The 144179-nt window shown below is 43.5% G+C and overlaps 2 protein-coding genes and 1 pseudogene across 2 annotated transcripts; all 3 read right to left on the bottom strand.

The window, feature by feature from the left end:
* Positions 1 to 14901: 14901 nt before the first annotated feature.
* On the bottom strand, positions 14902 to 29177 carry LOC139386141 (toll-like receptor 8). The gene is made up of 5 exons (XM_071131591.1): positions 29010 to 29177; positions 17165 to 20265; positions 16249 to 16320; positions 15217 to 15329; positions 14902 to 15100 (listed from the first exon to the last, which is right to left on the bottom strand). The coding sequence occupies exons 1-5, from the start codon at positions 29010 to 29012 to the stop codon at positions 15069 to 15071; spliced, it is 3321 nt and encodes a 1106-aa protein (XP_070987692.1). The 5' UTR covers positions 29013 to 29177; the 3' UTR covers positions 14902 to 15068.
* Positions 29178 to 29410: 233 nt separating this feature from the next.
* Positions 29411 to 36737, bottom strand: LOC139406177 (toll-like receptor 7). Its single transcript, XM_071148674.1, has 2 exons — positions 36578 to 36737; positions 29411 to 33358 (listed from the first exon to the last, which is right to left on the bottom strand). The coding sequence occupies exons 1-2, from the start codon at positions 36581 to 36583 to the stop codon at positions 30185 to 30187; spliced, it is 3180 nt and encodes a 1059-aa protein (XP_071004775.1). The 5' UTR covers positions 36584 to 36737; the 3' UTR covers positions 29411 to 30184.
* A 7957-nt stretch (positions 36738 to 44694) lies between these two features.
* Positions 44695 to 111680, bottom strand: LOC139405509 (FERM and PDZ domain-containing protein 4-like; annotated as a pseudogene).
* Positions 111681 to 144179: the final 32499 nt, after the last annotated feature.

A 144179-nucleotide genomic window follows, 5' to 3' on the forward strand; every position in this document is an offset into this window, starting at 1 on the left:
TATTTAACCTTTATTTAATTTGACCGTGTCTCCACTTTCAATCACTACAGTGCAGTGACAGTACTGTGAATACCACTCATTGTCAACAAATGTTAATCAACTAATGTTGATCATTATCAAATTGTGGTAGGCTAAATGGAGACAAGAATAGCTTTGTGTTGTTGAGACAGTGTCCTTGAGAAACCTGCTTTTCCCATGAAATACAGCCCAGATGGAAACCCACACTCGAACATAAACAAACATGGGCTCTCTGGGTTTCCCATGCGTGTAGATACAGCTATCTGCCTATAAACAACTACTGAAGCCAACGGTAAAACCTCTCTGCTAATTTTAGTTTCATAACCATCATAATTACTCATCAGTGGATGAATGTCTTTGGGCATGTACAATGCGAGTGTATGTTCAGACGAGGAGAATAAGGCATGTCAACAATGGCATTTCCTCAAAGGTTAGATGGGTATTGTAAGTCGTGTTTTCTCTCATAGTCAGGGGATGTTTCCATTGCACACTGCCATACACATTCTGGCAATGTGTATAATGACAATGTATTCCTTATCAGCTGAATTGTGTCATTCGAGAGCGTTATGATTTCTAGTCACGTTAGTGACGAACATAACAGATTTTTGTATTTTATAATACAAAGCCAAAGTAACCACAACTTCAGCACAATTGTTGTCCATTATTGTTGTCACAATTGTTGTCCAGTTTCTAAATGCCGCCTATACCAGATGTGTGTTATGCCTGCAGAGACGTGGCCTGTCTGCCTACCTGGATTGGTAAATTGCCTCTTTCACCTTAACATTCTTCAGGGACAGTGGAGTGTGTACACCGTACACCCACGTATTTTTCAGAAGGCATTGTGTATCCTCACCACAATGTGTATCAATGTAGCGTAGTGGAGGTATATGCTGTATATATGCTGGGCTAATTGAGCACCGCCCCATGGGACTCCAAATCACAGCCAGTTATGATAGTCTGGATTCGAACCAGGGTGTCTGTAGTGATGCCCCTAGCCTTAGACCACTGTGCCACTCGGGAGCCAGTGATCAACTATTATTTCTTCACATTTTCAGTGGGATTTTGGCAATAGGCTACCTTGAAGCAAGATAAGACATGCATCATAATATGAAGTAAATGTCCACGTATCAAACAATTAAGGAACAGGATATAGTGATGCTAGTGATAGGCCTAACTGGCTTCTGATAGATGGAAAGGCTTTCCCAAAGACATTCTCAATTAAATGTTAACTAGCGACAAAGTAGGCTATGCCTACCTGGCAGAATGATATTATGATTATTTGCATCAGTCCAGTGACCATTTGTTTTTCAAACTCCATCTCATGTGCTACAGAAACACAGCTAACCAAACAACAGCGCTAGGTACCTGTACTACAGAAACACTGCTAACCAAACAACAGCGCTAGGTGCCTGTGCTACAGAAACACAGCTAACCAAACAACAGCGCTAGGTACCTGTACTACAGAAACACTGCTAACCAAACAACAGCGCTAGGTACCTGAAACTACAGAAACACTGCTAACCAAACAACAGCGCTAGGTACCTGTACTACAGAAACACTGCTAACCAAACAACAGCGCTAGGTACCTGTGCTACAGAAACACTGCTAACCAAACAACAGTGCTAGGTACCTGTACTACAGAAACACTGCTAACCAAACAACAGCTCTAGGTACCTGTACTACAGAAACACTGCTAACCAAACAACAGTGCTAGGTGCCTGTACTACAGAAACACAGCTAACCAAACAACAGTGCTAGGTACCTGTACTACAGAAACACTGCTAACCAAACAACAGCGTAGGTACCTGTACTACAGAAACACTGCTAACCAAACAACAGTGCTAGGTACCTGTACAACAGAAACACTGCTAACCAAACAACAGCGCTAGGTACCTGTACTACAGAAACACTGCTAACCAAACAACAGTGCTAGGTGTCTGTACTACAGAAACACAGCTAACCAAACAACAGTGCTAGATGCCTGCGCTACAGAAACACTGCTAACCAAACAACAGTGCTAGGTGCCTGTACTACAGAAACACTGCTAACCAAACAACAGCGCTAGGTACCTGTACTACAGAAACACTGCTAACCAAACAACAGTGCTAGGTACCTGTACTACAGAAACACTGCTAACCAAACAACAGTGCTAGGTGCCTGTACTACAGAAACACTGCTAACCAAACAACAGCGCTAGGTACCTGTACTACAGAAACACTGCTAAACAAACAACAGCGTAGGTACCTGTACTACAGAAACACTGCTAACCAAACAACAGCGCTAGGTACCTGTACTACAGAAACACTGCTAACCAAACAACAGTGCTAGGTGCCTGCGCTACAGAAACACTGCTAACCAAGCAACAACGCTAGGTGCCTGCACACTTGAGTTAAAGAGTGACTACACTCAAAACTACACAAAAAAAATGTCTTAGATTTTTCCCAGACCTCAGAAGTGGTGCCCTGATGTGGTTATTGTTGTGGACTTAGAACATCCTATTTGTTTTGGTATTAAAAACGTCTGTTCTGACTCAGTTGACAGCCTCTGTTTCAATAGTAGACCTACTGTTAGCCTAATACACAGTACAGCATGGCTTGGCCTGGCTGTGAAAGACCCATGTGAGATTAATCATTTTAGGTCATTCATAGTATGTGTCACTGTTTCTCATAGAAATGTTCACGCAGGCCACTTGGGAAAGTATTGTCAAAATAGTCTAATACTGTTTAAAAAAAAAAAAAAAAGAGGAAGTCACCCCTCCCCCTGTTTTAATGCTCCAGTTCCTACCATTCTCAGAATGTAAGCTAACTTTTGCTGTGGGACACTTGAGGGCTTGTTTAAGATTCGTTACCTGCTTGTCTGATAATAGAAAGGAGACTTGTCTAACTGAACAAGTGTCAGCCAGCTCATGCAGAGACTATTTGATGTTCATAAGACCTCACAAATGATCTGCTATTCAAATCATAATAACTTACTTTATACGATTGTTATTCGATTTATAATGACATAATATTTAAACAGCCATAGATGGTCCAACAATATGATGAATTAAGTGGACATCTTGTCATATGATGTTAGAGTTGTTAGGTTAATAAATACGGATTGTCTCCCTGAAGCATATAGCACTGTATGATCACACTTGATCATCTGTTTTTGGTTTATTTGGGACATCTCTGTAAAGAAGGACTGCTGTGTGAAGACCAATAGCAGAGTGCCTGTCTGCTGACTGACTGCAAGTCATAAAAAGGAACCTTAATCAGTAATGAGGAACTAACTTCCTGACAAATGAGCCACAGAGCAACATGCTCTCACATTGTTACCAACAAGCAACAGTAGAACTGTGCCAGAAATAGAACAACAATTTCTCAAGCCCACCAGTGATATGACAAATATTTTGATTAAATATGATAGATTACTTTTGTATGTGTCTGACCTATAACACATTTTCTGAGTGGGGAAAGGAACACCAGCAGAGAAATGTGGACGGAATTATCATTATCTTATTTTGTCAGCCATGGATGAATCAGCCGTATTTTTATACAGAAAAAAAAGGCCCAACAGCTTTCTCCTGGTTCCTTTAGGACATAATTGTTTCTTTGTATCCTTACAACCAAAGCTCATTGATTTAGAATTGTGAACAGCACCAGTCTCTGTAAGAGGCAGGGGGTGTTATGAGCCATGAGCACCTGTCTGCTACCATGGAAACAGAGAGAGAAAGAGGGACCTGGCGATTCAGCTTCGAGGCTGAACACAGAGACAGAGATGTGTTTAGCACCACAGAGGCTGCTAGCTGCAGCTATTCTGGTGGCTTTTGCAACTTCCTGTAGGAACCAGCTAGCCCTCATTCACCCAGTAGTGTTTCCTGTTCAGAAAATGACTCGCTGGTGCTGGTGGTGAAAGTATCTGCATGTCCTTACATGAATGAATTGTACTATTTCATTTATTTATGGTTTGTGGGTGTATTGTATTTGTTGGCTGATAGAGTTTGTTGTGGATTTTGAATCATTCTGTACTATTTTAATGCTAAACTTTCAGAATAAGAATATTGTCAAGTATGAAGCAGAGCCATTAATTTTAAATTAAAAGGCTCTGCTATGAAGAATCAAATAATTCTAATTCTGTGAAGATGAGAATTGAGACGGTAGTATGCCTACATTACTGGATAGAGAATACAGAACTCGGAACCCAGAACCCGGAATACGGTACACAGAATACAGTATAGTACAGTAACTGCAGCATCTAGTACATATGTGGCCTGACGCTCAAAGCCCTTGATTAGATTTACACTCCAGCCGTCATGAGGATCAGGCTGAGGCACCCAGGGACTCAAAGACATCTGTGTTCCTCCCAGAGAGAGAGAGCTGAGCAGTCCAGCAGGCAGAGAGGCAAGTGCCTTCCCATCACAACACTGGCAGATGGCCTTCTGGGCCCTCATTTTGGGCCACGTTCATCACAATCACCTCTCTCTCTGTGTGTGTGTGTGTGTGTGTGTGTGCGTGTGTGTGTGTGTGTGTTGTGTGTTGTGTGTTGTGTGTTGTGTGTGTGTGTGTGTGTGTGTGTGTCCTCCACGATGCAGACGCCATAATGGCGATGACATCACGGTCCAGAGAAGTTCATGAAAACATCAGAGGATGAGGGAGGGAAGGAGCCCAGAGGACAGAGGGGGAGATTACGTTACCCTGTCAGTTTAAAATCCTATTAGTTCGACACTACAACGGATTAGCCTTTTGTGGATGCTGTTCAATGGAGGGACATTGGACACCATTGGGCACATTCTAACAGTTTATTAACTGTTGGGGTTGGCTGAAGGAGCACTCTGGGGCAGATTTCTTACTGAAAAGCAGCAACCGTTTAACTATATGGGCTCATTTATTTCCTCCATACCTGGATGCCAAGATAAAATCCTCCTTCACTCTTAGAATGGTCTGAATCAGCTTTACATAAATACTACTCAGGTGCAGTAGCTAAAGCTAAACGTTATTGTAGAATATGTAGTCATTGAAATGGCACATACTGTATGAGTAAAATCACAACATTGCCATGGCCAGTATTGACCTGGGCAATTTGAACAATTCTCTGTCTTTGGAAAGTGTTTTGATACAGTGAGCAGTTAGTCAATTTATTAGTGTTAATGAAGGGCACAGATGGGTGGCAGCATCCGTAGCTGACGTGGTATCCCCTTTGGAGAGCTCCTTGGGCTCCATTGTACCGCTTGCTTGGTGGTGCCCCTTGCTAAGTTGTGTTGCAGACTCTGGGGCCTTTCAGAACAGGTGTGTATATACTGAGATCATGTGACAGATCATGTGACACTTAGATTACACACAGGTGGACTTTATTTAACTAATTATGTGACTTCTGAAGGTAATTGGTTGCACCAGATCTTATTTAGGGACTTCACAGTAAAGTGGGTGAATACATACTGTATGCACACACCACTTCTCCATTTAAAAAAATTTTGTTTTCGAATTTTTGACACAATATATACAGTATATATTTTTTTTCACTTCACCAATTTGGACTATTTTGTGTATGTCCATTACATGAAGTCCAAATAAAAATCCATTTAAATTACCGGTTGTAATGGAACAAAATAGGGAAAACGCCAAGGGGGATGAATACTTTTGCAAGGCACTGTATTCATACCTCGGCCTAAACATCAGCGCCACACGTAACTTCCACAAAGCTGTGAACGATCTGAGAGACAAGGCAAGAAGGGCATTCTATGCCATCGAAAGGAACCTCAAATTTGACATACCAATTATAATCTGGCTAAAAATACTTGAATCAGTTATAGGACCCACTGTCCTTTATGGTTGTGAGGTCTGGGGTCCGCTCACCAACAGAGAAATCACAAAATGGGACAAACACCATTTGTCCCATTTTTGGGGGTTGAGACTCTGCATGCAGAATTCTGCAAAAAATATCCTCTGTGTACAACATAAAACATCAATTAATGCATTCAGAGCAGAATTAGGCCGATACCCGCTAATTATCAAAATCCAAAAAAGTGCCATTAAATTCTACTAAAAGGAAGTGATTCCCAAACCTTCCTTAAAAAAGCCATCACCTACAGAGATATTAACCTGGAGAAGAGCCCTCTATGCAAGCTGGTCCCGGGGATATGTTCACAAACACAAATAGACCCCACAGAGCTCCAGGACAGCAACAGAATTAGACGCAACTACAGTATATATATATATTAAAAACTTTATTTAACTAGGCAAGTCAGTTTAAGAACAACTCATTATTTTCAATGACGGCCTAGGAACAGTGGGTTAACTGCCTTGTTCAGGTGCAGAACAACAGATTTTTACCTTGTCAGCTCAGGGATTCAATCTTGCAACCTTTCGGTTACTAGTCCAACGCTCTAACCACTAGGCTACCTGTTTCTCGTGTCAATAAAACCCCTTAAAATGAAATTGAGAGAGAGAGAGAGAGAGAAAGAGTGAGAGAGAGGAGAGAGAGAGAGAATGAGAGAAAGAGAGAGAGAGAGAAAGAGAGAGAGACAGAAAGGGTGAGAGAAGGAGAGAGAGAAAGAGAATGAGAGAATGAAAGAGAAAGCCCGAGAGAATATGCAGCCCAGAGAGGGTAGGACACAAAGGACCTATTTTTTTCTCAGCCACTAAACAAGTCCACTAATGCTGCTCCACACTCACCCCTTCAGCTAGCAGATGGCCAGGGGCCAGGCCTTAGCAGACTCCTCCATTCACAGAGACTAGATGCGTCACAGTATATCTGCCATGGGGGCAATTATCATCTGTCTTGTGCCTGAGGAGAAAGGACACACCCACTCCGACTCCTCTAAACACAGGCTTTGAAAAATCAGAGCACTGAGATCAAGAGATAAACTCTTATACCCAGCAAAAACACTGGGCTTTCCATTTTGTAACGGTCAGTCATTATCTGACGTTCAGACTATAATCTGTTGCCAGTAAAGACATCAACATGGTGACGTTTCTGTGTATTTGTGTCACAGTCTCCCAACGTATACTTAATCAATAAGAGACAGATGCATTGATTGGGTCACATGAATATCCACAGAGGAAGAGGATGTCACTGTTGACAGGAGATTAGAAGAAGACACTTATCCAGATTCTCCAACTGGAGTCGACACGAGCATATAGCTTGACTGTAAGAAACCCGAATCAAATCGGGCACAAAGAGGAGAGTTCAAACTTGTTTGTATTTCCCTTTACAGCACAGAGGCCGCACCTGCGTTAGCACGTGACCTAGAGGCTGTCTGCCAGCGCTTGTCACCTTGGATTAGGTTCAGGTAGCTGTCACCTGTGTACCCGTCACCCCTCATTACAGAGCAGGTCGTCACACGGCCACGGTAGACACAGAAAACGACACTCTCTGCCTGCCCGTGTGTGTCATAACATTTCCTCCCGTAGGAATACCTATAGTGAAAGCCTGCTCAATGGAGTGTGTAACCTTCTACACTGCTCCAGCTCCTAAATAAGTAATGCAACAGGCAGATCGAATGCATCATCGCTGTATTTGACCACAGTGCAGAAGTCAACATCTTTCCTGGTGCTGTATTTTATCAGGCTGCTCATATCTCTTACCTTAAACCCCAATCTCTGTTGGTGTGTATGTGTGTGTGTGTGTGTGTGTGTGTGTGTGTGTGTGTGTGTGTGTGTGTGTGTGTGTGTGTGTGTGTGTGTGTGTGTGTGTGTGTGTGTGTGTGTGTGTATGTGTAGGTGGGTATGTGTGTATGTATGTGTGTGTATGTGTATGTGGTTGTGTATGTGTGTGTGTGTGTGTGTGTGTGTGTGTGTGTGTGTGTGTGTGTGTGTGTGTGGATGTGTATATGTGTGGGTGGGTATGTGGGTGGGTGTGTGTGTGTATGTGTGGGTGGGTGTGTGGGTGGGTATGTGCATGTGGGTGGGTATGTGTGTGGGTGTGTGTGTATGTGTGTATGTGTGGGTGTGTATGTGTGGGTGTATGTGTGAGTGTGTGGGTGGGTATGTGTGTGGGTGTGTGTATGTGTGGGTGGGTATGTGTGTGTGTGTGTATGTGTGGGTATGTGTGTGGGTGTGTGGGTGGGTGGGTATGTGTGGGTGGGTATGTGGGTGGGTATGTGTGGGTGGGTATGTGTATGTATGGGTGTGTATGTGGGTGGGTGTAATAGCTTGCATGGGGAGACAGTACTCCCTCCTCCACACTCAGACATGCAGTATTCTTGTCCAAAGGAGTGTTTGGGGAGTTGGATGATGCGATTACAGCGGAGTGGGAGCCTCTCATTGTGCCTATGTCAGATGACTGTCTGAGATAGCTGCAGCACAGCAGGAGGCAGACTGGGAGGGGGGGGGGGGGGGGTCTCCTGCTCCTGTCTTTCTAGACTGACTGAACAATGGCCCAGTGCAGCTAGGAGGACGGAAGACGTACTGTGCAGGGCTTTGATAGGCTGATCTGGGATCGACACTAGGCAGGGCTGGGCAGGGCCAGTTGGGACTAGGTGGACTGTGTTGAGGTTATAACTATAGTGGGCTGGTTTAGACTGTGTTGAGGTTATAACTATAGTGGGCTGGATCAGACTGTGTTGAGGTTATAACTATAGTGGGCTGGTTTAGACTGTGTTGAGGTTATAACTATAGTGGGCTGGATCAGACTGTGTTGAGGTTATAACTATAGTGGGCTGGATCAGACTGTGTTGAGGTTATAACTATAGTGGGCTGGTTTAGACTGTGTTGAGGTTATAACTATAGTGGGCTGGATCAGACTGTGTTGAGGTTATAACTATAGTGGGCTGGATCAGACTGTGTTGAGGTTATAACTATAGTGGGCTGGATCAGACTGTGTTGAGGTTATAACTATAGTGAGCTGGTTTAGACTGTGTTGAGGTTATAACTATAGTGGGCTGGATCAGACTGTGTCGAGGTTATAACTATAGTGGGCTGGTTTAGACTGTGTTGAGGTTATAACTATAGTGGGCTGGATCAGACTGTGTTGAGGTTATAACTATAGTGGGCTGGATCAGACTATGTTGAGGTTATAACTATAGTGGGCTGGTTTAGACTGTGTTGAGGTTATAACTATAGTGGGCTGGATCAGACTGTGTTGAGGTTATAACTATGGTGGGCTGGATCAGACTGTGTTGAGGTTATAACTATAGTGGGCTGGATCAGACTGTGTTGAGGTTATAACTATAGTGGGCTGGTTTAGACTGTGTTGAGGTTATAACTATAGTGGGCTGGATCGGACTGTGTTGAGGTTATAACTATCTCAGCCTCAGGATGTTCCTGACTTGTCCAAAAAAGATATGGACTCCTCCACTATAAAACCCAGGTCAGAGAACAATGTGTTGTTCTGGCCTTAGTCATGGTGGGAGGGGTTTCATGAGATAATATCATGATGAGGGGAGACAGACACTGTGTTTGGGGACATCATTACAGCGTGATGAGGGGAGACAGACACTGTCTTTAGGGACATCATTACAGCATGATGAGGGGAGACAGACACTGTGTTTGGGGACATCATTACTGCTTGATGAGGGGAGACAGACACTGTGTTTGGGGACATCATTACTGCTTGATGAGGGGAGACAGACACTGTCTTTGTGGACATCATTACAGCTTGATGAGGGGAGACAGACACTATCTTTGGGGACATCATTACAGCATGATGAGGGTAGACAAACACTGTGTTTGGGGACATCATTACAGCATGACTAGGGTAGACAGACACTGTGTTTGGGGACATCATTACAGCTTGATGAGGGTAGACAGACATTGTGTTTGGGGACATCATTACAGCTTGACAGTTTAACCAGACATAGGTGTCTGGTTAGACTGTAAACTCTCCTTCCAGACTCACATTCAGCATCTCCATTCCAAAATGAAATCAAGATTCAGCTTCCTATTTCGCAACAAAGCATCCTTCACTCATGCTGCCAAACATACCCTCGTAAAACTGACCATCCTACCAATCCTCGACTTTGGCGATGTCATTTACAAAATAGCCTCCAACACTCTACTCAACAAATTGGATGCAGTCTATCACAGTGCCATCCGTTTTGTCACCAAAGCCCCATATATTACCCGCCACTGCGACCTGTATGCTCTCGTTGGCTGGTCCTCGCTTCATACTCATCGCCAAACCCACTGGCTCCAGGTCATCTACAAGTCTCTGTTAGGTAAACCCCCGCCTTATCTCAGCTCACTGGTCACCATATCAGCACCCACCCGTAGCACGCGCTCTAGCAGGTATATCACATTGGTCACCCACAAAGCCAATTCATCCTTTGGCTGCCTTTCCTTCCAGTTCTCTGCTGCCAATGACTGGAACGAACTGCAAAACCCACTTAAGCTGGAGACTCATATCTCCCTCTCTAACTTTAAGCACCAGCTGTCAGAGCAGCTTACAGATAGATCACTGCACCTGTACATAGCCCGTCTATAAATAGCCCATCCAACTACCTCATCCCCATACCATCGTTATTTTTTTATCTTGCTCCTTTGCACCCCAGTATCTCTACTTGCACATTCATCTTCTGCGCATCTACCATTCCAGTGTTTAATTGGTATATTGTAATTACTTCGCCACCACAGCCTATTTATTGCCTTACCTCCCTTAACTCATCTCATTTACACACACTGTATATATACTTTTTCTACTGTATTATTGACTGTATGTTTATCAATTCCATGTGTAACTGTGTTGCTCTATGTGTCGAACTGCTTTACTTTATCTTGGCCAGGTTGCAGTTGCAAATGAGAACTTGTTCTCAACTAGCTTGGTTAATTAAATAAAGGTGAAATAATATATAACATCATTACAGCATAATGAGGGAAGACAGACACTGTCTTTGAGGACATCATTACAATTTGATGAGGGAAGACAGTGTATTTGGGGACATCATTACAGCTTGATGAGGGGAGACAGACACTGTCTTTGGGGACATATGATTGAGTGTAGTCTGGCCCAGGAGTGTGAAGGTGAACGGAAAGGCTCTGGAGCAACGAACCGCCCTTGCTGTCTCTGCCTGGCCGGTTCCCCTCTTTCCACTGGGATTCTCTGCCTCTAACCCTATTACAGGGGCTGAGTAACTGGCTTACTAGGGCTCTTTCATACCGTACCTAGGAGGGGTGCGTCACTTGAGTGGGTTGAGTCACTGATGTGATCTTCCTGTCTGGGTTGCGCCGTGGCGGAGAACTTTGTGGGCTATACTCGGCCTTGTCTCAGGATGGTAAGTTGGTGGTTGAAGATATCCCTCTAGTGGTGTGGGGGCTGTGCTTTGGCAAAGTGGGTGGGGTTATATCCTTCCTGTTTGGCCCTGTCCGGGGTGTCCTCGGATGGAGCCACAGTGTCTCCTGACCCCTCCTGTCTCAGCCTCCAGTATTTATGCTGCAGTAGTTTATGTGTCGGGGGGCTAGGGTCAGTTTGTTATATCTGGAGTACTTCTCATGTCCTATCCGGTGTCCTGTGTGAATTTAAGTATGCTCTCTCTAATTCTCTCTTTCTTTCTCTCTCTCGGAGGACCTGAGCCCTAGGACCATGCCTCAGGACTACCTGACATGATGACTCCTTTCTGTCCCCAGTCCACCTGGCCGTGCTGCTGCTCCAGTTTCAACTGTTCTGCCTGTGATGATTATTATTTGACCATGCTGGTCATTTATGAACATTTGAACATCTTGGCCATGTTCTGTTACAATCTCCACCCGGCACAGCCTGAAGAGGACTGGCCACCCCACATAGCCTGGTTCCTCTCTAGGTTTCTTCCAATGTTTGGCCTTTCTAGGGAGTTTTTCCTAGCCACCGTGCTTCTACACCTGCATTGCTTGCTGTTTGGGGTTTTAGGCCGGGTTTCTGTACAGCACTTTGAGATATCAGCTGATGTACGAAGGGCTATATAAATAAATTTGATTTGACATGATTAAAATTTGATGAGGGAGGACAGTGTATTTGGGGACATAGTTACAGCTTGATGAGGGGAGACAGACACTGTCTTTGGGGACATCGTTACAACTTGATGAGGGAAGACAGACACTGTGTTTGGGGACATCATTACAGCTTGATGAGGGTAGACAGAGTGTATTTGGGGACATCATCAGTACAGCTTGATGAGGGTAGACAGTGTCTTTGGGGCATCATTAGCAGAGGCTGTAATCTGGCCGAGTTTATGAGTCAAAATTCCCACATTACACAGGCAGACAAATTGATATCTTTAGCCACTAACTGGTCTTTTCACCAATCAGACGGGCAAAATCATTGGGCAAAAGATCAGAATTAGGCTGCCTGTGTAAACACAGCCTATGTTGTGCATGATTACGTTTCTACAGTACATTTCATTTCTCATTGGGAGTTGTCATCAAATCAAATCCAATTGCATTGGTCACATACACAGGGTTAGTAGATGTTAATGGTCACATGGTTAGCAGATGTTATTTGTCACATACACATGGTTAGCAGATGTTATTGGTCACATACACATGGTTAGTAGATGTTAATGGTCACATACACATGGTTAGTATATGTTATTGGTCACATACACATGGTTAGTATATGTTATTGGTCACATACATCACTGATGTCACAATTTGACCCACCCCCCCCCCCTCTTGAAGGCACTTTGGGGCAACAACCACCCAAGTCACTGCCTATTGGTTAGCAGATGTTAATGGTCACATACACATGGTTAGCAGATGTTAATGGTCACATACACATGGTTAGCAGATGTTAATGGTCACATACACATGGTTAGTAGATGTTATTGGTCACATACACATGGTTAGCAGATGTTAATGGTCACATACACATGGTTAGTAGATGTTATTGGTCACATGCACATGGTTAGCAGATGTTAATGGTCACATACACATGGTTAGCAGATGTTATTGGTCACATACACATGGTTAGCAGATGTTAATGGTCACATACACATGGTTAGCAGATGTTAATGGTCATATACACATGGTTAGCAGATGTTACTGGTCACATACACATGGTTAGCAGATGTTAATGGTCACATACACATGGTTAGAAGCTGTTAATGCAAGTGTAGTTCCGACCATGCAGAAATATCTAACAAGTAATCTAACAATTTCACAACTACCTTATACACACATTGATATGTGGATGAGCGATGGCCTAACGGCATAGGCAAGATGCAGTAGATGGTATAGAGTACAGTATATACATATGAGTAATGTAGGGTATGTAAACATATAACTTGGCATTGTTAAAATTACTAGTGATCATTTTTCATTATTAAAGTGGCTAGAGATTTAAGTCAGTATGTTGGCACCACTCAATGTTAATGATGGCTGTTTAACAGTCTGATGGCCTTGAGATAGCCGTTTTGTCTCGGTCCCTGCTTTGATGCACCTGTACTGACCTTAGCTTCTGGATGATAGCGGGGTGAATAGGCAGTGGCTTGGGTGGTTGTTGCCCCAAAGTGCCTTCAAGAGGCAGGGGGGGTGGGGGTCAAATTGTGACAGTGATCTTCGGGTCAGAGCTCTAGAATGATGCCCAAATGTGTGACTTGGGTGACCATTCAAAAGAATTGGCAGTCAGAGCGTGCTTCCCCCCAGGAGTCCCCAGTTTTCTTGAACGGACAGAAGTAGAATTTCTCAGAGTTCCCAGTTCTGAAAGCAGCAAAAGCACCTGACCAAATTAATCTGGTACGAGACCATGGTGTCCAGGAAGAATGGGGAAATCTGAAACTCTTGAGCTCAGCCGCTTTCAGTGGGATTGTCATTAAGACTAACCAGTTTAACAGCAATCCACTTAACCCAACTATACACCTGCTGATAGCTGTATCAAATTATGGATGGGGATGAGTTTAATGACCAGTAAAACCTGTATTGAAGTATACAAGCCATCTCCATTGGTGGCTAATTTTTTGAAATTGAGAACATATTGCCAAAATGCTGATCTATTGGATGATGAGGGATTGTATTCAGACAACGCATCATTGCAATATGCCCCCCCCCCCTCCATTGAGAACAGCCAGTACAACTGAAGCTATGCAATCACTATTGTGGGAACAGCCATTTTTGGCCATTGCAATATGTCCCAAGTCCAGCCCAACTAAGTAATAAGTCCTTTAAGAACGTGGCTTTCCTACCACAAGTCCAGACCAAGGGTTCATTGTTTTGCTGGGGCAGGCAGGCCATTAAGCCAGTTGGTGTGCCAATGGTGCTTTTCTAGGTCAGTTGTGTGCACTGTGCCAAGGGCTCATCCACTTAGTGCACCAAAGCCCACTAGTGCGTCAGTGAAGCCACATCACCGGCATCAAAAAAAAAAAAAAAAAAAAAAAAAAAAAAAAAAAACTCTTCTAGCAGCACCTTTGCACTTAACCGAAATAGTGTTGCCTCACCTAGCCAGTTTAAGGCTAACAGGAAATTGCTCTGGAGAAGCATTTTAAATGACTAAACTGCCACCACTCCAGCAGTTTGAAACGCAGCGCTTGGATTCTGATTAACAGTAACTGCATAGCCAATCAGCGGTATAGAATGCAATTCCAGTAGTCTAAAAGGATAGCCACAATATGGCACACTTGCAGAGGTGTAATGAACAACAAGGTGTACAATGTGACACTTGAGACAAATGCACTTCAAAATGAAAATTACAATGCCAAACAGTTACATTTTTTTTAATTGCATATCAAAACAAACTTGTGCATTCCAAGAATTGAACTTATACAAAACAATTGAACAAGTAACAAAAACAAAACACTGCTTGATTTGAAAGCATTTCACAGGTGGCCAGAAGCTGAACTACACTGACTGTCAAGTGTGGGTCCCTGGTTGGGCTGATCCATCACAACCACAAGTGGCTGGATGCAGGGACAGGTGACAGAGCGCTGAAGTGAGTCGGGACGAGCAACACATCCTCCTAGTCAGACTGCCAGTCAGTAGTTGTTTCCTTTCAGACTTTATGTAAAAGGGAGGGAGGGAGGGGGTTGTTCTAGGGAGGAGGCTGTACAGGCTTCTGCTTTTGTCCAATTACAATGCAACTTAGGTGTTGATTACAGTTATACAGCTAAAAGGAGATGAAAATAAAGGCAATGCTCGTGGAATGTACAGTGCATAGTGGAGGCTTGGGCTTCATGCTGTTGCTTGCTTCTCCTGTTCAATGGCTGCAAGGAAGGTGATAACAGGTTAGTTCTTAATGTTTGCACAGTGTCTCAACTTATCAGTAAAACATCAATTTCAAAGGATAATCAGCATTTGATGTAGAATAAACCTAACATACTTTCTTTGGTGGGCAAGGGGTTTTTCTCCTGCGTTTCGGTCTTCTTCAACTTGGTCTTGTCAAAGTTGGAGACTTCCGCAAGATCTGGCTTGTCAGACATCTTTGCAGAGGATCTGGTCAAACAGCAGATGAAAGAAACTGAACAATTAGACATTTAGGTTTCAATGTAAAAGAGAAAGCAAGAATTTATTCCAGATTGGGCAAATATGAACAAAACCTGGTCTATGAAACCATGGGCCTTGCACACAATTTAGCACAGCTTCCATCATAGTTACTCTTAATAGGCCCATACATTCAAATCAAACCCAAAATGTAGACAAAGAGCACAATCCCCAACAGCACATGTGTTGGGGGGGGGGGGGGGGGTAAGATGAAATGCTTTCATTCTCCCTGGCAAGCAGCCCACATCTAAATTCGAGTACATACAACCTAGTCCATTACTTTCCTAGATTTACAAAAGCAACGTAAAATTGCATTATTTTACGCAATTTATTCTACGAGCACGTGTTCTCATGACTGGCGACAAATCTGGAGAACAGCATTGTGCCATTCTGTGAGAGCTATCTGCAGGCGAAATAGTCTAACAACCACCGCCCTGCTTGGCAGCATCGCAAAACAGGCTTGGGGCTAACTAGTGGCATCGACCATCAATGGGTCAGCATTTGCACATTTGCTTCGTCATATTGACATTGTAGCACATCCTAAATCAAGACATGATAATATTTGTAGGCAACATTGTAGCCTACGTTAGAACATCCACACTCTTGATACGTTTCACTCAAGACACACACTTACTAGGGTACCAACTTCCAAGTGATAGAACAAACAATGACACTATTGAATAGGACTTCAACATCTAGAAATACATTGAGCAATATATATTGATTACGCATTTATGCTTAAGGCTGTTGCAGCGGTTGGACCATTTATAGCCTACACGACAGAATATACTACATGGCTGTGAAGTTAACCTAGTTGGTTAAACATGCTATGTAGGCCCTACGACAATAAATAATTTATTTGCGCACTCACCGGAGGTGTATTGGATACAGATGAATCTCAATCCAGATGGCGCCGAACACAAGTAAAGGCGGGCTGGTCAATCAAAGTGTATTATACTCCGCAATATGCTAATTTGCAGCATGACGTCACGTCCCTTCACTCTCTTGCACAACTTGGTTAGGGAAAATATATATTACGTCATCTTTACAAGCGAGAGAGAGCATAAATAATAGTTGTGGTTTTATTTGTTTATCGTATTGGACAACGAATTTTTATCTCATTTTGATTTAGGGCACCATTTCAGAGCATTGCTGCCAACCCAAACCAGTCCACTGTAAACCGGTAAATCTTCGTGATTGTGTCAATAATGACATCCCGTGGATTGACACAGTATTACATCAGATGGTAACCCTGACTTCATTGGTTTGCATCAGAAACGTAGTAAGACTACTAGTTGATCCCTACGTCGTTGATTACATTTTAGATAATACATTTTCCATGATCGTAAGGCACACTGGTGCTGTGACTGTCTGCGTAGTTCAAAGAGATTCCCTATACAATGTTTTGAATTTGTGATCTTTTGAAATGATAATTCATATAATAAAATAATGAGTCATAACAATTTCTGAAAATGTTGTCTTTATTGTCACAATTTTTGAAAATGATGTCTTTACTGTCACATACCATAAGTGCCACTGACCGGCTGACACCACAACCCAATAGCCCCCCCCCCCCCCCCCCCTCCCTCCCTGTTTGGCATTAAAGCAATGAATAGAACATTTATTTACATATTGTTGATTTCAGATGCACAGAATCATCCAATCAGAAAGGGATATAAAAATAAATTGTAAAAAGGGATTGCAGTTGTTGTGTTTAACTGCTCAGTCTGTTTGTGTGAGAAAGCTACCTGGTCCCTCTTGAGTCTCTGGTCTGGCCTGTGCTCTACTTATTGGTGAAGTACCTGGAGTACATCTGGTTGTACATCACCTGGTTGTCTAACCTGACAGCGTTCCTCAGGCACTGCCAGAACCAGGGCTCTGCGGCTGCAGTCCGGGTCCATTCCAGAACACTCTCCCCACACAGACGCCGCCGCAGACGGAGGAAGTGAGAATGCTGCAGTACAGGTTCCAGGAGAACCAGCACGATCACATCCATGTTTTCATCCAGCAGCCTCTGGTGGGCCAGGTACACAGCCATTCTGAAGGTCCCGGTCCTGACATATGCCTCGGTCAGCACAAAAACGGTCTTGCGGCTCTGTCGGATGCTGTGGGTGAGGTTGTCTATCAGGGGGACCCCTGGGACCCAGTCTCTCTCCTCCAGACAGAGAGGCAGGTGTCTCTCCTGCCTCTCCTCCAGCTGCACCCGCAGGTGGTTCAGCACCCAGTCTGACACCCACAGGTCTCTGGTGTCGTAGGTAACAAAGGCACCATAGAGATTGTTTGTTGTTGCGGACCCAAAGGAATGGTAGCCCTTTAGCTTTGCCCTCAGGTAGTATAGAATATAGGAAGCATCCCAATAAAACATATGAGCTGCCATGGTGATGACCATGGTGAGCATGATCAAGGAAGCGGAGAGGGAGTAAATCAGGAAGGCATTGACGTCATTGACGCATTCTTCAATGTCAAACAGTATCACTGGTTGGCCTCTCGTTTCGGCTGGCATGTTGCAGATCAACTCAGTGGCCAGTCCGGGGATCTCTACGACTTTGTTATCTTTAATCCACATGATGAAGTCAAATAAGTCACAGGTACACTGGAATGGATTACCTTGCAAGGACAAAGTTTTCATGCAGTTTTCAGGGCCCGATAGGAAGGTGGTCTCGTTGACGATAGTCAGTTGGTTGTGGCTGAGGTCAAGTAATTGAAGGTGAGCACCCTTAAGAAATCCATCAGAGAGTTGAGCAATCCGATTGTAGCTCAAGTCAAGCATCTGAAGTGCATTTGTGAAGTTGGAGAGATTTGCCGACATGTGATATAAAGAATTATAGCTTAGATCCAGAATATTCAGTTGTTGGAAACTAGGCAGTTTATCCCAATCAAAATGGGTGAGTAAATTATGACTAATGCATAGTTTCTGAAGGGTATACGGTAAGTTGTCATAGACTGTTGATGGAATCTTCTCAATGCTGTTGAAGGATATATCCAGATAGGTTAAATTCACCAGGTTTTTAAAAAGTCTGTTGTATGAGGCGTCCCTCTCTTTCCATAATGTGGCCAACAAATTGTGTCGAAATTGAAGCTCTTTCAAAGATGCGCTTGTCATCTGCTTAGTTGTTAATGTAAAAATTTTATTGTTTGACATATTCAGTACTTTCAAAGCCGGTAGATTTGTCAAGAAATTTAAATTATGTGTCACACCTGACACTTCAAAATAGTGGCTGTTGTAGCTTAGGTCTAAAACTTGTAGTTTGTGTAATTCCTTAAATGCATTGTTATAGGCCAGGTCAATCTTGTTAAAGGACAGGTCCAGATATGTTAGGGCTGGTAACGTTGTGAACTCTGTCCCATTCAGTGCTGCAGAAAATCCATTTCTTGATAGGTTCAGACATGCAATGTCACCATAGCCCTCAAATTGCTTTGGAGAAATAAAGAAGATATTATTTGAACTAAGGACCAGCACTCGACCAGAGTCAAAGCACTCTTGCTTCACAAGGCCGTGTTTTAACTCAAAGGAAAAATCCATTGAATGTGAATAGTGACTAGTGAGAGGTGACTTGTGCAGCTCCGACTTTGAATTGCTTCCTAAGACACGGCCTGGTGAATCGCTCACTGAAACTGGATACAGCCTATTTTCTGCGAGGTATATTAGTTTCAAGTGTGAGAATTTTCTGAATATGGTAGAATTAGAGCGAACAATGAAATTAATTCCCATGTTTAACGCTGACAGATTTTTTAGATGATGGAGAGGGCTGAGAGTATCTGACTGGATTTCTTTAAAAACATAACCTGCTATATGTAGTGTTCTAAGTGACATCAATTTAGAAAACTGTCTTGAAAGCAGTAGGGTGTCAGGGTAGGCTAATAAATCATAATTGAATGAAAAATCCATAACTTCTAGCTTTGGTAGATAGCTAAAAAATGTTCCTTCAGTCATAGCCTTAGACAAGAAATTATAAGAAAGGAACAGTTGTTTAAGATTGTTTAAACTCTCAAACCAGGAGTTCTTGATGAAACTGAGTGAGTTCCCTGCTAGGTGCAGTGTCTGTAACTCTGTAAGGCCATGAAATGCATGAGGATGAATATCTAGGAAAATATTGGGACAGGGGACACACGGAAATGGAGCATTGGAGCATCGTGGACAGTTTCCCTGTAATTCAAGGGTTTTTAGATGGGTTAGTCCATAGAAATCATCCTTATCAATATACTGTATCTTGTTAGATTCAAGCCATAATGTTTTTAAAGAACTGGGAAGTTCTTTTGGAACTTGAGTTAAATTATTAAAGGCCAATGTCAAAACTTCTAAGTTAATCAATGCTGAGAATGTGCCGTTTCTTATAGTAAAATTATTCTCACAAGGATTCCAGTAGAAGCAGTTTTTGGATAAGAAGAGCTCCTTCACATGTGTTATACCAGAGAGGTAGCTCATATTCAAGAAATTGATTTTGTTATTGTCCAGCATGAGTATTTCCAGGCTGAGTGGGAGGTTTTGTGGAATTTCAATTAGGCCATTTCCATTAAGCCTTAGGTCCTGCAGGTTTGTCAGATTTTGGAAGGCACCTTCGGCAATGTGACTTATATGGTTTTTGTTGACCCAGTTGAGATTGAGAATGGTCAGGTTCTCCAGGTTAGAAAATGATTCATGAGTTACATTCTGGATGTTGTTTTCTGATAGGTCCAGCACAGTCACATTCCTGGTGATGCCATCAGGTATCTTTCTCAGTCGACGCTCCTCACAATTGAAGATGATGTCATCTGTGGTTTTAGTAGTATTGACCACCTTGATGTCACATGGAAACTGCCATGGCATCCATAAGGTACATGAGGTATTTATGACCAGGAAGTGACACAGGAACAATGATGCCAACTGTAACCAGCAGGTGGTAGCAGCCTGGAAATATAAAGTACAAAGTGTGAGGATGGAAATATAATGACAGATTAATGAAAGACTAATGATTCATGATGAGATGTCTAACTAACGTGGAGTCAGAGGAGACTGGTTGGAGGAGCTATAGGAGGATGGGCTCATTGTAATGGCTGAAATGGAATAAATGGAATGTCTGCCAGCCTCCTCTGTGTGAAGTAGACCAACAAGTAGCCCAAGATGTACTCTTAAGGAGCATACCATTACTCCTTGCAATCCAAGGACCTTAAGGTATTAAGGTATTATATTTTCAGAGGTAGACTGGCTCTGGTAGAAAAAACAGCCAAACACTCCATCTAAAAGTGAATCAATTATCAATTGCGATACAGTTCTAGATACAGTTGAAGTCAGAAGTTTACATACACCATAGCCAAATACATTTAACCTCCGTTTTTTTTAACAATTCCTGACATTTAACCCTAGTAAACATTCCCTGTCGTAGGTCAGTTAGGATCACCACTTTATTTTAAGAATGTGAAATGTCCGAAAAATAGTAGAGAGAATTATTTATTTCAGCTTTTATTTCACATTCCCATTGGGTCAGAAGTTTACATACAATCAGATAGTATTTGGAAGCATTGCCTATAAATTGTTTAACTTGGGTCAAACGTTTCAGGTAGCCTTCTACAAGCTTCCCACAATAATTTGCGTGAAATTTGGCCCATTCCTCCTGACAAAGCTGGTGTAACCAAGTCAGGTTTGTAGGCCACCTTGCTCGCACACACTTTTTCAGTTCTGCCCACAAATGTTCTATTGGATTGAGGTCAGGGCTTTGTGATGGACACTCCAATACCTGGACTTTGTTGTCCTTAAAAACTTCTTATGGCTGCAGGGGCAGTATTGAGTAGCTTGGATGAAAGGTGCCCAGAGGTGCCCAGAGGAAACGGCCTGCTCCTCAGTCCCAGTTGCTAATATATGCATATTTTTATTAGTATTGGATAGAAAACTGTTTGAATGATGTCTGTGAGTATAACAGAACTCATATGGCAGGCAAAAATCTGAGAAGGAATCCAAACAGGAAGTGGGAAATCTGAGGTTGGTCGATTTTCAACCCAGTCACTAGTGAATACACAGTGGGATATGGATCAAGTTGCACTTCCTAGGGCTTCCACAGGACGTCAACACTCTTTAGAAACTTGAATGAGGCTTCTACTGTGTTGTGGAGCCAGATGGGAACTCTTTGAGTCAGTGGTTTGGCAGAGCCAGGTCTTGGTCAGGTGCATTTCACATGATAGCGACCTGCGTTCCATGGCTTTCCTACAAAAAATGGAATTCTCCTGTTTGAACGTTATTAAAGATTTATGATAACAACATCCTAAAGATTGATTCTATACTAAGTTTGACAAGTTTCTTTGACCTGTAACATAACTTTTTGAAGTTTTCAACCGACATTCGGCTGGACCTGCACGAGCGTTTGGATTTATGTACTAAACGCGCTAACAAAAGTAGCTACTTGGACATAAATAATGGACATTATCGAACAAATCAAGCATTTATTGTGGAACTGTGATTCCTGGGAGTGCATTCTGATGAAAATCATAAAAGGTAAGGGAATATTTATAATGTGATTTCTGATTTCTATTGACTCCAACATGGTGGATGTATATTTTTTTTTTCTGAGCGCTGTCTCAGATTATTGCATGGTTTGCTTTTTCCATAAAGTTTTTTTTTTAATCTGACACAGCGGTTGCATTAAAGGAGAGGTATATTTCCATGTCTAAGAATTGTATTTTCATCAACATTTATAATGAGTATTTCTGTAAAATGATGTGGTTCTCTGCAATATCACCGGATGTTTTTGGAACTAGTGAACGTAACGCGCCAATGTATACTGAAATGTTTTTATATAAACATGCACTTTATCGAACAAAACATACAAGTATTGTGTAACATGAAGTCCTATGAGTGTCATCTGATGAAGATCCTCAAAGGGTAGTGATTCATTTTATCTCTATTTGTGCTTTTTGTGGTCACCTAACAATCGTTTGTGGTGCTTTCGCTGTAAAGCCTATTTGAAATCGGACACCGTGGTGGGATTAACAACAAGATTAGCATTAAAACGGTAGAAGATACATGTATGTTTGAGGAATTTTAATTATGAGATTTCTGTTGTTTTGAATTTGGCGCCCTGCCCTTTCACTGGCTGTTGTCATATCGATCCCGTTAACGGGATTGCATCCCTAAGAAGTTTTAAGCCATATTGCCACAACTTTGGAAGTATGCTTGGGGTCATTGTCCATTTGGAAGACTCATTTGCAACCAAGCTTTAACTTCCTGACTGATGTCTTGAGATGTTGCTTCAATTTATCCACTTAATTTTCCGTTCTCATGATACCATCTATTTTGTGAAGTGCACCAGTCCCTTCTTTAGCAAAGCACCCCCACAACAAGATGCTGCCACCCCTGTGTTTCACGGTTGGGATGGTTTTCTTTGGCTTGCAAGCCTCCCCCTTTTTCCTCCAAACATAACGATGGTCGTTAGGGCCAAACAGTTCTATTATTGTTTCATCAGACCAGAGGACATTTTTCCAAAAAGTACCTTCTTTGTCACCATGTACAATTGCAAAGGAGCAGCAGAGCTATCTGGAGAAATTGACATGGGAGGAGATACTGGAAGGCAAGGGACCCTAAGCACAGGCTGGGGAGTATCTCCGTCCACAGGAGGAACTGGAGGAAAGCTAAGGCTGAGCGGAAACACTACGAGGAGTTGGCATCGCTGGCAAGGAAGCCCGAGAGGCAGCCCCAAAAATATCTTGGGTGGGTGGGGGCACACAGGGAGTGTGGCAGAGTCAGGAGTCAGAACTGAGCCAACTCCCCGTGCTTATCGTAAGGAGCCAAGGATGGAACCAGAGCCGGTCAGGGCGAAATTGGAGGTGAGCGACGGAAGCGAGGGATAGACAGTGAAGGAGTTAATGGGGAGATTGGAGGAGAGAGTAATGAGGGAGTTGCTGTGTTGGTGCATGAGGCACGACATCCGCCGACGGAGCGTGTCTGGGATTTGATGTCACCTGAGTCAGTTCTCTATACTCATCCTGGTGTGAGGTGTGTGCTAGCCGTCTGGTGAAGACAGTGCCAGCCCCACGCACCAGGCCTCCTGTGCGCCTCCCTAGCCCTGCACGTCCTGTGCCAGCTCGGCGCTACAGCTCTCCAAGACGTGCTTACCATGGCGGGCATCGTACTGGTCAGGCACCGTGTTATGCGGTGGAGTTCACAGTGTCTCCGGGACGTGTTCTTAGCCCGGTGCGTTACATCCCAGCTCCCCGCATCTGCCGGGCTAGGGTGAGGATCCAGCCAGGACAGATGGTGCCAGCCCTCCTCTCCAGACCTCCAGTGCGTCTCCTCGGGCCAGGATATCCTGCGTTGGCGCTGCGCAATGTGTCTCCCACGTGTGTCTGCACAGCCCAGTGCGTCCTGTACCTGCGCCCTGCGCGTGCTGGGTGAAAATCACCATCCAGCCAGGACGGGTTGTGCAGGCCCTTAGTTCGAGACCTCCAGTGCACCTCCACGGCCCGGTCTATCCTGTGCCTCCTCCAAGGACCAGGCTGTCTCTCCGTCTCCTTCCTCCAGAGTCTCCCTCCAGCCCGGAGCCGCCAGAGTCTCCCTCCAGCCCGGAGCCGCCAGAGTGTCCCTCCAGCCCGGAGCCGCCAGAGTCTCCCTCCAGCCCGGAGCCGCCAGAGTCTCCCTCCAGCCCGGAGCCACCAGAGTTTCCCTCCAGCCCGGAGCCGCCAGACTCTCCCTCCAGCCCGGAGCAGCCAGAGTCTCCCTCCAGCCCGGAGCAGCCAGAGTCTCCCTCCAGCCCGGAGCCGCCAGAGTCTCCCTCCAGCCCGGAGCCGCCAGAGTCTCCCTCCAGCCCGGAGCAGCCAGAGTCTCCCTCCAGCCCAGAGTGCCGGAGCCTCCCGCCTGTCCGGCGCTGCCGGAGCCTCCCGCCTGTCCGGCGCAGCCGGAGCCTCCCGCTTGTCCGGCGCTGCCAGAGCCGCCCTTCACTCCGGAGCTGCCAGAGTCTCCCTCCAGCCCAGAGTGCCGGAGCCTCCCGCCTGTCCGGCGCTGCCGGAGCCTCCCGCCTGTCCGGCGCTGCCGGAGCCTCCCGCCTGTCCGGCGCAGCCGGAGCCTCCCGCTTGTCCGGCGCTGCCAGAGCCGCCCTTCACTCCGGAGCTGCCAGAATCGCAGCCCCTCAGTCCAGAGGCGCCCCTCAGTCCAGTGGCGCCCTCTACGAGGGTCTTCAGTCCACATCCCGCACAAGAGCCGCCGCTGTAAGAGGGCCCACCCAGACCCTCCCCTTTAGAGTCAGGTTTTGCGTCCGGAATCCGCACCTTTGGAGGGGGGGGGGGGGGGGGGGGGGGGGTACTGTCACTCCCTGACCATAGAGAGGCTTTTTGTTCTCTATTTTGGTTAGGCCAGGGTGTGATTAGGGTGGGCGTTCTATGTTCTTTTTTCTATGTTTTTGTATTTCTTTGTTTTTGGTCGGGACAGCTGTCTGTCGTTGTCTCTGATTGAGAACCATACTTAGCTCTTGCTCTTGCCCACATGGGTTTTGTCGGTAGTTATTTTCTGTTTAGTGTGTTTTGCACCTGACGGAGCTGTTTCGGTTGTTTCTTTTGTTCCTTGTTGTATTTATTGTTCAGTTTATTAAAATAATGATGAACACTTACCACGCTGCAGCTTGGTCCTCACCTTCTTCCACCAACGGTCGTTACAAGTGGTGTGACGGCTGCGTGGTCCCATGGTGTTCAGAATCTGGACCCCTACAAATCAGCCGGGCTAGACAATCTGGACCCTCTCTTTTTTAAATTATCTGCCGAAATTGTTGCAACCCCTATTATTAGCCTGTTCAACCTCTCTTTTGTATCGTCTGAGATTCCCAAAGATTGGAAAGCTGCCGCGGTCATCCCCCTCTTCAAAGGGGGAGACACTCTAGACCCAAACTGCTACAGACCTATATCTATCCTACCCTGCATCTCCAAGGTCTTCGAAAGTGAAGTTAACAAACAGATTACTGACCATTTTGAATCACATCGTACCTTCTCCGCTATGCAATCTGGTTTCTGAGCTGGTCATGGGTGCAGCTCAGCCACGCTCAAGGTCCTTAACGATATCATAACCGCCATCGATAAGAGACATTACTGTGCAGCTGAATTCATCGACCTGGCCAAGGCTTTCGACTCTGTAAATCACCACATTCTTATTGGCAGACTCAACGGCCTTGGATTCTCAAATGATTGCCTCGCCTGGTTCACCAACTACTTCTCTGATAGAGTTCAGTGTGTCAAATCGGAGGGCCTGTTGTCCGGACCTCTGGCAGTCTCTATGGGGGTGCCACAGGGTTCAACTCTCGGGCCGACTCTCTTCTCTGTATACATCAATGATGTCGCTCTTGCTACTGGTGATTCTCTAATCCACCTCTACGCAGACGACACCATTCTCTATACTTCTGGCCCTTCTTTGGACACTGTGTCAATTAACTAACCTCCAGACGAGCTTCAATGCCATACAACTCTCCTTCCGTTGCCTCCAACTGCTCTTTAATGCAAATAAAACTAAATGCATGCTATTCAATCGATCATTGCCCGCACCTGCCCGCCCATCCAGCATCACTACTCTGGACTTAGAATACGCGGCTCTGACTTAGAATACGTGGATAACTACAAATACCTAGGTGTCTGGCTAGACTGTAAACTCTCCTTCCAGACTCACATTAAGCATCTCCAATCAAAAATGAAATCTAGAATTGGCTTCCTACTTCGCAAACAAAGCTTCCTTCACTCATGCTGCCAAACATACCCTCGTAAAACTGACCATCCTACCGATCCTTGACTTTGGAGATGTCATCTATAAAATAGCCTCCAACACTCTACTCAGCAAACTGGCTGTAGTCTATCACAGTGCCATCTGTTTTGTCACCAAAGCCCCATATACTACCCACCATTGTGACTTGTACGCTCTTGCTTCATACTCGTCGCCAAACCCACTGGCTACAGGTTATCTACAAGTCTCTGCTAGGTAAAGCCCCGCCCTATCTCAGCTCGCTGGTCACCATAGCAGCACCCACTCGTAGCACGCACTCTAGCAGGTATATCTCACTGGTCACCCCCAAAGCCAATTCCTCCTTTGGTCGCCTTTCCTTCCAGTTCTCTGCTGCCACTGACTGGAACAAACTAAAAAAAACAATGAAGCTGGAGATTCCCATCTCCCTCACTAGCGTTAAGAATCGTCAGTCAGAGCAGCTCACAGATCACTGCACCTGTTCATAGCCCATCTGCATACAGCCCATCTATCTACCTCATTCCCATACTGTGTTTATTTATTTTTCTGCTTTTGCACCACAGTATCTCTACTTGCACATCCATCTTTTGCACATCCTACCATTCCAGTGTTTAATTGCCATATTGTAATTACTTCGCCACCATGGCCTATTTATTGCCTTAACTCCCTTATTTGACCTTATTTGCACTCACTGTATATAGACTTTGTTTTCTTTTTTTCTACTGTATTATTGACTGTATGTTTTTTTCATTCCGTGTGTAACTCTGTTGTTGTATGTGCCGAACTGCTATGCTTTATCTTGGCCAGGTCGCAGTTGCAAATGAGAACTTGTTCTCAACTAGCCTACCTGGTTAAATAAAGGTTAAATAAAAATTAAATTAAAAAATACTTGCATACTATTGTTTGTAGAGATGAATGTGGTACATTCAGGCATTTGGAAATTGCTCCCAAGGATGAACCAGACTTGTGGAGGTCTACAATTTTTTTCTGAGGTCTTGGCTGATTTCTTTTGATTTTCCCATGATGTCAAGCAAAGAGGCACTGAGTTTGAAGGTAGGCCTTGAAATACATCCACAGGTACATCTCCAATTGACTCAAATTATGTAAATTAGCCTATCAGAAGCTTCTAAAGCCATGACATCCTTTTCTGGAATTTTCCAAGCTGTTTAAAGGCACAGTCAACTTAGTGTATGTAAACTTCTGACCCACTGGAATTGTGATACAGTGAATTATAAGTGAAATAATCTGTCTGTAAACAATTGTTTGAAAAATGACATGTGTCATGCAGAAAGTAGATGTCCTAACCGACTTGCCAAAACTATAGTTTGTTAACAAGAAATTTGTGAAGTGGTTGAAAAACAAGTTTTAATGACTCCAACCTAAGTGTATGTAGACTTCCGACTTCAACTGTACATAACACCCTTTACTTTCATATCACATCAACATCATTTCACAAATGCATAATACACACTTACTGTAGACTGTTTTATGACAGTTTCAGCCGACAGTATTTTTCAGTGACAACATATTTCTGGTGGCCATCTTCTGTTAAACACAGGATGTCACGCCCTGGTCTTTGTATTTTGTGTTTTCTTTATTAGTTTGGTCAGGCCAGGGTGTGACATGGGTTTATTATGTATTATGTGGTGTGTTTAGTCTTGTTTTTTTTGTAGGTATTAGGATTGTGGTATAGTGGGGTTTTCTAGAAAAGTATATGGTTGCCTGAAGTGGTTCTCAATCAGAGGCAGGTGTTTATCGTTGTCTCTGATTGGGAACCATATTTAGGCAGCCATATTAATTGAGTGTTTCGTGGGTGATTGTTCCTGTCTCTGTGTTTGTTTGCACCACATAGGCTGTTTAGGTTTTCATGTTACGTTTATTGTTTTTGTATTGTTCGTGGTTCATCTTCATTAAAGATGTATCGAATTAACCACGCTGCATTTTGGTCCTCCTCTCCTTCACCGCAAGAAAACCGTAACACAGGTGTTCAGAGCATTCTATATAGCACTTTACCACAGGTATTTGGAGCATGCTAGATAGCTAATTATCACAGGTGATCAGAACATGCTAGATAGCTAATTATCACAGGTGATCAGAGCATGCTAGATAGCTAATTATCACAGGTGATCAGAGCGTGCTAGATAGCTAATTATCACAGGTGATCAGAGCATGCTAGATAGCTAATTATCACAGGTGATCAGAGCGTGCTAGATAGCTAATTATCACAGATGATATTAGCATGCTAGATAGCTAATTATCACAAGTGATCAGAGCATGCTAGATAGCTAATTATCACAGGTGATCAGAGAGTGCTAGATAGCTAATTATCACAGGTGATCAGCGTGTGCTAGATAGCTATCACAGGTGATCAGAGCATGCTAGATAGCTAATTTAGCACAGGTGGTTCCTCTGTCTTCCGTCTGTCTTCTGTAAACACGTGCTGTAACGTGGATATTTGGCCATGTGGGATGTTATTTCTCACATATATCAAAGATGAGGTCCTTATGCTTCCAAAAACGTACTGCAAGCCATCCGTGTTAATGGTCAAACTGTGCGTCGGGGCTCTTAACACCCCCCCCCCCCCCCCACTAAACCACGGAAGACGCCTTCACCCAAGGACTCTTATGTGTAATGTAATGGAGCTGAGAGTAAAGATCAAGGGCTGGCCTACAAGCATGTATTTTATGGTCAATAGCTCAATAGCAATAGATTTGTGATGGAGGACATACTACTAATTTCCACATACTAGTTATCTACAATATGTTTGCCTAGATAGAAATGGCATTTGTGAATGTGTCGATTGTGAAATATCACTACTTCCCCTTTAAAAAGTAATGTATTTTCTCATGTTTCATTATCAATTTGGCCACTTTCGAAAAGCCAATACCCTAAATACGCTAAATAGACACACCCCACATATATTTATAATAGCTGAAATTAATCAAACTTACCATATTGTTTACCGTTGATTCCTTGTGATATTTTGAAAGCCTTTCAAATAAGTTGTGCCTGGTAGTTTAGTTACCAATTAGCAAAAAAGTTTAATAAAACTGCAGAGGACTGTTCATTTTCTTTTTGTTTCCATCGATGTAGTCCCTTGTGTAATGACTCAATTCCTCTCTACTCAAACACACGTTGAAGTGCAACTAAAATTCCCCTTGCAGCTATAGTTAGTCAGATGTGTTCATCAAGCTGGTTGGTTGCCTCAATCAGGTGGATTATGGGTAGTCAGTGTTGGGGCATGTTATTAGGGAAGTTCTCCTCTGATTTTCTTCCCACTTTCTGTAATTAATTAATTGTAATACTTTCATATGGCATGCATAAAGAGATTAAAGGCAGAATTAGTTAAACATTTTGTGAATCATTATTTTATTAATGTATTGTTACCTTACTCTCTGCAGCAGGATAGGAGATTGAGACAGTATATTTATAAGCATTGCAGTACAGCAAACATAATCAGTCAGTATTAGAGATGAAAATTCATATCTAAACATTCTCACCAGATACATTACATTTACTGTAAACCTTAAAACCAGATACATTACATTTACGGTACACCTTAAAACCCATCTTTAAGATAATTGTCACAGGTGATCAGAGCATGCTAGATAGCTAATTATCACAGGTGATTAGAGCGTGCTAGATAGCTAATTATCACAGGTGATCAGAGCGTTTAACAACAATTTACAATTTACAACAATCACCACATTCAAAGATCAACACTACACACTGGGCACTGATGTCAATTCAACGTCCATTCCATCTTGTTTCCATGTCATTTCAATGAAATGACGTGGAAACAACGTTGATTCAACCAGTGTGTGCCCAGTGGGTAAGGTGTATTCTAAGTGTAACATTTCAAAGAATCTTCTTGAAGAGATTACTGTATTGTTTTTGAGTGTCTCTGACTGTCTGGCATCATAGCCACAGATTCCCATCCCGCCATCTGAGCTAAATCAAACAGAATCTTCATAGATTAATTGAGGAAGTTCTCCATTGGTTTGCTTCCCTCTTTTTGTCATTAATGGCATTACCCAATGATTACACAATCATTACACAATCACAAAAAAAGGACAATGCTAAGCATTCTTAACAAATGGCGAAAAATCATTGTGTTTGTCCTTTTTCAAAGAGTCTCCTTGAAGAGATTACTGTATTGTTTTTGACTGTCTGTTACCAGTACACTCCTTAGGCTAAACCAAAAGTATTGCTGCGCTTGAGGATTTGTTGGCCACTCCATCACTGACCGCCTATACAACCTCTTCCTGAGTCTCAGGTATTTTGAGTGACTGGGGACTTTTTCCAGGAAAATCAAGACAATCACATCATCTCTCTCATCCATAAGTCGCTGATGGGCCATGTAGAATGCGGTCTTGAAGTCCCCGCTCTTGATGTACTTGTTCGTCAGTATGAACACGGTCCTCTTGCTCTGGTGAATGCTCTGGGACAGGTTGTCGATCAGGGGGCAGCCAGGGATCCAGTCTCGTTCCTCCAGACACAGCTGTAAGGGGTGGTCCCCTTGGTTCTCCAGCTGAACAAGCAGCTCCTTCAGCACCCACTCAGATACCTCCGGGTCCTTCTTGTCGTATACCACGAAGGCGTCGTAGGCAGTGCTCGGCGAGGACAGGCGTCTGTAGCCTTTGAACTTGGCCTGGAGGAAGTGGTAGAGGTACCACACGTCCCAGAGGAAGAGGTGGCTGGAGATGGAGAGGGCGATGAAGCTGAGCACCAGGGATGTGAGTAGGATGTAAAGGATGATGGATAGGTAGTTATGCTGGCAGGCCTGCAGTTCTAGGTCCAGGGAGATGACCGGATGACCCCTCTGGGCTCCTGGAGCAGCACAGGTCACAGCGGTGGCCAGTCTGGGGATGTTCACCATGGTGCGGTTCAGCCACATCACAAACATGAGGGCGTTACAGTTGCACATGAACTTGTTGTTGTTCAGGACTAACGTGTCCATTTGATCGACAACATCATCAGGGATGCTGGTCTGCTCAATGTTTTGAATGTTATTGAAGCTGAGATCCAGATTCTTCAAACTAAAGGCGTCCTTGAGGAAATACGTAGAGAGTTTGGATATTTGATTTTTGCGTAAGAGGAGAGTCTTGAGAGATTTGGTGCAGTTGGAGAGCTCTGGGGGAACTGTTGATATGCTATTACTACTGAGATCTAAGACCTCTAAGTACTGAAGAATAATCAGCTTCTCCCAACTAAATATCTTCAATCTGTTGTTGTTGATGTAGAGATTAGTGAGTTTGTCTGGCAGGCCTTGGAAGACTTGCTGAGGGATGAAGTTGAGGTTGTTGTGAGAGATGTCTAGGACCCTCAGATTTAGCAGTTTTTTGAAGTAGTCGATGTATCTTGTATCACCATCTCTCCAAAGCATATCTAAACGGTTACCTTTGAACTCTAACTTCTCCAGAGAGAGACTTTCCAGCTCTGTGTTGGTGGATGTAGAAATCTTGTTATAGTTCATTAGTAATATCTTCAGATTGGTCAGATTTTTTGTGAAATTAAGCATGTGGGTCAAACCCTCTGATTCAAAGTAATGGTTGTTATTGCTTATGTCTAAGATAACTAAACTTCTCAGTTCCTGAAACGCTGAGGAATAGAGAAGGTCCAGACGATTAAATGAGAAGTCAAGATACTGTAAGTTAGTGAGGAAAGTAAACTCAGAACCATTTAGACTTTGGCTCATTGCATTTCCAGAGAGATTTAGGCATCTAAGGTCAGCAAGGTTCAAGAATCTGGAGTGAAGGAAAAATATATTATTCCTGCTGATATCCAGGGTTTTTCCAAACTGGCTGCACTGGGTTTTGACGAATGAATTCAGCGTCCCATCCTCCTTGTCCTTGTATTTGCAGCTGCGAGCGTACTCATCGTATCTAAAATAATGAATCTCTCTCACTTCTCCATTGCTGTTATGTCCAGAATCTGACATTGGGGAGCCATGTATGGCTTCTCCTCCTGAAAAGGCAACAGACTGACCACTTTCAGAGGGGGATGATATTTTGTTGTCAGATAAATTTATTATTTTGAAGCTTTTCAGTTCCATTAGAATGCTGAGGTTGGTTATTTTGATGAAGTTGGTGCCCAAGTCAATGACCTCCAGGTTCTTTAGATGAATCAGTGGGCTGATGTCTTCGAGGGTGAGTTGCTGGAAGACGAAGGCCCTGATGCGGAGTACTTTCAAGGATTTCAGGGAGGAAAATGAGGAACTAAGGTGCAGTGTAGCTGGATACCTCTGTAGCTCGTAGTTAAAAGACAGGTCCAGTTCTTCCAGGTTGGGTAGAGCTCGTGGGAAGTAAGTAAATGCTATCTCTCGAGCTAAAAAGTTGGTTGAGAGATCAAGTACTCGCAGCTCTTTACAGTTCTGAAACCACTCTCTAAGCACATACGTCAGGGAGTTACTATGCAGGCGTAGTATCCTCAGTTTGGTCAACGTTTTAAAGGTGCTTTTGTCTATCTGAAGTGAATTGTTAGGACACGGAATACAAGGAAACGGTGCATTGTAACAGCGTGGGCAGTTTCCGCTCAGGTCAAGTATCTCCAATTGGGTTAAGTTATGAAAATCTTTGTCAGTAACCATTTCAATCTTGTTATTATAGAGATACAACTCTCTGAGACTTGTCGGTAATCTTGGGGGAATGTAGGATAAGTTATTTGACTTGAGGGATAGGAGAGTCATGTTACCAAGCTGTAAAAACGCTCCCTCCTCAATTTGATAGGAAACATTACATGGGTTACGATAGTAACAATTTTGACCCAGGTAAAGAATCTGTACGTTAGTGATGTCAGAGAGGTTCGTTTTCAGAATGGTATATATTTTATTCACCTCTAGACTGAGCAGAATGAGGTTCGGAGGGAGACCCTTTGGGATGGTGGAAAGCTGATTCCCATCCAAATACAGAGCCTTCAGATTCCTCAGGTCTTTGAAGGTGTTCGTCTTGATAGTCACACTCTCTGTGCACATGCGGTCCTTGGGGCCGATCTTGATGGGCACGCAGTTACAGCGCATGTCGATCTCGGTGAGGTTCTCCAGGCCCTGGAAGGACGTTGAGTTAATGTGAGGGATGTGGTTGATGGTGAGGGTCAGGTTGGTGGTGTTTCTGGGGATGTCCTTTGGGACCTCTAGAAGTCCTCTCTCAGTGCAATCTACGTTGACCATGGTGTTGTTGCTGGCCAGGGTGACGTCACAGGGTAGGGTTTTGGGGTACCAGCTTCCAGCTTCCAGCAAAGAGGAGCACCACAGGCCCAGCAGTATCACCCCACACACGTGGAAAGATGCACATTCTGACCTCTGGGGGAACAGGACGATGTTATTAGTAGAGGGATAATGATAACACACTCTGACCTCTGGGGGAACAGGACAGGGTTATTCCTAGAGGGGTAATGATAACACAATCTGACCTCTGGGGGAACAGGTCAGTGTTATTTCTAGAGGGATAATGATAACACACTCTGACCTCTGGGGGAACAGGACAGTGTTATTTCTAGAGGGATAATGATAACACAATCTGACCTCTGGGGGAACAGGACAGGGTTATTTCTAGAGGGATAATGATAACACACTCTGACCTCTGGGGGAACAGGACAGTGTTATTTCTAGAGGGATAATGATAACACACTCTGACCTCTGGGGGAACAGGACGGTGTTATTAGTAGAGGGGTAATGATAACACACTCTGACCTCTGGGGGAACAGGACAGTGTTATTCCTAGAGGGGTAATGATAACACACTCTGACCTCTGGGGGAACAGGACAGTGTTATTTCTAGAGGGATAATGATAACACAATCTGACCTCTGGGGGAACAGGACAGTGTTATTTCTAGAGGGATAATGGTAACACAATCTGACCTCTGGGGGAACAGGACAGGGTTATTCCTAGAGGGGTAATGATAACACACTCTGACCTCTGGGGGAACAGGACAGTGTTATTCCTAGAGGGATAATGATAACACACTCTGACCTCTGGGGGAACAGGACAGTGTTATTCCTAGAGGGATAATGATAACACACTCTGACCTCTGGGGGAACAGGACAATGTTATTTCTAGAGGGATAATGATAACACAATCTGACCTCTGGGGGAACAGGACAGTGTTATTCCTAGAGGGGTAATGATAACGAGTCTTATTTGCATGTCGCCTCTCATAAACCATAGGACACAAGAGAGTCTTCAAATAATTTAGTAAATTAACTGCTCAATAAAATATACAAATATAGAAACCAGTGGCTCAGCTCAACTAAACTACTGCAGATGTTGGTTAATTTATGAAAAGGTTGTGATAGCATTTTTTATTTTCTACTATTTCTTATTCTGATTCTATTGATCTTTACTATGTTGTTCTGCATAGACATAACTTAAACAATATATAAAAATGTCCTTTTACCTCTATTGAGTCAAAATTCAAAAGGCACTCGCACATCTGAGCAGTATTTTTTTGCATGTGCATGGTAACAGTTGAACAAGATGAAGGAATAAGGAAACCGCACACTGCTCTTGAAAGTATCACTGATCTTTAATAAGCTTCCGTTAGGAACACGGCCTTCGTCTGAGCTTTTAAAGCTTCCGTTAGGAACACGGCCTTCGTCTGAGCTTTTAAAGCTTCCGTTAGGAACACGGCCTTCGTCAGAGCTTTTAAAGCTTCCGTTAGGAACACGGCCTTTGTCTGAGCTTTTAAAGCTTCCGTTAGGAACACGGCCTTCGTCAGAGCTTTTAAAGCTTCCGTTAGGAACACGGCCTTCGTCAGAGCTTTAAAAGCTTCTGTTAGGAACACGGCCTTCGTCAGAGCTTTAAAAGGTTCCGTTAGGAACACGGCCTTCGTCAGAACTTTAAAAGCTTCCGTTAGGAACACGGCCTTCGTCAGAGCTTTTAAAGCTTCCGTTAGGAACACGGGCTTCGTCAGAGCTTTTAAAGCTTCCGTTAGGAACTTTTAAAGCTTCCGTTAGGAACTTTTAAAGCTTCCGTTAGGAACACGGCCTTCGTCAGAGCTTTTAAAGCTTCCGTTAGGAACACGGCCTTCGTCAGAGCTTTTAAAGCTTCCGTTAGGAACACAGCCTTCGTCAGAGCTTTTAAAGCTTCCGTTAGGAACACGGCCTTCGTCAGAGCTTTTAAAGCTTCCGTTAGGAACACGGCCTTCGTCAGAGCGTTTTTTGACGAAGACCGTGAGTCCGATACGTAAGCTTGTTAAAGATCAGTGATACGGTTTCCTTTTTCATTCACCTCTATTGAGTCCTTTACAATCATGGTTAATTAAGAGTACATTGGCCCACACATGCATCAATCTAAGTAACATGATTAAAACAAATCCCCATCAAAATCTGTCAGTTTAATTTCAGAGAAATCTGATATTTTTGTCTCAATCCTCCACATCTACCTATGTTGGTCTTCTGCATCTGCGGTGGAAGGTGTCCAAGCTACAGCGATGTTTGTCAGACCATGAGATGTCCTGAAATTCAGTCTTCTCACAAAAAATGTATGTAGTGTCCGAACAGTTTGGCCTTCAAAACGACTATAACCACTATCCTTTCCATAGAGTGGTTATAATAGTTGGAAGGCCAAACCGTTCAGTGTTTTCTGTTTTGCTTTACAGCCTGTCTGAAGGTAACCCATGCAAAATAATGGAAGTATGGAGGTTGTTTTGTGCCAACAAAAATAAGGGGTTAAATATGTGTCCAAAAAACAAAAATATGTCCTGAGCTTTCTTGTATCTCCTAGATATAGGACAGACTCTTAAAAACTTCATTGCTTATTTATTTTTAGATGTGTGATTCAATGCGTCTCTGCAGTAGCAAAGGCCACATTCAATATGTTATTGAATTTATACCTAAAGGGGTCCTAAAATCCCAAATCAAATAACTAAATGATCCATGGTACGACCATCGTGTTAGTTTAGAGGTTAGAGACAGAGGTTAATCCCAAATTTAGAGGTTCATCCCCAGTTTAGAGGTTAATCCCCAGTTTAGATGTTAATCCCCAGTTTAGAGATTCATCCCCAGTTTAGAGGTTAATCCCCAGTTTAGAGATTAATTCCCAGTTTAGAGGTTAATCCCCAGTTTAGAGATTCACCCCCAGTTTAGAGGTTAATCCACAGTTTAGAGGTTAATCCCCAGTTTCTTCATTTTCATCAATCTTTTTTTTTCTCCTTGCACAATGGATGTGCATGCTGCACCCTATATGAGCTGTATTATCATATGAAATATATTACCATATTAAATCTATTACCATATCAAAGGTATTATCATATGAAATCTATTACCATATTACATGTATTACCATATTAAATGTATTACCATATTAAATGTATTACCATATTACATGTATTACCATATTACATGTATTACCATATTACATGTATTACCAAATTAAATGCATTCCCATATTAAATGCATTACCATATTACCATATTAAATGTATTCCCATATTAAATGTATTACCATATTACATGTATTACCATATTACCCTATTAAATGTATTACCATATTAAATGTATTACCATATGAAAGGTATTCTTACCATCATGTGAGACAGTATTGTTCAGATCAATGTTTGTGTGGATAAGTTCTCACGGTTCAGTTCTCTCTTACTGTAAAATAAAAGGAGTACTAAGAACGATAAAATGTTCATGTGAAAACATGAAAACAACAGGCTGATGGAACGAAGGACAACAGATGTGCGAGTGAAAGTGTCTTTAATAGTTTTCACTTCCCTTTAGGCAGATGCTAGACACCTATCTATCAATAGGCATATAGTACAACTGTTGCCTAAGGTCAAGTTCCTAAAATCTAAATTGTTAAATCAATCAATGTTGTCTATTTCTGGTGCAGGCTTCATTGAAGCACTTGATCAGCATTTTCTTGTTTTATAAATCCAATACTATACATTCAATAGCTTAATTTACACACATATATATATATATATATATGTATATATATATATATATATATATATATATATATATATATACATATATATATTATAATTTAAGCAGTTTGCAGCACTACTGATTAATTGTGTGTGAATGGAGCTTCTTTCAAGCATGTGCTCATCCTTGATTTTTTACATTTATTGATAGGAATATGTATATAGTTTGTCTTATTTATGATAGCATTGAGGTCTTCAAAATGTTCTGCCTTAATATTAAATCTAAAGAGGGATTAAAGTGGATTTTCCCCCCCAAACAATCTACACAACCTACTCCACATTTTGAAAGTGAAAGAAAAATTATATTCAAACAAAGATGTCTTGATTGCATATGTCTTCACACCCCAGAGTTGATACCTGGTGGAATCCTGATCCTGACAAACTCTCCAGTCCCTGCCGGTGACAAGCATACCCATACCATGATGCTGCCACCAAATACAGAGGGTTTCACTTTGTGATGTATTGTATTCACGTTTTTAATTTAGGCAAAAAATTACATTTCTTTGCCATGTTGTCTTGCAGAATTACTTAAGGGCCTTGTTGCAAACAGAATGTGGATTTATCAAAATCCAAATCAAATCAAATTTTTATTTGTCACATACACATGGTTAGCAGATGTTAATGCGAGTGTAGCGAAATGCTTGTGCTTCTACTTCCGACAATGCAGTAATAACAAGTAATCTAACTAACAATTCCAAAACTACTGTCTTGTACACAGTGTAAGGGGATAAATAATATGTACATAAGGATATATGAATGAGTGATGGTACAGAGCAGCATAGGCAAGATACAGTAGATGGTATCGAGTACAGTATGTACAAATGAGATGAGTATGTAAACAAAGTGGCATAGTTTAAAGTGGCTAGTGATACATGTATTACATAAGGATACAGTCGATGATATAGAGTACAGTATATACGTATGCATATGAGATGAATAATGTAGGGTAAGTAACATTATATAAGGTAGCATTGTTTAAAGTGGCTAGTGATATATTTACATCATTTCCCATCAATTCCCATTATTAAAGTGGCTGGAGTTGAGTCAGTGTCAGTGTGTTGGCAGCAGCCACTCAGTGTTAGTGGTGGCTGTTTAACAGTCTGATGGCCTTGAGATAGAAGCTGTTTTTCAGTCTCTCGGTCCCAGCTTTGATGCACCTGTACTGACCTCGCCTTCTGGATGATAGCGGGGTGAACAGGCAGTGGCTCGGGTGGTTGATGTCCTTGATGATCTTTATGGCCTTCCTGTGACATCGGGTGGTGTAGGTGTCCTGGAGGGCAGGTAGTTTGCCCCCGGTGATGCGTTGTGCAGACCTCACTACCCTCTGGAGAGCCTTACGGTTGAGGGCGGTGCAGTTGCCTTACCAGACGGTGATACAGCCCGCCAGGATGCTCTCGATTGTGCATCTGTAGAAGTTTGTGAGTGCTTTTGGTGACAAGCCAAATTTCTTCAGCCTCCTGAGGTTGAAGAGGCGCTGCTGCGCCTTCTTCACGATGCTGTCTGTGTGAGTGGACCAATTCAGTTTGTCTGTGATGTGTATGCCGAGGAACTTAAAACTTGCTACCCTCTCCACTACTGTTCCATCGATGTGGATAGGGGGGTGTTCCCTCTGCTGTTTCCTGAAGTCCACAATCATCTCCTTAGTTTTGTTGACGTTGAGTGTGAGGTTATTTTCCTGACACCACACTCCGAGGGCCCTCACCTCCTCCCTGTAGGCCGTCTCGTCATTGTTGGTAATCAAGCCTACCACTGTTGTGTCGTCCGCAAACTTGATGATTGAGTTGGAGGCGTGCGTGGCCACGCAGTCGTGGGTGAACAGGGAGTACAGGAGAGGGCTCAGAACGCACCCTTGTGGGGCCCCAGTGTTGAGGATCAGCGGGGAGGAGATGTTGTTGCCTACCCTCACCACCTGGGGGCGGCCCGTCAGGAAGTCCAGTACCCAGTTGCACAGGGCGGGGTCGAGACCCAGGGTCTCGAGCTTGATGACGAGCTTGGAGGGTACTATGGTGTTGAATGCCGAGCTGTAGTCGATGAACAGCATTCTCACATAGGTATTCCTCTTGTCTAGATGGGTTAGGGCAGTGTGCAGTGTGTTTGAGATTGCATCGTCTGTGGACCTATTTGGGCGGTAAGCAAATTGGAGTGGGTCTAGGGCAGGGGTGTCAAAGTCAAATGGACGGAGGGCCAAATAAAAAAATCAGCTACAAGACGAGGGCCGGACTGTTCGAATGTTCATTGAAAAATTTTTAAATGACGCATATAGTCTAGTGAACCTAATTGAACCTACTGAAAACCTAACAAATATATTACAATATGATCAGATAAATAAAGCAATATTTTCTTATGGCTCTGTCAGTAATCTTTAATTTTCAACAGACACAAAAGACAAATTTCCTTTATATAAATATCCCCATAACATGAACATTAAATGAAAGAAACCGGTATTCAAGGCACCATCAGTAGACTATATTTTCTATTTTAGCAAAAGTGGGCTAAATTTACTTCAAAGAAAAAACAATAATAGCAATTTTCTATCATCCACTCAACTGAAATATTTTTAAAATATAATTGGATTGAAATACAAAAAAATAAAGTGCAAAAATCTATTAATCAAAAACAACACTTTGTTTAAGGAGAAGTAACATGCAGTGAAAACAAATATTAAATTTTAACTTTTAAACTTGAACTGAGTAAAAACTCTAAATATGTGATTGCACAGTAATGTTCACTTGTTTGAGGTTGAGGGTGATACTTGGTGGTGTCCCATCTTTTCCACAAGTTCATCAATGTTCGGGGTAAGGCTCTGAGCTGAAGAAATCCTCAGAATTGAGTGGAGGTGTTCAGCAGTAAGTCGACTTCTGTGTGATGTTTTGTTCAGGTTCATCAAAGAAAACAGTTGTTCACACAGGTATGTGCTGCCAAACATAGACAACGTTTGAGCAGCCTGGATGCGCAGCTGGGGCATTGTGCCGGGGAGGAAACGGGCGAACTCCGCAGCACCCACTGCCGCATATTTTGCCCTCAGTGCATCATTGCATTGGAGGTCAATCAACTCCATTTGGAGGTTTGGTGGTGAGCTTTCCACGTCAACAGCAAATGGGTTACCGAGCAGTTCCAACCTGCTTTTTTGTGCTTCAAAGTCAGCAAATCGGCGTCGAAAGTCAGCGGCAAGCATACCTATTTTATCAGCCAACTGTGTGCTCGGGAACGCACTGGTAGAGAGCTTCTCTTTCATGGTCTGGCAGCTGGGAAAGTGGCTCAAATTTTCTTTCCGCATCTGCGTCTCCCACAGAGTCAGTTTGGTTTTAAATGCCTTCACTGTACTGTACATATCAGAGATGACACGATCCCGACCCTGCAGCTGCAAGTTTATTGCATTCAGATGACTCGTAATGTCACACAGAAAAGCCATTTCACACAGAAACATTTCGTCTCGGAGTTGTGTTGTGTCTTTCCCTTTGCTGTCCAAGAACAGACAAATCTCCTCACGAAGCTCGAAACATCTTTGAAGCACCTTTCCCTGGCTTAGCCATCGCACCTCTGTGTGATAAGGCAAATCACCATGCTCCGTTTCTAACTCCGTCAGAAATGCCTTGAACTGGCGGTGATTCAAACCTTTGGCTCTGATAAAGTTAACTGTGCGCGTGATGATGCTCATTACATGCTCCATTTTCAAGGCTTTACCGCACAACGCTTCCTGGTGTATGATACAATGATAAGCTGTCAGCTCACCTGTCGCGTTTTCCTCTTGCATCTTTTCCCGTATCTTCGCCACCAGTCCGCTCCTGTGTCCACACATCGCAGGTGCTCCGTCGGTTGTCAAACCCACGAGTTTTTCCCAAGGCAGCTCCATCTCATTTACACATCTTGACACCTCTTCATACAAATCATGCCCCGTAGTTGTGCCATGCATAGGACGTAAAGCCAAAAACTCCTCTGTCACGCTTAGGTTGGAGTCCACTCCGCGGATGAAAATTGACAACTGGGCAATGTCAGAAATGTCGGTGCTCTCATCCACAGCCAAGGAATATGCAATAAAATCTTTTCCCTTTTTCACAAGCTGCTCTTTTAGATTGATGGACAACTGGTCTACTCTCTCGGCAATGGTGTTTCTGCTCAGACTCACATTTAAAAAGAGTTGCCTTTTTTCTGGGCAAACTTCGTCACAAACTTTAATCATGCAGTTTTTGATGAAATCCCCCTCCGTAAATGGCCGGGCTGATTTAGCGATCTCTTCTGCCAAAATAAAACTGGCCTTGACAGCAGCCTGGCCTTGTGATTTGGCTTTTTTGAACAGAGCCTGTCGAGATTTGAGGCCTCGTTTTAATTCCTCTGCCTTTTGTAGCCTTTGTTCCATGTCCATATTCTTGTTTTTGTCCGCGTGTTTCGTTTCATAATGTCGTCTCAGATTATACTCTTTCAGTACCGCCACACTTTCTCCACACAGAAGACACACAGGTTTTCCAGCTACCTTCGTGAACATATACTCCGACTCCCACCTTGTTTGAAACCCCCGGTTCTCAGTATCCACCTTCCGTTTTGCCATTTTTGATGGGTATCTGAAAGTTAATTTTACTGTGATGCTGACGACTGCTGTGCCAATAAATATTGAAATGAAGCAGCCTACTGCTCGGTGCGTCACCTTTGCATTGTGGGAAATGTAGTATTGGTGCGTGTAAAAGATCTGCGGGCTGCCGGCTTGCTGCGGGCCGGTTCTAATAATAAATCAAGATCATCCCAGGGGCCGTAAAAAACCTTCTTGCGGGCCGGATGTGGCCCGCGGGCCTTGACTCTGACATATGTGGTCTAGGGTGTCAGGTAGGGTGGAGGTGATATGGTCCTTGACTAGTCTCTCAAAGCACTTCATGATGACGGATGTGAGTGCTACGGGGCGGTAGTCGTTTAGCTCAGTTACCTTAGCTTTCTTGGGAACAGGAACAATGGTGGCCCTCTTGAAGCATGTGGGAACAGCAGACTGGTATAGGGATTGATTGAATATGTCCGTAAACACACCGGCCAGCTGGTCTGCGCATGCTCTGAGGGCGCGGCTGGGGATGCCGTCTGGGCCTGCAGCCTTGCGAGGGTTAACACGTTTAAATGTCTTACTCACCTCGGCTGCAGTGAAGGAGAGACCGCATGTTTTCGTTGCAGGTCATGTCAGTGGCACTGTATTGTCCTCAAAGCGGGCAAAAAAGTTATATAGTCTGCCTGGGAGCAAGACATCCAGGTCCGTGACTGGGCTGGATTTCTTCCTGTAGTCCGTGATTGACTGTAGACCCTGCCACATGCCTCTTGTGTCTGAGCCGTTGAATTGAGATTCTACTTTGTCTCTGTACTGGCGCTTAGCTTGTTTGATAGCCTTGCGGAGGGAATAGCTGCACTGTTTGTATTCGGTCATGTTACCAGACACCTTGCCCTGATTAAAAGCAGTGGTTCGCGCTTTCAGTTTCACACGAATGCTGCCATTAATCCACGGTTTCTGGTTAGGGAATGTTTTAATCGTTGCTATGGGAACGACATCTTCAACGCACGTTCTAATGAACTCGCACACCGAATCAGCATATTCGTCAATGTTGTTATCTGACGCAATACGAAACATCTCCCAGTCCACGTGATGGAAGTAGTCTTGGAGTGTGGAGTCAGCTTGGTCGGACCAGCGTTGGACAGACCTCAGCGTGGGAGCCTCTTGTTTTAGTTTCTGTCTGTAGGCAGGGATCAACAAAATGGAGTCGTGGTCAGCTTTTCCGAAAGGGGGGCGGGGCAGGGCCTTATATGCGTTGCGGAAGTTAGAGTAACAATGATCCAAGGTCTTTCCACCCCTGGTTGCGCAATCGATATGCTGATAAAATTTAGGGAGTCTTGTTTTCAGATTAGCCTTGTTAAAATCCCCAGCTACAATGAATGCAGCCTCCGGATAAATCGTTTCCAGTTTGCAGAGAGTTAAATAAAGTTTGTTCAGAGCCATCGATGTGTCTGCTTGGGGGGGGATATATACGGCTGTGATTATAATCGAAGAGAATTCTCTTGGTAGATAATGCGGTCTACATTTGATTGTGAGGAATTCTAAATCAGGTGAACAGAAGGATTTGAGTTCCTGTATGTTTCTTTCATCACATCATGTCACATTGGCCATGAGGCATACGCCCCCGCCCCTCTTCTTACCAGAAAGATGTTTGTTTCTGTCAGCGCGATGCGTGGAGAAACCCGTTGGCTGCACCGCTTCGGATAGAGTCTCTCCAGTGAGCCATGTTTCAGTGAAGCAAATGACGTTACAGTCTCTGATGTCCCTCTGGAATGCTACCCTTGCTCGGATTTCATCAACCTTGTTGTCAAGAGACTGGACATTGGCAAGAAGAATGCTAGGGAGTGGTGCACGGTGTGCCCGTCTCCGGAGTCTGACCAGAAGACCGCCTCGTTTCCCTCTCTTTCGGAGTCGTTTTTTTGGGTCGCTGCATAGGATCCACTCCGTTGTCCTGTTTGTAAGGCAGAACACAGGATCCGCGTCGCGAAAAACATATTCTTGGTCGTACTGATGGTGAGTTGACGCTGATCTTATATTCAGTAGTTCTTCTCGACTGTATGTAATGAAACCTAAGATGACCTGGGGTACTAATGTAAGAAATAACACGTAAAAAAACAAAAAACTGCATAGTTTCCTAGGAACGCGAAGCGAGGCGGCCATCTCTGTCGGCGCCGGAAGTTAGGGCTTCCTTCTTTTCAAATTGTCATACAGGTTGGTAATGTGGTGAATGAAATGTTGTAAAACACAAAGTATTTGGTGGCAGCATCATGTTATGGGTATGCTTGCCACTGGCAGGGACTGGGGAATTTGTCAGGATCAAAGGAAATATGAAAGGAGCAAAGCCAAGGTAAAAAGTTTAAGGAAAAGGTGCCTTAGGTCTCTATTCAATACGTATTGCAGAAGTTCAGCTTTACAGCGTGATTTAAATTTTAAAGCAATGTTCCCATGTTAGCGGAGACTGCATTCAGTATGTTGCCCTATGATTTGTGAAAAGTTGATAAAATCTTATAAAAAATGATTCACAGCTGTAATTGTTGCCCAAACTGCTTTCACCAAGTGTTAACTCTGGGGTGTGAATAAACATGCAATCAAGACATCTTAGTTTTCAATTTGGTATTTATTTGGAAGAATTTCAATTACATTTCGTTTCACATTTAGATGTAATTTTAAGGTAGTAAAATGTGAAAACTTTGCGAAGACTTTGACTATAGGCACTGTATAAAAGGAGGAAACGTGTTTACTGGAGACATGTGCTGACACATTTTTCTATATTGTTACCACAGTTTCAGGTTCATTTTTTCTGTAAATGAAAGTGAAACAAACCTAGGTTTAGAGAAACACACCACAAAACTTTCCATCAGTTGGGTGTGCATGCAGGGACAACTGGAACATTAGCTAGTGGCTGCAGTGAAAAACAGCGCTGTCTGTGCCTGTCTGTGCAAGGTTAGAATACACCATGCAGACACACTCTCCAGCTTCCAAACAGTAAATAATTAAACATTGTTATTCAACCAAACATGGTCCAGGAGAGTTTTTGGAATGAATTATGAGAAAGATGAAGTAAGCTCCCTTCACTCATGCAGAAAGGGGCTTGGCTTTAGAGAACAAGAAAACAACATTTGTGAAATATTTTGAAATTGATCATTGAAAATTGAAATGGGACCTTTACATTGTGTGCCATTTGTTATCAGAAGAATAAAGGAGACCAAAATCAGGTTGCAGCGTTTTAAACCTTTAATATGTTACAGTGCTGACTACCTAAATAACAGGAAAGTACTCAGTGATCATGTGCAAAGATTCATAAACTACGGTGGATTCAGCAAATGAAAAAGATTGAGGTCACAATGGACTGTAATCACATAATATCATTTATTTTCTTCCACATTGATTTGTCTAGAGCTCTTTGTCATATAATATGTATCATGTGTAAAATAATATTTCAATACAATGAATACAAATATAATGCAGATCCAATAGAGGTCTATCTACACATTACGCCCCATTATCAATTTGTAAAAGTATACTTATCAAGTAATATCAGTGTATATACCCTAAGGGGAATTCTTTTCTGGTCAGAGGCCTGAATATAATCTCTTTTAAAAGTGTCATCACGATTCAGAAAAGACAAAGGTATGTCACAGCAGTTCACATCGGTTTGAGTCGAATAAACCCATGTCTCTAATGTATGGCTTTGAAATCACTAATCAGAAAGACAACCGTGTTGTTCTGTTTACTTGTAAGGGAGTGTTGTAATTGAGCAACTCGGTGTATTGACAATAGCAGACATGGTGGTAGAGTGATGTGTCATCGGGGGAACTGCCCGAAGCCGTTTCAGCAGTTGCAAGCATACATAACTCATGACGACCTCGTCACCTTGGCTACCAGCTCGTCACCTTGGCTACCAGCTCGCCCACCTTGGCTACCAGCTCGTCACCTTGGCTACCAGCTCGTCACCTTGGCTACCAGCTCGTCCACCTTGGTTACCAGCTCGTTCACCTTAGCTACCAGCTCATCCACCTTGGCTACCAGCTCGTCCACCTTGGCTGCCAGCTCGTCTACCTTGGCTACCAACTAGTCACCTTGGCTACCAGCTCGTCCACCTTGGTTACCAGCTCGTCCACCTTAGTGACCAGCTCGTCCACCTTGGCTACCAGCTTGTCCACCTTGGCGACCAGCTCGTCCACCTTGGCTACCAGCTCATCAGCTGGGCTACCAGCTCGTCACCTTGGCTACCAGCTCGCCCACCTTGGCTACCAGCTCGTCACCTTGGCTACCAGCTCGTCACCTTGGCTACCAGCTCGTCCACCTTGGTTACCAGCTCGTCCACCTTAGCTACCAGCTCATCCACCTTGGCTACCAGCTCGTCACCTTGGCTACCAGCTCATCACCTCCAGCTCATCACCTTGGTTACCAGCTTGTCACCTTAGCTACCAGCTTGTCACCTTGGCTACCAGCTCATCACCTTGGCTACCAGTTCATCACCTTGGCTACCAGCTCGTCACCTTGGCAACCAGTTCATCACCTTGGCTACCAGCTCGTCCACGTTGGCTACCAGCTCATCACCTTGGCTACCAGCTCATCACCTCCAGCTCATCACCTTGGCTACCAGCTCGTCCACCTTGGCTGCCAGCTCGTCTACCTTGGCTACCAACTAGTCACCTTGGCTACCAGCTCGCGCTGCCGGCTCTCATGGCTAAAGCCCTCCACCAGTGACATGCAGGCCTTTGTTAAGCAGCAGAGCATGTGGAAACTGAGTCAGGGTGAGCAGGGTGCACCAGGGCCATGTGACTACAGGCGCTGCCTCGCTCTAGGGCCTTCATGGAGAGCAGCTGGCTGAATCTCCACAGGTCGGGCTACCTGACCTCTGACCTCTGGACCTCTCTCTGGCCCCCCCCTGACCTACACTGGAGCGCACCAGGGCCATTATCTAACGGGAATCTCTCTGTGTGTCTTGGACCCCCTTGGGGAGGCTGTAAGTCTTCCCTTCAGTGAGTTCACATGGGCCAGCATTGTTCCCAGACTCATATCACTCACAGTCACAACACTGGCCATGTTGAGCTGTTCAGCCACAGTGGAGGGTTCAGCTCCAGAGGTGTATAGAGAGATTGTGTTCTCTACCTCAACACTGAGGTTGCTAGGGAGTGATTGGGTTCTTTGACCTCCAGAGAACGGCTGTGGGATGGGGTTTTCTCCACCTTCATCTACATCGTCCCCAACCATGTTGGTCTTCCTCTTGGGGAAGCATTGAGTGAAGGGCCCGTGGCACCTCCTCCAGGCTCATCCACCACCTCCTGGGGTGCAGTCTGGGTAGTGGCATGGCTCGGAGCTGCTTGGCATCCAGTGATGCTGGCAGCAAGATGGAGGCGCCTCTGAAAAGCCTCCTGCCAGAGGACTGAGAGCTAACTGATCTAACAGACCATACTGAGCCCTGAGACAAGCTCTTGGAAAGTGTCTTGGAAAAAGCTAATCTCCCCTCTGTGGCTTGGTGGGGTCATCGGGTGACTGGAGTCTCTGGGCGCTCCTCCCGTTCAGAGTGGCTTTTGTTTTTTCCAGCAGCGCTTCGAGGCACCCAGATCCAGGGTGTGATGCTGTTCCAGCTACTCCTCAACATCCGACTCCTGAGGCTGCTTGTGATACGTTCACATGGGTGTACGCTTGAGAGGAATGCCTGGGTGCAGTGTGGGAAGGACTCAGGGCTGTGGCACCCCTGCTGCTTTGGCACACTGGGAACACTGGACTCTGGACATGCTGCTGCTACTGGTAAATGATGGTAGTGAGTTGGTGGTGGTGGCGGCGGCGTTTACCTCAGAGAGAGCTGAGGAGGAGTCTTTCCCACCAGCCATCTCCAGCTGTGTACAAGCTACACTAGGGGGAGCAGAAATACAAAGAGAATCGTTAAGCATCTCCCTGACAACATGGTGCGTTGCTTTGATCTCTCATCACCCTTTCCTGTTTTCATCAGAGGACTTTTTTAGAAAGATTTTTTCTCTAATTATGCTTTCACAGCGTGGCTTGATTTCTAGAGAATGGTGTAAAATAGAACGACGCTGCATTTCAGCACTTTGACCAACTCTCCCTGCAGCAAGTGTTGTATAATGGACTGAGAAGGCCTCACGCACAGGAATATTATTACAACAATCCTCTACACATCACAGGAGGTTGGTGGCACCTTAATTGGGGAGGACGGGCTCATGTTAATGACTGGAACGGAATCAGTGGAATGGTATCAAATATATCAAACACATTGGTTTCCATGTGTTTTGATGCCATTCCATTCGCTCCTTTCCGGCCATTATTATGAGCCATCCTCCCCTCAGCAGCCTCCTGTGCTACACATTCATGCACTGTATTATTGTATAAATACACTTATTTAGTTGTACCTGTGGTTTCTTTGATCTTGGGCATCCGGTGGCAGTCATCTCCTCGTACGGTACCGAACCCAGGCTCGGCACTGGTGGCTGCGTGGATCTTCCTCAGCAGGGTGGGGTCCATGGTCTGATGTCTAGCCTTGCCTTGCTGTGTGGCCTGGCCTTGGGTGCCATACGCCTTCTCCTCCCAATTCATATGGCCCATTCCCTTGAGGGAACACTCCGAAAGTAGATGCATGTTTTCTCCAGCGCAGAGGGGGGAGTCCCTGGGCGTCACACATCTGCTGCTTCCTGTACTGCAGGAAGCGTCTATGGAGGAACACTGTGAGCTCTGGAGGGAGTGGACACCCTCGCTGCTCTGTAACGATGGCATGTGCTTACTAAGGTGGTACTCATATAGCCGCGTGACATCCTGCTCAGCTGAGGGGATCCTCGACTGCTGCTGCTGCCGGTCGCTGCTGGGTAAATTGGCTTCCTGGGTACTGTGGGGGTCTTTGGCATGGGAGTGTGAATCAGCATCTAACCACTGGCTCCTTTCATCCCAGTCCTGCTTGTCTCCCTTAATTGTTACCCTGCCAGAGAGGGAGGCTTGTGAGTCATTCACGCAGTCTGGGGAAAGATTGTTGACCACTTTGTTTTCAGGCGGCCGGTGATATCTTGGCGGCTTCTCTCGATACGGATATGGCGTTCGTCCCAACTCGAATTGGTTCATGTACGGAGATTCCCTTACAATAGCATTATATTTGGGTGGCTCCCCTCTATTTGAGTGGACTTTGCTGTTTTGCTTTTCTCTTGAGTCACTGGTATCTCCCTGAATCCTGCCCTCAGGGTCACTGTGCTTTCCTGGCTGCTTGCTCATCAAAGAGCCCATGTGCAGTTTGCTAAAGTAGTCGGTGGGGTACTTGGTCTCCTTGGTCTCTGGCTCCATCTCTCCCCTTTCTGAGTATAGGATCTGGGTGGATGACACACCCGAGGACTTGGCCCCTTCCTCTTTCTTCTTCTCCTCCTCCTCCTCCCCCTGGGTCTCCTGAGGGTCGTGCTGTATGGCCAGGGCCTTCCCGTCCTCATACTGTGTTACAGGCAACTCTATTTTCTCCTCAGTCAGAGTGTGGTAGCCCTCAGTGGTGGCCACATACAGTCTCAGGTGGGTTTCAGACAGTTTCTGGGCAGCGACCAGCTCTGAGCTCTCTGTCATCTCAGAGGAGTTAGTCTCGTTGCCAGAGTCTGACGAGGACTCGGGGCTAAATGCCCTTGATATTTCTATACCTGTGTGCCAGAGAGACAGACATTTTATTAACAACTTCACCTGAGGCACCTGAGAGATATTATAAAATGGTACACATTTCATTGGTACAAAAAGAATGAAAGCTATGAGTTGAAATGCATTTGTGCACCGTTTCATAAATTATAAAAACAAACAAAATGATACACAAAAAAAGCTCTGGAGACAAAATGAGTGTCACACAGCAAATGTTTTACGTTCAAAATGAATGACACATTGCACACACAAAATGGAAACACAGAACAAAATGGGTTTTTTTTATTGAAAAATCTACAACAACAAATGAAAAATGTTCATGTCTGGTTAATTTTCGTGGTGTTAATGAATAAACGTTACAGTTTTGTAAGAAGAAGAACCTGTGCTATTTTCTGACTGTGGTTTTGGGCTCTGCTCCTCAGAAGCTGCCAGGGCTTCCAGGGCCTGTAATGTGGACACAACAGCTTCGTCCAGGGCCCCCTCAAGGCCCTCCTCCACCTGTGTGGTGACTGAGTCTATGATGGACACTGGGATATTATCACGGGTCCCCTGGCTCTTCTTGACAGGCACCCGGCCCCCCACGTGCTGCTCGTCCTCATCAGAGCGGTCCCTGAAGCCTGGGGGCGGGGCTGCGATGGCCAGGTTGAGGGAGTGAAGCAACACATCTTCGTTGTCTTTCTCGTCCTTACCCTCCCATGGCGGGGGCAGGGAGGTCAGGTCGATGATGTCATCGCTGGACCCAGAGAGCGTGAGGAAGCTAGCCTTGTCCAGATCCCCCATCAGTCCCATGTCCTCCTCGCAGCTGATGTCCTCCTCGTCCTCGTCCGCGTCTGTGGTATCCGCATAGCAGATGTCGTGCAGCAGCGGCTCCTCACTGCACTCGGTGTTGCCGAAGATTTTGTCAGCGTACGGATATCCCTCCCCGGCCATCCCCATGAGATCCCTGCTGTTGTAATCCTCATCTAGTCGCTCATACATGGGGTCGTGTAGAACCTCTGGGCCTTCCTCCATCAGCCTCTGGTAGCCCAGGTTCTGGGGGTCCACACTGTCTAACAGAGGATCCCCGAAGGTGAAGGAGACCTTGGCACTGCGGGGGGAGTCCTGGGGTTTGGGCCTGGGGACACAGAGGTAGGGTTGGGGATGTGTTGGACCACTGGTTCCCCCTCTGGCATCCACCCTCTCTGCCATTTGCATGCAGTACTGGGGCGGCTGCTGGATCTCAGTGATATAGCCAGGGTCCATGTAGTCTGTGTCTCTATTGGTGGAGGGCTCTCTGGTGCAGCGCTGGTTGTTGTGGTGCTGGTGCTCCTCACATCCCCTAAAGGAAGCGCTGTATGTCCACTCTATGGCCTGGTAGACCTGCTTTACTCTGGAGTCATGGCCTGAGGATAGGAACCAAACCAGGGGTTGATAATTAGGTTTCTGCAATAGCAGTTATATTGTATGGACTTAGAACTGTATAGAGTCTAGAGACTCACCGGTGTTGTCTACATTCCCTGGTTTGACCACGTTGAAGATGGAACGCCGAGAGTTCACCAGTAGTCTGTAGTATCCAGCAGTTAGACAGGCCAGATTCATTGCATCAGTGGACTCCATTAGCAGAGTGATGGGCTGGAAGATAAGAGGACAACAATGAACACACACTAACTGGAAATAGACTAAGATAGAGTAATGTCAAGAGCTGAATTAAGATAATACTTAGTGTTATTCTAATGGTTCTCATTGAGCATTCATTTCCTTGCTTGATATTATTACAGAATATGATATTTTTGCTTATTAAGGCAAAGTACCAGAGGCTGTTTTTTTTAGTTGTTGCATCAAATGAGCATTTCTGAGATTTTAGGGTATTTTGGTATTAGTACTTTAAAAAGTAAACATAACATTTCTAAAACTTGATGTAGATGTATATTTTATTTTGTTTATCATACTGCCGTCATAAAAATGTAATGAATTTTAACCACATTAAAATGGACATAAATCCATCATTTCAAAGCTCACTACAAGTAATGACACTTCATTCAAAAAATGTAAACAACGTAATCACCAAAAGTAATTATTGACAGGGCCATAAACAATAACTAGTAATGCTGCATACTCAAAGATAGGTTCAAATCTCACCTTTCCTGAGATGTAGTCACTTTTTAAGACAAAAGCGCAAGTACACAGTACAAATGTGATAACAAATTGGACATATTTCCTATTCAACAAAACTGTATGTATAAGGCGAAATTACTTATATGCTTTCTAAATATAGCATAATCAAATGATAAAATGACTAACTATAAGATTTCACCTTCCTTATAACTGTAAATTACATATTTGTATGTTTAGTGTTAGAGAAAACATGCATATTTTCTAAAGGTCTCTCTTGATCAAAACATCGGCCCCCATCCCTGTGAATGTCACACACAGCTCTAGCTTGGCTTTCTGAACTCGTTGGGAACTCGCCTTTCATTTCATGTCCGTCTATGAATAACAAAGTGTTTTTTGTTTAAAATCTATGAATTATTTAGATTAATGGCTATGAACCGATCTCTGAATGTGCTACGATGTAAACATTGCAGGTATTTGCTTTGTCTGTGGCGCCAGCTTCAAGTGCTTTCAGATTTCACATCCTATAGTATGTCACACAGGCTCAGAAAAATACTACTGTGTCCGTGGGAATAGGGCAATTTTGATCTGCGGTATCCACAGATCGATTTCTAAGCGTGCATGTCAGACGGAATCGGTACCAGAACCGGGCAGGTCCCCTAAAAAGGGGTATTAAGTCCAGTTCATATAGAATGTCACAAACTGGACTATATGTAGTAACTTACCTTGAACAGATGGTGATTGGGCCTAAATAGGCATTTGGCAATTGGTAGTCTAAATTCCTTATACTCCTCTTTAACTGTAATTGTTTGAAAGTCAGACTCTTCCCACATGCCAACTGATTTTTCTCAGCTTCAGAAGCATCTTTATTCACACCATGTTGTGCGGCTATCCTTAGATACATTTCGTTACGTTACAGCCTTATTCTAAAATTAATCAATTCATTTCTTCATTAATCTACACACAATACCCCATAATGACATCACAATACCCCACAATGATATCACAATACCCCACAATGACATCACAATACCTCACAATGACATCACAGTACCCCACAATGACATCACAATACCCCACAATGACATCACAGTACCCCACAATGACATCACAATACCCCACAATGACATCACAATACCCCACAATGACATCACAATACCCCACGATGAAGAAGCAAAAACAGGTTTGTAGAAATGTTGGTTAATAAAAAAACAACAACTGACATTTACATAAGTATTAAGACCCTTTACTTAGTACTTTGGCAGGGATTACAGCCTCAACTCTTCTTGGGTATGATGCTACAAGCTTGGCACACCAGTATTTGGGGAGTTTTTCCCATTCTTCTTTGTAGATCCTCTCAGCTTGGATGGGGAGCGCTGGTGCATAGCTATTTTCAGGTCTCTCCAGAGATGTTTGATCGGGTTCAAGTCCGGGCTCTGTCTGGGCCACTCAAGGACATTCAGAGACCTGTCCCGAAGTCAGTCCTGCATTTTCTTGGCTGTGTGCTTAGGGTCGTTGTCCCATTGGAAGGTGAACCTTCACCCCAATCTGAGATCCTGAGCGCTATGGAGCAGGTTTTCAACAAGGATCTCTCTGTACTATGCTCTGTCCATCTTTCCCTTGATCCTGACTAGACTCCCTGCCACTGAAAAACATCCCCACAGCATGATGCTGCCACCACCATGCTTCACCGTAGGGATGGTGCCAGGTTTCCTCCAGATGTGACACTGGTATTCAGGCCAAAGAGTTCAATCTTGGTTTCATCACACCAGAGAATCTTGTTTCTCATGGTCTGAGAGTCCTGTAGGTGCCTTTTGGCAAACTCCAAGCAGCTGTCATGTGCCTTTTAATGAGGAGTGGCTTTCGTCTGACCACTCTACCATAAAAGCCTGATTGATGGAGTGCTGCATATGGTTGTCCTTCTGGAAGGTTATCCCATCTCCACAGAGGAACTCTGGAGCTCTGTCAGAGTGACCATCATGTTCTTGGTCACCTCCCTGACCAAGGCCCTTCTACCCCGATTGATCAGTTTGGCCAGACAACCAGCTCTAGGAATAGTCTTTGGGACCTTCAATGCTGCAGAAATATTTTGGTACCCTTCCCCAAATCTGTGCCTCGGCACAATCCTGTCTCGAAGCTCTACAAACAATTCCTTCAACCTCATGGCTTGAATGCACTGTCAACTGCGGGACCTTGTATAGACAGGTGTGTGCCTTTCCAAATAATTTCCAATCAATTGAATTTACCACAGGTGGACTCCAATCAAGTTGTAGAAACAAAGGATGATCAATGGAAACAGGATGCACCTGAGCTCAATTTCAAGTCTCATAGCAAAGGGTGTTAGGCGGAGCAGCACAGGGGAACCCAAGCGCAGACTCAAGACAGGAAAACCGGGATGAATGAACCCAGATATTTATTGTAACAGGGAGAGATGAAGTGTGGATCCAGGGAAGTTCGGGTGAGTTGTAGGAAACCAGATGTGGAGGCTGAGATTTGAGTGAGCTGGGTTGGGACAGGGTAAACAAGTCCAGAAGGGAATCCAAGGGAGTTATGGTGTGCTGAATCCAGAACAGGGTAGCAGGAGGGTAGCAGGAGATGTGAACAGGAGACAGGAACCAGAGTCAGCAGCGAGATGAATGAAGATTACGATCTGACAGAGTGGAAGTGGCAGGACTGAGCATTTGTAGAGGTCTAGATTATGGAACGGGTTGCAGCTGGTGGGGAACTGCTCTGACTCCAGCACACCTGTCTTCAACCACACAATCACAGAGAGAGAGAGAGAGAGAGAGCGAGAGAGAGCGAGAGAGAGAGAGAGAGAGAGAGAGAGAGAGAGAGAGAGAGAGAGAGAGAGAGAGAGAGCGGGAGAACTAGGAGAATGGCTGCAGGTCAAGGAGACACTGGATGTCCACTGGGGGGTGTGGCAGGAGCAGATGTGAGAAAGGGTCTGAATACTTACAGTATGTAAATAAGGTATTTCAGTTTTTATTTATTTTATACATTTGCAAAAGTTTCTAAAAACCTGTTTTTGCTTTGTCATTATGGGGTATTGTGTGTAGATTGATGAGGGGGGGAAAGTATTTGATCCATTTTAGAATAAGGCTGTAACGTATCAAAATGTGGAAAAAGTCTAGAGGTCTGAAAACTTTCCGAAGGCACTGTAAATTCTCCAGACTTGTATCAAGGAAATTGTTGATATGTTGTAACATTTTTATTATATCACATTTTTATTTGGAAATATGCACCAAAAATGCAGTTTACCTACATGTTTTTGTATTTTTATAGATACATTTTTTACATTTTATTTAACTAGGCAAGTCAGTTAAGAACAAATTCGTATTTACAATGACGGCCTACAATGACGGCCTATAGATAGAAAGATTAAAAAACTATATATCCACAATCCTTTCCTGGAGTGTCTTAACAAAATGTTACATATTTTTATAGAATATTTCAGAAAAAGTTTTATATTGGTGACAATATTCAACTGATAAAAAGTTAATTGTGATAGGATTAATGGGAAAAAAAAATACCACACTCAGAATGAGTTAATTTAAAAGATTTCACCTTCACATCCAGAACATGTAGCTCTACCCTGACGTTCTTCTCGTCCTCTGTGTACATCTCGATGCGGTTGACGTGGCTGAAGTCAGCCAGCAGCGCCACCAGGTTAGTCTTGGTGTTGATCACATGACTGATGCCATACCTGGGACCCACTAGTAGAGTCACCTCTGTGTGCTTCTCGCCTTGCTGTGGGCATAAAGCAGAAAGGAAACCATTGAAAGACAATACACACGGGGGCGGACTGGGACCACATATCGGCCCTAGCATTTCTAACACACCGGACCATTTTTTTCACCTTGAGGCCCCCATACAGGCCCAATTTTTTCCTTGAAGCCCCCACACCAGCCCATTTTCTTTCTTGAGGTCCCCATTTTGTTCCTTGTCCCCCACACCAGCCCATTTTATTTATTGAAGCACCCACACTGGCCCATTTTTTTCACTTATGGCCCCCATATTAGACAGATAATGATCATTTTGGGCAAAAAATTCAAGTTAGACAGGCCCACTGCTAATAATGGACCAGCCCATCTGGCATTTGCCTGTCTCAGGATACACAGACTCCATTAATAACTTATAACTTATTATGATATGATATTCTGATATTTGATATTTGATGTGTCGTTACTCAAAAGTTCAGAAAATAAGAGGTAGTTATTTACCAGCAGTATAGATTTAAACACCCGCCCTCCATACAGTCTCAGGTCACTGAGATACTTCAGATAGTGGACCTTGGCCTGCAATGCTGACAGCTGAAAGAGAACATGAGCAATGTAGGCTACTGTCGTTGTATGAATGTGCACAGAGGATTTATTTTACAAAGAAGGTGGCGCTGTGAATGGTCACAGTGACGCATTACATTATCTAACAGTGGGAAATGTATGAGAGCATGAGAAATCAGGTTGAGTATTCCACTAGGTGGTGCTCTTTTCCAATGTGCTGCATTAAGAGTGAGCTGGAGAAGAGGAGACAGAAGAGAGGGAGAAGAGACAGAGAGAGAGAGAGAGAGAGAGAGAGAGAGAGAGAGAGAGAGAGAGAGAGAGAGAGAGAGAGAGAGAGAGGAAACAGGAGAGAGATAAAAAGGTACCCTACCTTTTTTCCAGGAGGTACCAGATTCTGGTTGGTTTTGAGAATGTGTGTTAGGGCTTTCTTGATGTTCTTCTCTTTCATACTGGATAGTACTGCAGGAGGGAGGAACAGTGCCAAACCCCACTCCTTCCTGTAGAGCAAGAAACCATGGTAACGCAGTTTTAACGTACAACAGCAGAATGCATTCGTCCAGCAAAAATCAATCACTTTATAAAGAGGGGATGCATTGATTAGCCAACAGCTAGTCGATTATAATCAATATCCATATTAAATACCTGTGGTATTTATGACGCACCAATCAATGGGGAAATCGTTACTGTATCTGACATGGATGTAATTCCTTCATGAAGACACCCAAGCCAGATAATGATTTTTTATTTCCAGATTAATCTCAAGTCACTGAGTAAGTGTTGAGAGTCTAATGTTGTGAGGGTGTCAAAAGCTCTCATAACAATGTGTTGCTGGATTGAACATGCAAGGAAATGCAGTGCCATGTTTGAACTTAGTCATTGGATCTGTTCTGTGTTGACCTGGTTTTGAGAAGCAGTGTGAAAACCAAGCTACTCACTCAATGTACTTGAGGGAGACTTTCTGCGATTGTTTGGTGTTAATGGTGAGGATGTACATCTGCAAGGCAGCCAGACGCAGGGCTGTGTCGTATTTCAGCTCTGACCCAAATCTCTCCAGCACCACGTCATTACAGCTCTTGAAGGGGAGAAGAGGCGGAGAGGAGAAGAGGAGAAGAGAGGAGAGGAGAGAAAAGCAAAGGGAAGAGAAGAGGAGAGGAGAGGAGAAGAGAAGAGAGGAGAAGAGAAGAGAAGGTACGAGAGGAGAGGAGAGGAGAGGAGAGGAGAGGAGAGGAGAGGAGAGGAGAAGAGAAGAGAAGAGAAGAGAGGAGAGGAGAGGAGAGGAGAGGAGAGGAGAGGAGAGGAGAGGTGTTACACTGCACCTTGAACCAGACAGTACGAGTACACAGTAACTATGGTATGAAGTTACATTTGGCTCCCCTAGTAACTCTGGTTTTGGTGAGCTCCACAGCAACAGCAGATCATTTACATTTTTTCTGAGCTAAAGTTTCTACAAGGAATCTTACCAAATACATATCAATGAATATCATAGAAAAATATACATTTTGATAACACAACAAACGTGATACTTTTCAATCAGGCAGTGTTGTCGTCCATGTGCTGTGACTCACCTGAACATAGAGGTATTCAAACGCCACTGCATCTCTCCTGAGGAGGTCAATGGGGTCCTTCGGGACAAAGCTGATGCGGAAGAAGCATTTCATCTTGTGCGCCCCTGGTCTCTGTGTTGCCTAAGGCACCAGACCAGGACAAGGAAGTGTGTTGCGATGTCATGAATAATGAATAATGGATTAAAGATACTGCGATTTAAATGCTGACATTTATTTTAAAAACTCATCACAAACCTATAAAATGGGCTTAAAATCTATATCCTCATTTGTATGCTTACAAGAAACAAAACAAAATGTATAACTCACATTTGTTATAACAAATGTATTTAAAAGACCAGAATGATAATCATTGTTTTATTACAGTTTTTCATTTTTATATTGAATATATAATACTGACCTGTCTTTTTTGTGACAGAATCACATATTTGCAATGGGCAAAACAAGGAAAAACTGTTTCTCAGCCACATTATACTTATTTTAATCTACAGTCTGTTGGGGTGTCTGCATAATGTTCACTGTTACCCTACAATCATTCAATCACATGCCCACCAACATCCATTTCACACTGACTATGAGGAAAAAAAAGGCAGGTCATATTTAATTACAATGTATTAGGGCCTAATATCGTCAATCTGTCGTCTCCCCGAGCAGGAAGCCACCCCACTGTCATTACCCCCCCCCCATGACGTCTCACCTGAGTTAACATCTCCTGCTCGTGGAGGAGCATGAGTCTGCTGGCCGAGCCCTCGTGTCTGTGCTCCAGCATCAGTGAGAAGTGTTCTATACTCTTAATGAAGAGCTTCTCTTGCAGGGTCAAGATGACATCCTTTCACACAGACAGAAGACACATTCATTATTCATGTGTTACTGTATGTGTCAGGCACATGCAGGGACCACCAAGTGACAGAGTGAGGTGTGACGAGAGGGGAAAGCTGTGTAAAAGCACACATTTGCATTATATATATATTATATATATATTATATATACCCTAGCTAAATATGTATGTATTTTTTAAAAGCAAAAAAAAACATTGCATATCCTAGAAGGTAATGGAAAATAAATGGGGTTTGAGTCTCAGTAAAAACCTAATTCAAAATGGAGGATTTTTTTCACATCCCATAATCATAATTGTACGGAGCATAACTTGACATTGTGTCAACCGGCGTTACATAATATCACACAGATTAAAACCGTACACTTTTTAAAGAGAAGAGAAGAGAAGAGAGGAGAGGAGAGGAGAGGAGAGAAGAGAAGAGAAGAGAAGAGAAGAGAAGAGAAGCGAAGCGAAGAGAAGCGAAGAGAAGAGAAGAGAAGAGAAGAGAAGAGAGGAGAGGAGAGGAGAGGAGAGGAGAGGAGAGGAGAGATGTTATAATATCACACAGATTTAAATCGTACACTTTGGAGATGTTTTGTTTATGAGGAACAAAAGCCCTGGCCTACTTCTCCATGCTTCACAGTTAAATAAAGTTCCAGCTGACGTGCCTTCGTGGGAGAGCTTTGTGTAATGCACATTTGGACACCTGCTGAATCCTAATGAGGTAAAGATAATATGATGTGCTGCTGTGTTCAAAGGAATTAAACTCTTCTAGAAGTGGCCTATGAATGATGTAAGGTAAAATAGAAAAAAACATATTTTTGTAATGAAACACTGTCCCCATTACAATGTCTTAGTGAATGCCACAGCGTACTATACCTTAATGGATGTGTTCCTGTCAAACTTAAAAGATTTGGTCTGTCCGTTCTCCAGGTACACCTTCAGAACATTTGTCATGAAGAGTAGAGAGTTGTCCTTCACAGATTCCTGGAAATAAGAAGACAATGGGGATGATTACTATAGCTTCCATATTGATCAGTGGGCTACACTGTGAAATGGGGATGATTACTATGTCTTCCATATTGATCAGTGGGCTACACTGTGAAATGGGGATGATTACTATAGCTTCCATATTGATCAGTGGGCTACACTGTGAAATGGGGATGATTACTATGTCTTCCATATTGATCAGTGGGCTACACTGTGAAATGGGGATGATTACTATGTCTTCCATATTGATCAGTGGGCTACACTGTGAAATGGGGATGATTACCATAGCTTCCATATTGATCAGTGGGATACACTGTGAAATGGGGATGATTACTATAGCTTCCATATTGATCAGTGGGATACACTGTGAAATGGGGATGATTACTATGTCTTCCATATTGATCAGTGGGCTACACTGTGAAATGGGGATGATTACTATAGCTTCCATATTGATCAGTGGGCTACACTGTGAAATGGGGTTGATTACTATGTCTTCCATATTGATCAGTGGGATACACTATGAAATGGGGTTGATTACTATAGCTTCCATATTGATCAGTGGGATACACTGTGAAATGGGGATGATTACTATGTCTTCCATATTGATCAGTGGGATACACTGTGAAATGGGGATGATTACTATGGCAATGTGAAGAAGATCATGACTGCGTAAAATACAGTTTAACAGTGTAACGTATTTTGCAATATTAGAAGATTCAAAGTCATTATCACTGGTGCATGCTTTTAGCTTTTGGAGAACACTGGTATACAATCACATGAGACAGAGAGGGATGGATGGTTTCAGTACAGTAGGTCTTACCGGGACTTGACCGTTAATGATGACCTCCTCTGCGAAGCGGACTTTCACTGGATTAGACTTTAACTTGGCCTTTTTGGCTGCACTGATGAACGCAGATTTGGGTGACTAGGGGTGGGGGTCGGTGGGAGAAACAGAATTGTAAAAAACAATTGGCAACAGGTCTTCCCCTTCGGAGAAGTCACAGCAAATCAGCCGTTTCTCTCTCTCTCTTTTTCTCTTTTTCTCTCTCGCTCTCTCACTCTCTCTCTCTCTCTTTCTGCCTCTCCCTCTCTCGGCCTTTCTCTCTGTCTCTCTCTCTCGCTCTCTCTCTCTCTCTTTCTGCCTCTCCCTCTCTCTCTCTCTCTCTCTCTCTCTCTCACTCTCTCTCTCTCTCTTTCTGCCTCTCCCTCTCTCCCTCTCTCTCTCTCTCTCTCTCTCTCGCTCTCTCTCTCTTTCAGCCTCTCCCTCTCAGCCTCTCTCTTTGCCTCTCTCTCTCTCTCTCTCTCTCTCTCTCTCTCTCTCATGTGAACGGAAGGTGCTTTTATGTTGAGGTAGTTTTCAGTATATTAACACTTATCATGCTACAGAGACTTCACACACAGAAATATAATCAGAAGAAATTAATGCACAAATTATATAATTTTCAGAGCTGTTTTTGAAATGATTCAATTTAATACGTTTTACAAGTTCTGTGCAGCCTTTCTGAATGTAATTGTTACTTTTGTAATATGAAAAATGTGAAATGTGCTTCCCAAAGCCAGGTTACAACACAGCATGATTCCTGCTAGAGTTGGAACACACAACACTCTCTCTTTCCCTTTCTCTCACCCTTATCTCTCTCTCTCTCACTCCCCTCTCTCTTTCTCTCTCCCTTATCCCTCTCTTTCTCTCTCTCCCTCTCTCTCTCCCTTCCCTCTGTCTCTCTCTCTACCTTCACTCTGTCTCTCTCCCCCTTCTCCCTCTCTCTCAAGTGAATGGAAGGTGCTTTTAACGTGCCTTGCAAAAGTATTCACCCCCTTGGCGTTTTTCCAATATTGTTCCATTACAACCTGTAATTTAAATTGATTTTTATTTGGATTTCATGTAATGGACATACACAAAATAGTCCAAATTGGTGAAGTGAAATGAAAAGATGAACTTGTTTCAAAAACAGAATATAAAAGAATATAAAACAGAAAAGTGGTGTGTGTATACAGTATGTTTTCACCCGTTTTGCTACGAAGCCCCTAAATAAGATCTGGTGCAAACAATTACCTTCAGAAGTCACATAATTAGTTAAATAAAGTCCACCTGTGTGCAATCTAAGTGTCACATGATCTGTCACCTGATCTCAGTATATATCCACCTGTTCTGAAAGGCCCCAGATTCTGCAACACCACCAAGCAAGCGGTTCAATGAAGACCAAGGAGCTCTCCAAACAGGTCAGGGGCAAAGTTGTGGAGAAGTACAGATCAAGGTTGGGTTATAAAAAAATATCTGAAACTTTGAACGTCACAGGGAGCCCCATTAAATCCATTATTAAAAGATTGAAAGAATATGGCACCACAACAAACCTGCCAAGTGAGGGCTGTCCACCAAAACTCACAGACCAGGCAAGGAGGGCATTAATCAGATAGGCAGCAAAGACACCAAAGATAACCCTGAAGGATCTGAATAGCTCCACGGCAGAGTTTGGAGTATCTGTCCATAGGACCACTTTAGTGGCCAGAAAAAAATAAGCAAAAATGTTTGTTGTTTGCCTAAAGGCATGTGGGAGACTCCCCAAACATATGGAAGAAGGTACTCTGGTCAACTAAAATTGAGCTTTTTGGCCATCAAGGAAAACACCATGTCTGGCGCAAACCTCCCATCACTCTGATAACAGCATCCCCACAGTGAAGCATGGTGGTGGCAGCATCATGCTGTGGGGATGTTTTTCATCAGCAGGGACTGGGAAACTGGTCAGAATTGAAGAAATGATGGATGGCGCTAAATACAGGGAAATTCTTGGGGGAAACTGTTTCAGTCTTCCAGAGATTTGAGACTGGGACGGAGGTTCACCTTCCAGCAGGACAATGACCCTAAGCATACTGCTAAAGCAACACTTGAGTGGTATCAGGGGAAACATTTAAAGGTATTGGAATGGCCTAGTCAAAGCTCAGACCTCAATCCAAATGAGAATCGGTGGTATGACTTAAATATTGCTGTACACCAGCGGAACCCATCCAGCTTGAAGGAGCTGGAGCAGTTTTGCCCTGAAGAATGGGCAGAAATCCCAGTGGCTAGATGTACCAGGTTTATAGAGACATAACCCAAGAGACTTGCAGCTGTAATTGCTGCAAAAGGTGGCTCTACAAAGTATTGACTTTGAGGGGGTGAATAGTTATGCACGCTCAAGTTCAGTTTTTTTTGTCTTATTTCTTGTTTGTTTCAAAATAAAAAATATTTTGCATCTTCAAAGTGGTAGGCATGTTGTGTAAATCAAATGATACAAACCCCCCAAAAATCAATTTTAATTCCAGGTTGTAAGTCAACACAATATGAAAAATGCGAAGGGGGTGAATACTTTCACAAGCCCCTGTATGAAGAGCTCCTTCTCAAGTTGAAGTAGTTTCCAGTATGATAACACTTATCAGGCTATAGAGACAGTCTTTGTACAGGGAAACATAATTAGAAGAATGTACAGTAATGCTCAGATGATATAATTTTCAGAGCTGTTTGTGAAATATTCAATTTAATAAATTTGACAAGTTCTGTGCAGCCTTTCTGGATGTAATTGCTACTTTTGTAGTATATAAACCACTATTGTTTTCTCTACGGTTACTTCTGAAATGTTCTCCCGAAAGCCAGGTTACAACACCGTATGATTTCTGCTAGTTTGAACACACAGCACAATAGACAAAATTATATTAAAATCATTGTCTATTTCGGTGATGACAGCACAAATCCATCTCATTGAACTATTCTATAAATCATATCACTGACGTTCGCATTAGCGGTTACTGTGGCATTGTATCCGTCAGTCACCACATGGTCCTCCCTAGTACTAACAACTGTTGACATGGCAGGTTCAGGTTAACTTGGGGTCTCATGCTTGGTTTTGAAACTACCATGAGGGGACTTGGACCATGTTCAGTATTCAGTGTTTGGACTGCAGTCCCTGTGAATTAACCAGGGGAACACTCAGCAGTATCCTGTCTGTTACAACGCAAGCGCAGACATATGGCCACGTTTCATGTCTGGGATTGTCTCGGATTCACAGAGTCAACAAACCAATCAGCATCGCAGACAAACAGTCTATTGAAATCTTTTCCCCCGGAGGTTGGGCTGAATCTTTTCAATGGAACTTTTGAAGATGGGAGGAAGACTTACTGTGTACGGCAGAACCACTGTCAAAACAATGGATTCTTTGCAGCTCCTGGGAAGACAACACAAACAAACCAAAAAACATCATTATAGATTGAAAAGGTAAATATGTCAAATTCAGCGGAAGTTTGATTAATCCACTCTGAGTCATGCATTGTTTTGCCTACAGTGGGCAGATTATGACTGGTAGAAATAAGCCCACAAAGATGGGTTAATAGCAAGATGAGCAATCTGGGTCACACTTTATTTGGAGAGTCTGGATAGTCCATCAGTAGATGCTCTTCAGATGGTCATACTATCAACAAACTACACTATACATACAAAAGTATCCGGACACCCCTTCAAATTAGTGGATTTGGCTATTTCAGCCACACCCGTTGCTGACAGGTGTATAAAATCCCTTTCCTGTTTCAGAAATGGTTTGGGATGAATTGGAACATCGACTGCGAGCCAGGCTTAATCGCCCAACATCAGTGCTCGACCTCACTAATGCTCTTGTAGCTGAATGGAAGCAAGTGCCCGCAGCAATGTTCCAACATCTAGTGGAAAGCCTTCCCAGAAGAGTGGAGGCTGTTATAGCAGCAAAGGGGGGGGGGGGGACCAACTCCATACTAATGCCCATGATTTTGGAATGAGATGTAATACTAGCAGGTGTCCACATACTTTTGATCATGTAGTGTATCGGGTTGATAACTGCTTGCTAAGGTTACAGTTAGGGTCAGGGTTAAGTTTAGGGTCAGGGTTAGGGTTAAGTTTAGGGTTAGGGTTAAGTTTAGGGTCAGGGTTAGGGTTAAGTTTAGGGTTAGGGTTAAGTTTAGGGTTAGGGTAAGGGTTAAGTTTAGGGTTAGGGTAAGGGTTAAGTTTAGGGTTAGGGTAAGGGTTAAGTTTAGGGTAAGGGTTAAGTTTAGGGTAAGGGTTAAGTTTAGGGTTAGGGGTAAGGGTTAAGTTTAGGGTTAGGGGTAAGGGTTAAGTTTAGGGTTAGGGGTAAGGGTTAAGTTTAGGGTTAGGGTGAGGGTTAAGTTTAGGGTTAGGGTAAGGGTTAAGTTTAGGGTTAGGGTAAGGGTTAAGTTTAGGGTTAGGGGTAAGGGTTAAGTTTAGGGTTAGGGTAAGGGTTAAGTTTAGGGTTAGGGGTAAGGGTTAAGTTTAGGGTTAGGGTAAGGGTTAAGTTTAGGGTTAGGGTAAGGGTTAAGTTTAGGGTAAGGGTTAAGTTTAGGGTTAGGGTAAGTGTTTCGGGTTACTAGATAGTTTGTTGATATGTAACTGATAGTTTGTAGATAGTCTGTAGATAGTCTGTAAATAAAGTGTTACAGCAATCTGTTCTAGCGATGCCTCATGCCTGGCCGTTAATCCTGTATTGGTACAGTAGTTTACTGCTGAGAGAGAGCACAACACACTGCAAGGCCAGGGGAGCAGTGATGGACTGGACTCCTTAGTCTCATTTTTCACTGCACTAATCTGCTGTACAGACACACTCCACAGTCCACAACATGTAGGTCATGAGAGGACTGGCCGTTCAGCCACTCACTCACTCACTCGCTCACTCACTCACTCACTCACCTACTTACCTTCTCACCTACTCACTCACTCACTCACTCACTCACTCACTCACTCACTCACTCACTCACTCACCTACTCACTCACTCACTCACTCACTCACTCACTGGGGCGGCAGTGGTTAGAGCGTTGGACTAGTAACCAGAAGGTTGCAAGTTCAAACCCCCGAGCTAACAAGGTACAAATCTGTCGTTCTGCCCCTGAACAGGCAGTTAACCCACTGTTCCTAGGCCGTCATTGAAAATAAGAATTTGTTCTTAACTGACTTGCTGGTTATATAAAGGTAAAAAAAAAAACTCACTCACCTACTCACCTGTGCCAAACACATCAATCTAATAAGACGCATGGAAATAATGCTATACATTTGGACCTGCATGGTGCAGCAGTGGGCTAAATGCTGTACCACTACATTCACTTACACATTATTATTGCTATTTAAATTGAAACTATACAGAGGGAATTATCCTAAAAGTAGAATGTCCAGTTTGTTTCTTTTCAGGCATTAATGCATTCATTTTAGACATTTACTGTCTACTGTCCCGGCTAAGGACTCACGAGTGATGAAAATGACTCAGACAGGCAAAGCACACACAGCTTGATATCACAATGTTCCAGGAAAGAACTGGCCTACAGTACAAACATAAATCCTATCTAAACTCAGCAGGGTGTGCTATTAGAGACGTTGAGATCCTGTACCTGACGAGGTCGATGACCATCTCCCTGGGGGCGGAGCTGACCAGCTCATCGTTAATCATGATGATCTCGTCTCCGGGGGTCAGTCTGCCCTCAGAGGGACCTCCTACCAAGACACAGAGAACCCCAGTTGTATCAATTACAACTTTTCTAGCTAGTAATTCATCTTTGTTTTCTGAATTCATTGTACTCTGGCCTTTAGGCTTAAGTTTGGCTAATTTATGAAGTACCCTAATGTGAATGGTCAATTAATATAACATGAACATGGACTTTCATTGGATGTCATCACCCATTGGTCGCCATCTTTTGTCATCTGGTCACCATTGAATAGTACTAAATCTTACTTCCTGTTGCTAATGGCTATATGTGACATTATTGGTTAGATGTGTTTCATTAATGCTGATTGGTTTACAGGTGGGCTGGTGTGTTACCTGGTGTGACTGACCGAACCACCACTGGTTTTTCACTGCCTGCCACAAAGCCAAAACCCAGGACTGGATCTCGTTTCATCTCCACCTTACGGGGGGCTGGAGGTACAAACTTGTCCCCGTCCAGAAGAACCTCCTCCAAGGAGCTGCTTTGGGACACGTGGCTGGGAGAGGAGAAAGGGGGAAGGACAACCATAGAACAGGTAAGAATAGTATCACTCTGATGAAGATCCACTGACCAAAAGCTCAGCTACATTAAAGAAACGTACATCTGAGTGGAAGTGTCCAGATGCTTTTTTCTATGAATCAACTATAGAGTCGAGGATTGAAAAGGGGTGGGGGAGTAAATTACCGCAACCTTTCAAAGTTTACCAGTAAACTACCAGAATTGTGGTATCTTTCAAGGATTTTATGTAATCACGAGACGTTTAGTGGCCCTTTCAGGATGTCAGATTATCACAGTGGTCTATAATTATCTCATGTGTGGCCTTATCACATGTAAAATATATGAAATAATTAAACGAGATTTACAATGATTTTAAAATAAATATTGAATGACAAAGCTGTAAAACATTATCCTAAATATAATCCATCAGTTTAGTGAATATAATTGGTGTTTAAAATTAGGTTTTCAGCATTCAAATATCCTTTCAAATGTTTTTACAAACTTGTATATATTTTACTGTCAATACTAATTTGTTGTCAATGTTTTGGCGTCAAACTGGTGGAAGTTATGAAAAAAGTCAATAGTTGGACAAGTTGCAGAGGTAATTGAAAATAATTCCATTGTTAATGAGATGCTTTAATAATTAATTAATTATTAAACCACATGGTCTAGCTACTAGAAACTTATGGACAACATGGACACAGATAGAATACATTAATACTATATATGAATACAATTTTTTTTAAAGCTATTCAAGTATACTCTTAGAAAAAATATGCTATCTAGAACCTAAAAGGGTTCTTCAGCTGTCCTCATAGGATAACCCTTTGAAGAACCCTTTTTGGTTCCAGGTAGAACCCTTCTGGGTTCTTTGAAGAACCCTTTCCACAGAGTCCTCTATATGGAACCAAAAAGGGTTGTACCTAGAACCAAAAAGGGTTCTACAATGGGGTCAGCCAAGGAACCCTTTTTTCTAAGAGTGTATAAATTACCAAAGGTACGATAGATTGCCCTAGATTTTCTGTTAATGACCAAAATTACTGAAGATTCCTGTAACTTTGGTAAATTACCGGAAGCTTTTCAACCCTAATAATGTGACTAAAAGACTGACACACAAGCTGAAAGACACAAATCTTTTTCTTTTTTTTACCATACATTTCCTATTTAAAACAGATGTGTTATTCAGAATATCCAAAATGAAAATGGGCCAAAAATGGGTTCAAAATCTATGTAACAACGAATGTAAAAATCTACATGCACCAAGATTCCATTCTATGAAATACTGCTGTAACTTTGGCCAGATTATTCTATAAATCTAAAAAAAAATACAGTAGGAGTACAGCATTAAATGTCTCTTCGATATAAACCAGTCTATTAAGATCCTTAAACGTTCAACGCTGAAAAGCAGCATTTAGTCTGAAATTACAAACTACTGCCATGCCTCGAAATAGAACATGTGGGCGATGACAATCAAGCTGCCATTGTATCTTCCTGCAGCCAACGCTCACTGCCACTCTTAATAAGAAAATCTCAAACAAAACCCACACACATACTGACACAGAAAATGTACTCGATGCCTTTCAAGATTCAGCATTAAAACAGGACAGGAAAATGGTCCAATTCACACACGTTTCAACAGAACATCCCTGGTCATCCCGACTGCCTCTGATCTGGTGAAACACACAGGCTTCGTTTGTAAATAATGTCTGAATGTTGGAGTGTGCCACTGGCGAAATGGTGCCATCTTGTTTGCTTAATATAAGGAATTTGAAATGATTTATATTTTTTGTTTTACTTTTGATAGTTAAGTATATTTTAAACCAAATTATTTTGGACTTTTACTCAGGTATCTTTACTTTTATTCAAGTATCTTCACTTTTACTCAAGTGTGAAATGTGGGTACTTTTTCTACCACTGTTGAATACGTGCATTTGTAGATCATGTCCAGTGCGCAAATGATAGCAGCCTTTACATTGACAGGTACATTTTTTATACCACGTAAGCAGTTAAGAAAACAGTTTGTGTGCTGTTTTGTAGCTTTGCATCTTTCTGTATTTTCCTCCAGCTTTCCCTTCTCCAATTCCCCTCTCCAGAAGCAGGATTGTAGCATCCAAGGCAGTAGCAGCAGCAGTAGCAGCTCTCTCCATGGTGCCCACTGTGCTGGGTAATTAGGCTCATGGGTTGGCTGAGGAGCCAGTGTGTAATTCACAGTCATTTCTGACACATGTTCCACTCGCCACTGAATACCCACAATTAATCTTTCAAGGCACTAAGCGAGAGCAGGGAGGTTGCAGCTAGGGTTTTTCTCAACATTTACATGGAGGCCTATGGCAACAGACACTCAGATGTCTTCTGACATTTCAACAATATTGTGAGGCATGTTATATGGTTGTTTCGCTTGCTTTAGGTTACGATTGTAACATATTGTATTCGAATTACATTCAAATTCACCAAGGTGCCACTGAGACAAATTGACTTCGAATTTGTAGTGTGAGTTTCAGCACTTCTTCTTCTTCGATGAGGTTTAATGGCGGTTGGCATCCAATAAATGTTGCATTACCGCCACTTACTAGACTGGAGTACAACTAGGCTGAAAAAAATAAAATAATAACCAACTACCCTACCATCTAACACTACGCCTATGTAACAGTATAGACTTTACCTCCGTCCCCTCGCCCCGACCTGGGCCCGAACCACACATGTCAACAGTCACCCTCAAAGCATCGTTACCCATCGCTCCACAAAAGCCGCGGCCCTTGCAGGGAAAGGGGAACCACTACTTCAAGGTCTCAGAGCAAGTGACGTCACTGATTGAAACGCCACTAGCGCGCACCACCGCTAACTAGCTAACCATTTCACATCGGCTACACTCACCCGCCTTTTGACCTCCTCCGCTTTCCAAAGCAACCAGTGATCTGGGTCACGGCACCAATGTAACAGTATCGACTTTACGTCCGTCCCCTCGCCCCGACCTGGGCGCGAACCAGGGATGCTATGCACACGTTAACAGTCATCCCCGAAGTTACCCATCGCTCCACAAAAGCCACTGCCCTTGCAGGGCAAGGGGAACCACTACTTCAAGGTCTCAGAGCAAGTCACAGATTGAAACGCCACTAGCGCGCACCACCGCTAACTAGCTAGCCATTTCACATCGGCTACACCTACAATAAATAAATAATAATAATAAAAAACAACACCACCCTACTCCACTATTTAAATCTATTTAGTCCTACCTCAGGTCAACTACCTGAAAGGATGGGACACCACCGTACTCCACTATTTAAATCTATTTAGTCCTACCTCAGGTCAACTACCTGAAAGGATGGGACACCACCGTACTCCACTATTTAAATCTATTTAGTCCTACCTCAGGTCAACTACCTGAAAGGCTGGGACACCACCACTCAACACAGCCTGTAAGTCTTCTGACGTCAAGTCTCGCACACCCAAATAACTTTCTGCAGCTGCCACCACAACCTCAATTTTCTGTGACTTACGTTCCATCCCTGCAGAACAGTTGATAACCATTGCTATAAATGCTAAAAATCCAATGTTACTGAAACACATATCACTTGTTGGTTGATATCTCTGTACTGATACAGATCTACTATTCACACCACTCCTCTCAGAATCCATCCCCCTTGACCCATCTTCCTCTACTTTCTTCACTGCTTCAGCATATGACAACTTCTGCTCTACACTAACCCTGGAAACCTTAACCTGCCTCTCTCATTTCTGATCCCCAGTCCCATGGGCACCACTACAATTAACACATACTGCTTCTTTCTCCAATGCTACACATTCCTTTGTCTCATGCCCTTCTGCACACTTCTCACACCTAGGAACCTCCCTCCTACACACTGCTGCCACATGCCCATAAGCTTGACACCTGTAACAACATAATGTATACAGGCACAAAAGCTTATACAGGGTAACTTATATATCCTAACATCACTTTGTTGGGCTAAGACTTAAAGAACACACAATGACTATTCTGTTTCGCCACTCATGCCACCCTGTCTGTGTCGCACCAAAAGACAATTATCACAAACACCGGGAATCTTCCCCTTCAGTTGGTCAACTTTTACATTTACCGCTATTAATCACTCCTTTCAATGGCACCCTTTTCTTGAAATCAAAACAATTCACATGTCTTGCCCCCATTCGTTTAACACAAACAAATATCACAAGACCACTTCTGGTTAACCTCACCGATTCCACAGCACCAAACTCGGTTTTCACCCACCCTGAAACCACAAATGAATCAGCCAAAAGGCAAGGGTCTGCTTTTCCTAAAACTTCACTCCTATTGCCACAGACTCATCTTTATCCTGACCTTCGGTGCAAGCCTCGTGCTCCGAGAACTTCACCACACCAACCATCTCCGATACTTTACCCTCATTCTCTTCTATTTATCCTCGTCTTCAGCTCACTCTGCTTACACTTTCTACCATTCTTCTTTAACAAACCATCTCCCTTTTTTCTGCCATTTTTAACCGACTCAAGTTCACCTTCTTCCACCCGCTTAGACCTTCTCTGTCTCCCTTTTTCCCCTTCATTCCTCCTCCGTATTCCAAGTATAAGTCTCCTTATGATAATTCTGTACTTCTCCTGACATACATCTTGTTCTTGCCTTCCCAAGGGACGCCATTTAACCGTCTGTCACAATCTCCGTACAATCAGCATGAACCCCTCGGGAATGTAGCACTCAACAGTGCATCCCACTTATAAATCAGCTGCTTCATCTTGATGGTCTGCTTTATCAATAACTACCGCAAAGCTTTTCTATTTCAAACAAGCGCGCTCTTCCAACCACCACCCACCGTCTCGAGTTTCAGCATTGACATGACAACATATAGGCTTGCAGTTGACGTACGACTCCTAATAGTGGCCATGTTGGAAGACCACCGCATGAATTCTTCCAACAACAACAGCCGAGTGGCTACTCCAAACTGCATGATAACAGTGCCTAGAACGAGTTGATTTATCACCACAGTCACTTTCTGCGGAGTATTTGGCTGCTCTAACAAGGCAGGAAAGTCAATGGGAAAAATATGTTTACAGATTCCCCGCAATCATGAAAACACCATTGGTGATACCAATGAGATAAAACTCAAGAACTGTCAGAAAAGCAAAGAAACCTTTTTAACCATCAGGACCTGAACCTGAGCTGCCAGTACAGGGTCTGCTATGATCATTTCATCACTGGAAAGTCAAGTCTGACTGAATTTGAGTTTAGGTTAGCTGTTAAAATCTTCTTAAGGGCCGGGGGCAGTGTTCGTTAATTCGGATGACTGACGTGCCCAAAGTAAACTGCTTGTTATTCAGGCCCAGAAGGATATGCATATAATTGGTAGCATTGGATAGAAAATACTCTGACGTTTCCCAAACTGTTAAAATAATGTATGTGGGTATAACAGGACTGATATGGCAGGCGTCTTGTTTTGAGGAGACCACCCATTGAAATTCTTGTTTACGCGAGATTCAAAGGAATACCTCCCAGATTGCAGTTCATAGGGCTTCCACTAGATGTCAACAGTCTTAAGAAAGGGTTTCAGGCTTTTTTTGTGAAAAATTTGCTAGAATTTGTAGTTTTTCAAAGTGGCTCTCACTTGGATTGTAGTCTTGTGGCGCACGTTGATGAGGGCGCGCACTTCGTTATTTACCTCCAGTAATGAACACATTGTTCTCTGTCTTAATTAAATTGTATCATTTATTTACATATTAGGGTACCTGAGGATTGATTAGAAACGTTGTTTGACTTGTTTGGAAAAAGTTTATTGGTAGCTTTTGGGATTCCTTTGTATGCATGTTGAACTAGTGGAACGGGTGGATTACTGAATCAAACACGCCAACTTAACTGACTTTTCTGGGATATAAAGAAGGACTCTATTGAACAAAACATTTGATGTGTAGCTGGGACCCTTGGGATTGCAAACAGAGGTAGATCTTCTAAGGTAAGTGATTTATTTTATCGCTATTTCTGACTGGCTGGTTTGGAAAATGTTTTTAATGCTTTTGTGTGTTGGCGCTGTCCTCAGATAATCGCATGGTGTGCTTTCGCCATAAAGCGTTTTTGAAATCTGACAAAGCGGCTGGATTAACAAGAAGTTCAACTTTTAAATGATGTAGGACACTTGTATGTTCATGAATGTTTAATATTACAATTTTGTCAGTTGATTTGGCGCGCTCCAGCGTCACCGGACGTTGTCGATTTTGATCCCGATAACGATATTTGTGCGCTAAGAGGTTTTAAGCTAACCAGGTGTTAACAACATCACTGTTCACAAAATTATCTAGCTAGATAGCTTTTGGTCTAATTATTAGCATGTGTTGGGTAAGTTTTGAGGAAGCAATTTTTTTTCACCATAAAAATGCATATTTATAACAAAGGATCGCATGCCTCTATCATCGCATCTGTAGATTAATGTAAACCTACTATTCCTAATGTGATGAGTAGATTGGATAATGATAATTTAGGCTATTAATAAATGCATGGTGGCATAGGCTTATAGACTATATCAGAGATGTTTCATTCCTTTATACTGGAAAAAATGTTGCATTTGATAAGCATTTAATGTAATTCTACTACACGTTATATGATATTAGCAGAATCTTTTTTAGTATGATGGTAGCCTACTCGACTGACAACAGATCAATAAAAATGGCCTTGTCTTGAATGCAACCATGTAATCTAGGCAGAAAATGGGTCCTAAAGGGAATCCAGCTTTTGTCAAATGAACGTCAAAAGTATTTTTTTTTCTCGCATTTTAACTAACCCTAACTTTTTTCCTAACCTTAACCACATTTTCCTAACCTGCTACGTAAATTCTCCTAATCTGCCACGAAATGCCAAATATTTTTTACAGTCAAAGCAAGGCTAGGTTAGAGTCAAAGCAAGGCTAGGTTAGAGCCAAAGCAAGGCTAGGTTAGAGTCAAAGCAAGGCTAGGTTAGCACCAAAGCAAGGTTAGAGTCAAAGCAAGGCTAGGTTAGAGCCAAAGCAAGGCTAGGTTAGCACCAAAGCAAGGCTAGGTTACAGTCGAAGCAAGGCTAGGTTACAGTCGAAGCAAGGCTAGGTTAGAGTCAAAGCAAGGCTAGGTTAGAGTCAAAGCAAGGCTAGGTTAGAGTCAAAGCAAGGCTAGGTTACAGTCGAAGCAAGGCTAGGTTAGAGTCAAAGCAAGGCTGGGTTAGAGTCAAAGCAAGACTAGGTTAAGAGTCAAAGCAAGACTAGGGTAGAGCCAAAGCAAGACTATAGTAGAGCCAAAGCAAGACTATAGTAAAGCCAAAGCATGGCTGGGTTAGAGTCAAAGCAAGACTACAGTAGGTTAGAGCCAAACGAGCCTCAGTGATGTGCCTCGTACAGACAGACTCTCTGCATCCAATACACTCTGTCCTCCTCTGGAGCACTGCTCTTATGTAACCTCTCTGCCGTCACGCCGTTCAAGCTCTCTAGCCCATGTGTCAATAGTTCCCCAGACTATTTCCTACTGGGCCTATGTCAATGCAAAGCATCATAATTATAACATGTTTCCCTTATATGGCAGCTACATGTAATCACAAGGGAAATGATGTGTACACCTTTTCTACTGTATTACAGCAGGATTTTTATATATACTGTATGTCTATATATATATATATATTCTATGAGTACATACTGGATCTAAATTAGAATGCATCGTGTTATGCATGAAGAGATAGGGAAGTAAGAATGCCAGGGTGGGTCTGGGAATCTTGTCGATGCAGGCTGTCATATTTATACTGCTTCAACATCACTGCTGGGAGAGGAGAGCAGAAGAAAATACTTCCTCCTACAGAAACATCATAAGAGATGAAGAAGCAGCCCTCACTTGTTACACTGTGCTTTGTAGTCCCAACACAGTACACTACAGCACAGTACATTACACTACACAACAGTACACAACAGTACAGTACACTACATTACAGTACAATACATTACACTAAAGTACACTACAGTACAGTACACTACATTACAATACAGTACACGATGGTAAAGAACAGTACACTACAATACACTACAGTACAGTACACTAAAGTGCACTACACTACACTACAGTACACTACAGTACAGTACACTACAGTACACTACAGTACAGAACATTACAGTACACTACAGTACAGAACAGTACAGAACGGTACACTACATTACAAAAACGTACACTACAGTACAGTACAGTACACAACCGTACCCTGCAGTATAGTACAGTACACAACAGTACACTATAGTACACTATGGTAAAGAACAGTACACTACACGACAGTAGACTACACTAAAGTACACGACAGTACACTAAAGTACACTACAGTACACTACAGTACAGAAAGCTACACTACATTACAAAATGGTACACCGCAGTACACTGCAGTATAGTACGGTACACTATGGTAAATAACAGTACACTACAGTACAGTACACTACAGTACTCTACAGTGCACTACACTATAGTACACTACACTACAGTACACTACACCACAGTACACCACAGAACAGTAAACTAGTACACTACAGAACAGTAAACTAGTACACTACAGAACACTATAGAACAGTACACTAGTACACTACAGTACACTACAGAACAGTACACGAGTACACTACAGTACATTACACTACAGTACATTACAACACAGTACACTACAGTATAGTACAGTACACTACAGAACATTACAGAACAGTACACTACAGTACAGTACACTACACTACAGAACAGAACGGTATACTACATTACAAAAGGGTACACTACAGTACACTACACTACAGTACACTACAGTACGCTAAAGTACAGCACAGTACATTACACCACACTTATCTACTATACAGAAGAGTACACTACACGCATGTACAGAACAGTACATTACACTACACTACTCTACTCTACGCTACAGACAGTACACTACAGGACACAACAGTACACTACAGTACACTACAGTATAGTACAGTACTCTGCAGTACAGTACTCTACAGTACAGCACTCTACAGTACATGACACTACAGCAAAACTAGAAAGAGAGATTTTACCTGTAGTCCTCCTCAGAAATCCTAAACTGGCAAAAGATTGATGATGCTGATAACACTGTTCCATGGTATCTCCACAGCTACGTCACCATGGCATCTCCACAGCTACATCACCCTGGCATCTCCATAGCTATGTCACCATGGCATCTCCACAGCTACGTCACCCTGGCATCTCCACAGCTACGTCACCATGGCATCTCCACAGCTACTACACCCTGGCATCTCCACAGCTCCTACACCATGGCATCTCCACAACTACGTTACCCTGGAATCTTCACAGCTACGTCACCCTGGCATCTCCACAGCTCATCACCCTGGCATCTCCACAGCTACGTCACCCTGGCATCTCCACAGCTACGTTACCCTGGCATCTCCACAGCTACGTTACCCTGGCATCTCCACAGCTACGTCACCCTGACATCTCCACAGCCACTACACCATGGCATCTCCACAGCTACGTTACCCTGGCATCTCCACAGCTACTACACCATGGCATCTTCACAGCTACGTCACCCTGGCATCTCCACAGCTAATACACCCTGGCATCTCCACAGCTACTACACCATGGCATCTCCACAGCTACTACACCCTGGCATCTCCACAGCTACGTCACCCTGGCATCTCCACAGCTAATACACCCTGGCATCTCCACAGCTACATTACCATGGCATCTCCACAACTGTATCACACTGGCATCTCCACAGCTACGTCACCCTGGTATCTCCGCAGCTACTACACCCTGGCATCTCCTCAGCTACATGGCCCTGGTATCTCCGCAGCTATATCACCATGGTATCTCCACAGCTACGTCATCCTGGCATCTCCACAGCTACGTCACCCTGGCATCTCCACAGCTACTACACACTGGCATCTCCACAGCTACTACACCCTGGCATCTCTACATCTACTACACCATGGCATCTCCACAGCTACTACACACTGGCATCTCCTCAGCTACATGACCATGGTATCTCCACAGCTCTATCACCATGGTATCTCCACAGCTACGTCACCATGGCATCTCCACAGCTACTACACCCTGGCATCTCCACAGCTACTACTCCATGGCATCTCCACAGCTACGTTACCCTGGAATCTTCACAGCTACGTCACCCTGGCATCTCCACAGCTCATCACCCTGGCATCTCCACAGCTACGTCACCCTGGCATCTCCACAGCTACGTTACCCTGGCATCTCCACAGCTACGTTACCCTGACATCTCCACAGCCACTACACCATGGCATCTCCACAGCTACGTTACCCTGGCATCTCCACAGCTCATCACACTGGCATCTCCACAGCTACGTCACCCTGTCATTTCCACATCTACTACACCATGGCATCTCCACAGCTACGTCACCCTGGCATCTCCACAGCTACGTCACCCTGGCATCTCCACAGCTACGTTACCCTGGCATCTCCACAGCTACGTCAGCCTGGCATTTCCACAGCTACTACACCCTGGCATCTCCACAGCTACTACACCATGGCATCTCCACAGCTACGTCACCCTGGCATCTCCACAGCTAATACACCCTGGCATCTCCACAGCTACTACACCATGGCATCTCCACAGCTACTACACCCTGGCATCTCCACAGCTACGTCACCCTGGCATCTCCACAGCTAATACACCCTGGCATCTCCACAGCTACATTACCATGGCATCTCCACAACTGTATCACACTGGCATCTCCACAGCTACGTCACCCTGGTATCTTCGCAGCTACATCACCTGGGATCTCCACAGCTACGTCACCCTGACATCTCCGCAGCTACTACACCCTGGCATCTCCTCAGCTACATGGCCCTGGTATCTCCGCAGCTATATCACCATGGTATCTCCACAGCTACGTCATCCTGGCATCTCCACAGCTACGTCACCCTGGCATCTCCACAGCTACTACACCCTGGCATCTCCACAGCTACTACACCCTGGCATCTCTACATCTACTACACCATGGCATCTCCACAGCTACTACACCCTGGCATCTCCTCAGCTACATGACCATGGTATCTCCACAGCTCTATCACCATGGTATCTCCACAGCTACGTCACCCTGGCATCTCTGCAGCTACGTCACCCTGGCATCTCCACAGCTACTACACTATGGCATCTCCACAGCTAAGTTACCCTGGCATCTCCACAGCTACGTCATCCTGGCATCTCCACAGCTACGTCACCATGGCATCTCCACAGTTATGTCACCCTGGCATCTTCACAGCTACGTCACCCTGGCATCTCCACAGCTACGTCACCCTGGCATCTCCACAGCTACTACACCCTGGCATCTCCACAGCTACTACACCCTGGCATCTCCACATCTACTACACCATGGCATCTCCACAGCTACTACACCATGGCATCTCCACAGCTACGTCACCCTGGCAGCTCCGCAGCTACGTCACCCTGGCATCTCCGCAGCTACGTCACCCTGGCATCTCCGCAGCTACGTCACCCTGGCATCTCCACAGCTACGTCACCCTGGCATCTCCACAGCTACTACACCCTGGCATCTCCACAGCTACTACACCCTGGCATCTCCACATCTACTACACCATGGCATCTCCACAGCTACTACACCATGGCATCTCCACAGCTACGTCACCCTGGCAGCTCCGCAGCTACGTCACCCTGGCATCTCCGCAGCTACGTCACCCTGGCATCTCCGCAGCTACGTCACCCTGGCATCTCCACAGCTACGTCACCCTGGCTACTTCACCCTGGCATCTCCGCAGCTACGTCACCCTGGCATCTTCACAGCTACGTCACCCTGGCATCTCCACAGCTACGTCACCCTGGCATCTCCACAGCTAATACACCCTGGCATCTCCACAGCTACCTGCAGTCTCATAGAGATCTAAATAAGTCCCTTTGTGGATGAATTCTTCAGGAGCCGGAAAACAATTAGGCTTTACTTCTCTGCTCTGAAGAGCAAGCTACAGTGAGGAGGCTGGAGCGTGTCTGTGCGTGTGTGTTTGTCTGTGAGTGTGTGTGTGTGAGAGAGTGTGTATGGGCAAGGCAGGTGTCTGTGTGTGTATGTGTGCTTGTGTGTGAGAGAGAGAGTGTGGGCTGGCAGGGCATGTGTCTGTGTGTGTGGGTGTGTGAGTGGGTGTGTGAGAGAGTGTGTGCGGGCAGGCCATGTGTCTGTGTGTGTGAGATACAGTGTGTGCGGGAAGGGCAGGGCATGTGTCTGTGCGCAGAAAAAGAAGGAAATGGAGAATCAGTATTCCGAAGGATGGATGGGGAGAGAGAGAGAGTGGAGGCACTAGCAATGACGTGGCTAGAATAATCACAGGTTACCAAAGCCTCCAAAACATCTGGGACTGAGAGAGAGAGCCTCTCTCCTTTTTCCCTCTCCTATTCTCTCCTCTTTTCCTCTCCTCTCTTCTCTTCTTTTCCTCTCCTCTCCTCCTATTCTCTCCTCTTTTCCTCTCTTCTCTTATTTTCCTCTCCTCTCCTCCTATTCTCTCCTCTTTTCCTCTCTTCTCTTATTTTCCTCTCCTCTCCTCTTTTCCTCTCTTTTCCACTTCTCTTTTCCTCTCCTCTCCTCTTTTTCTCACCTGTTTTCCTCTCCTCTTCTCTTCTCCTCTCCTCTTTTTTCTTCTCCTCTTCTACTTTCCTCTCCTATTCTCTCCTCTTTTCCTCTCCCCCTCTCCTCTTTCCTTTCCTCTCTCCTCTTTTCCTCTTATATTCTCTCCTCTTTTCATCTCCTCTGCTATTCTCCTCTCCTATTTTCCTCTCCTCTCCACTTGTCTCCTCCCCTCCCCTCCCCTCTCAGCTCACTTACTTGATGTAGAAGTCTCTCCCGTCTCTATTGGTGGCCATGTCCCATCCATTGGGGGGTCCATGTGCAGTGCTGCAGGTGCCAGGCGGCAGCCAGCCTGACGACTTGGTCCTATGGCTGTAGAGGAGGAGAAGAGGAGGTCAGCCATATCAGACTTACAGTAGTGTCATCGCCTTGCTCCTCACAAATTTTGTAACAATGGAGGGCTCTGTATAGCTCTGCTTTGACATGATTGGTTGACGGTAGGTAGGTGTGGGAGTTCAATATATAAACACAAACCTATTTCCTTGACAACAGCTCTGCTCTGTTCCGCGAAGCGCAAGTATGAAGGCCTTGACTTCTATGGAGGCCACATCGCAGTAAATGCTGTACGGCCACTGCAGATGTCGGATTGAACATGCAGAGCCTTTTAGAGTAATGACAAATTCCTATACGGCGAGTCAATATTCACGTAATAATAAAGAACTGCCCTCGACTACGCTCACAAATTGGGAAAACATTATTTCCAATTGACCCCTAATTGTAAAAGAGACAACTTTGTTTTCTATTTTTGTTATACAGAAATCACAAAACATGCCGAAAAAAGATTCTGGTCTATTCAATGTACCAGGTGAAAATGCCCAACCTACATTTTACAATGCTCCCACGTAGGGAAATAGAGTCTGCGAGAAGAGCCCTGTGGCTTCAGGCTATTTGGCGTGGGAGAGTGGGAAATCTGGGGACCCAGTGTCCAAATAGGCTACACATACATCGCTAAGTGTGTGGAAAACATTTCATCACAGGTGAGAAATGTAACTTGTTTAGTATAGTCTGTTTCTAACTACTTGTAGCTTTAGAGTTTGTTTGTTTGTGTTGTAGGTCTTGGCTAGCTTATTGTTATGGTCGGTAGCTGGCTAGCACTCACATGGCTGCAAGCAGCCATGAAAAAGGGCTTGAGGGAAGCCCTACATTACGTTTTTCTTAAGTTACGTTTACATTAATCTTTAGACATGTTATACTTTTCTTAAATATAGGTTTATAATTGCAGACAACAAGAAAATTGTGTTTGAAAAGGGTGATGTTTTTGCTGTGAGCCAATGGAGTAACCACAGGTTGCTGTCCCACAGGCGGGCTGGGCCTCGAAGTTGTTTCTAATAGCGACTGGGAGTGTAGGCTGCATCTGAAATAGAACCCTATTCCCCATACGCTCTTAGACAAAAAGGTTCCAAAAAGGTTATTCAGCTGTCCCCATGGGGCCCTGTCTGGTTTAATGTACAACCCTCTGTTGAAAGGGTTCCACCCTTGAACCAAAATGGGTAGTTCCCTTCTAGATTCATTATAGCACCTTTTTTTCCCCCAATAGTGTATAGTGCACAAATTGACAGAAAATTTGTGCAGATTGATAAACTGCATTACAACAGCACATAGTACGTCTATTCTTCATATACACTGAACAACAACATAAATGCAACATGCAACAATTTTTTAAAGATTTTACTGAGTTACATATAAGGGAATCAGTCAATTGAAATAAATGAGTCCCTAATCTATGGATTTCACATGACTGGGCAGGGGCGCAGCCTGGGAAGGCATAGGTCCACCCACTGGGGAACCAGGCCCAGCAAATCAAAATGAGTTTTTCCCCACAAACGGTTTTATTACGGACAGAAATACTCCTCAGTTCCATCAGCTGTTCAGGTGGCTGGTCTTAGATGATCCCGCAGGTGAAGAAGCCGGATGTGGAGGTCCTGGGCTGGCGTGGTTACACTTGGTCGGGGATTGTGAGGCTGGGTGGACATACTGCCAAATTCTCTAAAACAATGTTGGAGGTGACATGGTAGAGAAATGAATATTACATTCTCTGGCAACAGCGCTGGTGGACATTACTGCAGTCAGCATACCAATTGCAAGCTCCTTCAAAAATTGAGACAATTGTGGAATTGTGTTGTGACAAAACTGCACATTTTAGAGTGGTCTTTTTAAAAATCATGCTGTTTAATCAGTTACTTGATATGTGTAAGATGCCTCACTAGAATGAGGTGGATGCAAGAGTCAGGATCAGGAGAGCACTGAGGTCCAAATAGAAAATATTTATTTGGAAGTCCCAAAACACAACAAAACTGGTCGGGAAACAAACCCAACGAAGGCGCCCAACAAAACAGGAATTCGAAGTGACAACAGGAGGAAAAACAATCTACTCCTAAATAAATCCTATATAAATCACAACGGCTCAAACGACCGTGAGAATAGCCTGTGGCTATAAAAACAAACACAGAAACAATCCCGCACAAAATACCAGCAGGCAACGAGGTTAATAAACCCACAGAAATGAACTCAATAGAACACAGGTGTAAGAAACAGACAGAACCAAACAAAAAAGAAAAATGGATCAGTGGTAGATAGTAGGCCGGTGACGACGACCGCCGAGCACCTCCCGAACAGGGAGAGGAGCCACCCTCGGTGGAATTCGTGACAATATTCCACACCTGACAGGTGGATAGATTATTTTGGCAAAGGAGAAATGCTCACTAAAAGGGATGTAAACAAAGATGTGCACAACATTTGAGAGAAATAAGCTTTTTGTGCGTATGGAACATTTCTGGGATCTTTTATTTCAGCTCATGAAACATGGGACCAACACTTTACATGTTGGGTTTATATTTTTGTTCAGTATACAATCCTAGCAGTCTGTCAAATTAAATCTTATCACATCTAACTCCATCTTACACGGCATGAGTCATCACGGCATAGTCTGAGGCAGTCCATCTAGGGTGACTACATGTCCCAGTAGGGCTGGCATATGGCCAAAATCTCAAATCACGATATTGGTCATTTCATATCCGGATAACGATACATATCACGATATAGCACATTTTCTGTAAATTCAATTGATAAATAGTTTACATAAAATGACCACATGACCTATTTGTTATTACATTTTGAATTATACTCAACAAATAAAAAGGTACTTACTCATATTTGATTATTTATTTTATTTAGAACCTGTGCAAATGTTCAATTCAACATGTAACAAAAAAATAAAATATGAATGTGTAAAATCTAAAAAGGTAAATAGAAAACACTTAAACTGTAGTTGCAACAAAAAAATAGGCCTAAAAAAATAAATAAAAAAAAATATATATATATATATATATTATGTTGGGGGGCTTGCCTGTTTTGCATGTTATTTTGGCATTAATACGTGTCACATCAATTTGCGTTTGGTACCTTGGGTCGAGTGTTAGCACCAACTCACGAAACCCCCGTTTCTGGACCGTGTAAATTGGGGCCATGTCTTTGCACATGTACGTTGTAATGGCAGCTGTTATCTCCGTCCATCTTCGTGGTTCTTTGCCATATGGTGTGTCGCGGGAAAAATAATCTTTCAACGTCTGAGTCGGGGGTTAGTTTTGAGTGTAACGGATGTGAAACGGCTAGCTTAGTTAGCGGTGCGCGCTAAATAGCGTTTTAATCGGTGACGTCACTTGCTCTGAGACCTTGAAGTAGTAGTTTTTACTCTTTTTTCTCTTTTTTCACAACTGCCATCAGTTTGACGGCAAAACATTTTCTACAAATAAATAGACATAGTAAAACACATTTAAGAGTGTATATATATTTTTTTAATGATATTTAATGCTAAAACCCTCATATTAAACACCAATAGTATTCACTAAGTTGACGGTTTATATTTAGGAGAATGTTTTACAGATTTGTTATTCTATTTTAAAACCATCTTCAATTATTTCATGTATTTTACATGTTATCAGGCCACACAGAAAGACAGAGATAATTACAGACACCTGTGATAATCTGAAGAGCCTGTGACGACCCTCCCACTCGGTCTGCCGTATTCTCTCTTTGTTGTTTCCTTATTAGGCTGCTGGTGGGTGGAGTTGGGAGGTCGTCAGCTACACGGGAAACACCTGGGCCCGGTGTCTCCTAGGATAAATACACCACTTCCCCATTCATGGAGGAGACTCTCTCCATGCAGACACCTTTATAGATTTTGTTGTGTTTCTTGGTGGTTTTTTGGTTGTTTGCTTTAGCGTCTTTCAACACCCTGCATTATCACATTCATGCATGCAAAACACTCACTTACACTACTGATTACACACACCATTGTATATTATACTTAGTTACTCATTTAATAAATATATATTTTGTTACTCCTTATCTCCACGTTGTCTCCCTTTTGTTACGGGCTTTGAGCCGGTTTGAGCCCAAAAGGAACACTATATATCTTGTGATAGATTACATAAATTATCAAATCCTTGAAATATAAACAATTCTGGTAGTTTACCGGTAAACTTAGAATGTTTCCTATAAAATACCCTCACTTTGCAACCCTAATCCCAACTCATAACAAGTGGATGTCTAGTTTGAATGTCATGGACAATGTTCCTTAACCAGTGTTCAGTCACTGAATGTGAATCACATTAATAATGTAATTTGAGACACATAAAAAACATCTCACTCTTGTGCTGTCAGAGGCATGAAATTGGTTTTATTTTGACATTTCAGGAGATTTATTAGGGAACAGGGAGCCCTAAGGAATTATGTGATAAGGGCAATGGCAGGAATAGTTTATCAGGGAGCAAACAGAAACCCATGTCTTAATTGCTACTTTTTTGGAAATAATGAATAGAAGTACTGAATGAGCCAATAAGAAACTGTCTTTCCTATAGAATCTGTCCTGTATTTTGTCTACCAACTGAAGATTATGAAAACCCAACAGTCCAAATCTAAATAGCAAAGTCACCAAACACTCTAATCCTCACCTTGCCACGACACTTAACTCAAGTCATTAAACAAAACAACAAAACTCTCATCTTGTGTCATATCTAACAGGGTGATGGGAACTCAGAAGGTTTGGGAATCACTTCCTTTTAGGTGGTTTTAGAATTTAGCTGCTCTTTTCTGGATTTTCATCATTTGCGGGTATCGGCCTAATTCTGCTCTGAATGCATTATTTGGTGTTTTACGTTGTCCACAGAAGCTATTTTTAAAATAATTCCTCATGCTGATTCTCAATTTGGTGTTTGTCCCATTTTGTGAATTCTTGGTTGGTGAGCGGACCCTAGACATGAGTCTTTCTATCTTTTGGTCTCTCTCTCTGTCTCCCTCCCTCCCTTTCTTTCTGTGTGTCTCTCCATATTTGAACAATGATGTGTGATGATATGAACACTGTGGCAGTAAGTTATGTCACATCAAAGGCATCTCTGCTGTTTAACAGGCCTCTCTTCACATTCATTATTCAAAGCCTTTCTTCCTTTCACTCTTTATTTCTCCCCGGTTACCAACCCGGCTTAATGTCAGTGTATTTTGTGTATTAAATTATAGGGGCGTCTATTGGAAATAACATCTGTAGCCTACTCTGTTACCTATAGAACAGCATAGCAGTAGGATAGGCTGGGCTCCAAACAGGGCCATGCAATCTGATTTCCTCCAGTAAAACGGTGTGTTTGAGAGGTATTAGCGTTTCCACATGCTATGGATTTATTGGCGCCACAGTGCATTAACAGAACGCAGCAGGTTCCCTGGCTGTGTATTCAGGCCATATTTTCAACACAGCTGAGTTAATATGTATGGGACTGCATCCGACCAGAGGTCAAATCAAATCAGTATCAAATCAAACAAGTGGTATGCTTACTTACAAGCCCTTAACCAACAGTGCAGTTCAAGAAGAGTTAAGAAAATATTGACCAAATAAACTAAAGTACAAAATGATAAAAGTAACACAGTAACATAACAATAACGAGGCTATATACAGGGGGTACTGGTACCGAGTCAGTGTGCAGGGGTAAAGGTTAGAGGTCATTTGTACATGTAATTGCATTATCTTTTTCGATATTTGTTGTTCGTTAGAATTGTATCGCATACCGAGTTATGGTGTTTGCTTTATTTAGTAAATACTGTACATTCTTCCTCAGCAGTGAGTATTTTGTGGTATGCCTATCCTATCCTATCCTATTTTTTTTTACTATACGACATGAATTAAGGGTATTTAGAGGACTATATACAGTAGGTAGAGAACATTGAACAAGTCTATGTCAAAAAACTATTTCTGACAAAAATGCAGATAGAGGCTCTCCGATGGCAGCAATGGCAACCCTCCGGAAGCCTTCGCTATTTATAAATGGAGCGTGATTCTACTCACAGATTCAAAATATATGCCTTCAAAATACCATTCTGAATGGAAGGAAAGCTGTATAAAATCCTCTCTCAGCCTATTGCAGACAGTCTGAGCACTGATGGAGGGATGGTGGGTCCCTGGTGGAACTCGGGAAGTTGTTGTTGCCATCCTGCACTTGTCCCGCAGGTGTGATGTTCGGATGTACCGATCCTGCGCAGGTGTTGTTACACGTGGTCTGCCACTGCGAGGACGATCAGCTGTCCGTCCTGTCTCCCTGTAGCGCTGTCTTAGGCGTCTCACAGTACAGACAGTGCAATTTATTGCCCTGGCCACATCTGCAGTCCTCGTGCCTTAGGCATGCTGCAGATGAGCAGGGGCCCTGGGCATCTTTCTTATGGGGTTTTTCAGAGTAAGTAGAAAGGCCTCTTTAGTGTCCTACGTTTTTATAACTGTGACCTTAATTGCCTAACGTCTGTAAGCTGTTAGTGTCTTAACGACCCTTCCGTAGGTGCATGTTCATGAATTGTTTATGGTTCATTGCACAAGCATGGGAAACAGTGTTTGAACCCTTTACAATGAAGATCTGTGAAGTTATTTGGATTTTTACGAATTATCCTTGAAAGACAGGGTCCTGAGTTTTTAAGATAACTATCTAAGATGTGCCAAAAAACATTTTCTCCAGCTCAAGGCCCAAGCTAGGAATTTGGTTAGCTAATTTTCTAGCTAAATATTTGGGGCATTTAGATTGGAAAGGATTTAACATTTCACAAACGTAATGATGAGCCAGTTTAAAAGTGAAGATTTAAAGAGGGCAGATTGTACAAGTCAACTTCCCTGCCAGTTCTTGACTACGGTGACACCATTTACCTGAATTCAGCAGCCATTAACAAGTCTTAAACCTTTAGAACATATCAAATCAAAAGTGTATTTGTCACGTGCAACACCACCTGATACAACAGGTGTAGTAGACCTTTTCAGTAAAATGCTTACTTACAAGCCCTTAACCAACAGTGCAAGTAAAAAATAAGTATTATGTAAACAATAAATAATTAAAGAAATAAAAAAACAGTAAAATAACAGTAGTGAGGCTATATACAGGTTGTACCTGTCCAGAATCAATGTGCGGGGGCACCGGTTAGTCGGTCTAATTGAGGTAATATGTACATGTAGGTAGAGTTAAAGTGACTATGCATAGATGATAAACAGAGAGTAGCAGCAGCGTAAAAGAGGGGTTGGCGGGGGGTGGCGGGAAACAATGCAAATATTTCAGGTAGCTATTTGATTACCGGTCCAGGAGTCTTATGGCTTGGGGGTAAAAGCTGTTGAGAAGAATTTTGGTCCAAGACTTGGCGTTCCGGTACCGTTTGCTGTGCGGTAGCAGAGAAAACAGTCTATGACGGGTGGATGGGGTCTTACATTTTTTTAGGGCCTTCCTCCTGACACCCCCTGGTGTAGAGGTCCTGGATGGCAGGCATCTTAGCCCCAGTGATGTACTGGGCCGTATGCACTACCCTCTGTAGTGCCTTGCAGTTGGAGGCCGAGCAGTTGCCGTACCAGGCAGTAATGCAAGCCGTCAGGATGCTCTCGATGTTGCAGCTGTAGCACCTTTTGAGGATCTGAGGACCCATGCCAAATCTTGTCAGTCTCCTGGGGAGGAATAGGTTTTGTCGTGCCCGCTTCACGACTGTCTTGGTGTGTTTGGACCATTATAGATTGTTGGTGATGTGGACTCCAAGGAACTTGAAGCTCTCAACCTGCTCCACATCGATTAGAATGGGGTTGTTCTCGGTCCTCCTTTTCCTGTAGTCCACAATCATCTGCATTGTCTTGAGCACGTTGAGGGAGAGGTTGTTGTCCTGGCACCACACGGCCAGGTCTCTGACCTCCTCCCTATAGGCTGTCTCGTTATTGTTGGTGATCAGGCCTACCACTGTTGTGTCGTCTGTAAAATTAATGATGGTGTTGAAGTCATGCCTGGCCATGCAGTCGTGGGTGAAGAGGGTATACAGGAGGGGACTGAGCACACACCCCTGAGGGGCTCCAGTGTTTAGGATCAGCGTGGCAGATGTGTTGCAACCTACCCTCACCACTTGGGGGCGGCACATCAGGAAGTCCAGGAAACAGTTGCAGAGTGAGGTGTTTAGTCCCAGTTTAGCTTAGTGATTAGCTTTAAAGGCACTATGGTGTTGGACACTGAGCTGTAGTCAATGAATAGCATTCTCACATAGGTGTTCCTTTTGTCCAGGTGGGAAAGGGCAGTGTGAAGTGCAATAGAGATTGCATCATCTGTGGATCTGTTTGGGTGGTATGTAAATTGGAGTGGGTCTAGGGTTTCTGGGATAATGGTGTTAATGTGAGCCATTACCAGCCTTTCGAAGCACTTCATGGCTACAGACGTGAGTGCTACGGGTCTGTAGTCGTTTAGGCAGGTTACCTTAGTGTTCTTGAGCAGGGGGACTATGGTGGTCTGTTTGAAACATGTTGGTATTACAGACTCACACGTCCTGGTAATCCGTCTGGATCAGCGGCCTTGTGAATGGTGACCTGTTTAAAGGTCTTACTCATATCGGCTACAAAGAGTAGCCTAGTAGCTGAGGAATGTAACTGTTTTTGTTAAATGTTGTTTTGTGCTGTGCTGTATTTTTTATTTAATTTGACATTGTATTGGTTGCAGTTTTGTTTCATATTGCATTCACAAAAGGTACCTTTGTGAATTAGACTCTGGTCTCAATGCGTTTTCCCTGAATACAAAAACTATTTAAAATTGGTGGCTAGCTTGCAAGATCACAATGAAGGTTTCAAACTCAATGAAAACAGAGGTTATTAACTAGTGCAATTAAGGGGTGGGAGGTAGCCTAGTGGTTAGAGAGTTGGGCCAGGTTGCTGGGTCAAATCCCTGAGATGAGAAGGTAAAAATTGGTTGTTCTACCGCTGAGCAAGGCAGTTAACCCACTGTTCCCCGGGACAGCAGAGACAATCAATCCCCTTCTGGATACAACATGCCTTTTGATATGGTTGTATAACTTTATGAGCTGGGTTGTCAGTTCTTGCATTTAGTTTATGTTTGTTTGCACTTCTTAGCATTTAGCCAGCGTCCGCTATGAGATCTCACTAGTATTTTGTTAGCATACAGTACGTACATACGTATTTATATATATATATTTATTTATTTATTATAGTTTGGAAAGAAATAGTGCCCCTTGTGTGCACTACCGGTAATCAAATCAAATCATTATTTGTCACATGCACTGAAAAGGGATAGCGCCTCTGACTGCATATAGTCTAGAGACCATTGGATTCTTAGGGTTGATTGTTGTTTTGATGTGGGTCTGATGTGGGTTTGATGTGGGTTTGAACTTGTAAAATAAGCAATGCACAGAAATCAGACACCTTTAGAGGTCAAGATACTGCTTCCTGCTCCTCTCCCACACATAGATATAGACATGTAGCAGATGTGAAATGAAATCTCTTTAATAAAGTAGGCGGGGTCGTGATCTTTGTGTTTCAACTTGGATTATAATGTGGAGCCTGAAGTCCACAGACCTTCGTTGCCATGGCAACTCCCAGGAGTGCCATACTTTTATTGGTTATTACTCAACAACTGTTATGTTTCCCGAAGGCTGACTGCTGGTGGAAAATTGCTACTCTTGAGGAGGAGGGTTTACAATTCTTGATCTTATTATTTTGGAGGGGTTATGGACTTTCTGTTTCTGTTTTTTTGTTGTTGTAATCTACAACATTGTAGGTAATGTTGGTATTTACAAAATATTGATAATGTATTATAACTGATTCGTTTGATTATGAAACATAAACCATACTAACAAAATACATACAGTATTACTGTATATCCACTTTCTGTTTCTCAGAGCAATACCATTAGATGAGTGATCCCCGTCCATGTATAACCACCGCCATTGTTGAGCATCAGAATCAAACCTAACATCCAGAAATTCACTTCCTCTGACTCCTTTGCTAACCTGGTCATGAATTGTTCAGCTCGGCCTGGGTCCAGCTCTCTGTTACTGCAGAGGGCCGGGATAGAACCGTCATCATTTATTAAAGTCTACCTAGGATCAGTTTCACTGTACAACAACTGGAGCAAACTTCCTCACCACCTCTGCTGGCTATAACACACAGGCTCAATGTTATAATGTAGCCCGGGAATACAGACAAAATAAATCAAGGCAGGTCCTCACCAAACATTACAGGCAACAACGTCACTTATGGGCACAAACCCAACGTCGCTGGACCGGACAGGACTGACAAAAAGTGCTCTTCACTGACGAGTCACGGTTTTATCTCACCAGGGGTGATGGTCGAATTCGCGTTTATCGTCGAAGGAATGAGAGTTACACTGAGGCCTGTACTCTGGAGCAGGATCGATTTGGAGGTGGAGGGTCCGTCATGGTCTGGGGCGGTGTGTCACAGCATCATCGGACTGAGCTTGTTGTCATTGCAGGCAATCTTAACTCTGTGCGTTACAGGGAAGACATCCTCATCTCTCATGTGGTACCCTTCCTGCAGGATCATCCTGACATGACCCTCCAGCATGACAATGCCACCAGCCATACTGCTCGTTCTGTGTGTTATTTCCTGCAAGACAGGAATGTCAGTGTTCTGCCATGGCCAGTGACCCGTTGGATGGGAGGGTGAGGGCTAGGGCCATTCCCCCCAGAAATGTCCAGGAACTTGCAGGTGCCTTGGTGGAAGAGTGGGGTAACATCTCACAGCAAGAACTGGCAAATCTGGTGCAGTCCATGAGTAGGAGATGCACTGCAGTACTTAATGCAGCTGGTGGCCACACCAGATACTGACAGTTATTTTGAGCCTCCTTTTTTCAGGTACACATTATTCCATTTCTGTTAGTCACATGTCTGTGGAACTTGTTCAGTTCATGTCTCAGTTGTTGAATCTTGTTATGTTTATACAAAATAAACGCAGTTGACAGTGAGAGGATGTTTCTTTTTTGTGCTGAGTTGAGTTATTATACATTGAGCTGGCCAACAGTAGTAAGTGTAACTTGATCACCTCTCTTGTGCCGCCCAGCAGTGGACATCATGTCACGAAACTTCCGTGAAAAAAACATCATCAAATAACATCTTTATTTGTCACATGTGCCGAATACAACAGGTGTAGAAGACCTCACCGTGAAATGCTTACTTAATGTGAATCAATATCATTTTTGTGACATTTTTCTGGAGGAGAAATGGGGAACCGTATTGAAAATCATACCGTCGGTAATTGAAAATACTCTTGTATGCGGAAATATATGGTATACCGCCCAAGCTTAACAAACACACACACACATACCAATTTTCTTAAATGCATTGCAAGCATTAAAATCCTCCCTCCAGAAAACACAAGTAATGTTGACCTCTGGGAGCTGTCCTGTCATTCAGTGCTGAAACAGCATATTGAACTGACTGGCAGCAACTGCTGCTGCATGTTATCCCTGCCGTCCACATCAGATTCCAAAGAAAAGAGATGGGCTCTGTTTGAAACACTAGGGTGACAGGGTACACTCTCACGGAAGCATGGGGAATACCCCTGAAACTCCGCCCAGTGCTACACACTAATCTCACTGTAAATTGAACCTGTCAGTAGTTTGTGAGGGGGAAGTATTGTACATGTGTTTGGATATCTGATCTGTGGACAAACAGCAGCTGAGATGAGCGTCCCCAGGGAGGAGGAGACCGAGAGAGAGCCAGGGGGCGTTGATCTGGAGGAGGAGACAGAGAGAGCAAGAGAGCAAGGGGAAGTTGATTTGAAGGAGGAGACGGAGAGAGAGAGCCTGGGGCAGTTGATTTGAAGGAGGAGACAGAGAGAGAGAGAGCCTGGGGCAGTTGATTTGAAGGAGGAGACGGAGAAAGAGAGCCTGGGGCAGTTGATTTGAAGGAGGAGACAGAGAGAGAGAGCCTGGTGCAGTTGATTTGAAGGAGGAGACGGAAAGAGAGAGTAAATGACAGTAAATACAGATAGAGAAACTATCTCCATTCAGTCACAAATGCATTTCACTGAAACCAATGAAAACCTTGTCTCATTTCAAGCTTCAAGTATGAACGCGACACTTAAATGCTTGACATGCAGCCAAAATGTATAACCACTTTCTGTTGTGGTGAGCATAAGGTCCGTTTTATGTGCCAATCAAGGCTACATCTCTCACAGATCTTTTTTGGCATCTCTAATGGTAACAAAATGGTGTAAACTACCTACATCACACGTGATCAGCAGGGGGAGAGAATAATTAACAGCAGCAAATGAAGCCAAATCTAGACCCAAGAGTGGTATGTATATTTCACAGTTGTCTTTCACACAGTAAGGAAGGGCGGTGTTGGTATCTAGCGCTTTGCATTTGGCTTCTGCCCCTGGGCAACACCATCTATCTATCTATTACATATTTTAACATTATTTCAAAATCGCTGAATATTAAATGCCCCTATTTGTCTTTGTAAGTGCTGATATTGTTGCCATGGGCAGTTACTACACTATGGCAGGCGGCTCTCTCTCTCCCTACCACTTCTTTATAGGACAATTTACTTAGAGCCACATAAAACATACTTTATGTCTTTCTGAGCACCTCCCAGACTTATAATACCTACTAATGGTCTAGTTACTTTAGACAGAAATTAAAAGTAGGGATGCCGGTTGTGGAGGATGGGTAGGTATAATACGCGACAGTCTAGCAATTCAAAGGTTGCATGTTTGAGTCTTGTCAGGGACAACTGTAGCATTTTAGATAACCCTTATTCTAAACTTAACCCAGTTCACCTAACCTGCTACTTAAATTCACCTAACCTTGGTCGTTTTAGTTCCCCTAATCGCCAACGTAAATCCTCCCTATAATTCTCCTTTGATGTTATTGCGTAACCTGGTCTCAGATAAAGATGTGTAATGTAATGGCTGGAACGGAATAGGTGTAAAGGTACCAACAACATCAAACGCATTGGTTTTCAGGTGTTTGATGCTATTCCGTTCACTCTGTTCTAGCCATTATTATGAGCCGTCCTCCAATCAGCAGCCTCCACTGCTGTCTGCCTGTTATTCGGGCCTAGCCAGAACATCATCGAATAGAGATGTTCTTCCTCCTGCAGGCACCTGTTCCTAAAGTGTCGTACTGGCTGCCTACCTTGTTTTCTTTCATGCACTAGTTACAGGAACCCACTGGGCTCTGCACCAATTATATTAGAACATCCCCCATCAAACCAATCAATAACTCTCATTGCACCAGTCACTGTACTATACAACTAATAAAATCCACTATGCCGTTGCAACTGGTAGTGGGAAGAAGCTACTATATAATTGGACATCAGTTAAACACAGGCAGGCAGGCAGGCAGGCAGGCAGGCAGGCAGGCAGGCAGGCAGGCAGGCAGGCAGGCAGGCAGGCAGGCAGGCAGGCAGGCAGGCAGGCAGGCAGGCAGGCAGGCAGGCAGGCAGGCAGGCAGGCAGGCAGGCAGGCAGGCAGGCAGGCAGGCAGGCAGGCAGGCAGGCAGGCAGGCAGGCAGGCAGGCAGGCAGGCAGGCAGGCAGGCAGGCAGGCAGGCAGGCAGGCAGGCAGGCAGGCAGGCAGGCAGGCCCCGTCGTTTTATTGATGAGGGACATAGATTACCCCTCCAAGATGAGACCTTATAACCCTTAGCATGCACATGCCACCCAAACTACCCATGGCACAACTTGGCTTATGACCTTTATCAGGGTGTACAGCATGTTTCACACAAATCATCCATTTTCTTGTATCTACAGTCATGGCCAAAAGTTTTGAGAATGACACAAATATTAATTTCCACAAAGTCTGCTGCCTCAGTTTGTATGATGGCAATTTGCATATACTCCAGAATGTTATGAAGAGTGATCAGATGAATTGCAATTCATTGTTAAGTCCCTCTTTGCCATGCAAATGAACTGAATTCCCCAAAAACATTTCCACTGCATTTCAGCCCTGCCACAAAATGACCAGCTGACATCATGTCAGGGATTCTCTCATTAACACAGGTGTGAGTGTTGACAAAGACAAGGCTGGAGATCACTCTGTCATGCTGATCGAGTTTGAATAACAGACTGGAAACTTCAAAAGGAGGGTGGTGCTTGGAATCATTGTTCTTCCTCACGTGCCGTCATCATTGCTTTGCACAAAAAGGGCTTCACAGGCAAGGATATTGCTGCCGGTAAGATTGTACCTAAATCAACCATTTATCAGATCATCAAAACCTTCAAGGTGAGCAGTTCAATTGTTGTGAAGGGTGCACAAGAAAGTCCAGCAAGCACCAGGACCGTCTCCTAACATTGATTCAGCTGTGGGATCGGGGCACCACCAGCACAGAGCCTGCTCAGGAATTGCAGCAGGCAGGTGTGGGTGCATCTGGACGCCAGTGAGGCGAATACTTTGGAGGATGGCCTGGAGTCAAGAAGGACAGCAAAGAAGCCACTTCTCTCCAGGAAAAACATCAGGGACAGACTGATATTCTGCAAAAGGTCCAGGGATTGGACTGCTGAGAACTGGGGTAAAGTCATTTTCTCTGACGAATACCCTTTCCGATTGTTTGGGGCATCCGGAAAAAAGCTTGTCCGGAGAAGACAAGGTGTGCTCTACCATCAGTCCTGTGTCATGCCAACAGTAAAGCATCCTGAGACCATTCATGTGTGGGGTTGTTTCTCAGCCAAGGGAGTGGGCTCACTCACAATTTTGCCTAAAAATACAGCCATGAATAAAGAATGGTACCAACACATCCTCCGAGAGCAACTTCTCCCAACCATCCAGGAACAGTTTGGTGACGAACAATTCCTTTTCCAGCATGATGGAGCACCTTGCCAAAAGGCAAAAGTGATAAGTAAGTGGCTCGGGAACAAAACATTGATATTTTGGAAACTCCCCAGACCTTAATAACACTGCAAACATTGACTCTTTGCATCAACTTCATGTAATTGTCAATAAAAGCCGTTGACACGTATGAAATGCTTATAATTATACTTCAGTATTCCATAGTAACATCTTACAAAAATATCTGAAGACACTGAAGCAGCAAACTTTGTGGAAATTAATATTTGTGTCATTCTCAAATCTTTTGGCCACGACTGTACAGTACCAGTCAAAAGTTTGACAGAATATCACTGGCAGAACGGGTGTTGCATGTGGAGAATGAGGGCTGCATTAGATATCTCAGATAGGAGAGAGTGAGGCCTAAGAGGGTTTTATAAATAAGCATCAACCAATGGGTCTTGCGATTGGTATACAGAGATGACCAGTTTACAGAGGAGTATAGAGTGCAGTGATGTGTCCTATAAGGAGCATTGATGTCAAATCTGATGGCCGAATGGGAAAGAACATCTAGCCGCTCGAGAGCACCCTTACCTACCGATCTATAAATTATGTCTCCGTAATCTAGCATGGGTAGGATGGTCCTCTGAATCAGAGTTAGTTTGGCAGCTGGGGTGAAAGAGGAGCGATTATGGCGAAACCAAGTCTAGATTTAACCTTAGCCTATGTGAGAATGCTATTCATTGACTACAGCTCAGCGTTCAAGACCATAGTGCCCTTAAATCTCATCAATAAGCTAAGGACCCTGGCACTAAACACATAAAGTTGACTTCATTGCTTTTATTGGTAAGGTTATCAATACAACTCGAGTTGTGGAAAGCAGAAATGTCAGGTTGAAGGTTAATGTGAGGATGGCAAAAGAGATATTGGGGGTGTCATGACGTTGCCCTCTTGGGTACAGCGAGTACCATCCCCTTCTCACGGTCTCCTACATATAGGCTGCTGTGGTCAGAGAGGTCGTAAATTCCTGGAGGAGTTGATCTCCTCATGGCCACAGTATAGAAAATCAAATCAAGAGTCGGCTTTCTATTCCGCAACAAAGCCTCCTTCACTCACGCCGCCAAACTTACCCTAGTAAAACTGACTATCCTACCGATCCTCGACTTCGGCGATGTCATCTACAAAATTGCTTCCAACACTCTACTCAGCAAACTGGATGCAGTTTATCACAGTGCCATCCGTTTTGTCACTAAAGCACCTTATACCACCCACCACTGCGACTTGTATGCTCTAATCGGCTGGCCCTCGCTACATATTCGTCGCCAGACCCACTGGCTCCAGCTCATCTACAAGTCCATGCTAGGTAAAGCTCCGCCTTATCTCAGTTCACTGGTTACGATGGCAACACCCATCCGTAGCACGCGCATCTCACTGATCATCCCTAAAGCCAACACCTCATTTGGCCGCCTTTCGTTCCAGTTCTCTGCTGCCTGTGATTGGAACGAATTGCAAAAATCACTGAAGTTGGTGAGGGAGATAAAAGAGACTTTTATCTCCCTCACCAACTTCAAACATCTGCTATCTGAGCAGCTAACCGATCGCTGCAGCTGTACATAGTCTATTGGTAAATAGCCCACCTGTCACGTATTCACAAGGTAGGTGGAATCAAGCGCAGAGAGCAGGTGCAGTGAGTCGATAGTTTTTATTCTCCGGAACAAACACTGAAAACCCGAAAACACGGGTGAAATAATCCAACACAGGATTAAGAGATATCGGAGCAAAATAGCACAATACGTAATAACTAAAATACATGAAACCAAAACAATCCCGCACGAAACAAGGGCGGGACAACCTACTATAAATAAGGACGTCAATAAACTAAAATACACACAGGTGAAACTAATAAGACAAAACCAACAGACAAACGAAAAAGGGATCGATGGTGGCTAGTAGGACGGTGACGACGACCGCCGAGCACCGCTCGAACAGGCAGGGGAGCCAAACTCGGCGGAAGTCGTGACAGTACCCCCCCCCTGACGCGCGGCCCCCGCAGCGCGCCGCCACCGTCCTCGAGGACGACCCGGAGGACGAGGTGCTGGGCGATCCGGGTGGAGGCGGTGGAAATCACTCAGGAGAGAAGGGTCCAAAATGTCCCTCACCGGAACCCAGCATCTCTCCTCCGGACCGTACCCCTCCCAGTCCACGAGGTACTGTAGGCCCCCCACCCGGCGTCTCGAATCCAGAATGCCCCGAACTGTGTACGCCGGGGACCCCTCGATGTCCAGGGGGGGCGGAGGGACCTCAGGCACCTCACCTTCTTGCAGGGGACCAGCCACCACCGGCCTGAGGAGAGACACATGAAACGAGGGGTTAATACGGTAATACCTAGGAAGTTGTAACCTGTAACACACCTCGTTTATTCTCCTCAGGACTTTAAACGGCCCCACACACTGCGGCCCCAGCTTCCGACAGGGCAGGCGGAGGGACAGGTTCCGGGTCGAGAGCCAGACCCTGTCCCCCGGTGCAAACACGGGGGCCTCACTGCGGTGTTGGTCAGCGCTCCTCTTCTGCCGTTCGCCCGCTAACCGTAGTGAGTCCTGAACGGCTTTCCATGTGTCCTTGGAGCGCTGTACCCATTCCTCCACCGCAGGGGCCTCGGTCTGGCTCTGATGCCATGGAGCCAGGACCGGCTGGTAACCTAGCACACACTCAAAAGGAGACAAGTTAGTTGAGGAGTGGCGTAGGGAGTTCTGAGCTAGTTCAGCCCAGGGAACATACCTTGCCCACTCACCAGGCCGGTCCCGGCAATAGGACCGCAGAAACCTGCCCACCTCTTGATTTACGCGCTCCACCTGCCCATTACTCTCGGGGTGAAAACCTGAGGTTAAGCTGACCGAGACCCCCAGTCTCTCCATAAACGCCCTCCATACTCTGGACGTGAATTGGGGACCCCGATCAGAAACGATGTCCTCAGGCACCCCATAGTGCCGGAAGACATGGGTAAACAAGGCCTCAGCAGTCTGCAGGGCCGTAGGGAGACCGGGCAACGGGATGAGACGACAGGACTTAGAAAACCGATCCACAACGACCAGGATTGTAGTACTTCCCTGGGACGGGGGAAGGTCGGTAAGAAAGTCCACCGATAAGTGTGTCCACGGCCGTTGTGGAACGGGGAGGGGTTGTAATTTCCCTCTAGGCAAGTGCCGAGGAGCCTTGCTCTGAGCACACACGGAGCAGGAGGAGACATAAAATCTCACGTCTTTAGCTAGCGTGGGCCACCAGTATCTCCCTCTCAGACTCCGCACTGTCCTCTCGATGCCCGGATGACCCGAGGAGGGGAGAGTATGAGCCCACCGAATCAGCTTGTCCCGGACCCCCCTCGGTACGTACTGGGTTCCTACCGGACAGTTGGGGGGGGCCGGCTCTGACCGTGAGGCCTCCTCTATCTCTGCGTCCACCTCCCATACCACCGGTGCCACGAGACATGACGGTGAAATGATGGGAGTTAGCTCAACGGGCCGCTCCTCGGTATCATAGAGGCGGGACAGCGCGTCGGCCTTGGTGTTTTTGGAGCCGGGCCGGTATGAGAGGGTAAACCGGAATCTGGTAAAAAACATGGCCCATCTAGCCTGACGTGGATTCATTCTCTTCGCTGCCCGGATATACTCGAGATTACGATGGTCAGTCCAGATGAGAAAGGGGTGTTTAGCCCCCTCAAGCCAATGTCTCCACACCTTCAGAGCCTTGACTACAGCTAACAACTCCCGGTCCCCCACATCATAGTTTCGCTCCGCTGGGCTGAGCTTGCTCGAAAAAAAAGCACAAGGGCGAAGTTTGGGTGGCACGCCCGAGCGTTGGGACAGCACGGCTCCGACCCCAGCCTCGGACGCATCCACCTCCACTATGAACGCTAAAGAGGGGTCCGGATGCGCCAACACGGGTGCATTGGTGAACAGCTCCTTCAAACGAGTGAATGCTCTGCCCGCCTCTGCTGACCAGCGCAAGCGCACCGGTCCTCCCTTCAGCAGCGAGGTGATGGGAGCAGCTACCTGACCAAAACCCCGGATGAACCTCCGGTAGTAATTGGCAAACCCTAAAAACCGCTGCACCTCTTTCACCGTGGTCGGAGTCGGCCAATTACGCACGGCGGTAACGCGGTTATCCTCCATCACCACCCCAGAGGTGGAAATACGATATCCCAGGAAGGAAACGGACTGTTTGAAAAACTCACATTTCTCCGCCTTGCAATACAGATCATGCTCCAGCAGTCGCCCAAGTACCTTACGCACCAGAGACACATGCGCCGCGCGTGTGGCAGAATAGATCAAGATGTCATCGATGTACACTACCACTCCCTGCCCGAGCAGGTCTCGGAGAATCTCGTCTACGAAGGATTGGAAAACGGCTGGAGCATTCTTCAACCCGTATGGCATGACGCGGTACTCATAATGACCAGATGTAGTACTGAATGCAGTTTTCCACTCATCCCCTCCCCGGATACGCACCAGATTATACGCGCTCCTCAGGTCCAGTTTTGTGAAGAAGCGCGCCCCGTGAAATGATTCCACCGCCGTGGCGATGAGAGGTAGTGGGTAACTAAACCCCACTGTGATGGAATTTAGACCTCTATAATCAATGCACGGACGCAGACCTCCATCCTTCTTCTTCACAAAAAAGAAGCTCGAGGAGACGGGTGATGCGGAGGGCCGAATGTACCCCTGTCTCAGTGATTCAGCAACGTATGTTTCCATCGCTACCGTCTCCTCCTGGGACAATGGATACACGTGACTCCTAGGAAGTGCAGCGTTCTCCAGAAGGTTTATCACGCAGTCCTCTCGACGATGAGGTGGTAATTGGGTCGCCTTCTTTTTACTGAAGGCGATAGCCAAATCGGCATATTCAGAGGGAATGCGCACGGTGGAAACTTGGTCTGGACTCTCCACCGTAGTCGCACCAACGGCAACTCCTCTACACCTACCTGAACACTCCTCTGACCACCCCTTAAGAGCCCCCTGTCGCCAGGAAATCACCGGGTTGTGTTGAGCTAACCAGGGAACCCCCAACACCACCGGAAACGCAGGTGAATCTATAAGGAACAGACTAATCTGCTCCTTATGATCCCCCTGCGTTACCATGTCCAGTGGCACCGTAGCCTCCCTAATCACTCCTGACCCTAATGGTCGGCTATCTAATGAGTGCACGGGGAAAGGTTGATCTACCAACACCAGGGGAATCCCTAGCCTTAACGCAAGCCCACGATCCATGAAATTCCCAGCTGCGCCTGAATCGACTAGCGCCTTATGCTGTAGAGAGGGGAAAAACTCAGGGAAAGAAATCAAAACATACACATGACCGACAGGAGGCTCTGAGTGAGTCTGGTGCTTACTCACCTGGGGTGATCGAGCAGTGCTCCGCCTGCCATCCCGACTCCCAGACGAGTTCCTCCAGCACCGGTCTGACGTGTGCCCTCGTCGACCACAACTGGTACAGGAGGACACTCCTCCTCCGGTCTCCCTCGAAGCTGCCCCTCCTAATTCCATAGGGATAGGGGCAGGAGGGCTGGGAAGTGGAAACGACAGGGCCTGATCCGAACGCCCGCGAGCAGCCAGCAGATTGTCGAGACGGATAGCCAAGTCAATGAGCTCATCCAGTGTGCAGGTGGTGTCCCGACATGCCAGCTCCCTGCGGACGTCCTCCCTGAGACTGCATCTGAAATGGTCGACCAAGGCCCTGTCGTTCCATCCTGCTCCTGCGGCCAGGGTCCTGAACTCGAGAGCAAAGTCCTGAGCGCTCCTCGTCTCCTGCCGCAGGTGGAACAGCCGTTCACCCGCCGCCCGACCCTCCGGTGGATGGTCAAAAACAGCTCGGAATCGGCGGGTGAACTCTGGGTAATTATCCCTCGCCGAGTCCGGGCCACTCCATACTGCGTTGGCCCACTCGAGGGCTCGCCCAGTCAAGCAGGAGACGAGGGCGCTCACGCTCTCCTCTCCAGAGGGAGCAGGACGCACGGTAGCCAGGTATAGCTCCAGTTGAAGGAGGAAACCCTGGCACCCGGCCGCCGTTCCGTCATACTCCCGTGGGAGCGTCAACCGCAGAGCCCCGGAGCCAGATGTGGTCACAGGAACAGGAGGTGCTGGAGAAGGGGGTGCTGGTGATGATGTGGGAAGACCACTCCTCTCCCATCGATCCATCCTCTCCATCATTTGGTCCATGGCAGAACCAATCCGATGGAGCACGCTGGTGTGGTGGAGGACTCTCTCCTCCATCGATGGGAGAGGAGACGCGGCTGCTCCTGCTGATTCCATGGGTGGTGCGGGATTCTGTCACGTATTCACAAGGTAGGTGGAATCAAGCGCAGAGAGCAGGTGCAGTGAGTCGATAGTTTTTATTCTCCGGAACAAACACTGAAAACCCGAAAACACGGGTGAAATAATCCAACACAGGATTAAGAGATATCGGAGCAAAATAGCACAATACGTAATAACTAAAATACATGAAACCAAAACAATCCCGCACGAAACAAGGGCGGGACAACCTACTATAAATAAGGACGTCAATAAACTAAAATACACACAGGTGAAACTAATAAGACAAAACCAACAGACAAACGAAAAAGGGATCGATGGTGGCTAGTAGGACGGTGACGACGACCGCCGAGCACCGCTCGAACAGGCAGGGGAGCCAAACTCGGCGGAAGTCGTGACACCACCCATTTTCACCTACCTCATCCCCATACTGTTTTTATTTATTTATTTTTCTGCTCTTTTGCACACCAATATCTCTACCTTTACATAACCATCTGATCATTTATCACTCCAGTGTTAATCTGCATAATTGTAATTATTTGCCTACCTTCTCATGCCTTTTGCACACAATGTATATATAGACTCCCCTTTTTTCTACTGTGTTATTGACTTGTTAATTGTTTACTCCATGTGTAACTCTGTGTTGTCTGTTCACACTGCTATGCTTTATCTTGGCCAGGTCGCAGTTGCAAATGAGAACTTGTTCTCAACTAGCCTACCTGGTTAAATAAAGGTGAAATAAAAAAAATAAAAAAAATAGAGACAGAGTGAATTTTCATAGAGAACAAAGGAATTTCTTCCACCTCATAGAACTTGAGGTCCGAACAACATTCATGTTCCGGAGAAGGTATAAAAGATTGGTGAAGAATCCAGCTACAAACTGGTCCGTTTGGTGCAATTTTGTGGGGCTCATGGGAGACGGTTCGGCTACATTACCATAACGCTGTTTATATAATAGCCTCAGATATGAGGTTTACATCTAATTGTTGTATAAGAAAATTGTGTAATGTGATTTTGGACTTTTTAATGAAGGAAACTCCAATTCCATTTTGAGTTTAACTAATTCAGAGGACCGCCCATGAGCCCAGTTAAGGTCGGGCATCCTGGGACAGGCCCTTTTCTGCAATTCCGAATAAAACCCCACCTTGAGAATTTCTCAACAGACCATGTTTCTCTCCATTACGAGAGGACAAAGGTTGCAGAACAGCTTACCTTCGATAACGAGAGGGCCAAGGTTTGAGACCAGACTGCTGAATCTTTTAACCATCCCACATGGTTAAACTCTTAGACTATCGATACCGACAGAATAAGAACAAGGCTTTGATATTAATTACTAGTCAGCAGCTAGGAATTAGGTATCATTGAACGCGAAGACCGACAACCACCGAAACACCTATACATAACGACATGAATGAATGTCACTCTGAACTAACCATCTAACCACGACAGAGAGAGAGAGAGATGGACAATTCTACAAAATAAACTTTTCAACAGTGATCAAGACGACACACGGAGCGTAAATAAATATATATTGATTGCAATTGTTCCCAAATGAGTGAGCGTTCATGTGCAAAGGATTAGCATTTCAATTGTTATAATTATCACTCTGTAGTGACTTCTCATCGGACCCCCACTTCCCCTTTTGTCTAACAAGCAACCATGCCGGTTTAGCCCACTAGGGCACATTCTCCTATCATTTCTTGTCAGCATATTTACTTTGTTTGTGTGTGCACTTCTGTGATTGTTTAGTTAGTTATTAAATGAAATATTTAAGACAATTGATGTATGGATGAATCATAGTGAAGACTGGGTTCGTGCAGATAACCAACAATTTACGACGTTTGGAATGAGACTAAGGTGAGGGAAAAAAATAATTCATTAATTCAGAAGACTAATTGATCAGATATTAAAATATCTGAAAAGTTATATTAGGAAAATTCTAACTTTGTAATCTGAATATTTTCCTTGGTGCCCCGACTTCCTAGTTAATTACAGTTACACAATGAATCAGTTTAATCGAGTAATAATAATTACAGAGGATCTTTGATAAAAACGAAGTCTTAATTTAATGATAGTAAAGACACGACATATGTTACTGTTGAAATGCTAAACAACCCTAATGTCACACCCGGACCATAGTTTGCTTTGTATGTTTGTACGTTTTGGTTGGTCAGGGTGTGAGCTGAGTGGGCATTCTATGTTGCATGTCTAGTTTGTCTAGTTCTATGTTTGGCCTGATATGGTTCTCAATCAGAGGCAGGTGTTCGTCATTGTCTCTGATTGGGAACCATATTTAGGTAGCCTGTTTGGTGTTGGGTTTTGTGGGTGATTGTCCTTGTTCCTGTCTCACTTTGCGCCAGTATTAGGCTGTTTCGGTTTTCGTGTTACGTTTATTGTTTTTGTATTTGATTCGTGTTTACTTTGTTTTATTAAACATGGATCGCAATAGCCACGCCGCATTTTGGTCTGACTCTCTTTCACATACAGAAAACCGTGACACCTAAGGGTGGAGTGTTTCCGCACGACACAGATAAAGCTTAATGGTGTTGGGGAGGGTATGGTAGAAGTTGGTAGGGATTTGGAAAAAATCATGATTTATCGTACATTCCAGTACAGTAGGTGGCGGCATGCACTTAAACAGTTTGTTTGCGGACTGCCTTGACATCATAGAAGATGAAGACGAAGACGTAGAAGACAAAGAAATTAGTGCAGTTTGGAAGGTGCACGTTACATTAGCTGATTGAGTTGCGTCTGTTAGTAAATAATAAGCCTGTGTGTGAAGATCTTGAGTATAATTTAACATGTTGCATCAAGTTGAAGGGGAGGGGGGGATGAGGCAAAGATATGGTGCGTCTCCCACGTACACAACTCATTATTTCTTCGCCTCACACAAGTCAACAAAGTCGTTGTTTTTTTTTAAACATCCATTGCAAATGATAGTTCCTCATTATTTGAAAAATCTTTCCAACACTCCCTGCCTTGATAATCACCAAGCCTCGGTGTGAAAGAGCATAATAACATGATCTGATCCCATATATCCAGTGGAAACGTCTTTAAAAAACAGCTTTCTGTCCCGATCGCTGGTGCAGGAACAATGCAGGGCTCAGAATAGGCTAGTTGATACAATGTTGCTAAAGGCAACAGCTTTGGGCTGCACCCTGTGATGATTTGATACAATGTTGAACTTCACTAGCAATAGCTCAAGTCAAGACAATTAGAAAGGGAGGTGGACAGGCAGAAAAGACAGATGAATGTGATCAAAAGAACCATCATTTTCATCAAATCAAATTGTATTTGTCACATACGCCGAATACAACCCTACCGTGAAATGCTTACTTACAAGCCCTTAACCAACAGTGCAGTTCAAGAAATAGAGTTAAGAAAATACTAAATAAAATCAAAGGTAACAGTAGAATGACAGAATGACAATAACGAGGCTATATACAGGGGGCCCGGTACCGAGTAAATGTGCGGAGTACAGGTTAGTCATGGTAATTTGTAGGTATGGGTAAAGTGACTATGCATAGATAAACAGCGAGTAGCAGTTGTGTAAATAGTCTGGGTGATCATTTGATTAATTGTTCAGCGGTCTTATAGCTTGGGGTAGAAGCTGTTAAGGAGCCTTTTGAACCTAGACTTGGGGCTCCGGTACTGCTTGCCGTGCGGTAGCAGGGAGAATAGTCTAGCACTTGGGTGACTGAAGCCTTTGATTTATCATGGGCCCCATTTTTGGGCCTTCCTCTGACACCGCCTGGTATATAGATCCTGGATGGCAGGAAGCTTGGCCCCAGTGATGCACTGGGCCGAACGCAGCACCCTTTGTAGCTCTTTACGGTCAAATACCGAGCAGTTTCCATACCATGCGAAGATGCAACCGGTCAGGATGCTCTTGATGGTGCAGTTGTTTAACTTTTTGAGGATCTGGGGACCCGTGCCCTCTTCACGACTGTCTTGGTGTGTTTGGACCATGATAGTTTGTTGGTGATGTGGACACTAAGGAACTTGAAAGTCTCGACCGGTTCCACTTCAGCCCCGTCGATGTAAATGGGGGCATGTTTGTCCCTCCTTTTCCTGTAGTCCACGATCAGCTCCTTAGTCTTGCTCACATTGAGGGTGAGGTTGTTGGCCTGGCACCACACTGATAGGTCTTTGACCTCCTCCCTATAGGCTGTCTCATCGTTGACGGTGCGACAGCCTGAGGATCAGTGTGTTGTTGCCTACCCTTACCACCTGGGGGTGTTAGTAAATCCATGATCCTGTTGCAGAGAGAGGTGATCAGTTCCAGGGTCCTTACCTTAGTGATGAGCTTTGTGGACACTATGGTGTTGAACGCTGAGCTGTAATCAATGAACAGCATTCTCACATAGGTGTTCCTTTTGTTCCAGGTGGGAAAGGGCAGTATGGAGTGCGATTGAGATTGCGTCATCTGTGGCTCTGTTGGGGCGGTATGCAAATTGAAGTGGGTCTATGGATTCCGGGATGATGGTGGTGATGTGAGCCATGACCAGCCTTTCAAAGCACTTAATGGCTACTGACGTGAGTGCTACGGGGTGGTAGTCATTTAGGCAGGTTACCTTAGTGTTCTTGGGCACAGGGATTATGGGGGACTGCTTGAAACATGTGGGTATTACAGACTCGGTCAGGGATAGGTTGAAAATGCCAGTGAAGACACTTGCCAGTCGGCAAGTGCTCTGAGTACACACCCTGGTAATCCGTCTGGCCTTGTGAATGACCTGTTTTAAAGGTCTTGCTCACATCGGCTACAGAGAGCGTGATCACACAGTCGTCTGGAACAGCTGGTGCTCTCATGCATGCTACAGTGTTGCTTGCATCGAGCGAGCAGGATATTTTCTACTCTTTTTATTTGTCAGCTTGAGGCCTATGTATTTTACTTCGTTGATGATGGAAGTTATAAGCCTACTGCTTCACTGGCCTATAGGCTATCTCTGAGTTCTCTGCTCTCATTTCTTTAGCCACCAATGGATCAGAGTGTATCTATGTGTCCATATGGCATAGGCTAGTGCTCTCGACATAGTTAAGTTGTAACTCAATCAGCGAATGGGCTATATTGAAAAAACATAACGAATTCGGCAGGTCATTTGTTAATTAGAAAAAAATGTATCTTTTATAATGTCTACTTACAGTGCCTTCAGAAAGTATTCAGACCCCTTGACTTTTTCCACATTTTGTTACATTACAGCCTTATTCTCAAATTAACCTTTTTTTTTACTCAGCAATCTACACACAATAAACCATAATGACAAAGGGAAACATAGGCTTTTAGAAATTTTTGCAAATGTATTATAAAAAAAAAAAAACTGAAATACCTTATTTGCATAAGTATTCAGATCCTTTGCTATGAGACTCAATTTAGCTCTGGTCCATCATGTTTCATTTGATCATCCTTGAGATGTTTCTTGATTTACCCCCTGTGGTAAATTCAATTGATTGAACATGATTTGGAAAGGCACACACCTGTCTATTTAAGGTCCCACAGTTGACAGTGCATGTCAAAGCAAAATCCAAGCCATGGGGTCGAAGGAATTATCCGTAGACCTCCGAGACAGACATGTGTCGAGTCACAGATCTGGGAAAGGGTACCAAAAATATTCTGCAGCATTAACGGTCCCCAAGCACACAGTTGCCTCCATCGTTCTTAATTGTAAGAAGCTTGGAATCACCAAGACTCTTCCGAGAGCTGGCTGCCAGACCAAACTGAGGAATCGGGGGAGAAGGGCCTTGGTCAGGGAGGTGACCAAGAACCCGATGGTCACTCTGACAGAGCTCTAGAGTTCTTCTGTGAAGATGGGAGAACCTTCCAGATGGACGACCATCTCTGCAGTAATCCACCAATCAGGCCTTTATGGCAGAGTGGTCAGACGGAAGCCACTCCTCAGTAAAAGGCACATGACAGCCCTCTGTGTAGTTTTCCAAAAGGCACCTAAAGACTCTCAGAATATGAGAAACAAGATTCTCTGGCCTGAAGATTGAACTCTTTGGCCTGAATGCCAAGCGTCACGTCTGGAGGAAACCTTGCACCAGCCCTACGGTGAATCATGGCATTGTCAGCATCATGCTGTTGGGATGTTTTTCAGCAGCATGGGCCAGAAGACTAGTCAGGATCGAGGGAAAGATGAACGGAGCAATGTACAGAGAGAGCCTTGATGAAGACCTGCTCCAGAGCGCTCAGGACCTCAGCCTTGGGCGAAGGTTCACCTTCCAACAAGACAACTACCCTAAGCACACAGCCAAGACAATGCAGGAGTGGCTTCGGGACAAGTCTCTGAATTTCCTTGAGTGGCCCAGCCAGAGTTCGGACTTGAACCCGATCGAACATCTCTGAAGAGACCTGAAAATAGCAGTGCAGTGATGCTCCGCATCCAACCTGACAGAGCTTGAGATGATCTACATAGAGGAATGGGAGAAACTCCCCAAATACAGGTGTGCCAAGCTTGTAGTGTTATACTGTAAGCAGACTCGAGGCTGTAATCACTGCATAAGGTGATCCAACAAAGTACTGATTAAAGGGTCTGAATACCTATGTAAATGTTATGTTTTCATTTTTAATACATTTGCAAAAATGACTAAAAACCTGTTTTTGCTTTGTCGTTACGGGGTATTGTGTGTAGATTGATGAGGGGAAAAAAAACAATAAAATGTGGAAAAAGTTAAGGGGTCTGAATACTTTCCAAATGCGCTGTATGTACATATGGTGCTGTATATTGCGTTTTTACGTGTTAAAAGAGATACATCCAGATTTAGCTGCAATGCTTGCAGATGTGCCTAATATGCTGTGACCCTAATCAAAAAGTACACATTCTCACCACTGCTCGTTATTGAACCGGACACATGAAAGCAGTGCAATTGAAGTTTAGCCCTTTCTTGCAGTCAAATGACCTAGTGGCCTCATGGGTGGAATGTTATATGTATATATATATATAAAAAACTGTTAAACGCCGAAAATCTGCTGTTTCTAGGTCAAACGGTTTTTCAAACGGTTTTGTTATACTTCAGTCTTCTGTGATGTATATAACGTGTAATATTAGGATGCAACACTCAAAATGAAATAAATTTGAACTCTATATCTGACATGGTACAGGTGTCTTCTTTGTAAAAACCGTGTGTGTGAGGTGTACACTCTGTGTGACCCTGATTTAGCCCACTACAGTAAAAGGTTCATGCACCAACGCGAGCGCATCAGGCTGTAATTAGTAGATGACTCAAACTGTTGACTCATTTATACTCGCTTGTGTGCCCTATTTGGCCCGCGGGCCTTGACACATGTGCGCTAGCCTATTAGCCACGTTATGACTGACTTTTGATCATTGCCTCTTGCTAATTTGATTTTTATTGACATTCCCAACCTTAGTTAGAGTTGTCCATTTTCTTTGTTCAAAATATTGAGTGATTGAAACTGAAACAGTGCATCCCAATGGAGGCAGCAAACAATGTACCAGGCCACTGTGATTTACAACATAATAGCATTATTTTTGGACTACCAAGAAATGTATTGGAGAATTCTATGAATCATGCGTTGAACGGCATCCATTCTGTAAACAATGCCTTAACTCTCCATCATGGGGCGGAAGGGTGGCCTAGTGGTTAGGGCGTTGGACTAGTAACCGGAAGGTTGCAAGTTCAAACCCCCGAGCTGACAAGATACAAATCTGTCATTCTGCCCCTGAACAGGCAGTTAACCCACTGTTCCTAGGCCGTCATTGAAAATAAGAATGTGTTCTTAACTGACTTGCCTAGCTAAAAAAAGGTAAAATAAAAGTCATGGCCTTTCAAACCTATTTTTAAAACCTCTTATAAAGTTGGATTTGAAGCATTGTTTTACTGATAGTGTGACTGTCTGTCTGTTTTCATATCCGCAAAGTAGTTAAAACACTGTCAGTTCCACTTAAAAAAGACACATGTAATACTTGAGATAATAATTGAAGAGTTTCATTCCAAAACAGTTGAAGTCGGACGTTTACATACACTTAGGTTGGAGTGATGCTCTTATGCAGTGCCACTTACAGTATGTGGCAAAAGTGCATTGATCTTAAGATAGCTAGGTGACACAACCACATATCATAGTCAAATACTGCCTGATATGACAACTGCTCGGCCTCCGTACTCAAGGCACTACAGAGGGTAGTGCGAACGGCCCAGTACATCACCGGGGCCAAGCTTCCTGTCATCCAGGACGTCTATACCAGGCAGTGTCAGAGGAAGGCCCTGAAAACTGTCAGTCTCCAGCCACCCTAGTCATAGACTGTTCTCTCTGCTACCACAAGGCAAGTGGTACCGGAGCGCCAAGTCTAGGTCCAAGAGGCTTCCAAACAGCTTCTACCCCAAAGCCATAAGACTCCTGAACATCTAGTCAAATGGCTACCCAGACTATTCACATTGCCCCCCCCCCCCCCCCCCCCCCCCTCTCCACACCACTGCCATTCTCTGATGTCATCTATGCATAGTCACTTTAATGAACTCTTCCTACATGTACATACTACCTCAACTAACCGGTGACTCTGCACATTGACTCTGTACCGGCACCCCCCTGTATATATTGTTATTGAAGCGCTTCATAAGTAAGCGCTTCACTGTAAGGTCTACTACACCTGTTGTATTCGGTGCACGCGATTAATAACATTAGATTTGAAATACACAGGATACAAAAATTCCATTCCAGTTAAACAATGGATATATAAACGTTAAAAAAATATAAAATACATTTTTCATACACATCTAAAATGTAAGAATAAAATAATCTGAGAAAAGTAATATATTACACAGACATAAAGGTTCTCATAACCAATTATTTCAGACAAAACAACACAAATGTGGAAAATTGGTGAACATAGCGTTTTGGATAAACTCATAAATGAATCATCCCTAGTACAAAGACAGGGAATATACAGAAAATCAATGCCATAAATGTTTCTAATTTGCTTTTCATTTGTCATTCAATAGTCCATTTTTTTCAGTGAATTCAGTGAATCTTCCCTCGGGAAGATTATCTAGATTCAGATCAAGAAAATGCAGAAATGTGACTGTCGGTCTGGAAAATGTATGAATCTTGTACTTGTGTTTCATTGAGGATCTTGTCTTGGTTTTAACAGGAAATGCCTTGAATGTGAAATGTGATATGAAGTTAGATGATAAACTGATTATATCCCAGCCATAGACAGTGTTGCAGTGTTGCTGATGGAAGCAAATCCCTCAGGAAGATTATCTAGATTCAGATCAAGAAAATGCAGAAATCCCAACCGGTGCAAAATGTGACTGTCGGTCTGAAAAATGTATGAATCTTACTCAGAATTGTTATGACACATACATACAGACAGACACATATTCCAGTTACCTTTCCTATCGTTTTATTTTGTTGCCTATTTATAACTGCATGGCACTGTAGTCGAACCTCAGAGGCTCGTAAAATGACTTGTATGTGCAGGTAATGTGTTGACAACCTTGGAGTAATCAGATACATTATGGTTTGGCAACTCACCCTGATTCATGGAGGCTCAACACACTTCATACGGAGTTGTCTTCTAGATGCTCACTATTTGGAGTTGTCTTCTAGATGCTCACTATTTGGAGTTGTCTTCTAGATGCTCACTATTTGGAGTTGTCTTCTAGATGCTCACTATTTGGAGTTGTCTTCTAGATGCTCACTATTTGGAGTTGTCTTCTAGATGCTCACTATTCGGAGTTGTCTTCTAGATGCTCACTATTCGGAGTTGTCTTCTAGATGCTCACTATTCGGAGTTGTCTTCTAGATGCTCACTATTTGGAGTTGTCTTCTAGATGCTCACTATTTGGAGTTGTCTTCTAGATGCTCACTATTTGGAGTTGTCTTCTAGATGCTCACTATTTGGAGTTGTCTTCTAGATGCTCACTATTCGGAGTTGTCTTCTAGATGCTCACTATTCGGAGTTGTCTTCTAGATGCTCACTATTTGGAGTTGTCTTCTAGATGCTCACTATTCGGAGTTGTCTTCTAGATGCTTACTATTTGGAGTTGTCTTCTAGATGCTCACTATTTGGAGTTGTCTTCTAGATGCTCACTATTTGGAGTTGTCTTCTAGATGCTCACTATTTGGAGTTGTCTTCTAGATGCTCACTATTTGGAGTTGTCTTCTAGATGCTCACTATTCGGAGTTGTCTTCTAGATGCTCACTATTCGGAGTTGTCTTCTAGATGCTCACTATTCGGAGTTGTCTTCTAGATGCTCACTATTCGGAGTTGTCTTCTAGATGCTCACTATTCGGAGTTGTCTTCTAGATGCTCACTATTCGGAGTTGTCTTCTAGATGCTCACTATTCGGAGTTGTCTTCTAGATGCTCACTATTCGGAGTTGTCTTCTAGATGCTCACTATTCGGAGTTGTCTTCTAGATGCTCACTATTCGGAGTTGTCTTCTAGATGCTCACTATTCGGAGTTGTCTTCTAGATGCTCACTATTCGGAGTTGTCTTCTAGATGCTCACTATTCGGAGTTGTCTTCTAGATGCTCACTATTCGGAGTTGTCTTCTAGATGCTCACTATTTGGAGTTGTCTTCTAGATGCTCACTATTTGGAGTTGTCTTCTAGATGCTCACTATTTGGAGTTGCCTTCTAGATGCTCACTATTCAGAGTTGTCTTCTAGATGCTCACTATTCGGAGTTGTCTTCTAGATGCTCACTATTCGGAGTTGTCTTCTAGATGCTCACTATTTGGAGTTGTCTTCTAGATGCTCACTATTTGGAGTTGTCTTCTAGATGCTCACTATTTGGAGTTGTCTTCTAGATGCTCACTATTTGGAGTTGTCTTCTAGATGCTCACTATTTGCTTAAGATTAACATGACATGGGCAAAATGTCTGCCTCATATCGCACTGTTGCAATGATTTTCAAAAGTTTTGCCCAGTTCAATATACACTCAAAGGGTACTCATAACAAATTACAATATCTTTGTCTTGATTTTACATGGTTGATTTACTCAGAAATAAAACACTTAAACACTCCTGTATAAATATCTAATATTACCTTGAAAAATGTAACTATATAATTCATCAAAATGTGATTTTAGGGTTAACATAAATGTCCCTGCCAACCAATAATTCACGGGTATGTGCCTATGCTTTAAACCCCACCATAAAACACTCCATTACATGTTGCAACTGAGTATGAATGTGTAGTGGCAGATTGAAAATTGACCACATATTCACATTCTGATAAAAGCACCTCATTAAGTTCAGACACATGGAGCACTTCACTTCAGTCACTCTCTGTTGCTTTCACCCCCTCTCTTCCTCCCCCCTTTCCATCCCACTTTTTCCTCTCTGTCTCTCTCTCTGTCTCTCTCTCTCTTTCTCTGTCTCTTTCTCTGTCTCTCTCTCTCTTTCTCACTCAATCTCTCTCTCTCAAGCTCTCTCTCTCCTCCCCCCTTTCCATCCCACTTTTTCCTCTCTCTCTCTCTCTCTCTCTCTCTCTCTCTCTCTCTCTCTCTCTCTCTCTCTCTCTCTTTCTCTCTCTCTCTCTCTCTCTCTTTCTCTCACTCTCTCTCTCTCCATCTCACATGAATCGCATGTGACAGCACTCAGACTAAGTCATCATAATAATAATTTTAACAGTATGTGCAGTTTCTACAAACATTACACCAGATTCCACTATATGTGGCGCTTTTTAAATCCCCTGTTTTCTATGTGAATCACGCCTGTGGGTAAAAGATCCACCACCGTTTATTACACAAGTGGCATGGAAGCAGACAGGCGAATTAAACAACATCCGTTAGACTCACCCTGACAGCTTTGGCATCTTCACAAAGCTAAACACATCCATGTGCGCAGCAAACTGTGGTCTGTCCGTCCAAGGCTACAAATTGATCATCTACTTCAGGTAGCTGGCTCCATTGTCCCACTGTCTTTAGCGGTGGGGATAAATAATGCAGGGAGGAAAAAAAGCTGTAGCTTCCACAAGTCAGGTGGAGAGATTAGTCCTCTTGTCGGGGCTTCTGCACGGCTGAGTGATTGCTGTGTCCTCGCATCAGCGGCACAAATCCACAGCCTGTGGAAAAGGATCTGGCAGTGGCGCTTCCCTCGGCTACATCCTTCAAAGCATGCCTGGATCCGTTCGTTAAGCCACCTTCATTTAATTTCCATCGCAGTGGAATGATGTGCAGGGGCCGCGCAGTAACAACCGCTTTGAAGAGACACGGCGTGAGGGAGAGCGAGGGAGAGGCGTGAGGGAGAGCGAGGGAGAGGCGCACACAAACACAGAAAGAGAGAGGCAGACAGATAGAGTGAGGGGCGGGCAGGGAGAGAGGAAGAGAGAGAGATGGGATGTAGTGTGGCAGCTGGGGTTGTAGGGGGAATCTGGGGTTGTTTGGGGAAGCTGGGGTTGTAGGGTGGAATCTGGGGTTGTTGGGGGAAGCTGGGGTTGTAGGGGGAAGCTGGGGTTGTAGGGGGAATCTGGGGTTGTAGGGTGGAATCTGGGGTTGTTGGGGGAAGCTGGGGTTGTAAGGGGAAGCTGGGGTTGTAGGGGGAAGCTGGGGTTGTTGTTGGAAGCTGGGGTTGTAAGGGGGAAGCTGGGGTTGTAGGGGGAAGCTGGGGTTGTAGGGTGGAAGCTGGGGTTGTTGGGGGAAGCTGGGGTTGTTGGGGGAAGTTGGGGTTGTTGGGGAAAGCTGGGGTTGTAGGGGGGAAGCTGGGGTTGTAGGGGGAAGCTGGGGTTGTTGGGGGAAGCTGGGGTTGTAGGGGGAAGCTGGGGTTGTAGGGGGAAGCTGGGGTTATAGGGGGAAGATGGGGTTGTAGGGGGAAGCTGGGGTTATAGGGGGAAGATGGGGTTGTAGGGGGAAGCTGGGGTTATAGGGGGAAGATGGGGTTGTAGGGTGGAACCTGGGGTTGTTGTTGGAAGCTGGGGTTGTAGGGTGGAATCTGGGGTTGCAGGGGGAAGCTGGGGTTGTAGGGTGGAATCTGGGGTTGTTGTTGGAAGCTGGGGTTGTAGGGGGAAGCTGAGGTTATAGGGTGGAATCTGGGGTTGTAGGGGGAAGCTGGGGTTATAGGGTGGAATCTGGGGTTGTTGGGGAAATCTGGGGTTGTAGGGGGAAGCTGAGGTTGTAGGGGGAAGCTGGGGTTGTAGGGGGAAGCTGGGGTTGTAGGGACACAAATCACTGCTGATGGATGCAGCCGGCTCCCTCGCATTGCTCCTCTTCTCTAGAAAGGACAGTCTCATCAATTCCTCTCCTCTGGAAAGGACATTCTCATCAATTCCTCTAGAAAGGACATTCTCATCAATTCCTCTAGAAAGGACAGTTTCATCAATTCCTCTAGAAAGGACAGTTTCATCAATTCCTCCTGTCCTCTAGAAAGGACAGTTTCATCAATTCCTCCTGTCCTCTAGAAAGGACATGCTCATCAATTCCTGACATCATGTGTCGTGTTTTCAGAATGAAAGGAGATAATGAAGGAGTATTCACAGCAGCAGTGTGGGTGTTGCTCAGCAGGGAGAGAAGAGGTGAAAGAGAGAGAGAGAGAGCGATGAACTAAACAATAAATGAGCACCAAGAACATAGAGGAGCAGAGGGACTAGAAGGGAAAGATAACCTGTCATTCTGCTCAGTGGCTGGACAGCCAAGGAATGGCCATATGAGAGGACATGGCCATATGAGAGGGCATGGCCATATGAGAGGGCATGGCCATATGAGAGGACATGGCCATATGAGAGGACATGGCCATATGAGAGGACATGGCCATATGAGAGGACATGGCCATATGAGAGGGCATGGCCATATGAGAGGGCATGGCCATATGAGAGGACATGGCCATATGAGAGGACATGGCCATATGAGAGGACATGGCCATATGAGAGGACATGGCCATATGAGAGGGCATGGCCATATGAGAGGACATGGCCATATGAGAGGACATGGCCATATGAGAGGACATGGCCATATGAGAGGACATGGCCATATGAGAGGACATGGCCATATGAGAGGACATGGCCATATGAGAGGACATGGCCATATGAGAGGGCATGGCCATATGAGAGGACATGGCCATATGAGAGGACATGGCCATATGAGAGGGCATGGCCATATGAGAGGACATGGCCATATGAGAGGACATGGCCATATGAGAGGACATGGCCATATGAGAGGACATGGCCATATGAGAGGACATGGCCATATCAGAGGACATGGCCATATGAGAGGACATGGCCATATGAGAGGATATAGCCATTTGAGAGGATATAGCCATTTGAGAGGACATGGCCATATTTAACCAGCCATGCTGGTTAAGTGTGCCTTGAATTCTAAATAGATCACTAATGTGTTATCCATATGTGTTTTTTTATAACTTTTTTAAAAGTCTACTTGGTAAATATGTTATTTTTCTTGAACTGCACTGTCGGTTAAGGGCTTGTAAGTGTCACGACTCCTATCGAAGGTGGCTCCCCTTCCTGTTCGGGTGGCGCTCGGCAGTCGTCGTCACCGGCCTACTAGCGGCCACTGATCCCTTTTCCCCCTGTTCTGTTTATTAGTTGCACCTGTGTTTAGTTTAGGATAATTGGCTGGGCTTTATTTACCAGCCGGCCCGCCTGCTGGTTGAGTGGGATTATTTTCAGAGTACGTGTGGTCACGGTTGTCCGTGTCCGTGTGTCCGTGTGTGTGTGTGTGTGTGTGTGTGTGTGTGTGTGTGTGTGTGTGTGTGTGTGTATTTTTGCTGGACTGTTTAAGTTCCCCGTGTTTGGGGCGTTGGTTTGGGTTGGCGTCGTTTCACCGTTGTGATGTAACTAAAGTAGCGCTACCCTGAACTCTCTGCTTCCTGCGCCTGACTTCTTCCTCCACTACACCCCGGGCGTTACAGTAAGTAAGCATTTCACAGTAAATTCTACAATTGTTGTATTCGGCACATGTGGAAAATAGAGTTTGATTTGATTTCAGTCTGACCACTCGTGTCATGAGTCCTACATTGTAAATCGACTGAAATATTATAATTTTTTTGTACAGACCTCATTCATATTACATATTATTACCTGGTGCTATTCAGTGCAGCTAACCTATTAGGTGGAGGATAATAAAATGAGGATGTGCGATTAATCAATGGTGCTCCTTTATTTCCGGCAGCGTGTCAACTGCATTCTTCAAGCAATGGAGTCGTTTTTCACATGTTGAGTTTGAATCTTTTCCATGTTTCCTACAGTACCAGTCAAAAGTTATGGCACACCTACTCATTCAAGTGTTTTTCTTTATTTTTTACTATTTTCTACATTGTGGAATAGGAGTGAAGACATCAAAACTACGAAATAACACATGATGTAGTAACCAAAGAAGTGTTAAACAAATCAAAATATATTTTATATTTGAGATTCTTCAAAGTATCCACCCTTTGCCTTGATGACAGCTTTGCACACTCTTGGAATTTTCTCAACCAGCTTCACCTGGAATGCTTTTCCAACAGTCTTAAAGAAGTTCCCACATATGCTGAGCACTTGTTGGCTGCATTTCCTTCACTTTGCGGTCCAACTCATCCCAAACCATCTCAATTGGGTTGAGGTTGGGTGATTCTGGAGGCCAGGTCATCCGATGCAGCACTCCATCACGGTCCTTCTTGGTCAAATAGCCCTTACACAGATTGGAGGTATGTTTTGGGTCATTGTTCTGTTGAAAAACCAATGATGGGATGGCGTTTTGCTGCAGAATGCTGTGGTAGCCATGCTGGTTAAGTGTGCCTTGAATGCCTACAATGTAGAAAATAGTAAAAATAAAGAAAAACCCTTGAATGAGTAGGTGTGTCCGAACCTTTGACTGGTACTGTATATTCCAAGGAAAGGTTCCTATATTCCATGTAAAGGTTACTATATTCCATGTAAAGGTTCCTATATTCCATGTAAAGATTCCTATATTCCATGTAAAGGTTCCTATATTCCATGTAAAGATTCCTATTTTCCATGTAAAGGTTCCTATTTCCATGTAAAGGTTCCTATAGTCCATGTAAAGGTTCCTATATTCCATGTAAAGGTTCCTATATTCCATGTAAAGGTTCCTATATTCCATACAAAGGTTCCTATTTTCCATGTAAAGCCTTTGCTTTAAAAAAAATATACATTTTCAGTATGGTCTACGGAATTCATCATGTTGATGGATGTGAGGATATTAGCAAAGGAAACATATTAGAATGTAGCCTATGCAACCTTGGAACAGACTCAAAGTACCCCAGAGTCAGCCCACTGTGCATTCTCACATGCAAATGATGGATCACCGAATGTCTATTTTCCAATTGAGGAAGAATCACCCCTCATTAATTACAGTCTACACTACACACTTGGCCCTTGTGTCAAATAGCACCTAGAAGCCCTTGATATCATTTGATCCATGGGGTTTAATACTACTTCATGTTGCCTCCGTCATGCTGATAAAATGACCTCTTCTCCTTGTTAATGAAGGCTATCTATGCAGTCTCTGTCTCTCTCAATGTGCCATCGTACACACAATGCACTAAGAAGTAGCTAAAATAAATCCTAGTCTACTTATAATGTCTTGTATTAAACCAGCTATGTAGATGAAGGCACCAGCCACTACCACGGTCTTTCCTTAACCTTTACCAAATAATTACATTCTCATCTGACACATGGGAGATTGGCTATACACTGAGTGTACAAAACATTAGGAGCACCTGCACTTTCCACAACATAGACAGACCCGGTGAATCCAGGTGAAAGCTATGATCCCTTATTGATGTCACTTGTTAAATCCATGGGGAGGATTTTATATTTGGATTTATAGATTTTAAAGCCTTGAGACAAATGGATTGTGTATGTGTGCCATTCAGAAGGTGAATGGTCAAGACAAAATATTGAATTGTCTTTAAACGGGGTATGGTAGTAGGTGCAAGGTGCACCGGTTTGAGTGTGTCAAGAACTGCAAAGCTGCTGGATTTTTTTATGCTCTACAGTTTCCTGTGTATATCAAGAATGGTTCCCCAACCCTCAAAGGATACAACTGTGGAACACTATCGACACCTTGTAGAGTCCATGCGGGTAAAAGAGGGTGCAAGAGGGTGCAACTCAATATTAGGAAAGTGTTCCTAATGCGTTGTACACTCAGTGTATGTCAGTTATAGCTATTGACATTAAAGCAGACCAAGAGGGCACGATACCCCTATTTATTCATATATCCAACTCAGTTGGGTTGGAGGAAAAGTTGCAACTAATATGTAGGCCTGACAGAATATTAATCTCTTCAATAATATTATCCCACACTGGAATGTTAAATATAATATTGGATGCTTAGGCCAACATTTAAAACAATGTTTTGCAACCGTTCCCCTGCAGACACATAGCAACCATTCCATATTAAAATGCCACAGATTGTTAGTGTCTGGAGAGAGACTCAGAGTGCCTTTGCTAGGGGTGAGGCGTGCAATAAATAATGTTTGGTCCTCATGACTCATGACTAGGCTGCTGTCGTTAATGTAAGGCAGAAATGTACTTGATCAGAAAACCACATTACCCATGTAGCGCTTCCACATCACTAAGGACTTAACATGGACCACACACACACAGATGTGAAGAGGGCATGGCAGCGCCTCTTCCCCCTCAGGAGGCTGGAAAGATTTAGCATGGGCCCTCGGATACTCAAAAAGTTCTACAGCTGCACCATCGAGAGCATCTTGACTGGCTGCATCACTGCTTGGTATGGCAAATGCACTGCCCTTGACCGCAAAGCACCACAAAAGGGTGGTGCGGACAGCCCAGTACATCACTAGGACCAAGTTGCCTTCCATTAAGGACATCTACAGTGCATCCAGAAGATTTTCAGACCCCTTGACTTGTTCCACATGTTGTTACATTACAGCCTTATTCTAAAAATGTTTTTTTTTTTCCTCATCAGTCTACACACAATACCCCATAATGACTAAACTAAAACTGAAATGTAGACATTTTAGCTAATGTAAAAAGGTAAAAACTTAAATATCACATTTACATAAGTATTCAGACCCTTTACTCACCTTTGGCAATGATTACAGCCTTGAGTACTCTTGGGTATGACGCTACAAGCTTCTTCTCTGCAGATCCTCTCAAGTGCTGTCAAGTTGGAGAAGCGTCGCTGCACAGCTATGTTCGATCGGGTTCAAGTCCGGGCTCTGGCTGGGCCACTCAAGTACATTCAGACACTTGTCCCCGAAGCCGCTCCTGCGTTGTCTTGGCTGTGTGCTTAGAGTTGTTATCCTGTTGGAAGGTGAACCTTCGCCCCATTCTGAGGTCCTGAGCGCTCTGGAGCAGGTTTTCATTAAGGATCTCTCTGTACTTTGGTCCCTTCAGGATCAAGGGAAAGATGACTACTCTCCCAGTCCCTGCCGCTGAAAAACATACCCACAGCATGATGTTGCCACCACCATGCTTCACAGTAGGAATGGTGCCAGGTTTCCTCCAGAGGTGATGCTTGGCATTCAGGCCAAAGACTTCAATCTTGGTTTCACCAGACCAGACAATCTTGTTTCTCATGGTCTGAGAGTCATTTAAGTGCCTTTTTGGCAAGTGGGCTGTCATATGCCTTTTACTGAAGAGTGGCTTCCCTCTGGCCACTCTACCATAAAGACCCGATTGGTGGAGTCCTTAGAGATGGTTGTCCTTCTGGAAGGTTCTCCCATCTACACAGAGGGAAGGTCACCTCCCAGACCAAGTCCCTTCTCTCCCGATTGCTCAGTTGGGCCAGCTAGGAAGAGTCTTGGTGGTTCCAAACTTTTTCCATTTAAGAATAATGGAGGCCACTATGATCTTAGGGACCTTCAATGCTACAGGATTATTTTTTTTTACTCTTCCAGAGATCTGTTCCTTGACACAATCCTGTCTCAGAGCTCTGTGGACAATTCCTTCAACCTCATGGCTTGGTTTATGCTCTGACATGTACTGTCAACTGTGGGATCTAATATAGACAGGTGTGTGCCTTTCCAAATTTTTATTTATTTGATTTATTTCACCTTTATTTAACCAGGTAGGCAAGTTGAGAACAAGTTCTCATTTACAATTGCGACCTGGCCAAGATAAAGCAAAGCAGTTCGACAGATACAACGACACAGAGTTACACATAGAGTAAAACAAACATACAGTCAATAATAGAGTATAAACAAGTCTATATACGATGTGAATCATGTCCAATCAATTGAATGTCCCACAACTGGGCTCGATTCAAAGTTGTAGAAACATCTCAAGGATGACTAATGGAAACAGGATGCACCTGAGCTCAATTTTGAGTCTCATAGCAAAGGGTCTGAATACTTATGTAAAAATAGGTTTTTCTGTTTTATAAATTTGCAAAAAATGTATAACCTGTGTTCGCTTTGTCATTATGGAGTATTGTGATGTCATTGTGGACTAGTGTGATGTCATTATGGAGTATTGTGATGTCATTATGGAGTATTGTGATGTCATTAGGGAGTATTGTGATGTCATTATGGAGTATTGTGTGTATTTTGCTGAGATGTTTTATTGATTTAATCCATTTTAGAATAAGGCTGTAACTTAACAAAATGTGGAAAAAGGGGAAGGAGTCTGAATACTTTCCGAATGCACTATATACGAAGCGGTGTAAGAGGAAGGACCTAAAATTGCCTCCAGCCACCGAAGTTATAGACTGTTCACTCTGCTACTATCCAGTAAACAGTACCGGAGCATTGACTCTCGAACAAACAGCAAATCCATTCAGCATGCTATAAATTTGGGACCAAATACTAAACTTTTGACTACTTTAATACACATAAATTAATTTGCCCTATTAATTTTGGTCTTCTAAAATGAAGGGGCTATGTACTAAATCGCTGTAATTTCTAAACAGTTCACCTAGTATGGATGAAAATACCCTCAAATAATTAAAGCTGTATAATATCAACAACAAGAAATTCCCCCTTGTGTTACTATTTAATTGCATTATTATTTTTGAATTCTGTATTGTTGGGAAAAACTCGTAAGTAAGCATTTCCCGTTAAAGTCTACACCTGTTGTATTCGGAGCTTGTGACAATTAAAAATGATGATTTGATTTGAGACCTTGAGCCTCAGGAATCCTGATCCTCGAAGACTTGAACTTCTAAAGCTCATCAGTAACCAGTAAGGAAATTTCTCATTCTGCAGACGGTTGGTCAATAAAACAAGGAAAGCACAGCATCTTAACAGGCTCACAGACACAACAGTGTGAAATATAGAGCCATAACCATTTTAGGAATATTTGGAGCAGATCATATTCAGGTCCCCCTTACAAAATAGTACAGTTATACTGCAAAATTTCTGCAGTAAAGAAAACTGTGATATTTCGGACGCAGTTTTTGCAGCATGCTGCAGTAATACTGCACTCTAATCGTAGTTAGACTGCAAAATTACTGCAGTAAAGAAAACTGTGATATTTCGGACGCAGTATTTGCAGCATTCTGCAGTTATACTGTACTCTACAATATTTTTTTTTCGTAAGGCCCAAACACCCAGTGCATCTAGTACACCCAGATCAGATCAGTGAGTGGACCATGTCTGACAGCCTGCTTGATCTGCACACACTGTGTCCCATGGCTGTGGGAGAGAAGGAGAGACTCAGCGTATTTTGGGCTGTTTGTCCATTTGGGCCGCTGCCTGGCCCAGAGGCCAGCAGTGGCAGAGGATATTAAGGTCAGACAGGAGGACTTCTAGGGAGAGTGTGACCCAGGCCTCGAACCAATCAAAGCTTCCACTCTGATCCCTAACCTAGCTTCCTCTCTCCCTGAGCTCGTTTTAAAAAGAGCTGATTTCAGTCTTTGACGACACTGGGATATTAAAAATCCACCCTTGATAAGCTAAATTCTGCAAGTCCAGAGTTTGGCTCAAGTTGCTCGCTAAGAAAGCTAAAATAAGACCTATAAGCAGGAGGCTATGGAATAATCACATTGAGAATTTTAGCATATAACAGTGATTTAAGAACAGCACATACTCACACTTCTATAATCCCATTCAAGATATCAAAATGTTTCATTTGAGACCGATACTGCATCAGACTGTGAAGGAAAATAGTATTTGTACATGGTACTATGTATGTTTCTTGTTTAATGACCAACAGGGGCATAGGTCTAACACATTTTAATAAACAGATACTTCAGCTAGCAATATAATTGTGTGTAGTCATCCAAGGAATACCCCCAACCACCCAGTGTGGGTGGCGCATTGCCTCAAGGGTAATGTAGTCTTAATGTAATTAACAAATGACAACATACAGTGTCTCCCTTCGTTTAAAATAACCACTTTTCTTTGTAACTAAACATGGCACATATCAAATCTCATGCTAGAGTGCTTACTGAAGCCGTTGGACATTGTTCTAACTGCTTTGTTCATTACTGGAAGCATTTCACACTTCAGGGTTGGAATCCGGACGCTTCTCAGTCATTTGAGTGAATGGCTGAAGCCTTTAGAACTACTAGGTTTCATCTGAGTTGTTGTGACCCATGCTCCCCTTGAATCTCGTAGGACTGAGGGGAAACTTGTCTCTGCACACATCCTTGCTGTACATGATCTTCAGTAGGGCCGGGAAGATTCCAGTATCACGATACTGGTTACTGTCATGGCAAGGAAACAAAACACGAAGCGGATTTAACTTCTTTAGTACAACAGCCCTAACTTTGTAAGCAAATATCATTATGTTGTCATCCAGAGTCTCATGTATATATTTTCCAAGCTATAGGACACACTTCTTTAAATACAGCAGGTGTTTAAAGGACCAAGGAGTTTGGTCTGCTTCGTGTTTTCATTTTTTACAATGGAAAAAATATTGCGACACTGGTATCATCCAGGCCCTAATCTCCAGGTTTCAGTTCAGGCAAGTGTCTTGCGCTTTTGTCTCGTCGTTGTTTTTGTTTCTCTTCATGTTTCGCCTTTGCAAGTTTGACTTTGCGATCACCTCTGGGTGTTAGCAAGTCCTCATGAATGGGGACTGATCATCAGACTTTTTAGGAAATCCTTCTTTCCATCGTGTGCTTTTCACTGTTTTAACTGAACTCTCTTACTCTAAGCCATTGGACCTTGGGTAATTGGGGCTAGAGGTGTTGTGAATCCCCAGTCGTTGGTGAAAAATTGGAATTCAGAACTGGAGAACTGCAGGTAATTGTTGGAGTGCAACCCCATGTCTTGCGAAACAGTTTTCAGGTAGGTCAACACAGCTTCGAGGTAGTTGGCAGTTTTTCTACTTCTGGGTAGGTTGATTTAGTAGTCGGTAACAAAAATGTAGGGCTGGAGGATGTCAACGTTTGTCCTATCGTGATTAAATATCCACAAAACATTGTGATATATAGTACGATGGTATTGCCCACTATTCCCACCCCACTCTGGATGTTCCTGTCAAGGTTCTCTTTTTATTCACTTTTTTTCTCGCTAAAAAGGACCTCTAGCGCAAGCTCACCTGCTCACCTACAGGAAGGAAAAGCGGCATCATGACACATCCAATAATCCTGTTTTCTCCTTGGACAGTTGTTTTTCTGTGCAGGCTATCCGTTCAGTATTGTTTCTTTCAACTATGTCATTGTTTTGTCAGCTGCTGTCTCTCTTTTGATCTGCTCCATTCTCTCGACAGACACAGGAAGTGAAGGCTTGTCCATAGACTTATTGATAAAACCTGTTGCACGAGTAGGTGCTCGCCAGGAGTTCTTTCTCTATTTCTGCGTACCTTGTTTCTGCTCCTGTCAAGGCTCTGGATTCCCTGGATGCTCCAGTCAAGGCCCTGGATGCTCTAGATGCTCCTGTCAAGGCCCTGTATGCTCCTGTCAAGGCTCTGGATTCCCTGGATGCTCCTGTCAAGGCTCTGGATGCTCTGGATGCTCTAGATGCTCCTGTCAAGGCTCTGGATGCTCTAGATGCTCCTGTCAAGGCCCTGGATGCTCTAGATGCTCCTGTCAAGGCCCTGAATGCTCTAGATGCTCCTGTCAAGGCCCTGTATGCTCTAGATGCTCCTGTCAAGGCTCTGGATGCTCTAGATAATCCTGTCAAGGCCCTGGATGCTCTAGATGCTTCTGTCAAGGCTCTGGATGTATAAGCAATGGGTTGCCAGGTATCGACATGCTGTTGCAGAAGAACTGCTTCCAGGCCAAACTGTGACGCGTCTGCGGAAATCCTTGTGCTTTTATCTGTATTGTAGAACCTGAGCAATAGCTCTTCTGTGATTGTCTTTTTCAGGTTTGTGAAGTAGTTTGTTTGCTCATGGTACCATTCCCATTTGCTATTCTGTTCCAGAAGACATATGAGTGGTGACAGTTGAGTTATGAACTTTGCATGGTAGGTGATCATGCGTCTCACGTCGTCCTTGTTTTGCGGGCGCTCCTTGTTGTTTATGGCTGATGTTTTCCTCAGATCTTTCTGGTTAAGGCTGTTGCTGTATTGCCACCACACCGGAAGTCATAAGTCAGGGCCGCTGTAAAATTCCACATGACTGTTGAGTCACGGTATTCTCCTCTTATGCACTCTGGACGTGCGTTGGTAGTGCCTAACTCGCTAACGACCATCAGGTCGCTAATGGCCTGGAACACAGCACTCTATTGTCCCTCTAACCACTCTGACATCAATGCACATCTAATCGAATATCACGTCACACAGTTATCATCAAAACAGTATCATGCTTTTAAAACTCACCTCACTGTGATGATCAATTTGAAGAGAGAAGTTCAACTACAGGTTGAGACAGAGTGGAAAACATGGTTGTTGTGGATGTTGTTTCAAAGCCTAACTTAACTAAATGGACAGCTGTTTCTAAGGTGATGATTCATTCAGAACACCCATACTACTGTAGCTTGTGCAGACACACAGGCCACAATATGAGCCCAAGCCCACCCCAAAAATGGTTTATTAAAATAATGATTGTGTCATTAAACAATACCACGGCAAACTCGCATTTACCTTTGTTTAGTTTCAGGTTGACTTTCCGTGTCAGGTCCAGCACGCGTCTCACTCTCGCGTCGTGTTCTTCTTTTGTGGACCTCCGGACGATGATGTCATCCATCATGGGCTCTACTGGAATGTGCCTGAAGATCATGTGGATTGTTTTGTGGCAGACCTCTGGCACTGAGGGAATCCCGTATGGTAGATGAAGAATCTGTACCTGCCCTCAGGTGTGTTGAAGGTGCATAGGCTTGAGCTTGTGTCATCTATCTTAATTTGCCAGAATCTTGATGAGGCGTCAAGCTTACTGGACCACTTTGCCGGTTGCCAACTTCTCTAAGGTCTAGACGTATTCTGAGAATGCTGCTCTTTTTCACCACAATTACCAGTGAGTTTATCCAATCTGTGGGTTCATCCATTTTTTGTGATGATGTCCAACTTTTTCCAGGCGTCTGAGTTCCTCCTTGAGCTTTTTCCTCAGTGCAAATAGAACTTTTCTGCACAACTGGAGTAATTTTGTCATCAGTACATATTTTGTGTTCTCGATCAAATCCTTGTAGTCGGTCAGTAGTGGTTATTTTTTTTCGTTCTGTGATGTCACTACAAACACTCTTTCCACCAGATTGAGCTTTTCACATGCACTGATTCCTAGGATAGGCTGTACAGTCTTTTCCACGATCAGAAGTTTTGTACTGTTTTCCCTTGTGCTGTACAGTTACTATGCCGCTTCCTGTGCCTGGTACGTTCTGCCCAGTATAACCAGTAACCATGTTATTCACAGGGTGTGTTTTGCTCTTCACCTTCAGGAAACTAGAACTAGAAACACCTTCAGTGTTTTGTAGTCATCTATGAGACAACAGGTTTACCTGAGCTCCAGCAATGAGCTTGAATGGTATTATAGTTTCATTCACACAACTATGAAATAACCAAAAAACAAGTAAAAATATATGTTATATTTGAGATTCTTCAAAGTAGCCACCCTTAGCCTTGATGACAGCTTTGCATGCTCTTGGCATTCTGTCAAACAGCTTCACCTGGAAGGCTTTTCCTACAGTCTTGAAGGAGTTCCCACATGCTGAGCACTTGTTGGCTGCTTTTCCTTCACTCTGCGGTCCAAACCATTTCAATTGGATTGAGGTCGGGTGATTGTGGAGGCTAGGTCATCTGATGCAGCACTCCATCACTTTAATTATTGGTAAAATAGCCCTTGCACAGCCTGGCGGTGTCATTGTCCTGTTGAAAAACAAATTATAGTCCCACTAAGCGCAAACCAGATGGGATGGCGTTTCGCAGCAGAATGATGTGGTAAACCATGCTTGTTAATTGTGCCATGAATTCTAAATAAATCACTGACAGTGTCACCAGCAAAGCACCCCCACACCATCACATCTCTTCCTCCGTGCTTCACGCGGTAATCACACTGCAGAGATCATCCATTCACCTACTCTGCGTCTCACAAAGACACGGCAGTTAGAAAATCTGAAATTTGGACTCATCAGACCAAAGGACAGATTTCCACCAATCTAATGCTCGTGTTTCTTTGCCAAATCAATTCTCTTCTTCTTATTGGTGCCCTTTAGTTCTGGTTTCTTTGCAGCAATTCCACCACGAAGGCCTGATTCACGCAGTCTCTTCTAAACAGTTGATGTTGAGATGTGTCTGTTACTTGAACTCTGTGAAGCATTTATTTGGGCTGCAATTTTTGAGGCTGGTAACTCTAATGAACTTATCCCCTTCCTTTCCTGTAGCGGTTCTCATGAGAGCCAGCTTCATCATAGCGCTTAATGGTTTTTGTAACTGCACTTGATGAAGTTCTTGAAATTTTCCAGATTGACTGACCTTCATGTCTTAAAGTAATGATGGACTGTCGTTTCTCTTTGTTTATTTGAGCTGTTCTTGCCATAATATGGAATTGGTCTTTTACCAAATAGGACTATCTTCTGTATACCACCCCTACCTTGTCACAACATAACTGATTGACTCAAACACATTAAGAAGGAAGAAAAATGTTCAAAAACATTTTGGTTACTCCACTACATGGAGTCTTATGTGTTATTTCATGATTTTGATGTCTTCCCTATTATTCTACAATGTAGAAAATATATATGTATATATTTAAAACCCCTTGAATGAGTAGGCCTGTCCAAACTTTTGACTGGTACTGTATGTCAGTAATGTTCATGTTTTTGGGGTGACGAAGTCTTAATCGCCCCATTTTACATCTACCTAAGATTTATTGTGCATCAATTAGCAGTTTTGCTGAAGTTTGACTATGGGCACAAAAGCTACCATTAATTTGTCCAACATCAACGTTGGTTTGCTAACATTAGCTGTGCCAGTCCACTGAAATCATCTTTGACTCGAACAACACTGCTAATTTATGCTAATTATGAGGTTTAATGATGCAGCTGTTGTTCTGCCATGAGTAATTGCAGTAGCCTCCCGACGATACGATCGAGGAGAAACATGCTGATCTACAGCGGTCTACAGCGCAGCGGTCTAAGGCACTGCATCTCAGTGCAAGTGACGTCACAACAGTCCCTGGTTCGAATCCAGGCTGTATCACATCCGGCCGTGATTGGGAGTCCTTTAGGGCGGCGCACAATTTGCCCAGAGTCGTCTAGGTTTGGCCAGGGTATGCCGTCATTGTAAATAAGATTTTTTTTTAATTAACTTGCCTAGTTAAATAAAGGTTAAATAAAAAAATGTAAAATAAAATCGACTGAGTGATTTCTGATAACAGTCGGTTCCTCTTAATTGCGGGGCTGCATGTCTACCACTTCAGCGTAATTTAAACAGGCTAATGCAAAAATGTTATGTCATCTACAGTGCATTCGGAAAGTACTCAGACCCCTTGACTTTTTCCACACTCTGTTATGTTATAACCTTATCCTAAATAGTTTTTTTCCCATCATAAATGTACTTTTTAGACATTTTTGCAAATTTATAACAAATCTAAAACTTAAATATTACATGTGTATTCAGACCCTTCACTCAGTACTTTGTTGAAGGACCCTTGGCTGTGTGCTTAGGGTTGTTGTCCTGTTGGAAGGTGAACACAGTCTGAGATCCTGAGCGCTCTGGATCAGGTTTTCACTAAGGATCTCTCTGTACCTTGCTCTGTTCATCTTTCCCTGAAAAACATCCCCACAGCATGACGCTGCCACCACCATGCTTCACCGTAGGGCTGGTGCCAGGTTTCCTCCAGACATGACACTTGGAATTCCATCCAAGAGTTCAATCTTGGTTACACCAGACCAGAGATTCTTGTTTCTGACGATCTGAGAGTTTTTAGGTGCCTTTTGGCAAACTCCAAGCGGGCTGTCATGTGACTTCTACTGAGGAGTAGCTTCCGTCTGGGAACTCTACCATAAAGGTGGAGTGCTGCAGAAATGGTTGTCCTTCCGGAAGGTTCCCTAATCTCCACAAAGGAACTCTGGACCTCTTTCAGAGTGACCATCGTGTTCTTGGTCACCTCCCTGACCAAGGCCTCCGATTGCTCAGTTTGGCCGGGCGGCCAGCTCTCGGAAGAGTCTTGGTGATTTCAAACTTAAGAATGATGGCGGCCACTGTGTTCTTGGGGATCTTCAATGCTGCAGAAATGTTATGGTACTCTTCCCAAGATCTGTGCCTCGATACAATCCTGTCAATTCCTTTGACCTCATGGCTTGGTTTTTGCTATGACATGCACTGTCAACTGTGGGACCTCATATAGACAGGTTTGTGTCTTTCCAAATCATGTCCAATCAATTGAATTTACCACAGGTGGACTCCAATCAAGTTGTAGAAACATGTCAAGGATGATCAATGGAAACAGGATCTACCTGAGCTCAATTTTGAGTCTCATTGCAAAGGGTCTGAATACTTATTTAAATAAAAAAATGTTTACTGTTTATGCATTTGCTAAACAAATTAATAATTGATGCGCCTGTCAAGGCTCTGGATGCTCTAGATGCTCTTGTCAAGGCTCTGGGTGATCTTGTCAAGGCTCTAGATGCTCTTGTCAAGGCTCCGGGTGCTCTGGATGCTCTTGTCAAGGCTCTGGGTGCTCTAGATGCTACTGTCAAGGCTCTAGATGCTCCTGGCAATGCTCTGAGTGCTCTAGATGCTCCTGGCAAGGCTCTGGGTGCTCTTGTCAAGGCTCTGGGTGCTCTAGATGCTCCTGGCACGGCTCTGGGTGCTCTAGATGCTCATGTCAAGGCTCTGGATGCTCTTGTCAAGGCTCTGGGTGCTCTAGATGCTCCTGGCAAGGCTCTGGGTGCTCTAGATGCTCCTGGCAAGGCTCTGGACGCTCTAGATGCTCTTGGCAATGCTCTGGGTGCTCTAGATGCTCCTGGCAAGGCTCTGGATGCTCTAGATGCTCCTGGCAAGGTTCTGGATGCTCTAGATGGTCCTGGCAAGGCTCTGGATGCTCTAGATGGTCCTGGCAAGGCTCTGGGTGCTCCGATCAAGGCTCTGGATGCTCTAGATGCTCCAGGCAAGGCTCTGTATGCTCTAAATGCTACTGTCAAGGCTCTGGATGCTCTAGATGCTCGTAGCAAGGCTCTGGATGCTCTAGATGCTCCTGGCAAGGCTCTGGGTGCTCCGATCAAGGCTCTGGATGCTCTAGATGCTCCAGGCAAGGCTCTGGGTGCTCCGATCAAGGCTCTGGATGCTCTAGATGCTCCAGGCAAGGCTCTGGACGCTCTAGATGCTCCTGGCAAGGCTCTGGGTGCTCCGATCAAGGCTCTGGATGCTCTAAATGCTCCTGTCAAGGCTCTGGATGCTCTGGATGCTTCGGTCAAGGCTCTGGATGCTCTAGATGCTCCTGTCAAGGATCTGGATGCTCTGGATGCTCCTGTCAAGGCTCTGGGTGCTCTGATCAAGGCTCTGGATGTATAAGCGATGGGTTGCCAATAATTGAATCAATCAATCATGGGTAGCGGGAAGGTTTCTCACTTTTTCTGTGGCTTAAACAACTAGGCTCGTAATTTAACCGTTTTATTTTCTATTTACAGATGGCATACAAGTTTGTTATTAAGGCACATGAAAGTTCACATGTTCGAGAAGGCATTTCTGCCCCCATAAAAACATTTTGATTTTACGTTCAAAATGGCTCTCCTTTGAAGTAGTGATCCGCGACATATGCCTAGTTTCCTGAAATGAGTCACAAACCAGTGCTGTAACCTAGCCACAACAGTGCTGTGACCTAACCACAATTGTGCTGTGACCTAGCCACAACAGTGCTGTAACCTAGCCACAACAGAGCTGTGACCTAGCCACAACAGTACTGTGACCTAGCCACACCAGTGCTGTAACTTAGCCACAACAGTGCTGTAACTTAGCCACAACAGTACTGTGACCTAGCCACAACAGTGCTGTAACTTAGCCACAACAGTGCTGTGACCTAGCCACAACAGTGCTGTAACTTAGCCACAACAGTGCTGTGACCTAGCCACAACAGTGCTGTGACCTCGCCACATTGGTGCTGTGACCTAGCCACAACAGTGCTGTAACCTAGCCACATTGGTGCTGTAACCTAGCCACATTGGTGGCAAACTAGCTGCACTTTGTTTTGTTTTTCGTTTTTTCAATTGACATTTCTTTTATATATATCCATAAAAATGATGCCAAGTGATTAATGATTTCGACTGGCTGAGAAACACTACCTGCCTCTGTCTCGTCCTGACACGTTCATTACTATGGGACAGCTGAATATTGAAACAATGTTGCAAATGTCGGAGAGACAGACAACAAGGTTTATACAAATCTCTGCTGTTGAAAACTAAATGTTAGTCTAAAAGAAATGTGAGATAATGTCTAGATGCTTTCTACAGTGGAGATCAAGTTCATAAATTGCCTGGCTGGGCTGATGAGACAGTGGATTGCGCAGTCAGATGGAACAGAGTAAATTGGCATTTTAACGTCATAGATTTAGCCAGTGGTAATGCGGTTTTAACAAATCAGCATTCAGGATTAGAATCACCCGTTGTGTAAAGCGTGTTTGGACTTAGGAGGTTCCATCTGTCAATGCAACCATTTACATAACATCAATGGAAAGTACAATCATCACATGGCCAATTACTGTGACATCACCGACACCCACCCAGTATCCATACTCAACATTCTCTAGAGCAAGGGTTCCCAAACTCGGTCCTGGGGCCCACCCTGGGTGCACAGCTGATTCAAATAACCAACTCATCATCAAGCTTTGAGGATTTGAGCTGTGTAATGCTAGGGCAAAAATCTCAGGGGAATCTCACAGGACCGAGTTTGGGAACCCCTGCCTTTGAGACTAATCCGATCAAATAAAGAGGGGAATGACATGGTACACAATATAAATCTTGTTCTCAGTTGGTTTTTATATGTTGTCATTTGTAGACTTAACATTTTATAAAATGAATCCACAATCCTAAATCTAATCCTAAACAATTGTCTATTAATTAATCACTAACACAGATGTTAAAAGTTGAAAATGTTGCCGTTTTTTTTTGTGTAATCAAACAATATTAAGCTAGTCAGAGAATATGGAGATAACACAGTGAAATCATCATAGAGTTGGTCATTGAGGATGCATCAAAGTACAATACAGAACTGCTCATTTATTAGGACTGGAAATCTCTACTCACTGAATGACTGTGAAGACTCCAAGTTCATTGTCATCTGGGTCCATAGCTAATGACAGGCCTTGACATAGCCCTCGTTTTCCTCTCCTCTCCTTCCGTCTCTCCATACCGATCCTTTTCACCTGCTCTGCTCCTTCACTTCTCTCTCCAGAGTCTGTCTGTTCCACGCTCTAGCAGGATTTACCATAGGCGACTGACTGAGCTAACCGGCCTGCCTGAACCAGCTGTTTTCACATACTGTGGTCCTGTCCCAGTCAGGGAGAGAGAGAGGTGCCCTCAGGGCAGGGACCCAGCTTGTCTCTTCTGCCTCAGTAATAAAATAACATCACATTCCGGGCCAGTGCGTCAGAAAGCAAAGAGGGATCAATGGTGAACAGCTGGAAACCAATGGGTGGATGTGCTGGTGCACTTCTGTTCCTTCACTAAGGAAAAGGCACAAATACAATTATTTATTTATTATTTAATTATTTTATATACAAAAAACATGTCTGTCGTTCTATAGACTGGGTGTCTATTTGGTATTCCAATAATGAATAACGTCTGTATTATCAGGTGTTCAGATTATGGGATTGTCAGGGCAGCATGCCCCCTTAAAGCTGCAGCATTACAGCATTATGACAGCATTATAATAGTTCATTCTGGGTTATGCTGAGCAGATGCTCTCATGACTGAATGGCATATGCAGTTCTCCATTAGAAGAAGCCTGTGTAATGAAGTGAAGCAGTTCTCCATTAGTTATGAAGTGAAGCAGTCCTCCATTAGTTATGAAGTGAAGCAGTCCTCCATTAGAATAAGCCTGTGTTATGAAGTGAATGAGTTCTCCATTAATTATGAAGTGAAGCAGTCCTCCCTTTAGTTATGAAGTGAAGCAGTTTTCCATTAGTTATGAAGTGAAGCAGTTTTCCATTAGTTATGAAGTGAAGCAGTTCTCTATTAGTTATGAAGTGAAGCAGTCCTCCACTAGTTATGAAGTGAAGCAGTTCTCCATTAGTTATGAAGTGAAGCAGTTCTCCATTAGAAGAAGTCGGTGTTATGAAGTGAAGCAGTTCTCCATTAGTTATGAAGTGAAGCCGTTCTCCATTAGTTATGAAGTGAAGCAGTTCTCCATTAGTTATGAAGTGAAGCCGTTCTCCATTAGTTATGAAGTGAAGCAGTTCTCCATTAGTTATGAAGTGAAGCAGTCCTCCATTAGAAGAAGCCTGTGTTATGAAGTGAAGCGTGTGTGTTTTGCCTCTGGCAAATTCCACAGTAAGGGATAACAATTTTACTGAGATTTCACACTTTAAAATGTATGCCAAACAAAAAACATTCATTACAAAGTTTAGCAACATACAACTCAATGCACAAGGACTACTTTGATTAATTTATACAGGCATGTTCACAAAAACACATGTACTGGAAGAACTGTGCAGATTTGGTAACAGAATTACGGTTAGATCTCCCTCTGGTTTTTACGCGACCATGTTGTCCAAAAACGGTTATCTATCTGCTACAAATTAAGATTCAAATATACAGTATGGGGTGAAAGAACAGTCAGCTAAAACATGACACATTTAGTTTAAAAACATTTATTTTGATTATTGAACCACAGTAATGTAAGGGATTTCCTCCTCTTCTTCCGAAGAGGAGAGGCGAGAAGGATCGGAGGACCAATATGCGGCGTGGTAAGTGTTCATGGTTCTTTAATCAGAGAAACTATACATGAACCGAATGCAAACCAAGAAACGTGAAAACCCGAAAACAGTCCCGTGTGACACAAACACTGACACAGGAGACAACCACCCACAAAATACCCAAAGAATATGGCTGCCTAAATATGGCTCCCAATCAGAGACAACGATAAACACCTGCCTCTGATTGAGAACCACTCTAGGCAACCATAGACTTACTTAGACAACTACACTGAACACAACCCCATAAATCTAATAAACCCCTAGACAAGACGACACACAATAAATCACCCATGTCACACCCTGGCCTAACGAAAATAATAAAGAAAACCACAGATAACAGGGCGTGACAAGTAAATGAAGTGTATTTACATCCGGTAATGGAATTATGGTAACGGAATATAATCGCAGGTCCCTGATCTGTACTATACAGAAATGTAGAATTATGGATATGAGTATCATTCTCTTCATGGGGGTGTATCCTGAATAGGTACACAAAGGTAGAAATATGCAATATCCTTCTTTTGCCATATTTGGGTATTATTCTACACACTAGCTCTTATTGTTATGAGCTCCGCCCCGAAACAAGACCTCATTTGGTTGTTCGGTACCAGACCGATACTGAAACAATCATAGATGTCTATATTTCACCAGTTTGAACATCACAGTACAGCACAGTAGAGTTCAGTACAGTACAGTACAGTACATGCAGTACAGTACAGTACATGCAGTACAGTACAGTACATGCAGTACAACATGCAGTACAGTACGATACAATACAGTGCATTATACAGTACTCTAGGGTGCTCTACTGTACTTTACTGAATTCTACTGTTCTGTACCGCAGTGTTCTGTCCTGTTCTGTACTGTTCTGTACTGTAGTGTATTGTACCTTGCTGTTCTGTACTGTGCTCTACTCTATTGTGCTTGGAGTGACCAAATTTCAACTACTTATCAACATATATGGATGTCTTTTGTCGGTTGGTGTTCATTGGGTGAGGATGCTTGTTACAGTAAATGGAAAGAAGGCAGGTGATAGGTGTCATGGTTGGTAAGAGCCAGGAGAGGTGACATTCATTGGAGAGAGAGCGAGATAGAGTGGTGGAGAGAGAGAAGGAGAGTGAGGGGTTGTCCAGACTGTTTTCACAGTCTTGCTTTGACCACCAGATGACAGAAAGCAGGGTTGCAACTATCACTGATGATGGAGGGGACATTTTATTTTTATTTTTTACCTTTATTTATTTGTGTTTTTTTACCTTTATTTAACTAGGCAAGTCAGTTCTTATTTTCAATGACGGCCTAGGAACAGTGGGTTAACTGCCTGTTCAGGGGCAGAACGACAGATTTGTACCTTGTCAGGTTGGGGATTTGAACGTGCAACCTTTCGGTTACTAGTCCAACGCTCCAACCTCTAGGCTACCTTGCCGCCCCATGTCCCCTCCACATTCTGAAATATCATTTTTTGTCCCCCCCCCCCAGTTTTATCATTGGAATGTGATTAAAAAAACAAGGTAGGTTGTGCTTTAAGACCATGCGGATGCCTCCGAGTGGTCGGTCGGGTAGGCTATTTGCAGTGTTTATAAAACTGGATAAAAAATAATAATACAAATAAAGTTACGCCCCCCTCCCTTTTCTAAAACCAAAGTTACACCCCCCTCCCTTTTCTAAAACCAAAGTTGCGCCCCTGACAGAAAGACCAAAAAATGTGTTATGTGCTGAACCCAATAGTATGCCTGTGGAAAGGAGGGCAAGGGGTAGGTGACCCAACTGTGGGTTGTGACTACTAGGATCTCCCATTGTAGCCAATTATTTTGCGGTAATTGCGTTACCAATTTGCTAACAGAATTACATGTTTTAATCACTTAGTAATTCAGAAACAAACTTGAAATCAGTAAAAACACTAACTAATTGGTAGTTCTACATTGTTACTTCTGTGAACTTTCATTATCCTCCCTCCTCATGAGGGAGAGACGTTTGAAAATATCTTAAAGATATGTGGGGTTTTTGTTAACGGAATTACAAGGCACAAGGCAATATTTCTTAAACTTACTAAAGGCAAATACGCAGTGGTGTAAACTAAGTAAAATTACTTTAAAGTACTACTTAAGTAATGTTTTGTGTATCTGTACTTTACTATTTATATTTTTTACAACTTTTACTTTTACTTCACTACATTCTTAAAGAAAAGAATGTACTTTTTACTGCGTACATTTTCCCTGACACCCAAAAGTACTCTACATTTCTACATTTCAAATGCTTAGCGAGGACAACAATATGCTCCAATTCACACACCCATAATGTGTTGTCATCCCTTCTTTTGATCTGACGGAATCAATAAACACAAATACCCCATTTTTAAATTGGCCCCTGGCTGTCCCCAAAAATAATTAAACATAATAAAAAGACAGAATCGTGCCGTCTGGTAAAATAAGGAATTTGATTCCTAAAATTTTTCTTTGACTTTTACTCAAGTATGACAATTGAGTACTTTTTCCACCACTATACTTAAGTACATTGAAAACCAGATACTTTTTCTCAAGTAGTATTTTACTGAGTTACATTCTCTTTTACTTGAGTCCTTTTCTATTCAAATCAAATCCAATTTTATTGGCCAAATACACATATTTAGCAGATGTTATTGTGGGTGTAGTGAAATGCTTGTGTTCCTAGCCCCAACAGTGCAGTAGTATCTAACAATTCACAACAATACATACAAATATACAAGTAAAAAGTGGCATTGACTAAAATACTGTATAGAATATAGTATATACATATGAAATTAGTAAAGTAGTATGTAAACATTATTAAAGTGACTAGTGTTCGGATCACGAATAATTTCATATTCAAACATTTAAATTGAACAACAATGTGAATCCGATAACTCTGATGTGTAGACTTTCCACTGTGGAGTTTATTTCATCTTATCATTGATGAGAATGTCTCAGATGACCACCGAACTGACATCCTATTCATTAAGTACCACTGCATATGTTCAATTGGTCGGATTACCAGAATATAGTTCATTTCCCCCCACCTTCTGATGTTCCTAGAATCTCTATGTTAATTAACCAAGGGTTTTGCAAATGTAACATCAGTAGGGTAGAGAGAGGAAAAAGGGGGAAAGAGGTATTTATGACTGTCATAAACCTACGTCATGACAGTGGAAACAACATCCTCTATACACTTCCTGATGATCTTGAGGCATGGATTCCGATTGGTCAGACCAACGTTGAATAGACCTTAGCACGGGTACTTCCTGTTTTACTTTCTGCCTATAGGAAAGGAGGAGCAAGTGTTTTACCAAAGTGTTTTACCTAGAGCGAGTGTCATGACTTCTGCCGAAGTCAATGACTCTCCATGTTCGGGCGGTGCTCGGCGGTCGACGTCACCGGTCTTCTAGCCATCATTGATCATGTTTCATTTTCCATTGGTTTTGTCTTGTCTTCCTACACACCTGTTTCCAATCCCATTCATTAATTGTTGTGTATTTAACCCTCTGTTTCCCCTCATGTCCTTGTCAGAGATTGTTTATTGTTATGCTCGTGTTTTATGGATTGGTGCGTGACGGGTTCTTGTACCCACGTTTATTTTATGATGTACTTTGGTTTTGGAGTTTATGTGTTACGTTATTAAACTACTCCATTATACTAAGTTTGATTCTCCTGCGCCTGACTTCCCTGCCACCTACACACACGACATGACAGCGAGTACTTCAGTCAATTGTTAAAATCCCCAACTACTGTTAGGATTGTGTATTGGAGGCGAAGTCAGGTGCAGGAGAGCAGAGCGTAGTGAACAGGCGCACTTTTTATTCCGGTCAAAATGACAGCACAAAGTAGCATAAAATATGCCCAAAACACGGAACATAGACAAAAAGTAATGCGAGTAACAATATCCACAATATCAAAATACACGTAACACAAACAATCCTACACAAAGACATGATGGGGAACAGAGGAAAACATACATATGAATTGATTGGGGAATGAAAACCAGGTGTGCAGGGAACAAGACAAAACAAATGGATATATGAAAAACGGAGCGGCGAATGCTAGAAAGCCGGTGACGCCGAACGCCGCCCGAACAAGGAGAGGAACCGACTTCGGCGGAAGTCGTGACAGCTACCATTATTTTATTTTATTTTTATTGAACCTTTATGTAACTCGGCAAGTCAGTTAAGAACAAATTATTATTTGCAATGACAGCCTGCACCGGCCAAACCCAGACGATGCTGGGCCAATTGTGCGCCGCCCTATGGGACTCCCAATGACTGCCAGTTGTGACTCCCAATCATGGCCAGTTGTTATACAGCTTGGATACAGCCTATACAAAATAAATGCACCCTCTGGATATGTCGTTTCCAGTTTGCATAATGTCCAGTGTAGTCGTCATGGTATCAGCTTGAGGGAGAATATACACGGCTGTGACTATAACCGAAGAGAATTCTATTGGGAGGTAATACGGTCTGCATTTGATTGTGAGGTATTCTTGGTCGGATGAACAAAAGGACTTGAGTTACTGTATGTTATCACAATCACACCATGAGTAGTTAATCATGAAGCATACACCCCCGCCCTTCTTCTTCAGGGAGAGTTTTTTTATTCCTGTCTGTGCGATATACTGAGAACCCAGCTGGCTGTATGGACAGGGACAGTATATCCGAGAGAGCCATAATTCTGCACAACATGTATGTCATAGTCCCTGATGTCCCTGAGATCTTCACCCTGAGCTCGTCTACTCCAGAGACTGAACATTAGATAGTAATATACTTGGAAGCGGTGGATGGTGTGCATGCCTCCTGAGTCAGACTAGAAGTATACTCCGAATACTTCTTCTCCGCCGATGTTGTCTACAAACCCTTTTCTATCTGTTTGACCAGAAATCAAAGCCTTTGCTTATTCACATTTTTGGGGATGGAAAATGGTTGAAAAATATTGACTCTTAGCCATTCATTTGACGCCCAATTTGATATGCTCCTATGAACTTCTCATGTTGGTGCTCATGGATCCTTCTAGATGGAAATGCCCCTCTCTGCAATCAAAGACAATTTCAATTACATAACAGATCGGCTGTCATGTCGGTTTTGGACTGCGGTCTATGAGCACTGATCAGTTACTGTATGATCAAGATGTTGAATGGGTAGGTACAGGCTAGGAATCACCAATTGTTGGACATCTGTATATTTTACCTCAGAGAGTGCCATAACAACACATGACATCATATATAATACTTCTACGTGCACCCCTCCCCTTTTTTCATTAGTATAAAGTTAAGGATAAACACATGGCCTAGGCCGAGGTCAAAAATGTATTTCCCCCTGTGACATGAATACCTGACATGAAGCCATCCAGTTGTGTCCTGCCACTGGCCCCTGGGCCACAGTGAACTGCATCACTGGGTTCTCTTTCAACGACACAGAGACCACAACGCACACCATTTATTCCCAGGATGCTTTGGGGGCCACTCCACATGAGGCAACCCTGCTGATCTTTCTGTAGGCCTTAATTCATTGCTAGCCTACATGTAAAGGTCAGGTCAGTATTCACCATGGTCATCGCCACAGTAATGATCATGGATGGTTTGAGACTGAAAAAAAAAATGCCAGTGTGTGGGAAGTATAGCCTAAATCATCAGCTGCCTTCCGCCATACAAAAAATACTGTACCAGCTAGCATGGTTGTCACACTAAGTTCCAAAATTCAGAATGATGAACCACACTCTTAAGCCATAAAATAAACAAGGTTGGTACACTAGTACTCGTACGTACAATAGTCAGCAAGCACACCGAAATGCCTTCTATGTAGCTATGTGACAGACTTGAGAATGTCTACCAATCAACAGATAAGGAGTCTTTCCCAGTGAGGCAGTACATCATCATACAGTAAGAGAGAGGGGAGTGATTTTCTCATCAGTAGCTGTCAGAGTTTATGAAGCAGAACAAGCAGCGGGTGCAGGGATTTGCATAAAACGATGAGAGTAGCACCATGCAGAAATTATATTAATATTAATATAACAACTGTGTCTCTGGAAGAAACCAAACGCTGTACTAAAAGGATATAAATGTATTAGCAAAATCTGTCAAGTTTATAGCGGGATTTATTACACAATATGAAAAGTGAATGATTATAAGTTTCCCAATCAGAGTGAAATCTTCATAAATGTAAGATTATTACTCATTAATATATAAATATATTGTAATATATAATATAATATAACATATATAATAAATAATACTGAATAATATATGAATATACAGGAAAATATCATATAATATAACATATTTAATAAATATTACTCATTAATATATGAAAATGTTTGAATATATGATATCACATAACGTATACAATAAATAGGACTCATTAATATATGAATATGTTGGAATATATAATATAATATAACATATATAATACATATTACTCATTAATATTTTGGAATATATAATATAATTTAACTTATATAATAAATATTACTCATTAATATATTGGAATATATAATTTAACATACAATAAATATTCTAATTAATATATTAATGTGTTGGAATATAATATAACATATATAAGAAATATTACTAATTAATATATTAATGTGTTGGAATATATAATATAACATGTATAATAAATATTACTAATTAATATATGAATATGTTGGAATATAATATAACATATATAATAAATATTACTAATTAATATATTAATGTGCTGGAATATATAATATAACATGTATAATAAATATTACTAATTAATATATTAATGTGTTGGAATATATAATATAACATGTATAATAAATAGTACTCATTAATATATGAATATATTGGAATATATAATAAAATATAACATATATATTAAATATTACTCATTAATATATGAATATATTGGAATATATAATAAAATAAAATATAATATAACATATATAATAAATAATACTCATTAATATATGAATATATTGGAATATATAATAAAATATAACATATATATTAAATATTACTCATTAATATATGAATATGTTGGAATGTATAATATAATATAACATATATAATAAATATTACTCGTTAATATATCAATATGTTGGAATATATGATATAATATATCTATATATATTTACTGTATATATATATATAAAATACATTTTACTCATTAAAATATTGGGTATATGGACATACTGTAATAAAATTAAGTCAGAGAAAGGTTATATGGTTATTGGTGTGTAAAATACTCCCTCTCGGTTCTAAATCAAAATCAAAAACTGTAATGTAGCCTATTACCATTTCTTGGTATCTCGTACACATGATACAGTAATGTTCGGTCCCTAAACTACACAAATGCTTAACAAGTAATCTATAAGCGTAGGTCATACACAATACACAGTGGTGTATAAACGGGGACATAACCATTGCCACTGTAGGGGGACATAACCATTGCCTCTGTAGGGGGACATAACCATTACCACTGTAGGGGGACATAACCATTACCACTGTAGGGGGACATAACCATTACCACTGTAGGGGGACATAACCATTACCACTGTAGGGGGACATAACCATTACCTCTGTAGGGGGACATAACCATTACCACTGTAGGGGGACATAACCATTGCCACTGTAGGGGGACATAACCATTACCACTGTAGGGGGACATAACCATTGCCACTGTAGGGGGACATAACCATTACCACTGTAGGGGGACATAACCATTGCCACTGTAGGGGGACATAACCATTGCCTCTGTAGGGGACATAACCATTACCACTGTAGGGGGACATAACCATTACCTCTGTAGGGGGACATAACCATTACCACCGTAGGGGGACATAACCATTACCTCTGTAGGGGGACATAACCATTACCTCTGTAGGGGGACATAACCATTACCTCTGTAGGGGGACATAACCATTACCACTGTAGGGGGACATAACCATTACCTCTGTAGGGGGACATAACCATTACCACCGTAGGGGGACATAACCATTACCTCTGTAGGGGGACATAACCATTACCTCTGTAGGGGGACATAACCATTACCTCTGTAGGGGGACATGACCATTACCTCTGTAGGGGGACATAACCATTACCTCTGTAGGGGGACATAACCATTACCTCTGTAGGGGGACATAACCATTACCACCGTAGGGGGACATAACCATTCAATACGCTTATAGATGATTTGTTAAGCATTTGTGTAGTTCTTATGAAGCCTTTATGTATGCTATATAAAGCATTTATAAGTTGGACTTTGCTTAAAGTGGGACTGTATTTTCTCTACGAAAACAAGGTGAATAATTAATTCAATAAAATTTTAATTGCATAATAAACTATCTACAAAATCTCCATTCTAATGTATTACTACTGAATGGAGAAACAGTTGAGAGCTGCTGCTCTCTACGCCAAGCAGTGAAACCCATAAGTCTGTCACAGTCAATAAGATTAAGGCGCTATCATCTTCCCAATATCAGATAGCCTCTCAACACACTACAACACCTCACTGCTACATCTCTGGGAGGATAGGATTCGCAGCACCTAGCAATTATCTGTAACGTGGGAGCAAAATCAATGTGGCCATGGAAAGCCAGTAAGATCACAAAGCTCAGGGTGCCACTTAGGTTGCAGCAGAGACTGGCTGCTGGGCTGGGTGACCCTTTTTTCAAAGCATGACTGTCTCAGTTGTCAAATGTAGAAATCACATGGTATGTCCTTGTTAAGTCTACATGACAAATATACTGTAAACAGTCATGTGTTTTTCCACACTCAAAGGTGTTTCACTATCCTGTTTGAATATTGCAACAGCTGTGAAGACTTGTGAATTGAAAGCAACAAAAAACATCTGGGGTGGCAGGTAGTCTAGTGGTTAGGGCCAGTAACCAAAAGGTTGCTAGATAGAATCCCGAGCTGACAAGGTAAACATCTGTTGTTCTGCCCCTGAACAAGGAAGTTAACCCACTGTTCCCCGGTAGGCCGTCATTGAAAATAAGAATTTGTTCTTAACTGTCTTGCCTAGTTAAATAAAGGACAGAAATGTAACATTAAAAAAATAAATAGCTGTGAAATCTTGATAAATTACAAAGTCTTTGGAAATGCTAACACAAGAAATGTGCTTTTAATAAAATAACCTACAGTATAGACCCAGAGCAATAACACAGAAATAACACATGCACATTATTCCATGTGTAGTACACTTCATACACTGTAATGCAGTTTTAAATCATTGTACTGTACAGTATTTTCTGTCATATCAGCATGTTGGAGTAGAATATATCAACATAAAATAAACTACAGTGTTAGCAGTTCACTCACCTCTGTTGATATTATTATATCAACAAGCAATATATATTATTGCTCGTTCGATACCGGAAATACTGACATCACAAATGTCTTCTACTGCAGGTACACCACTATCACTATGGTCTGTCTCCATGTTTTCCCTCTAAGGTAGGCTCCCAACAATGGGACAAATAGAGAAAAAATCTGAAATTTACCATATGCCTCCTCTATCCTGGAACTAAGGTGGAAGGGGAGATGGGAAGTGGGTAGAGGGCTTCTCGTCCAGCCTTCCCTGACTGTCTTCCTTCCTGGAGATTGTGAGTCTGATGTACACTACCAGTCAAAAGTTTAAGAATACCTACTCATTCAAGTTTTTTTTTAAAGTTTTTTTTACTATTATCTACATGTCATTAAAACTATGAAATAACACATATGGGATCATGTAGTAAGCAAAAAAGTGTTAAGCAAATCCAAATATATTTTATATTTGAGATTCTTCAAATAGCCACCCTTTGCCTTGAGGACAGCTTTGCATATTCTTGGCATTTTCTCAACCAGCTTCACCTGGAATGCTTTTCCAACAGTCTTGAAGAAGTTCCCACGTATGCTGAACACATGTTGGCTGATTTTCCTCCACTCTGCAGTTCAACTCATCCCAAACCATCTCAATTTGATTAAGGTCAGGGGATTGGGGAGGCCAGGTAATCTGATGCAGCACTCCATCACTCTCCTTGTTGGTCAAATAGCCCTTAAACAGGTTGGCGGTGTGTTGGGACGGCGTACCAGATGGGACGACGTACCAGATGGGACGGCGTATCGTTGCAGAATGCTGTGGTAGCCATGCTGGTTAAGTGTGCCTTAAAATCAAATTAAATCACTGACAGTGTCACTAGAAAAGCACCCTCACACCACAACACCTCCTCCTCTATGCTTTGCGGTGGGAAATACGCATGTGGAGATCTCCAGACCAAAGGACACATTTCCACCGGTCTAATGTCCATTGATTGTGTTTCTTGGCCAAAGCAAGTCTCTTCTTATTGGTGTCCTTTGGTAGTGGTTTCTTTTCACAATTTGACCATAAAGGCCTGATTCACACAGTCTCCTCTGAACAGTTGATGTTGAGATGTGTCTGTTACAGTGCCTTGCGAAAGTATTCGGCCCCCTTGAACTTTGCGACCTTTTGCCACATTTCAGGCTTCAAACATAAAGATATAAAACTGTATTTTTTTGTGAAGAATCAACAACAAGTGGGACACAATCATGAAGTGGAACGACATTTATTGGATATTTCAAACTTTTTTAACAAATCAAAAACTGAAAAATTGGGCATGCAAAATTATTCAGCCCCCTTAAGTTAATACTTTGTAGCACCACCTTTTGCTGCGATTACAGCTGTAAGTCGCTTGGGGTATGTCTCTATCAGTTTTGCACATCGAGAGACTGAAATGCTTTCCCATTCCTCCTTGCAAAACAGCTCGAGCTCAGTGAGGTTGGATGGAGAGCATTTGTGAACAGCAGTTTTCAGTTCTTTCCACAGATTCTCGATTGGATTCAGGTCTGGACTTTGACTTGACCATTCTAACACCTGGATATGTTTATTTTTGAACCATTCCATTGTAGATTTTGCTTTATGTTTTGGATCATTGTCTTGTTGGAAGACAAATCTCCGTCCCAGTCTCAGGTCTTTTGCAGACTCCATCAGGTTTTCTTCCACAATGGTCCTGTATTTGGCTCCACCCATCTTCCCATCAATTTTAACCATCTTCCCTGTCCCTGCTGAAGAAAAGCAGGCCCAAACCATGATGCTGCCACCACCATGTTTGACAGTGGGGATGGCGTGTTCAGCTGTGTTGCTTTTGCGCCAAACATAACGTTTTGCATTGTTGCCAAAAAGTTCAATTTTGGTTTCATCTGACCAGAGCACCTTCTTCCACATGTTTGGTGTGTCTCCCAGGTGGCTTGTGGCAAACTTTAAACAACACTTTTTATGGATATCTTTAAGAAATGGCTTTCTTCTTGCCACTCTTCCATAAAGGCCAGATTTGTGCAATATTAGACTGATTGTTGTCCTATGGAGAGAGTCTCCCACCTCAGCTGTAGATCTGCAGTTCATCCAGAGTGATCATGGGCCTCTTGGCTGCATCTCTGATCAGTCTTCTCCTTGTATGAGCTGAAAGTTTAGAGGGACGGCCAGGTCTTGGTAGATTTGCAGTGGTCTGATACTCCTTCAATTTCAATATTATCGCTTGCACAGTGCTCCTTGGGATGTTTAAAGCTTGGGAAATCTTTTTGTATCCAAATCTGGCTTTAAACTTCTTCACAACAGTATCTCGGACCTGCCTGGTGTGTTCCTTGTTCTTCATGATGCTCTCTGCGCTTTTAACGGACCTCTGAGACTATCACAGTGCAGGTGCATTTATACGGAGACTTGATTACACACAGGTGGATTGTATTTATCATCATTAGTCATTTAGGTCAACATTGGATCATTCAGAGATCCTCACTGAACTTCTGGAGAGAGTTTGCTGCACTGAAAGTAAAGGGGCTGAATAATTTTGCACGCCCAATTTTTCAGTTTTTGATTTGTTAAAAAAGTTTGAAATGTCCAATAAATGTCGTTCCACTTCATGATTGTGTCCCACTTGTTGTTGATTCTTCACAACTTTACTTTATGTCTTTATGTTTGAAGCCTGAAATGTGGCAAAAGGTCGCAAAGTTCAAGGGGGCCGAATACTTTCGCAAGGCACTGTACTTGAACTCTGTGAAACATTTATTTGGGCTGCAATTTCTGAGGCTGGTAACTCTAATGAACATATTCTCTGCAGCAGAGGTAACTATGGGGCTTCCATTCCTGTGGCGGTCTTCATCAGAGCCAGTTTCATCATAGTGCTTGGTGGTTTTTGTGACTGCACTTGAAAAAATGTTTAACGTTCTTAAAATGTTCCGTATTGACTGACCTT

The sequence above is a fragment of the Oncorhynchus clarkii genome, chromosome 3 (assembly GCF_045791955.1).
Source record: "Oncorhynchus clarkii lewisi isolate Uvic-CL-2024 chromosome 3, UVic_Ocla_1.0, whole genome shotgun sequence".
In the NCBI taxonomy this organism is placed as follows: domain Eukaryota; kingdom Metazoa; phylum Chordata; class Actinopteri; order Salmoniformes; family Salmonidae; genus Oncorhynchus; species Oncorhynchus clarkii.

Coding starts and splice junctions, on each gene's coding strand:
- LOC139386141 (XM_071131591.1), bottom strand. Junction 16,321..17,164: donor TCCAGGTACTTCACCAATAA/GTAGAGCACAGG, acceptor TAATACACTTTG/ATTGACCAGCCCGCCTTTAC. Junction 15,330..16,248: donor CTGTATCCAATACACCTCCG/GTGAGTGCGCAA, acceptor CTGTTTGACCAG/ATCCTCTGCAAAGATGTCTG.